Below are 136,832 nucleotides of genomic sequence, written 5' to 3' on the forward strand. Positions count from 1 at the left end.
ACTGACACAAAGTGATGCATAATAAAGGCAAAACTGAGAGACAGAGGAATGGCAGTTAACACATGTTAGTGACATCTCATGCAGCAATCCTGAAAGGGATTATCACACCAAGAGGCTTAAAAGCGTCTTAGAGTCTGTACTGGTAAGAACAGAGGACCAGTATTATCAGTTTTGGACAAACAAATACAACAGAAACACCTTCAATAAAAGCAGTATCTTCAATAAAAAACACACATGTTTAATAAAAGCCTTCTCCTGTTCTCCCTGTCCTACTTCCCCTGCCATCAGTGGAAAATCTTACTCTTTCCTCTGTATTTCTCTGAATGGTAGCTAATCAGAGAATATCCCTGAAACTGAGCATTCAGTTTGACAGTCTTACTTATGAATATGTTTCTCAGATGCTGAAACCCCACTGAGAATTGTATTTCAGTATGAGTCATATTTCATCACAGTTTGTTAATTTAGTTATTCATTTCCATTGAGGGATTGTCTTATAGAACACGTCAATGGAAGCCTTATTGTTTCCAAAAGAATATTATGTCATCTTAATGCAGTTTAGCTCCAGCGCCTGCAGCTGCCTTCTGTTTAAGACTTGTTTCATTTAAGTTTATAACATTCTGAGAGACTTAATTCCCATTCATAGCTGCTTGGATCTAGGTCTTTAGTTTTATTATTGATGTGATGCAGCACGAGTTATCCCTCTAAAAGCTGTTCTCAGCTGAATGGTTAAGCAAAACATCAATCTGGCCCCGGGGCTCAAAGCTAATCTTTCAGCTCATTACATTTTAAAGATTGCAAACAGTCAGAAGGCCTGGAATTTATGTAACTTGGGTTATATACAGTAAAAGCATGTAAAAGTTATATAACTTAATGTTCATATCAGATGTTGAAAAATAATAGGTATATCAGACACAGGAACATAACAAAAATGTCTCAGAGGAGTACTTAAGGTTATCCTTTGACTAAACACACACAAAGAGCAATGTATTTTCACATATAATTAATTCTCTCACCATTTCAAAATGAAATGCATATTTTTCCACTATTTAATTTTTATAATAGCATTCTCATAAGTACTTTAATAATACTCTCAAATCTTTGCAAGTTTAAATTGAGTTTATGAACAGGCTAATTAGTTTTACTGTCTTCATTATGGGAACATCAAAGTTCCTATTTACATGGGCTGTTAATAGCTTGGCTGTAGCAGAATATTACAACTAACACCAAGATTTTGTCATAGAAATAACTAAGGAAGTCCACAGTCAGATTTCTAAGTAGAAAGGCAAAAATTATGCCAATTCCAAAACAAGATCAAGAATCACATTCCCATGTCTTTGTTTTTGCCCCTTAGGACACATTGTAAGGTATGCACTCAGTGAACAGAATTGCCCTATCAAAATAATTCTGACTTTCTGTATTTAATTAAGAATAGATATCTCTTCTTTAAGATATGAGATGGATGAAGAAATTCCTGTGTGGTCCTTCAGGCTGGGTTATTAAGGAAGCCAAGTGAGACGTTCCTAGGCATTCCTTCTGACCTTAAACTCTATAAATCCCAACCTGACACCTTCCATGTTTAGAAAAGTATAGAATTTTAAAAAGCACTTTTCTTCTTCTTCTTCCTCTTCTTCTTCTTCTTCTTCTTCTTCTTCTTCTTCCTCCTCTTCTTCAGCTATATCTTTTATAAATTATCTCCTGCCAGGCTGTGGTGTAACACTGTGGCCTTTTTCCCACCAAAACAGCCTACCTGATGCACCAGATGCTGCCAGTCAGTGGAATACATAAGACACCACTTTCAAAAGAGCCACAAGAGCTGGCGTACACGTCAGATGCAGTACAGCACTGTTATCTCTCCTGTGCTAGGCATGCACTCGGCCTGGGATAGCTCATATCCCGGCAAACAGGCTATCACACTCATACCTGGATTGCTTCATGCCACCTGAGTCTCAAGCACACAGGGAAAAGCAGCAGGAGACTGGGAAAGAGAGGAGTCTGAAGCTCATTGCATGAGGCGGATGAAGAAAATATGTTATATTTACTCCAGTAAATACAATTCGTCGCTTTTTTTTCATTTCTCAGCTGACACTAATAGAGTCATTTATTCCACCGAACTTTGAGCTCTTAACAAGAGCTAAATTAAGACTATCATCCCTCCAGGATCCCTACCTCCTCAATGGAAAATAAGAGGCTTCTACAGAGGGCAATTCAAGCCAGCTAAAACAGGAATCAATTCCCACGATCCTGCCACTATATTAAGATCTATTACCACAGAGCCCCTTCTTCTGGAATAGGAAGTCTTCTGTTTCAGTGAGACCACTCCTAACAATACCCGGTGAAGGATTCAGTAATGGATGCCTTGTGGCTCTCAAGGCTTCCAGCATTTTTCTGGCTATTTGCCATCATGTTCACCTACTCACAAGCAGAAAGCACCAAATTCAAAAAGGTTTCATTTGAAATATTATTCTCAAGGAATCCTTTATTCCCTGGATAGCCATGGACAAAATGCATCTCAGTTTTTAAAAGTGTATCAACAAATCTGCCCACTGAATTTAACCTCATGGAAAACAGCTCTCTAACCTCCTACTTACATTAAAATCTGTTTCAGAGGTATTAGAAGCAGTTCTTTAATCATTTAGATCTGTTTAGATACCTGGGGAGGAGAAGAGTTTTGGACTTACAACCTGACTCTATTCCCATTGAAGTTAATGGGAGTTTTGCCATTAATTTCCAGAGGAAGAGGATGAGGCCCCAGACTTTTGAGAAAATGATGCAGTAGTGCTTAATGGATCATGCAGACCTCCTCAGTTGAAAATACCTTTGTGGTTCCAAGTTTCCATCTACCTTTCCTGGATAAACATGGACATTTAGTTCTCTATTTCAAATTGTTTCCAACTAACATTTGCAACGCAGTCATATTCCCTTTTTGTCTTCTGTTAAAAAAAGAAATACTTAGCATGTTCCATGATGTTAGGAAATGCCAAGGAATCATTCCAGCAAGTAAAATTTCATACATCTAGCTGGCTAGGAAGAATAAATAATGACCTTTTCCACATGCCAGCAAATATAAAACGTTCATATTTCCACAGGCACAAGCTTAATGGCCATCTGAGATGTCTGATTCATTTATGATTTAAGCACTGTTTATAGGAGTTGACCAAAGAATGTACTTCATATCACTGAGGAATGCAAAACACATGAGTAAATTATACAATGCAGATATCCACATGCAACTCAACAGAAGTGAAATAAAGCACATTTACACTAAAAAAGTAAACTTTTGTATGCACACCCGCTTCCATGCAATCATGCAGTCCCAGTCTCCATCACTTCAAACCAATTCTGCAATTTTTCAGTTAGCGTATTATAATATCATATTGGAAGCCTGAATCTAACATATGCCTCTTGTTGTCTTGATATTACTCCCTTTCCACTACTCTCCATCTCTCTGCGTTGTGGCTATGTTTACTATACGGCTGCTACCGAGTGCAGACCTCATCTCATACCGTAACTGCTGTTTATATGAGGAGCACTAGTCCCTCGTCCAAAATAGACATCGAGGGCCACTGGAGGTTGGTTTCTTGTCTGGCAGATGCTGCGGCAAAAGGGTGTGGAGCTCCACTGGTCATTGCTGTATTTGTCAAACTTTAGCAGATGGCACTAAATACTCCATCTATGCATGGGAAACAATGGATAGAAATCTAGGTTTCTATGCTAAACCAGACATTTAAGCTCCCTCAATGTACCTATAGGGCCTCCCTCCAGTCAACACAGGTACCTCCAACGACAGATTAATCCCATCTGTTGTAGGATGCTTAACAATGGGTGCAATGAATTAATCTCTGGAACTGTACATCTCCCTCCAATGCCTATGGTTACGTTTAAATTAATAAAGTCATTAAGGCTAGTGTACATGGTCAACCTCTGGCCTGCCATTGTCCGTACTGCTTAATTGTCAACTAGCACCGCCCAAAACAAAGTCTGGACATATTTCAGGACCTAACCAGGGACTATTCCCGATACTGACAAAAGAATGGGCCTGTCTCATTTTATTTACTAGAATAGATGTCGCTGACATAACAACCAGTTTAGATGATGTACTTATAATTGCAGCATGGCCCTGGACTAGGTGAGGTGAATTCCATCCTGTATGACTGAAATGTTCATAGCTGGCCAGTGACTGCAGATGTTTTACTACGGACAAGAACTTTGGTCCCGCAGTTCCAGATAGAGTCAAGAGTTACTACTTCAAAATTTTGTCTGACCCTAAAATGGCTGTGATAACATTTTTCAGTCTTACTTAGAATTGGCCTAACAGAAAACATCTCAAATACACTGAATGAAACAAAGAACAATGAACATGAAAAGGTAAGGGGAAGGATGGAATATAAACTGATACAGTATGTATCAGCAGCAGCATGGTCATTTCAGTTAAGCAGCATACATTTTACAGAGTCACACAATGGTTTTGGTTAGAAGAGACCTTTAAGATCATCTGGTCCAACCCTCCTGCCATGGGCAGGGACATCTTTCGCTAGATCAGGTTGCTCAAAGCCCCGTCCAACCTGACCTTGAATGTTTTCAGGGATGGGGCATCCGCAGCTTCTCTGGGAAACATGTTCCAATATCTCACCACCCTCATCATAAAGAATTTCTTCCTTATACATAATCTAAATCTACCCTCTTTCAGTTTAAAACCATTACCCTTTGTTCTGTCACTACAGGCCATGGTAAAAAGTCTTTCTCCATCTTTCTTGTAAGCCCTCTTTAATTATTGGAAGGTTGCAATAAGGTCTTTTCGGATTCTTCTCTTCTCTAGGTTGAACAATCCTAACTCTCTCAGCCTTTCTTCATAGGAGAGGTGTTCCAACCCTCTGACCATTTTCATGGCCCTCCTCTGGACCCACTCCAACAGGTCCATGTCTTTCTTGTACTGGGGATTACATTTTGAAATGTTTGTCTATTCCTCCTTTCATGGTTGTCCGGTACTGATATAAAATTTCACCCTAAAACAGATATGCCATGATACATATTGGACACAATACCATGATGCACAAACAGGCATGCCATGATTAAGACATTTTCTTGAGTACTTCAGCTGGCTGCTGGAAGTTAGACAGGATGAATAAAGGCTGCTGTGACTAAAGGAAAATTTTCATATTTGTTCTTATATTAAAGATTGTCATGCAATATGATAGACAGCATGTAAAAACAACATGAGCAATGTGGTTTCCTTTACATTCTCTCACACTAGCCATAAATACATGATTTCCTCCATAGCGACTTCTCAAAGGCATTAGGCAATCTGGATGTAATTCATTTGACTTATATTTTGCAGGGTTGTATTCTCCTGTGTTACTGCTTTGCTGTAAAGGGACTGCATAAAGAGCATCCCAGAACACAGGCAGACTTCAGAAGGAAATTTTTTCAAAGCAGTAAACTGGCTGCTTATTATGGCCTATTAGGTGGAACACAGTCAAAAGGTACAAACAATCTGAGCGTCTAGCCTCAGTTAAGTGGAGAGTGGGACTTGTTTCATGGTCAAATACTTAGACTCCCTGGAACAATTTGTTTGATTCCTGGAAGAGCTGACTTGGACACTGAGATTTCCAAGGTTCCACTGGATGCCGTGGAACTCACTGTGGGAGCAGCCACAGTCTGCTAGCCAAAAAATTAAAAACCTGAGGTCTTCTTACTTGTGGTAAACTTTACACACTGTGGCAGGTTTCACATGACTCAAATGAGTCATGACCTATGGCCAAAGCAGTACTTGTAGTCAGTGGTACAAAGTATGTCATTGTGGTTATTTGGCTACTTCTCTCATCCCAGCTGTAGCTGTAGGTAAAAGTTCTTGATGATTAGTTATAAAATACGCTTTAAGATCGCCTGGGATAAAAAACGTTCTGAAGTGATGCAACGTTCACAGGCATCGGTACAAAGTGTCCCATAAACTTCACATGAGTTTTAGCTCAGGCCCTGCAGGGACATACTTTACTAAGTGGGCAGGGAAAGTAGGCAGTCAGGAGGTGATTATCATCTTTACATAAGCCTCACGTCTGACTGCTGGGAGTAGGAATTCCAGCTGGGAATGTTCAAGCCACTGTCTGTGTTGAAGTTATGTCATCAATAATGTAGCTCTTGGCTGGAGTAATTTCAAATAATAAAGGTTTCTATAGTTTGTAAAACTGGCTTTTGGATATATAGAAGGCAGTCTAATGTCTCAGTGTTGCTTTCCAAACATCATCTTTCACTCTAAAACACTGTTAAGGGCCAAATTCTCTGTGTGGCTTCAACCCAGACTCTAACATTGCAGCTGTAAGATCTGCACAGGGTGAGTAGCTGTCTAAATATACTGGTCTTGAGAAGTGTACAGTTTAATTCACACACAACCCAGCAAGGAATGGCAATGGACCAGCACAGAGAGTGAATGATCATAAATAAGCCAGAACATTTAATTTGTTTCTTTTTTTAAAAATGTCAGGAGGGTTATTGGGGGGGTTTATTAGAAGGGCAGCTGGAAGAAAAAATGCATCAGGTGAAATTAAAAAGAGCAGAATGAGGCTTCATAATGCCTCATAATACATAGTAAAGTTTAAACCAAGCAGAGAAGCAACATGTGATAAGTCTCAGAATCACTTGTGGGAAAAATGGAGAGCCTAAGAAAGCCTAAGAGTGTGCTCTTCCTGCCCTGTAGGAGCAGCAGCATCCCAAAACCATGACTTCCTTGGGGTTATTGTGCTCAGCTACCAGTGCAGCTGCAGTATATACAACCACTGTTCTACCTTTATGAAGTTACAAGCAAATGTATGTGACTCATAATCGATTGGACATTGACTTTGGAGAGGTGAGACGCATTTTACTAATCTCAGGTAGGATAGAGTCTTCCTAATTTAAGCTATGGATGTAAACGAAGCACTGCTAGGGCATAGGCATGAACGATGGAATCCAGCCATCCACACTTCTTGTTTGTTGGCACGACTCTGGCACATTTTCAGCCAGTGGTCTTCCAGGCATGGTTCAGGCACTGGCATACACCAGGGACCCTTCCCAGTAGGTGAGGTGTTATTTCAGTGGGGAGAGCAAGAAGAGTGAGAGACTTTAACGACATGGGCATGGCTACTGTGTGCTACGTGGCCTCAGAGCTGGAGAACAGGCCCTTGCTCTGCTCAGTTTATTAGCTTGGCTCTTATCTTAGATGCCTGAACAAGCACAGAGGTTCTCACTCTCTCTAGAGGTAAGTATCCAGCTCTCTGCATGTGGGGAATTTGCAGTATTCTGTTTGGAATTCAGTATTTTACTGGGCAACTATTTGGATAAGGCAGCGAGGTCCACACCTTGGTTTGCTAGAGCTGAGGAGCGCCACAGGGTGTCTGCAATTCCTTCCACCTCTCTATGAGCATGTAATGTTTCCAGTAGAAACCAACGTACGGCGATCTGATAACATCAATGTGTTCTTAATAGCAGTGATATTAATTAATGACTTATTAAGTATTCCCAACATAGAAGAATGTGTTCAACAAAATAATAAGTCTTTTCTTTGAATTCATTATTATAATAACGCTGAAGATTTTCTTAACTCAGAGCAAATTACTTGAACAAACTGTATCATGCAGACTAACATTTTAATTGAATAAGTAATTCAAGGCAGAGAAAAACAGCACTGCTTACATTTAGGGAGTCAAGGAGTTATCATTTCTTAAACCTTCAGAGTCAAACTCACTTCTTACATATTCTGTACTCTGCTTCAGACTTTTTAAAAGATTCTCACAACGTTGAAGAATTTCTGATTTTAATATAGGAGGCATGAATGCAAACAGCAGTTCTTTTTTTAAAATCATCTCTATGTTCTACCATGCACCATAAACTTCTCTTGGCACCAAACACACCTCCAAGCTTGTCTCAGCCTTAATCCCACTTGTAGCCACGAGCATCACTTTTGACATGTTTGCAGCCCACATTTATCAGCACCAACAACTGAAATCGTCTGGCTTAGAACACCTCTCCTAGCAGCAGCAGTCCTCTTGGTCAGACCAATAGATCGGGAAGTGTTACTCCCCGTGTAGCATCCACCTATACAGGAGGCTTTCACTGATTTTACTGGAATATGAGCACCTTGAAGGAAATATCCAGACTACATTTTTCAGTGCCCGCTTTGTCATTCAGACAAATTTTCATTAAAGAAGAATGTTGTTAACCCCTGTTTCTAAGGCAGTAAATAAGATGTTTCAAATCTTGCAGCAAAATATTTCCACAGAGCCATTCTGTGATCCAGTTCTTCCTGTGATATGCTTGAATTCAGCCGTGGGAATCACTCAGACCTTGTGAAACACAACACTAAAGACAAGAAAAAGTCTTATGCCACTTCTTTGGCATAAGGCAGCTATGGGAGCTTGAAAGAGGCAGAGACAGTGCTGAAGATCTCTGTTAGCTAGTTGATGTTTCATAACTCTTTGTCCCAACCCTTAAGACTCAAAGTGCTGCCCCTATACCTGCTGGAAAACAGCAGTATTTATCATTCAGAGAGATACGGTGGCAGCCCTGGCAGGCAGGCATGCAGCATCCAGCATGTCTATAGCTCTTTGAGAAAAGAAAGTAGAACAGGAAAACTTCTGAGGCTGTTTAGTGAGTAAAGTTTAGGCACTGATGAGTGCAAAACAAATCAAACAGAGAGGAAATGAAAGCTATGTGACAGATATTTGTCACACTACTTAATACAGTGCTAGATGCTTGAGTGATAAAGACAGATTGATGCTAACTCACATATCCAAAGAAGTGTTGGGCATCCATTCGGCTTCTGGCGTATTAGACTGCCAATCTTTCCCAGCCTCCCAGGCTGACCTTGAGACAGCCCTGGGATAGGAAGGGGTAGGCACGAAGTAATTCAAGCTGCTTTTTCTTGTGCACACAGAAAAAGCCCTTGATTCACTTCAGTAGCGTCATTCAATCCTGAGACCACAATCAGGAGTGGACACTTTCTATGTTCAGACACAAAATGGAAAGTAGTTGTAGGCAGGATGGTAATCAGAAATCTCTAACCTATGCCACATCTGGGGGAGATTAAAAAAGAATGTGCTGAGACGTCTTTTTATTTCCTCCTTAGGAAAAATACCCCATCACACATGAAAATGTTATTAATTGTCTGCAGATTGGCTAAAAGTCATGTCAATTAAAGTAATAATGGCTTTGGTGTTCAAGCAGTTGAAAACAGGTTCCAAAGTTAACAGCCCATTGTAAAAAAGAGAGAAGTTCTCACCTTTCTATGTCTTCTCATTTGAATCTAACTACAGAGAAGTCAAGGCTATGAAACAACAGTTTGAGCTATGAAAAATGTCTTTGCAGTAACAGCTCAGGAGAGAACCCAAAACTCCAGCTCTGCCTTGCAGTCCTCTGATGTTAGACATAAACCCTCTGTGGCCCAACAGCTCAGGCTGTCTCATGGGGGAGAGCAAGAAGGAACCTTGTTAGCTATTATTGATTATTAATTTAGTATCATATTTTATTGTAGCAGTCCTGCTCCATGACAGATAAGCTGTGTCAAGCAATTTATAGGTCTTTTGAACTTCCAGGCTAAAGTGACAGTGGCTATTAAATAGTGACCTGTTGTAAAAGAAGCTGAGGCCCCATAAAAGGAGTAAAATGGGATGAAAGGTGTCTCCACAGATCTTCATCTCATCTCCCACAGACTTATATTAGTCCACCAATTTCTGATTAATAGCTCATTAGGGGGTGGGGTAAATTTCTAGGAGGAAAGTAAAACCTGTTAAAAAGTTAAAGCAGCACGACTTGCCAAAAACAGCAGACATAATCTCCTTCTTCTAAGCACAGGTAAACAAGCATTTGGTGGTGAATCGGTATGGTCATTAAGCATTGACCTTAACTACCTTTATACTGACAATCCACAGTTATGTGAGGTGAAATCTGAGAGATCTTGAGTTTTCCGTTAAAAATTATCAGTCTTCCAAGAAATTTTCTGGGCCAGATTAAATAAACCAAATTATTTTCCTTTGCACATGCATGACTGGGGGAGAAAAAAAAATTAAAAATTGCAGGTACATTTCATGTCACTTGGATACTTAAGTTAACACTATTTAAGGATATTCAGCACATTACATTCCATCAGCTGTGTGGGTGCAAAGGAGATATTGGCAGAATGAGTTTTTTGGGAAAAAGATGTGTTACTTTATCTCATTTTTTAAAAGAGGAGTCAAAAGGTTTTTGGTTGGGTTGGGTTTTTTGGTTGTTTGGGGTTTTTTTAAAGTGTTAAAACAAAACAGCTGAATATTCCTAGTATTTCACTTTTTTTGCATAAAGAAAGAGACAGAGCTGCCACAGTTTTTACTTAGTTCAAATTCATCTATAGCTTCAGTTCATATGAAACTGCATTTCTGAAAAATCTACCATTTGGTCCCCAAATTTGTCTTCTTGTAATCAAATCTATAAGCTCAAAAACACAATGTCCAGCTGTCTTAGTTCATTCACTTCTTAAAAACACTGGATGTGAAATTAAGTTTACAGAATTATAGCCTAAGAAAGGGAGGCAGAATCAGAGCCCCACTCAAAATCAGGCATCTGAAGCATTCATAAGACTTACCCATTATGTGAATTCTACAGCAGATGTGTAATCTATTTCTGCTTTATATGGCCCATTGACAAATTTAGCAGAATTCCCAAAGAAGTATTGGTTAAAACCATACATATCCAAGGAGAAGTGTGTGAGAGATGTGGAGGACGATTGCATGCACTGGCCCACTCCTGAGGCTGTGTTTCAGCCCTTTTTGCAACCAATCAGTTTCACGAACTGTGGAGGTGTCAGTGAGGACCATTGTGCTCCCCCAAACATAGGCCTTGGTTTCCCAAGCCCTCCCAGGGGGCATGACAGTCCTCTTCGCCTCATTTCTTCCCCTCTCCCATTCTCCAGGCACATCTGACAATGTCTTCCTGTTGCTCATGCAAGTGCAAAACCAGTATCATTTTCCACTTTCAATAAACAACTTCAGCATGAGCATTCATAGGCATTTTGAAGTAATTTCTCTTCCATTAATTTGTTCAGTCCTCTCTTACATCTATGCACATTTTAAACGTCCAGAACTTTCTCAAATACCCGCTGCATAATGAACCACTGCTTTTTGTTCCTTCTGAACCTGTCTTTGCATGGCTTCATTTGATGGCCCTGTTCTTGCACAGGACAAGAGAGCAGAGGTAGATGAGATTCCACCCTAAATGACTTCTCCAAGCTTGTTCAACAGATTAGCAGCAAGTCTGAAGATTAGGTGCTCTCTTTCTGCAAAGTACTTTTTTGTTTCTGCAGAAAAGTCTATCTTACTTCTTTCTGACTCATTTATGAAGCTAGAGGAATTTTCCTCCCTATTTCCCATTCAGAAACATTCAAACCCATCAATTAAAGACCACCAAGCCCTCTTGCTTGCAGATGTTACTGTGGGGGAGCAAATTGCCCATAGCACTGTTGCCAGAATTGCAGGCCTGAATTCAGCATCTTGTTAAAGCAGTAATTGCAGCGATATTCAGAGTGGGTCTTGCTTTGCATCCTCTTTTGTGTTTTTTCTCCAATCAGTCAGAAGCAGGAACTGTCCTGGTCAGCATCAACACAAAGACCACCAGTGCTTTTGCTCCTCATCTTCTATTCAAAGCAGTGAGGGCCAGCAAAGATGCTGCCTTCCCACAGAAGTTTCTATCCAAACATCTTATATTTCAGCCCTGCTGTTCACGTCTCTATGTGTTCATGTTTAAATGAAACCGCTCTTCATCTTCCTTGATGGTGTCCTAGCTCTGTGTTGCTCACATCATTGTGCCATATGTGCAGTATGGATGTGTTGTTCCTAGTGTAGCTGTTAAACCCCATATGCTTCAGTCTGTGGGAAAGAAAATATTATATACGCAATCAACAGGCTATTTCTCAAGTAAGTTTTTCTTCAATGTATTAAAATGGATTTTCCAGTGAGATTTAATATCCATCATTCTTGACTTATTCAAGCAAATCCTGCAACCATGTTTGAAATTTATTTATTTAGTTAGTTAGTTAGTTAGTTAGTTAGTTAGTTATTTCCTAAAAGTCAGCAGCAGTATGTGCTACTATGATATGAAAATTCCAGATAAATAGCAACCAGTACACAAGAAGAAATGAGGACAACAGGGACTCTACAGTCAGCATATGTCATCTGATATTTTAAAGTCTAATCCATGCATGCCCTCCTTCTGAAGGTTATTCTGCTATTGTACATTGTGGAATTTAGTACAACCAAGTAGCAGATGATGTAACTTAATTCTGCAGTTCTTTACCTCTGGAATAATGTTTAAGGCTAATTCCTTATTGTTCCAGAATCAAGCATTAGGTAATGTAGAGATAATCTAACACTCCTCCTATGGAAAGAATATAAGCAGTGAGACGACATTATAGTAGGGAACTGGTTGACATACACAGTAAGTAGACTGTACTCAGTTCAAGTCACTTAATGATGAACTACAATTTTAAGAAGTGATGCCCTTAAGTAACAGAAGTTCAGGACTCTTAGTTGTCTTTCAGGGTGAGACCTTAACTGCAGATAGATTTTACAATGAGGTTCTAGTAATTCTAGTGTGTCTAGGATAGCTAGAATGTATGCCTTGGGAATACCCAGGCTAATACAAATTATTTAAATAATACGCAAAAAAAAACATTTGAGGATTTAAACTGTGACATCCATGTTCGCAGTAAAACCACATGGTGTTTGCTTTGCAAGCCTGTTCTTGATTTACAGATTGTAGAAGGTACAATAAAATATTATTATTTAAATGACCACAGTCAGGTGCTTTTTTAAAGTGCCTGCTAGCTATTCAAAGATACCAGTGTCTATTGTGATCTTCAGAACAACTGAGTTTTTCTCTTCTTCCTTGCTGTGGCCCTCTTTGCTTTTTTTTCAAGCATTCCTCAAATGTCTAAAGACAGTTAAAGTCTTCAAAACCATTCAAAGACAATAACAGAGACAATTATCTCAAGTTTGTGTCTTGTAAACACTAGTATAATACAATCTTAGTGGAAACCGTCACTTCTTTTAGCACGTCACTTTTGATCATTCCTAACTCATGGATGATGGAATAAATTGTAGGATCCATACCCAGTCTAATGCTATTTAACAGCCAGCAATGAGGAACATATATTCAAGCTCCAAACTGGTCAAACTAACTGCCAGTCTGACCAAGAAAAAGGAGGCTGAAACAGAGGTCTAGCTGAAGCCTGCAGACTGCTTAGGCATGTGTGGAGACCAAAATCAATAGACCACTTCTGGCCATCGTTTTCTTCTATAACCTAACCGTGTCAATGAAAACCAAATGAAAAGTAGCAGTGAATGAATCACAAATTGATCCTCGGTCTATGTCTGGTAAATTTAAAGAGCATCAGCAAGCATTTAACTGCCCACAAGCATGTTCCCCGGCGTGATTTTTAGCTCAGGTCAGCCAGGTAGAGTTCAGGAGTTAGCATGGGCCAGGCATGGTTCTCAATGAATAGCTGCATAGGACACATCTTGTTTCATACATGAAGACATTTAAATAGCGTGGATGTGGCCAGAACAAACCTGTTGGCCTTCAGGCTAGAAAACAGGACCTGGCATTGATTAGTTTGCGTATCTGAATTTCAGTTGACTTTAATTTACCTCTGAGCCACCTGGAAAGCCTGACACACAGCAATAAGAAGAGAATACAGTGCAAGACATGGTGTGTGAGTGTCTGTATAAATTCATCCGCCATCCCCAAAAGGGGAGGAAAACGAAGGGAATAAGATAGCAGCACAGTCCTGGGGAGACCATCACTGAAGGGATAGCGTCAGGAGCACTTGCACAAAAAGACAATGAGAGAGACCTCCATCACTTATTCAGCTTCTCACAGCTCAAAAGGCCCATGCAGCTCTCACAGCCTCTCTTCAGGCACATCAGCCAATATTTGTTTGAAGCACTCTGCAGGAAAGAAAGAAAAAATGGCTATTGAAAATAGCTGAATAGGAAGGAAGGTAAAGGTGTTGATCTTCTCCCCCTCCATGACACCCAGGTTTTCCACCAAACAATATGGCAAGAGAAAGGCTGAAATTCAAGACGTAGTTTTGTTTGGCTTAATCTATTGAATTGATGCTTAGTTATTGGGTTATGGGGAGTTGTTTATTACTTTTCCGATCACTGAAAACATAGTGAAGATATTTTTTGTCAGTTTTTGTTTTTTCTATCAGTGATCCAAAAAATCAGCTAATGATGCAGCACATTCTGGTATTCTTTGGTACTTAGCAAGCTGCAGAACTAGTGAATCATCACAGCAAAAGCACTACATTGTCAAAGCAGGTCCACTCGGGCTGATTGACTCTGAGATCATAGTTCTGCAGTTAATGAAGGGCCTGATCTCTTTGGATGATGAGGCCAGATGGAGACCACGTGAGCCTGCCTTGGCAGGGACTCTAGCCCAGATTCTGAAATCTGCTTGCATATTAGATAATTCTCCAGTGCCAAAGAAAGGATTTAAACCTTCAGTTTAAAGTACGCCTATCTATCTGCTACTTTTACCAAACTACTAGATTCCCACATTGACCTCTTTTTAATCTGATCCCTCAGGTAGACGATCTCCTTGCTCTAACAGAAACAGTGAGGGAAAGAGCAAGTGAGAGCATACACACATGCATGCACACACTCTTTGAAAAGCACATTAACAGAAGACAGCATTTCAAGCTGATAATATAATGCATTAAAAGGCACTCCTAATACATTATTTGTTGTGTGACTGAGTAGAAAGAGCATATGCAAATTGATTCTAAGCGTGCGATGTAATTCCCATGTATATGAGCTGTGCAAATGGGAATTCAAGTTTGTTATGAGCACTGACTGAGACACAATCTTTGGTTGTTTCATTTTTTTCTAACTCTGAGTCATCAGTCTCACCGCCTGATAATGAATTTGAATGCGAGTCTGTATAATACTTTCTCATTCTCAATCACGTACCCTCCTGTCATCATGTCATTTCCAGGGAAATACAGTTCGAATCACATCTCGCAGTGATGAGGCGAGAGATTGCTTTTTCTGGAGGAGGAGGAAATATTTGTCACCTTAATAACTTAAAAATTTATGCTTTCGAGAACTGTCCGCATCACAGTTTCATTGAGCTCAGGAGCATAGTGCTGTTCGCCTGGTGAGTTTCATCTTCATGGCAACTGAGAACGTGCCCATCAGGCTCACAGAGGGGGACGTGACATGAGTGAGTGAAGTGACGCTGTATGGTATGCAGCCACGAAAAGCAAATATAAGATGAATCATCCATTTGCTGGACCCAGTGTTGTCCATTGCTGTAATTTTCAGCATGCTCTTTTTAAAAAATTACGGGTGGCTTGGAGTGGACTCTTTCCCCACCCCTCTCGTTATTCTATTTTTTCCGTCACACATTCTTTCAAGTTGCTTTATGAAGTTATGAGCATAAAGACAATGTCTGGCCTGGAGTCACCTGTGGGGGATGTATGGCATGTTTGCTACCACAAAAAGAATACTGCAGGTGGGATGACAGATCTATGGACAGACTGCCTGTTCCCTGGAATAATCCTGAGTCTGCTGTAAAGAGAAAAAGTGATCAAGTAACAAATCTAGGATGTATTTCCAAGTCTGAAGTCCTAGGTTTGAGAAGCCAAGTGAGGACCATAAAAACTGTATGGACTGAAGCCAGCAACTCTGAGTGACAGCTATCTTTCTCCCTATATGCATCTCAGGAAATTTTCCTTGAGAGCAGCTTAACTGTGACTAGTCCCACACAGCCTAATCAGATGGCCAGCATAGTTCACAACATTTCTGATGGGTTGTGGTGCTTACAAAAGGACAAAAGCTGGCAACATCAAAGTGAGAAACCTGCTAGCACCAGAGCATGCCGGGCAGAGCCAGGGGCGCAGCTTCCCACCCCAACTCACAGGCACAAACCGCTCCTGCTGCCTAACTACAAGTGCACTTCTTGCAGCTGCCTGCACACAGCAGAGAAGACAGTTTCCTCTGTCTGCCGCTGACACACGGCAGCGAACACTACTATCTGTGTGAATGCAGAGCAGCCTCGAGCAAATGGAAGGGGAAGGTCCCACGCAAGGTATCCTGATGTCTCCTCTGGAGTTCAGGACCCTCAGCTCACTGCCAGTCCAAGAGCTGGCAGTCTCGTCCATGGCCTTCTGGGACCCCATCCAATTTCATACGGCAACCTGAGCACCCAGTTATGCAGTGAAAGGTCTAGGCTTCAGCCTTCCTCAGCCACAGGTCAAGCTGCTTTTACCCCCTCCTTAGACCATCACTGAACCAGTTAAGGACACCCTCCACTCCTCCTGAAGAGGCTATGCCGCATAACACTGAAGTCTAGCGTTTACAACATTTAACTATGTTAGGGGAAAGCCTAGCTAGTGGTATGAATTATTTGTGTAAAATGTCCATGGATGCACAATTTAGGCACAAAGACCAGGACCCAGGCCTCTTTTTTTCAATGCCCTAACCACTAGCACAGATGGTGAAGCACCTTCTTACCTCTTATTTTTCTATCCCCATGGCTTTTACATTTTTTTGAGTGCAGGCCAGGGACAGGTGAGGAAGGGGCAGAGTGGACAGAAAGATGGATGGAGAATGAATAAGATCAGGGAAAGGTCAGAGGCAAAAGCAAGGAAGGGAAAAGAGAAAGAAGACTCCTGCAGAGAATACAGTTGATCAGGAGTTAGAGACAGGTTTCAGATCACATGCAAAAGGGCAGAGCACCAACTCTGAAGGGCAGAAGGTGGTAATAACGGGAAAGAAGGAATGTGGAGTGAGGGGCCCGCAATTTAATACGCAGAAACCAGAAAGGAGGTATGAGAACAGAAGGTAATTGGGATGGTAGAGCAGTAGCACACTCTTCTTTCAAGAACTTGCTAATTAATGTCTTATTCCTCTGCTTTCGCTTTCTAACAAATTGTTGAGACACACTGGCAAAAGTGTATGTCTCCATCGCCCTCTAGTGCCAGGTCCACTTAGGAGATGTGCGACAGCTGTAAGCCCTTTGGACACACTAGGAAGCAGTTCTGAAGAGCCCATGCTTCTTGATAACCTGCAAAAAGGGATCAAGAGGAGGAAACTGGGAGATCTTTTTCCCCCATTATAAAAAATAAACATAGTAAATTACATCAAAAGTAAAGTAAAAGATATTTGAGCGCAAAGAGCCATGCACATGACCACTTAAGAAAATGTCAACAGGTAATTGTCATTCAGTGTTGTTGACCTTGCTTGACTTTGTACTTGGTAATATTCATGTTCATTTAGCATTATTTGCATAGACATTGAACAAGATGCATGTAAGAGAAGGGCTGAAATCATAATTAAAAAAAACTTTCCCACTTTGTTTATTCATTTATTTATATTGGATGTGCAAGTTTATTCTTCTTCCGGGCTTAAAGGCCAACTGAAGAAACAGGAATGGAAACTGGGCAGTGGAGGGAAGAGATTTATAGACTGTTTAAAGCTCCTTTGATCTTCATATTGGCTATGCTGCTTTGTTGATTTTTTATTTGGATTTAGCTTTACTTGTACAAACTTGGTGCTAACTGGCAGAATACTGTGCATTCATGTAAAATGGAGAAATATGTACTTTCAAAACTAATGTTTATGCATTTCAGGCAATGATGTGGAAACGTTAAGGAAGGTCCTCTCTGCACGGGGTTTATTTCAACAGGTGCAAACTCCTGGTATTAAACCTATTGCTGAGGTTTGGTTTAGTCTAATTCAGTCAAACCTCTGCTAAATCACAGCTATTCTCAAAATGCCTTTAAAACTTGTAGCACAACCTGTTCCTTAAAGCTGCCTCCTCTCACCCAGCTGTCTTACCGTGATTGCTTAACCCATCAAAGCGTTTCTCCATTCTTTCCCTGAGCCAGCTTAAATTCAGACCTCTGAAGGAAGTTGAAGAATAATTCCTGCTCCCTGGAAACAAGAAGTGATTCAAAAATGTGTATCAGCTTGCAGTTTTGACCTACTGCATCAGAGGGCCTCATCTGAAAACCAAGAAGTCTATGTGGTCATTCTGCAGGACCAGAGCTGACATCCACTGAAGGCAGAGACGCAAGTCCAGTGCAGATATACTGGTGAAAATGGACCTTTGTTCGACCCTGTGACTTTTGCATTCAAAACAGGAATGAAAACATGTTAGTTGATCAGGCCCCAAAGGACCTTTCAAACCTCCATGGCTGGCCACACACCTTAGTATTTGTTAATCATCATTTGTGAAAAGAAAAGCATGGGATTGATGCTGGATGAATAACAGCTGTGGGTCATTTCTAGAGCTCAGGGCTCTAAGTTCCCACTCACACATTGCAGATCAACTATATACTATTAATTTCTGATCCCTACCAGCTCCCCTGGGGTGCTGACATTCCTGATAGTTCTGAAGCCATAAGCCAAGCTGGAATAAAACCAGCCTGAAAGCCACTATTCTTTCCTCCTTTTAACATCACAAAACAGAATAGTTGAGGTGGAAAGACACCTATAATAGTAACTTAGTGCTCCTTTTGTGTAAGAAGTGCCATGTTTTCTACAAATATTAGGGAGTCATCCAAGCCTCAGTTATACTATGAAAAATAAGAAAAATATTTTCAGAGATCTGTCTCTGAAATCAAAAGATAGCCAGGACTTAACGGTCAGAATGGCTGATGCACTCTTTGAAAAATGTGCATGGCCCCAGTATGTGTTTTATAAAACTATGTTTAACACTTTATAGAGCTTGAACTGGCCATGCACACTTTATTAAGTATGTGGAAACAGCTGTTCACAATTAAGTTCTTTATTCTTCAAATACCTACTACTGGGCACAGAATTGACTGCCATATGTAATCCAAGTCAGTGATCTATATCTCCATATAGACATACTCCACAGTATCCTTAAACTACTTCTCTTTATAATAATGTTATTTTTCCTGCATAGTAAAAAATGGAAACTCAGAGCCTAATTCTCTCATTCTCACCACCATGAATCAAGGCACTGGAGCTGTGCTGATGAAAGCACATGTAAAATAAAATGATAGTCAAATCCCTAGAGCCCATTTTATTTTTTGCAAGTTACATATCTAAAAACTAAAACAAATACCTGCCAAGCCACTACCGGTAAAAAAGGTCAGTCTTTCAGAGAGCAGCAGAACTTCCCTTTGTGACAGATATCCTTTCCACAGGAAGGAGGAATTGTGCGACACCACTGTTACGCATAAACCATGGGAACAGGCAGTGACAGCCTGGTCAGAAAGCTGCTTTCCTTGACTCTACATACACCTTTTCCCTTGGCATTATTAAAATATGCAGGAATGGAATATTCTGTTACTTCTGTAGAACAAGATACGCAAAGGAAATGATTTGGCAAGCTTGTTTCCAAGCGTAAAGGGCTTGCTTAGTTCCCAGTAGCCCTGCCAACAAAATTAAAACTCTTCAAACAACACTCAAGTTGGTCTTTCCTTAGGATGCATTTAAATGTTCCTAAGTCCACTAAGGTACTTCCTTTCTTTAGAATTCTTTGTGTCCAAATGTCAAGTAATTACTAAGGATGAACGTGTTCCAACAGATGCTTAATACAAAGCTCAGGAAAGTAACTCCTTACGTGTTGGGAGCCTCAGACATTTCAGGCTGTCTGATACAGCAAGGTATTTAAACAGGTGTTCAGTTTGAACAAACACCCAATTCTGCTGGGTGCAAAACCAGAGTGAAAACCTGAATCCACAGTTTACAGAGGACACACGTGTTAATGTTCACATTAGTAAGCGAAAGTTCAGTCACTCGTCTGCTTGTTAACTCTGTCCAGCCCCAAGAGAGCAGTGACGTGGAGCACCAGAAAAGCAGGTTTTGTGGCATGCCTTTCTCTTTCTGGACGTGCAATAGGCCCTGCATACGGCTCTCCTTTGGAGCTTAATCTCACCTGGACAGGACAAACAGCAAACACCACCCAAAGGAGAGCCGGTTCCCAAGCAGTGTTCACTGTGAGGTGTGTTTGGTTGGGATTTTTCTAATGGCATGTGACACATCAAGAAAAGTCATCAGCTGAGAGCATTTGGGATTTCCCATTGCAGCAAGAACAAAGGTACTTGAAATGATACTGATCCCAGTTATGTAGAAATCTAGGTTGGGCAAGAGGTGCAGTGGTGATTTGGCTACTATAATATATCACAATCACATATACTTGAATATGTGATAATAGTTTAATAGGTAATAGTTTAATGCTAGCCATGTGTTAAGCAGTATAGATACAGCTGCTAGGAGAAAAGAAGTCTGGGCACAGAGACTGAGTCAGTTAGTGTTTGCCAAACTCACAGAATTTAGCCACAGTAATGAAATAACTAGATGTTACCTCGTGTTTTTCATATTAATCTCCCTTATGAAACTAGGTTTTATAATGGTCAGACTAATACCTCTTTGTTTGCTCCGATGGGCTGAAGTCATGTGAAAACTGGTGTTTGTTTGAAAGCTGGGAGGAAATTGAAGATTAGTTTGAAGGTTCTTGGAAAAGCAACACAAATCTTCATTAGGGCAGTAATGAGCATTAATGCAGTGTAACTAAAATGGTTTGTTACTTCTTCTTGTTAGAAAGAGGATGATAGATGGAGACCATTTCCTCTTTCTGATTACCACTGCAATTCTAATGAGTTTGGTGAATAAATACATGATTGAACTGATCATGGAAAAAAACAAGAGCATAAGGCAGTGATTTGATCATATAACTACCTTTCTCCCACTAGGGACAAAACTATTTAATTTTAATGGCCAAGGACATGGATGTTACACAATGACAAAAATGTTCATATGTCTTCCTATGAATTTTGGAGGGAAGTTTTTTGTTGTTTTCCTTCTCACAAGAGAGAAAGACCTGTTGCAAGACCTGTTGATGGACCTAAAAGGAATAACCTTCATGTCCATGTTTTTGCTCTTCCTCTCACTGTTTCTCTTTTTCTACCATCCACTTGATTTTACTTCAAAACAGATTTCTAGTTGCATCTTATGAGGATATCAGTTAGTGTCCCAGAGCTAGTACCATGCTCCACTAGTGTGCAGTGCTTTGAAGAGCTTAAGAAAACTATAGGATTTTGACACATGACAGTGGTCTTAAAATTATTGTTCCTTTATAGTAACATTTTAATAACAACCTGAAGAAAAGTGATTTTATAAACACACACATATTATCAAGCAAAATCTACCTTAAGACTGCATACATATCAGTCACTTAGCATAAAAATTGTTCCTCCTACATTGCAATTAACCCATAGTTGAGTACTTAAAAAATCAGGAAGTCAGAAGCAAAATTCTCCTGGAAAACAATTCAGACTTTAAGGCATGAAATTTTATAGTAAAGGCACTAAAGAATACCCCCACTATCCAGCTGCACCCTGTAATAAAGAAAGAAATAGTTATGATATAGGATTTTTATATATGGTCCCTCATTAAACCATTTCAAAGATAGATTCAAATTTTTTAAAATATTTTTCTTCTCCAGTACAATGGCAATAACTTAATACCACGTATAATAAATAATCTAGATTGCTTATTTTTAAATTCAGACAATAAAAATGGAAACATTTCTTGCCTCCTTTGTATTTTTTCTGAATGTTTTCTAAATTGCCTTCCAAAACATGTGATCAAAATTTTGATCACCTAAGGGTTTCATCAAAGCATTGTACCGGGATTCTCATGTGAACAGCAGGAAAGCCTGTACATCTTATCATGTATGCAAAAGCACACCACCCAAATGTAAGTATCATCAGTTCTTTCTAGTATTATGTCCTAGTGCTTTCTAACCAAAACACATCACAGGTGGCCATGAATTCTGGCTCAGAGGCAAAGTGGGGGAGAAGGACTGCACAAATTAAGTTGTATTCCACAAGTTAGAAAACTTCTAACTCCCACTTTCCTCTATATCCTATCATCTTTTTTCTGTTTTGCTGATATAAAGCAACATGCTCATGTGTTTGTAGCTTTATCTAATAGTCCAATACATTCCTTTACTTTCCAATTCTCAGTCCCGTAGCAGGGTTGCCAAGGGTAGCAATGCCAGGAGCGGAAATAATCCCTTACGCAGCCAGACATCAGTATTCGCCACATCCCCAGCAAGCTCTGCATGCCTAACTGCATTTGGTTATTATGTCCTGGCACTGGCCCTTTAGGTCAGGTAACAGACCTGCGGTTTTGTCCTTGAGGAATCATGCTGAAGCCACAGTGAAGAAAGCAGGCAACTTCCCACATCTGTATGCAGATACAGTTTAGGGTACTTTTTTACAGCACCAGCCAAAGAAGGAAAATAGCCTTTACACCTAGATTTTGTCTCAGAAGAGGCATTTAATCTTGATAGATCTTAATTAATGAATATATCTTGCCGTGTTTTATGTTCCAACATCTCACACACAATGTTTAATGGAAAAATCCCCTTACAGGTAAATACCACTTCAGCCGTGGAAAATTACATCTATACAAACAGCCACTGTTGTAGAGTTAGTTCTTGAAGTGATCAAGGAAAGTGTGACCCAAGTGGGACTAACTTGGCCCTTCACATATGGCATATAAACCTATGCATAGGAGACCACTAATTTGGGGAAGAGGCCAGCCTAACATTAATTGTGTCTCTAGGCTACACATTCTTCAGCTGATGCAAGTGAAAAAGTACAGATGTCATTTTGGCCCATGGACAGATCCCATATTTTTTTACTGATGCCACAGAAAAGCTGATCATGAACAAAGTGGCTAATAAAAAAGCATATAATATAAAAGCTCTCAAGTTTAAACAATTCACCACTTCACACCAAAATATCCATACAAATAAAAAAGAGAGCAATGGTCAAATTTAATTTTCTCTATGTAGCTCTTGCAGCAAAGAAGTTGCCATATTTTGGCTATAAATTTCTCCATAAAAATGGCACCTATTAATATGAATTTTATATCATATTAAAGTACAAAAAAATCATAAAGAATTATACCATGCAATACAATTTTCCTTTGTATTGTGTCTTTCCTGTAAACTATGTCCCCAAATCATTTGCAGAATGAAATCATACTATTTAATTTTATGATTTATATTATTAGTTCATATAACTATCAGGCCACGTACCTGGGGTCCTCCACAGACCTAGCCGGAATGGGCCATGCAGTCACTTAGTCTAGTCTCAACAGGCTAAGCAGACACAGGCTGGGCCAGCCCGAGCACTCAGGAAAACCTTTTTTGCCCTTTATGCCTCCCCTCTCTCTTCCCCTCAACTGCAGCCAAGAATTAGTCACAGCTGCCTTTCTTCAGGTTTTACAAGCCCGTCTTAAGCCTTACTTCCAAAAGGGAGACGAAGAGAAGTCAAGCTCGGGTACTGCAACCCATTTAAATTCCACCGGCCCTTACTATTATGTGCAGAATTTAATCATTTATTAAAAGCAGAGTTGTGGAAGAGGCTGAGCCTTGAAATCCTGCTGCTGCTGTTGCTGCTAGGTAGGGCACTAACAGGGACACACGCTCAGTCCTTGCAAAGTGCTCTGTTGCGCTGCTGTGGCTGATTAAAGAAGTCCTGCTGTGACTCCTCTCCTGCATTGGCAGAGTCTCCCGGTGGCATGTATACACGGAGCGCTGGGACACTCCACGCTCTGGAAATATATTCCAGTGTCATTAACCCTGCAAGCATCGCAGGGGACAGGAAAAGAGATTTCACTCCAGTTTCATTTTCTCTTGTTTGTCTGAGAAAGCCATTGTCTCAGCTGCAGCACGTAGCAAATGTTTCGCTATACGGGCAATCCAGGACACGCAACACACGACATCCTTCACCACGAGAGAGAGTCAAGCAAACTGCAAACTGAGATACTAACTCAGAGAATCCCGTGTCTGTCCTATCTCTCAGCTTGCTGGCACAGAAGACAAAAGCAAAATTGTCACTGCTTTCAATGCCAGAAGGCATCATGAACAACCTTGAAGGACTTTCACCTGGCTGGCTGACCTGATGTTATTTGGAAAAATAAGACCTTTTCTTTCCTAGCTTCGTGCTGCAGAGACAGCTGGACGAATTATTTAGTTCCTATCCGAAGCCACCCTCCAGCGCTGCTGTGCGCTGCCACACAGATGCTGCTTTTGCCCCAAACACCGCGGGCAGATGAGGGCAGGATCTTTGGCCAGCGGCCACACGGCGGTGGGGGACCGGGCGCTGGGTCAGCGGCAGCGTAGCCGGCAGCGGCGCGGTGCGCACACGTTCGCACAGCCCTCGCCATCTGCCAAGGGGGCCAAGGCTGGATCACGCCACGGGAGATCAAGGACTTTGCAGTGGAAGAATGAGAAAGTGGGGCTGGGGGAGATGTTCCACAGTGGGGGCTGAAATTTTGGGTTATCTTCGAAATTGTGGCCAGTGTAAAATCCATTGGGTTGCTCTGATTCCTCCCTTTTTTAAGCGGCTGTACTTCAGTGGAGTAGTCTGTGAAAAATGTCTCTGCCAAGCAGAGTACAGACATGAGATGATAATGCCACTACTGAAAAGTAGCCGCCTTACATAAAAGAGAATTATTTTTTAAATCCTCTGCAATCCTGAGCTGTTGCAATCACGTGTTATATAAATGTATGTTAATATTGTGATTTACCCAACTGTGCCTCTTTCTCTTTTGCTCCTCATTTGCCTGTCACCTGGAAGAGCTTAGTATAAAATTTTGCAGCCATGTTTGTGATTGACAAGCAATAATTTAACCTTTTCTTTTTTTTCACTCACACTTCTGGCTCTCATGCAAGGCTTAGCTTCCCCTGGTGATGTGCAGATCCATCTGAAGCTCTTGCCACCGTTAACAAATATTGCAGTGATGGTACAGAGATCATCTCTCAGAAACTGCAGCTCGATTTAAATTCACTCACTGCAGCTCCTCATCTCAGCTGGTGTCCCGCTGTGTTTAATTGGCCCTCTGAAAGTACATCTTCCTTATATCTTGATTATTTTGAATAGGAGGTGAGAGGGGAGGAGAGAAGTGAGGGGAAGGTCTGCGAGGGGTGGAAGGGGAAGACGGAGGAGTGGCAATAGGCAAGTGTTGCAGCAGTGGAGTGAGTTATCACAACGCGCTCCTCAGCAATGCTATAGGGCAGATCCTCAGTCAGGGTGAAGAAATGTAGCTAAGAATCCAGGTAATTGCACTTCTTCCTACAAGAAATAGATTTAAAATGTTTAGGAATAATTTATTTAGTGAAGTTCATCAACACAAGGAAATGAAACAGTGCCATAGTGTGTCCTGAGGATATGAACTTCATTGTCTATGCTGATAAATTTTAAGAATGGTCCTTGGCACAATTTTGTCCTGAGCTGGGCAGAATTCATCCAAACAATTCCCAGTTAGGAACTGGCACAGGTCTGGAGTTAGGAGAGGCCAGGGCCCACCCCCGACAGGCAGTCTGGATGCAGCCAGCTGTTTCAGACAGTAACTGAGTTCAGCAGGATGAACTCAGCCAAGCCAGAGCGGGACCTCATGCTCAGAAAAGAGGCCCTGGTGCCATTCTGTTTATAGATGTAAGTGATGCAAACAGTAAATCCCACCTTGAATGGATACTGTGCTTTTTAGGAGTAGAGATGTCTTTATAGCTCACAGAGTTCACAGACAATTCTCAAAAAAATCGTCATAATCTGTTTAAATCTCTTCCAGATTGACAAAAACCACAAAGCTCAGCGCACCGTTTCCTGGGTAAGTGCTGCAGACAGGAGGCTATTTTGAAGATGATGGGCAGAAATTCCCCCCCCAGCGACAGCTCACTGGGAAAGGTGAGCCCACCACAAGCCAGTGCTGAGGAGTCACGGCCCAGCGGCGGCACGCCGTTTGGCTGGCTCTCTGCACAGGGTCCCCTCTCTGCTCAGATTTGACTCTTCATCAAGACTCTTCAGTCTATGCATGTCCCTATAAATCAGGGGCTGGATCCACGTGAGGTACAAACAATACATCCTCCACAGGCTTCAGGGGGACTACTCACATGCTTCTACATAGGCATTTAGGTGATCTGTAGAGGTTTGGCAGACTTTTTATCAAAATAAAATCCCAAGTCCAGCAAAAAGTCATATTTCTATCTACAAAGCCTTGTACTGGCACTGTATCGTCATGCTACAGAGAAAATCACTACTGTAATTAATTTAAGAATATGTCCTTTCTAAACCACACTTCAATCGGGTTGTATTTTTGAATAATTAAGCTTTAAAAAGAAAGTCTAATGAGACTAATGGCTATCAAATTACTAGATTTTGAAAATCATTGATTTTCTCATTTACACTCATACATGGCTGCTAAAATTAATTTATTTCATTTGCATATAGAGATTGCATTTGCTTTGACTTCCAGAATGTTTCTCTCCCAAGTTTCTCATCAAACTTTCAATATTCATTTTCATAAAAAGGCAAGTGATCCTTTAACTATACTCATTTGCATGGGAACTGAGACATTATCCCTCATCTAAATAAGCACTATTTTAATTATCATTTTGTTTGAATATATTCTATTCCAGAGTGCTTAGATATTTCAGCTGTGCTCATCACCATGGTATCTTAACACCTTACCAAAATTATAATAGAAAACTCTAACATCAGATTATTTCAAACCTTTTGCTTTCTCCCTTTTCTTAGAGAAATGCTTCTCTTTCTCTTTTCTACCACACCAGCTAAGCTAAGTCATTTTTTCCACCCCTTACCAACTTTCCACTTTCTGCCTCATAACTTTCCCTTCTCCTGCTCCTCCTCTAACTCCCTGGTTGAATGGGAAGGCTGAGCTGTTCATGTATTTGGAAAAGGTTAAGGTGCCAAATGACTCGTCTTTCCCCTACTCTAAAAAGTAGCACTAAGAAAAATAGAAATTTTTTCCAAGAGGACCTATCCCTAACAGCTGAGACAGAAATATAAAAAGAAATCCAGATAATGATATGTCAATTTAATATTAGCGAAATATGTTGGTGCTAACCATTTATCCAGAGATATGTCTACTGAGTATCAATAGCCAGCTTCTATCAACAAGAAAGATGCATCATGATCAGTACATTTCTCCCTATCATCTCTCCCTCATACCATACTTCTGCTCATCTACTAAACTGCCTACATGGTTTATTCTCTTTTTTTGAAGTGTGAAATGATGCCCATCACTTCACGAAGTATATCGGAGCTTTAGAAAATAATTAAAGGGAGAATCTCTCTTTTATTGTCAGAATATCCTCTTCCCCAGCCCTTCCTCCCTTCATCCTCCATTCTGCAAAGATCTGTTTTTATTGGTTGGTTGCTGTTGGAATCTTGATCCTTTAAAAATTCTTTTTGTCAAATTATGGACAGGACGCTAGATCAAATAAGTAGCATTAAAATTACGTTCTGAATTTGATGTGTTTGTGGTCATTCCAGTCCCTCATCGATGAGGGAGCCACTGCAGAAAAGCCTCATTTCTTGGGGAGCAGAGCCGTGCGGACCAAACTGACTGTGCCCTGCGACAGCAGGCTGTTGGTGCTGTGGGAGGCTGCGAGTCCCTCGCTGGAAGGACTCTCCCAGAGAGGGCTTTGAAGAGGATTCCTGCTGTCAGGCAGCAAACCAAGCTATTCTGCATGAAAGGAACATTTCTCTAATTTTGGTAGAGTGGCATTTTGAACCAGTATCTGTTTTTCTTTGCTGCACAATTTTATTCAAAGATGTAATTTATCAGAGGAAGAGACAGGGATGCTCTGATGATCTTAGTCTCTCCTGACTCTCTGGTACTCTAGTAAAAGAAGGCCTTATTGCTTGGCTATCCAGTATTAACAAGGAATAATTCAAGAGCATGTCCATCCAGTCCTTTGCCTCTCTGCCAGGAAGAGTGTCATTTTTACTAGGATAGTACTTGTGACGTGAATATGTTTTTCTGAGATCTGAGTGAGCCATGCCATTTTGTGAGGCTTTGGTCACAAGTAATTTGGACTTCAGCCAAGACATAAGCCTATTCTGTCTTTCCTTGTTGTGATGATCCATGTACTGGGTGGCACTTCTGAAGATTGTGCAAGTCATATGTTAGCTTCAAAGGAGCTACGGCATTGCAGAATAGCATAGGTCCCAAGTTCTGACATCCTTTTACACCTTTGATGTTTTGTTTTTATATTATGTTACTACTGGAAGTTACTCTTCTCAAGCAACAGGTTAACAGCATATATATATTAGCCAGGAGTACACCTAAACTGGAAATTAGGAGAATCTTTCAAACCATTAAAAGACTTAAATTCTTACAAAATCCATCCCGTTGGAGAACTGGAGGTGGGAAATGGTGGGAAATTCAAGATGAAGTGGTGATTTTCTGTAGGTGGGGTTTTCCAGAGATGAAAAAGTTCAAATTATTGAACCACTGAGAAAACCAGGAGCATATTTAATCCAGTAGATGATCTTCTGCATGATCAGGACAGAAACATATTCAAGTAAAATTTACATTGGGAAAAGTGTTCTGCAGTAGCATGAAGGCCTGAGCATGATTTCAAATGTGCTGAATCATGGAATCTTGGCTATTTTGACTATCCAAGAGTCCATGTGGTTTTTCGGTTTCCAAATCTTAGTTATTATTCTCTTGCCCTTCATATTAGTTTACCTATGGCTATGCCAGATTGAATGCACCCAGTCTGGTCTCATCACAACAACTAAATAGTTTTGTGCTTCAGTGAGATAGTAGCTGGGAATTCCTGGCTATAGGAATTAGCCAGGGAGTCATGGTCAAATACTACACCACAGAAATCAAATGAGTAGGAATATTTCTTTGGCTGCATCATCTCTACTGATATGATAGATGTGAACAGAATAAAAAATAAAACCAAAAATTTGTTTGCCTTGCCAGAGGAGAACATTTTGAAAATTATTATCTCTGTCACTGTCTGCACTGGTTTTGAGTATTATCATCTGTGCTTGCACAGCAATGGAATTGGAGCATGTAAGATCACCTTACCTAAGCTGAACAATAATTAGTATCAGATGGTCATCTCATTTTGGGTACAGAGAGATTAGTTCTTAGAAAACCATGCATGTAAGTGATATGCCACAAAGGCAGACAGTATGGACCATAACAACAAATGCAATTAGGTGCCTGACCGCTAGTAGTTTCACTGGCATTTGGTTTGCGTATCATTTAGGAGTTGAGTAACTTCTTAATATCCATGAGTTCTCTGTAGTCTGCAAGAGACGTATTTTGGCATTTGTAGGGAGACTGCAGAGAATATAAATTTGAGTGGCTATTTATTTCTGTGCAGAAAAAAAAGGGGAAAAAATTTCAATCCTATAAATATAAATCCAAAGTCCCTGATTCAACCAGACGCATGAACATATGTGTAACCTTTGGCTCAGAATTCTTACTATTGACATTTAGTTTAAGAATATTGCTTAAATTAGGCTTTTAGTTACTGTTTTTTTCCCCACAACTCTCGTGTATCCTCACAGTAGACTGATATGACCTAAACCAGATTTCCACTAAGTCATTTAATCTGAATGAAGACACTGAGGAGCTATTGGTATCTTTTTTCAGAGGTTTTGGCTATATTCTTACTCAAAATTCATTTGAAGATCTAGCCACAGATTTTTCTAGATGTACCTTTGAAGAAGAAAAGGGGGAGGGGGGGTTTAGTCATTTAGCAGACACAAATACATTCTTTCCTGAAAGCACTGAATTAGCTTCTCCATAAAAAGCCTGTGGTGATATATTTTTTGTTGTTGATAATGATCCTAAACACTTTCTTTACATGGCTAATATCAAAAGGAGAGGATTACTTGTTTATATACATGCATACATGTTTATTTGACCAAGGTGATTCACACTCAAAATAGGTGATTTTCTGTCTGGTTTGTGAGGACATTCCAAGTGAAGGAGGGCTGACAACAGTCACTGCTAATTTTATGAACGATGCTGATTATTATAGCTATTGGAAAATATTTTAATTTTTGTGTGTGCACAGTGTGTTAGACTGAAATGTATGCAACTTTGTTGTTTCTAAACATGCCTCAGATAGGCTTGGTGAAGTAAATCATGGGTCAGTACAGTCTCTACAGACAAAGAGAGGGGTGTAGAACAATGGAAAAACCCTGCTTTTTCTGACCAGAATACTAATCAGAATTTCATAATTACAACTTACAATTGTGATAACATGCTGATATCTTAGAGTCAAACAAATTTGGGAAACAAAGAGATTTTTATCCATCTTACAGTCAAAGTCTAAATATTGCAGATTGATCCTTTTACTTCAAGAACAGCAATATTGTCAAGAAAGCAACCTAAGGCTTTCTGCTTAAAAAGAAAGGGCCAAGCTGGGGGTTGTTTGGTTGGTTGTTTTTGTGAATGAACATTTTCTTTTCTTGAAATTGCTCCTTTTTGGAAAGGAAACTGTTAAATCCTGAGTATCTTCATTAGAAGCTCTTGGAGAACAAAATGCAGAGCTAAATGAAGCATGAATACCATCCAGAAATTGCTCTGTGGATGTACTGTGAGCCATAGATTTTAAACAGGCTTTGCTGGTTTGGGTGCAACCCTTGTTTAGGGGTTTGTCTGGGGGTTTTTTAAGTGGAATTATATGAAGGTATGCAGTAGAGTAATGAAGCAAGGCATTTTAATGAATAGCTCACTGTATGGCTATTGATCATCATAGCCATCAAAATTTTTGTATAGACAATGATTTTGGGATGCAGAAATCACCAAAAATGCATGACCTGTCACTGTAAAATGAAGAGGGTGTTTTTTGAGTTCATTCATATAGTCATGTACTCTGCAGTAACAGTAATAATATTTAACATGTCTGGGTCATTCCATTACCAAAGGGCAGGCATTATGGACTGTAAATTGTGGCTCTAAGGCACAGGCTTGGCTAAGAGAAAAAGCAACCGTCCGGTGTTCCTGCAGGAACTCGTAAGGGCGATGTGCCTAAAGGCGTCACGGAGGACAGAAGCCCAAACCCATAACTGAAGGATTTTGCAAACTGCAGCATGTACACCCCCCGGCTACTCTGTGCTCTGTCATTATTGTATCCAGTGCACAGGAAGGAGATTTCTAGCAAGAGCAGTGTCATTAAGGATCCTGGCCCTGGTTCAGTGCTGCTTGGAGACTCGGGTAGTCATTTACTGCAGCTGAAGGGAAGAGGAAGTGCAGACATCTTGAAAAGGTGCAGGGAGAGCTAGGGCAAAGCTTGATTTTTCTTTTTTTTAGGACCTGGAGGAAGAGTGTAAATGATTTCAAGATTTTAAAATATATATCAGTTGTCTTTTTTAATTTAAAGTGAAGTGAATATTTAGGAGAAATCTGTTTTGGATCATTTATAATGTTTGATTTTTCTTAAATAAAAATGTTTTCTTGCAATTACAGTCAAAGAACAATTGCATTCTTTCAAATATTTTTAGGTAAGAAAAAAATTTATTTTAGCTGCAAGAGAAAACTCATATTCTGAAAGTGTTGAACCAGGCCTAAGAATTAAGGGACAATGTCACAGGTACAGAGGCAAAGGCTCTGCCTGTGCCCTCACAGTTGAGAAAAGTACAAGAAAAAATTCCTGAATCCTGTAGTCATCGTTACTTAATCTGGTCTTGACTAATGAACTAATTGCTAATTAATACTCTGCAGATATCAAAAGATACCAAAGGTCCCATGAACAGGTCTTTCTGATAATGAAACATTAAACGAAGTGAGACGTTTAATCCACTGTAAGTGAAAGTAACGTTAATGCCAATATGGACTCAAAAACTGGTTTTGATCTCTCTTCTAGAAGTATGTTCTGTTTCATATGCAAGCTCATCATGGCTCACATACTATGTTTGCTCCAATTTGTAATAATTAACAGTGGGGTTCTCTGCACATGGACCTGAAAGTAATTTCCTATGCGGGAAAGATTCTTCCAGCAGATTCTGTGCCAGTGCTTGGGACACCAGAAAGATCAAGCTACATCCAAAGCAGTAAATGAATAAAAAAATAAAAAAATAAATAAATCCCTTACTTTTCTTAACTTTCAGAGTGGAAGGGCCCAGTGTTCAGATTCTTCTGTGCTTTACACAGCGGATGAAGAGAGATCATGTTTAAGAAAAGGCTCTACAAAAAGCTATCTCTTAGTGGGAGCCTCCGCAAACATTTCTGTAGGACATGCTGAGAAGGATGTGTATCAAAGCCTTCTTCCTAGAGCTGAGGTTCTACATTCTGGGCTGGGACCTGGGAAACCTGGCAGCAGTTCTCTCTTCTCCATGTGGAGATTACATTGACACTCAGCTGCCTAATTCAGATCTCAGACTGGGACTTGATTGCCTGAACATAGGCATCTAGTGACACTTTAGGAGTTTGGGAGTAACTTAAAGCCATAGCTGCCACTTCAGAGTGATGCAGGGCTCCCACAAGTCCTTCATTGCAACTGTGATCCCTGAAGATTCCTGGAATGGTAAGGGCTGCTCAAAAAGCAGTGAGCATCTACACCTTGATAACTAAATCCCATCCTCCACGCTCAGTTCATTTGCCCAAACACAGACATATAGTGCTATCTATCTGGTCTCCTCCACTGCTTCTCTAAAAAGATGAGTTCTCTCCTAAGACCTGTATCATATCTGCGAGGCCCGTATGGATGTTGTGCATATCTTAGAGCATCTCCGGTGGCTTTGGTTGAAAGACAGACTGGAACCCTCCATGTGGGTTTCTACTCAAGGGTAGGACACCTAAATAAAGGTAGATGTCTGCTGGAGATGTCCAAGCTCCATTTGTAGTCACCAGAGAGTTACTTAATACATCCAGTGGAGTGATTCAATGCACCCTAAGGGGGCAGTTAGTAGCTGGTCATCTAAATTCCTCTTTAGGCTACTCTGGCTACATTGTCTTTCCATTGACTATCATTGGAGTTTAGATTCTTCCAGCACAAGTAGACACCTCGGTGTAGACACTTAGATATCTTAAGATGAAGGTAAATCCTCTGCTGACAGTTGAAAGCTCTAACCATTAGGCCATAGGCTGCTCTGATTATTGGGGTAAACCAGTATCGGGGTAAGAAGTTTTAATGCCCCCTTTAGAAGCTGGCACATTTTACAGAGGATAAATAAGAAATCATTGTACGATTGAGAGATAAATAAGAGATTTATGCAAGCTCAAAGAGCAGTTCAGGAGGCTCTTGAGGTAAATAAGGATCACATATTCCTGCCTAAAAGGCAAAAACATTATCAGGGTTCCTTACTTTCAGGAAATGTAGATCAGTCTGCCACAGTTAAACAGAATGGTCAAGCAAGAAAATTAGAACAGAGAGCTCAGAAACACTAAAATCAGGCAAGCAATGCAAAATACGTTAAGTACTCACTTCTACAAATAATCAGGACCTGTTAATTGCCCCTGATGTTCTTTAAATGGTGTTTCCGTTGGAAGAAGTAATCCAGTTTTAATTGGACAACCTTTTGGCGGTTCTGTTTGTTTGTTTGTTTGTTTTAAGTTAGGCTACAGATCCTTGTCAGCTGCTCTTAGGAGCAAAAGAGAAATGTTGCCTGCTTAACATCTGCTGTCAGATTATGTTGCCTCTGCTATCAGAAATGAATGCAGAAGACCAATTCAAGTTCCTGTCAGCTGTGACGCCTTTTGGACATGTTTCAATCAAGCAGCAGGCTTTTCTTTACACTTAAAGAATCATTAGAACAGCTAAAGTCTTAGGGAAAACACATTTTGATTGCAATTGTAAACTAATGTCTAATTCATTTAAATTATCACATATTAAGTAAATATTTGAACTGCTTTGAGATCCATCACACATAATTGTAGCTCTATCTTGAGTTTCAATATCTCTCCCTCCTCCAAATTCTAATCAATGGAAAGCAAAACATCTTTTAGAGTTAGTGCTGCAGCAATCTGATATGTCAGTGTATATGCCCACAGATTCTCCCTAAGGGTTATCTGATATTTTGCATATTAACTATTGATGGTTCCCACATCTCACACTGAGCTTAATAAAAGTTAATGATAAGCCTGAACATACCTCAGACGATTCATTTCCATCTGATGTGTCAGCTAAGCTTGGATTCTGCTGACCTGATGTCCAGGCAAATCTTTAAGGTGGCCCTGGGCTCCCTATGTATGGCATAGGGAGTTGCAATGTGACTTTCTCTGAATTCTCTTCATGTCAAACAATTGTCACAACAATTTGAAATCTCTCACAGTGATGAGTAGGGATGAATCAAGCCTGATGTTTGCGAAAGGGCTGTATGGGCTCCTGTGTGAATCACCTTTTTCCTATCCAAGAACTCGTCAACAACTGCAGTTCTCTCATTTTCCACGCAGAAAGAAACAAAATGTTATGACACCTATTCTAGTAATGTAATTACAACATTTGGTGTTCTCCCAAAGCCTCTATTTCTAGAGCCAAGTGATTAGCCAAGTATCTCAGTTTTCAGCCTCTTTCACAGAAGCTTCCAGGAGAAAACTTGAAAAATTTTATAGTATGTTACCCCTACAGGCTCATAAACCAAAGGCAAGTAAAAGTAGTTATAATGCTTCCTCATTTCTAAAGCTCACTATTTTAAGCTGGTCACATGCCTTCAGATGGCCCGTCTCATGATATGGTTTCAGCTATACTGGTTTCAGCTCTAATGTTGGTATTAGTATCCACTTCCCACATCTGCACAGGGAACCTTCCTACTGTAGGATTTTCTGGGCTAGAAATCTGTAGTGCTGCCTCATTTGAAATCAATTAATCTGTTACATATAAAGTAGTCAACCGAAGTTGGTTTCTGATTGAGTAGTGTCCAGCTGATCCCATCGCAATGGTGTTGCCATATTATTTTCTTTTTGACTAGCTTCCAAAGCTTTCCACCAGACCTACTTCAGATCTACTACCTTCTGGATGTGTCAGACCTAGTCTACAAGGCTTACCAGGAAAGAATGAAAGAAAAAATGTAGAGACTGGAAAGGAGGGTGAGTAGCCTCAGAACAACAGTGTTCAGGTACAGAAAAGCAGCTGCAAAGAAGAAAGGAGTATTCCTTTCTCTATGTCTAGGGGCAGAAAAGAAAAAAGCATAATGAGCTTAAATGACAGTGCAAAGAAGAAGCAAGAAAGAAATGGTGAGCCTGGTGTAATGGATTGCCTTGGAATGCTGTGAGGCATCTTTAGGAACAGGCTACCCTAATAACTCATGAGAGTCAAACCGACGTCAGTGATCTAGGGCTGGGAGGCTGGAATATACGATTTCCTGAGATACTTTCAGCCCTGCTTCTCTATGATTTCATGCACAGGCCGTGTGTGAACTGCACACCTGTAAGTGGGACATGTCCCAGGTACGTTGGACTAACAGAGCAAGTGTTGTGGGTGCGTAAGGGTTGTGCTGGTTGAGCAACCCTCGGATATGAGAACCCTACTCTTTGCAAGCCTAGACTGAGATTGCTGCAGCTAGTAACAGTAATATACTAAACTAAACCAAAAGTATTTAAACATTGAACTGAATTTTGATACTCTGCATTGTTGTTTGGGGAGAGAAATCCAGTAAAAAGCTGTCTATGTGTCATATGTGTCACAAGACCAAATTTTTATGTACATGACACATAGGATAGAGTTTATGTCCTCACATTAGGCTCCCACAACTCCTACCAAGCTTTTATATAAAACCTGGTACACCACAAAAGAATTGCCCTCCCAAACTGCCTGTGAAAGGCAGTGCTAGCTGAAAGGAAATACAAAAAAAAAAAAAAAAAAAAAAAGGAGGAAAAAGAGAGAGAGAGATTTAAACTCTTTTGAACTCCAGATCTTCCTCAGCACTGGGACACCTCAAGGTCTCAGGCAGCAGCGGTTTTTCCCCTCCATGTGGGAGGGCAGTATGCCATCCTCACCCTTGACCATGCAGTTTAGTGGAGAGGGGATAACGGTGCTGTCACGAGTATGTTTCAGGAGCAGGCGGGTGCTGACAGGGTGTTCGGGGTCCCCGATCGGCAGCAGCCGGCCCCGCAGGGTCTGGGTGCTGCTCTGCCCGGTTCCCACCGCCCGCTCCTGGCTGCTCCGAGCAGGGACCGTGCTGGGCAGGGAGCTGCACAACACACGCAGGGCTGCACTGGCTGAACAGAGGGGTCTGCAACTTCAGTGGCCTCAGGTTGACAGTTATTATTTAGTTAGGTCACATTTTTTTGATTAGGCTCATCATTTTCACTTAGATCTTAAAAATTACGAATCTAAGTCTACATCACTGTCCCACAGACGTTAAGCGCTCAAATCCACAGTCTGTTCAGCTCATTACAAAGAGCTAACGCTGACATACATATCCTTTATTGTTTTTTTCTTATTCTAACCACTGTCTGTCCTTAAATTGTGATGAGTAAAACAGGAGCTCTCTTTCCAGGATAGCGGGGAAACATCTAGAATGTCCCACAGAGAAGTAAAGCATTTTTCTGCTAATTTCTTGAAGAAGGTGGACAAAGCAGCAAAACAGAGAGGATTTCTTTTTCTGGTGTGGGAGCACTTTCATTTTCTGAGAGCCGTAATCCAGCAAACCTGGATTCACATTTTGAAAAGTCGCATTATCTTGTTCTTGGCTCGGATTACCGGCTCCGAGGTCCTGCTGCAGCGGAGTGGCGGGGTAGGTCACAGGGAGAAGCCAAAACAAACTTCTAAGACAAACTCATTTGTAACCTTAACTATGAAGAATCACTCCTCAATAATGTTAAAAACAAAATCAGCGCCAGCGAGTGGAAAAGGACAGGGTAAATACTGTACATGCTGGAGAACTACATCTCTCTGCTCTGCTGACTCACAGCTTAAACATCGTACAAGTCAGGTGACATTACCACAGTGATAAATCTGATCTGTATCTACAGGAGAAGACTCCTGAGCCAATCCTTTGTTGAATACTGAGGAAATCATTGCCATATGTGAACATTTTTTAGTGGTGCCTTCTGACAAAATACATATTTTCCATTCTTTATTGAGCTGTTTATCTAGACTAGAATTATGATAAACTTCTCAAATGGTTCATTTTCCCAAGATTCATATGGAACAAATTAAAAATAAGTTTCCATAACAAAAATTACTTAGCAGTAGAGCTATGAGATCTCCCTCTCCTCCTCCTCTCAGATGAGCTTCACAGCCAGACAGATGCAGATGGCCTCGTTTGTGGCTTCCCGGCACTCAGCTGCACGTGCCAGAGAGGCAGCCCCACTCCTCCACGAGGATGCAGAAGGCCAGGCGCTGCCGTTGAGAGGCTCTGAACCACCACTGCAGTGTGGTGAATCCAGTGGGATCCCATGTATTCACTTTTTCCATTCCTTTTAAGGTGGTTTACTCCTCAGTGAACAAGGGAATCTGGATCTGACTCCTAAAAAAGACATTGAAGGATGGGGAAACACATTTGCTTTGCATCTACATGCCTATGTCATCCTAGTTGGGGTACTTGAGTACAAGAACTAGAGATAATCTAATTGACTTCTAAGAAAATTTTTGGCTAAATAACGTGTGGATATGGACATAGATAGCAGGTCCATTTGTGCTTCAACTTGGTGTCTATCCTTTCATCCCAGCTAAGGCTGCCTGACATTTCTTATTGTATAACCATGTTTTCATTTGCAGCTTGGAGAAACTTTCTGAGATTTCACACTTGTCATCTCTCATGCTACCTTATTTTTTAAAAATTGCTAAGATCTTTTCAAAAACAAAAAGCAGGAGAAAAAAGAAAAACAACTGCTAAACAGATTTAAAAAAATGTAGTTGCAAAGCTTTGGAACTCTGTGTTTTGCAGGAACCATGTGTAGAGGAAGAGCGGGGCTTTTGTTAAAGGTAAACCTTATTTATTCATTTTTATTCCCTGTGAAATACATCCACATCCTAAAAATCTACACGTCTTTGACAAGTAGTAGTTTACGCATACTTCATAAAGACTTGCCAGAGTTTAATAGCTGAAATCCCCAGGCAGTCTGTCTTCACTGAGCGTGCCCCAGCTCCTTACAAGCTCTGTATGTGGCTGAATTGGATGTGCTTCACAGCCACAAGAAAAAGAAAGTCTAAAAAAAAGTATTCTGCAGCATAGGGCTATAGGAATGAAATCAATTTTCCTCTCTAATGGCTGTCCCCACGTGTCCTGAGCTGAAGCAGTTCTGGGCATTGGATGTGGCACCAGGGAGCTGGTCCCTCTTGCACTCAGTCCACCCGCTGCTGAAACTGAGCATCGCAGAGAAGGGAGCTACCTCCTCCTGTTGGACAAGGACAAGAGGTAGATAAAGATGGTGAGGAAAAGGAATTATGTAGAAAAAGGTGGATTTACTTCTGAAGGAGAAGACTAGGTCTAGATGTTGTCAAAGAATAGAAACTGGGACTGAAGCAGAGGAAGGACCCAGCAAACTGGGAAACCTGAAAGAGAAACAGGGGGTAAAGCCTGGGAACAGCAAGGTGTGCCATAGGTCCAAGCAGTGGGCATGGCCATGCTGAGGGAAGAGGTGGGACTGCGTGCTGCAAAGAAACTGTGCTCAGGAGCACACAAGGGATGAGACAAGGACCCCATGGGTAGAAACTGAGTGTTAGTGCAGAGGAATAATGCTGACAGGGAGAAGTCTGAGGGCTGACCAAGACTGACTGACAATTTGGTGAGGGAAAAGGAGTTTTGGGAAAGGGAAAGAGTGAGAATAGGATAAGAACCCCTAAATGGGGCATATCTGACTTTCTGAGATTTCTGTGGTGGTTAGTGAAGAGCTAGGCATGGGACTGGAGTGGGACTGGAACAGGACGGGAACAAGAACAGGTAGCCCAAGAGTTCAGCAGAAAAGCTGAAAAGCTGAACACAACCTTCCTCAGAGCTGCAGACTAAGCCCAAAATCTTTCAGCTCAGTCCTTTCCCTGACTCTATGTCCCATACCCTGCCACTGTAGATGTGCGAAATCTGCAGCATCCCTGTTACATCCAGCAGCCAAGCTCTGCCAGTTACAGCAATAAGGTATCTGCGTGGGACAGCACAAGGGAATCGCTGGGAAGAGAATGTCAGCTCCAACCTGTTTAATGTGAACAAAATCTGATATTATTTAGTTCTCAAAACTGAGGAAAACATCATGAGATTAGTGAGCTAGATGGTCCTCCATTGGTTGTAGCGTACGGTCTGTACCCTCACCTCTCCTAGGACACTTCTGCCCTGTCCTGAGTTATTTTCAGGACCCAAGAGCTTTGGAGGTACCACAGAACCTGCAAGGTAATTGCCAAGATCCTGACACAGTCCCTTCCGGGTGAGGGGACTCCGCTCCCTAGTATGCTTGCCAGAGCAAGGACAAAGCAGGAGGGCCAGAGAGCGTTTGGTTGTAACAGGGAGATCCATGAAGGAACTGAAATCCATATCTGGGCCACAGGAAGATCAGAGTGCACTTTCCACTTGTTCATGACTGGAAATAACAACGCTGGTTTAAGTTTAAATGTTTTGCACAGTTCCTCATATGATCTTTGTGTCAGAGACAGGGATGAAATCCAGTTCTCCTGAGTGACATTCATCTACTTCGGCTACCAGACAGCCCGCTTTCTCCCTGCTGTCCCCCGCCTCATTCATTTCACATCTTCCAACTTGTGCAACAAATGAGTCAGGGGACTTAACAGACAACAGATGCCTTCACAGCACAATTCTGATTCATCCCCCTGGCAGAGTGGGAAAAATCATATGCGTCTATTTAATTCAAGACTGTAACCTAAGAAAGTGAATGAAAAACCACAGACAACATTAATTCTGGTATTTTGTTAATTTTTAAATGTTTGCATCTGCAACCCTAGAAATGTTCTTTTAAGAGTTGTTAGCTATTCGGTTGGGGTTTTTGTTTTATTTTGTTTTCTGGTACAACCTAGCTTAGACTGCACCACATAGAATCAGCTTTACGATCCCAGGGCAACAAGAGCACAGAGATTCACCTGGATTTATCTTTTCTGATTCACTATAGAAAAAAATCTGAAACTACTAATTTACTATAGTCCTATCCAAAAAGATAGTCATATCCAAACAAAAAGATACTCAAAAGACCTAGATTAATTTGTACTTCTATATGTACTTGATCTGCTTGTACTGGTTCTGTATATACAATTGCATCTTTTTCTGCTGTGTGCTTTTACGAGAGTCCTAATCCTTGAGGACTTTGGAGATCTGCAGTCTGGCCTGGTAGCAAATGTGATGCACAACCCATGGAATAGTTCTGATACTACAAACATTCAAAACAGGATAGGTTTGTTATGCAAAGCATACACACACACACACTGGTTAAAATGCCCCAAATGAGTCACATGTTTTCATTATCCATTACGCTGGGCTGCAAACACAGATTCCCAGCAGAAAAGTTCTCTGCAAAGGAAGAAAAACAAAGTTCTCTGCAGAGTACATCACACCAAAGCTGTCAGCTGCGCAAGGGTTCATAGAACTGGCACATTCAGATCGGATGAGTGTTCACTTGCAAACACCTCTAATCCTCTTTTGTTCTCATGGGTTATTATTTGATGGGGATTCTGCATTCTCACTATGTTCTCTTCCACACTCAGGATACCCTCCAGAGAAATGCAGAGGGTCTGGATAGCAATAGAAAGTAACCTCAGCAGACATTTCCTTCCCGACTACAGATATACTCACTGGATTTGATGAGCTACAAAGACTTTTCAAGGTTATGATTTCTAAGCAAATCCTTAAAATGTCTCTATTTTAGAGACTGTCTCCCCATACTACCATTGATTCTTCAAGTATTTGGCTATAGAAAATTTTCCATAAAATAAATATGAAGGACATTGAAATATTGTGTCCTACATGATATGGCTAGGCTTCTTGCAGCTTCTTGAACAACTGCTGAAGAATTGGAGACAGGGAAAGGACTATATTGACAGGATCAGCCCCAACTTTAGCTTGTGACTCCCACCCTGCGCCTGACCTACTGATACCAGGGCTCATTTGGATCCAGAGCCCCATCAGCCAGTTCATAAACAGAGCCAAGATCATAGCACAATAAGCAAGTGAGTCTTCTCAGACAGTATGATTTTGTCCACTGTTTGATTATAAAGGGGACAGAAGAGTTATTCCTACCATTATTCATCCTAATTTAACCTGCCAGTTTTACCTGTTCCTACAGAGGAAGAGGCATTCATCTACAAGACCACTCAAAGCAAAAAGCTGACTTACATACTCTGAGATGAGATCTGTATCAGCCTTCATAGCAATGCTTGAGACCCCAGTGCCTGATGCAACTGCACGGAGAATAGGCTCAGAGCTTGGAGAAAGCTCATGAACTCTCCTGCCTGAGTTTCCCTGCCTGGAGAACTTGTTAGCTCTCCCCAAACAGGTCAACGAAGAGGCATGTGCAGATTGGGCTCAGGTGTCAGCTCACATCCTGAGCTCATCTGACAACACTAAAGGTGGTTTATGAGCATCTGAGTCAGGCTTCACCTCTGAATCACCTCCTGGAAAGCTTGTCTTACCACTGAGAAGAAAGAGAGATTGAGAGATTTCCCAACTAAATCACACTTGACTTTGTGACTACCCCCTCCCTTTCACTCTCTTATTTACAAGTCAGGCATGCTTTTAACACAGAAACCAAGCCAGAGAAGTTCAGACCCAGATATCATCAAGGCTGCTAAACAAAGGTTTGAACTTCAACATCTCAAGTATCAGTTGATGGGTCTTCAAACTCAAAGAGATTTTTTGGTCTATCATGCAGTATTTTATTAACTCCAGCAAACTGCTGTATTTATTCTTAGTTGTTTAGTTCTGCTGGAAATATGCATACATTGCCATAAATATGATGCAGTTAGAAAAGGGCCATCTTTTCATACATATTCTCCTCATTATAGAAAATGAAATAACAAGGAAACATCAAGTCAAGAGCAGAAAGGGATTAGGATACAATTTCTATCAAATCTTCAGCATGCCTTTCACCGACTTTTATTTTTTCACTTTGTAGGCACATAGTGTATAGTACACGAAGTGCAAATGTCATCAATCTACTGTTTACAGTCTTTCTAACCTGAATGGCTAATAAGTTTAACACATTCATTTTTCAGTACAAATTAAGCCTGTCAGAATGACTCACACTTCTATATAAAGGAAGGTCTAAACATATTTAAGGGGAAATTTAGCTGTCAAAGTCAGTTAGTTTGTTGAAGTAAGAGGAATCCCATGTTTCTTTGTAACCTTTCAGAGAACACGGTATTTGGCAGATGCAGACCTGTGCAAGATAAGTGGTTTTTAAACTTGTTTGTGTATGTATGTGTGTGTGAAAGAGAGCAATTACAGACTCTGGAGAGCAATTCTGGAGAAGTTAAAGACATACTTCTTTGTCCTTTACTACTAGCAAGGGCCTTTCTGTAAGTTAAGTTAGTGAGATCTGAGGAATCTTGCATGCCGCTTTTTTTCCCCAATTATGTAAGCTGATATACTGAAAGACATTACTCTCCCTGCAAATCTTGCCTTGCTGGTGTCCCCAGTTATAACACCACTGCTTGTTGCACTTCAAGATCATCTTTCATTGCTAGTTTCTGAAATGTCTTGTATAAATATTGATGCTCAGAACAATCTTTTCCTGAAAAAAGATCTAGCAAAGCAAAGACCTTGTAAGCTAAACATGGCTGAAAGTCAAACAATTCTACTTTATAATTTTTCCAACCAAAAGGGTGAAAATTTAGAGCAATGCAGTTCTTCATCAATTTCTTTGGTCAACTAGCTAAGAACCTAATTTTCTAGTCAGGCACTGTTTCAATGGAAATATTCTGAGCAGCTCTTAATGAGTCCCCTCCTCTCATTGTTGGTGAAAGGAGACCTTGGAAAGATGAGATGATGTGCCAAGAACGCAGAGCAAGTTAGTTGCTTCTCCTGATGTTAGTATACCGCATATCCTGCAAAGAGACATGGGGACATTTGCCATGTCTCTTTGAGCTCACTATGCTGCATTCAGTTCCTTGTTTCCCTGTCCAGACTTGGGGGTCCACACACTGGATGAATTGTTGCCTAAAAGGCATGCCCGTAAATGCCAGTATGTCTGACTCCAAAGCACTGGCCCCTGTGCAAGACCAAAATTCACAGCTTGAAACCCCATCAGAAAGTAAAAACATCATTTGAACCATAAGTGCAGAAGACCTGCAAAAGCCCCGGGCCCAAAAGAAAAAGAAGCAAGAGGAAGTCTAAGTCTGGAGTGTGGTGGTGAAAGCACTCAGCCGGGAGGAGGAGGATGCTGGTATAGGAAGGGTGACTTATTAGTGGAGGAGCAAGGGAAAAGGGACCAATATCCTTGCTGATTTACATTTGGCAATGCTGCTTCATTCTGGAGGGGCTGACAAGGAGGGTCCCAAGCTCCTTCCCCTAAACTCCACTCCTGGACTACAGCCCACGTCCCTGAACTGAGGTCATTAAAAAAATTCTGAGAAATACAGGAAGGCTAAGATATCTGGGGAGAAGTGTAGTCTACTTTTTAAAGACAGGCTGCCCTCACCTCCACGTTATATACATATTCTTGACTTACTGCCCTTAGGAAACCCAGGCATGCCCCTTAGGCAAGCTGGATCACACAAAACAGTAGGAGCCTTTCCCTAGATGCCTGGAAAACCAGTGAAGGCATATTTCATGCTGAGTATGGGCCTTGTGATTCGCATTCTTGGTCTTTAAACACTGATAAGCCATCTGAGTCCTTTCTTAGGAGCCTGTGACCTTTTGTGGACTTCAGCCCTTGTTTAATCATTAATGCAACATGTCCCAGAATGCAGCTGGAGCTGCAGAGGGATGTCACTCTTTGACTTTTCCTTCTTCTCAGCATCCCTTTCAAAGAACAGAAAATTTTCAACAAAAGAATTCATTGCTTCAGGATCATGAGAAGATCACCTTTTAATCCAATAGAGGATTAAAGTAAGATGCATGTTAATGATGAGGCCAATTAATTAAGTTGCTAAGGATCAAAGGAAGCTTTAACATGCCACTGTCCACCTTATCTGTGGGCAGGTAATGCTGAATCAACCCACAACTGGAATTCTTGCATTTTTAATGGCACAGTTGAACTCTCCATTTCCGTTCAGAACACGCTAAATTAGGTGGTGTCCTGAGATGGGCAGGCACAACATCCTTTCACAAGGATAATTTTCAGTTAAAATTGGAGCCCACTTTCAAGCCTACTTTTCTTTAAACTCTCCTCTTCTTCAAACTGAGAGTGCTAATAAGCCAATACGGCATCAACAACAGATTGTGAGAGATTGCCGTTACCTAATCAAAAGAATTGTTTTTCCGAAAGATTATATTTAGTTCCTTTTTTGGGGAAGGGAAAGGAAGCTCAGCATCAGCTGAACTGTTTCAGGTCAGGCCAGTCACCATGGCAACAAATTTTTTTGATAGTAGAAAGTATCACTTGGGAAGTGTGGTTAGTATAATAGCATCATGGATCATTTTCATATATTCACTTTAGACTTAGGGCTTAAAGGAACTATGTCCTTTTCTTCTGAAAAAGACTGAGACATAATGCACAACATTATCACAGGTGCAAAAAATTGTGCATCTCAAAGAAACCAGGCAGTCTCAGCCAAATGTAGGCCTTGAAAAGTTTGGCTGGCAGAAACCCAGAAACTCTACTAACCTGGTTGACACACATAGCTGTCCTAGCCCCTTTTTTCTCCATTGACTAAAATATAACAGTCTTCGTCTGCTATTTAGTTATAATTAGATGCACAGATGCAGAATATTTCTGAGCAGCAGAATATTACCTTGAATAGTGACTGTACTTGAATTGTTTCATTTCTTGTCACATTAGATTGAGCTGTGTTTAAAATATGCTGGTTTTGCTTTTAACAGTAAGGATAAATATGTAATTTGGCTACACTCGGGGATTTTCAGTCTGTAATGTCATTCTTTTCACTTTTTTCCTCTCTGGAGGTAGGCACATAGCTTCAGAAAGTGCTTGAAAAGAGCTGCTTATTTATATGGTGGATTCTTAAATTAAATCTTTTCCAGGATTTGCTCTGATGACATGAGAAGTGCTGGATTCAGTGCAGATACTAGGGGTGAAATCTGACGCGTACAAGGCAGAAGGTCAGACACACCTATAAACTGCAACAAAAGTATTGAAGAATCTTCCTTGTCAGCTAACTAAATCCCAAATTCACGACTGGACCAAAGAGGCCAGTTACTTCAACTTCACCGATTCAGTCTAAACGTTACACTTCAGGATAAAACAATGCACCGCAAATACATAAATATGTATCTTACACTTTTTTTATACAGGGGAGTAAAGAAAACTTTTCGCTGGCTACCATATTGTGAGGAAGGGCGAGCCAATTCCGATTTCACTTTCATCCATGTAAGCTCTGAGCTGCCAAGTGAAACTCCTCAGGATTTACAAGCTGGTAAAATAAGCGCAGGATACGGCCCAGTATATTGCATGAGGTAATGCTCACCCATACAGCTGGCTGGAGAGTTTCCTTACGGACCAGGGAAGAACCGCTCGGTCTGTGCAGGAATCGCCGGGTGAAGCTCCGCGGCCTCTGTTCTGCATGAGGTCAGACTAGATAATCAGAGTGCTCCCTTTTGGCCTTGAAATCTATGAATCTATTAAATGAAAACAAATGTTACAATTAATCAAGCTGCTTTTCCTCTGCTCTAACCCACAGGGTTAGTCATGAAAAATTGGCCTCTCAAGACATGGTTCTTTCCGGCTATTTTGACTGTTGTTTGGTGCAATACTGCCCTGATTTAAAGGCACAAGAGGTGTCAATCTTTCAGCTTCATTTTTGCATCGGTTACCTGCTGTAACTGGAATCCTGAAATCCTCACTCAGTCCTGGCTTAGCGGAACCTCGAATCAAGTTAGACCTTTGGAAGGTCGGAATAAGTAATTTTGGGGACTGGATGCAGTAAGTGTTGTTGGACTGGTAACGTACAGCTGTACTGGAGACATGTAAGTGGCTGTCAGCTGCAGTCTGCAACTGTAGGATGCTGAATAATAACAAAGGTCATATGTCACACATGTGGGCAGAGTTTAACCTCCTAAAATGGAAACTCTGTTGCATCATTCTTGTGTAGAGGATTGAATTATTGTAATCGTGTAAGTGTAAACAGGATACATGTCATATACTTTTTCTTGGATCCTGCACTCATTATATATTTGGCATGGCCATAAGCCATGTCTAATGTGTGCTGCAAAACCTGAGACCCATCTGTGGGAACACAAAGCACACAAAAATAGAGATGCTTCCATCGCACAGTAAAAATATGACATCTTAACAATCCTACCCAATGATTAAGCTATCCTGAAAATAACTATTCTCAGTCATATTAGTTGCTAGGTGTAATAGTTCAGCTTCCTTCTGTGAATAAAAAACCAGGAATTGTAAATCTATCTATCATCTGAGATGTTGAGTAATTTGCAAACAGTTGAAACCAAACAAAATGTACAAGCTGCAAGATATACACACTTTGATTACAAACTGTGATCTTCATTATCACATAAAGCCTTGGAAAATGGGATTCATGAAGCTGAAGTTTTGCTGTATGTAATGTACGTTGTTTATTGTGCTTGATACAATAATCTGAGTAAGGATCTTCACACTGAGGATAATCTTTCAAAAGAAATTTTCAGAGCTTATTTTCCAGACAAGATATAAAGTGAAAATACATTCTTCCTCATTTTTTCCCCTCATACTTGTATACCTACCAGCCTGTACTATTTTGTAGTGGAGTAAGAGATTAGAAACTTCCAGTTATTCTGAGAAAAAATAGAAAACAGTAGTCATAAAGTTGGTTGAATATGAAAAAATATGCAGTTTCATATTTAAATGTATTACAGTTAACTTTTGCTGTCATTCTTCAGGCTTAGGCATGTGAACGACCAAACATGCTGGTAGAATATGACGTGACAATTCTAATGGGGTGAGTTTGAAATGGCAATGTCTCCTGTGATTATCAAAACTAGGAATGACTGATACAGGCTTTCCTACCATATTAAATAAAACCTTCTAATACAACTATCATCTAAATGAACATATCATTATATGAATGATTCAGAGAATTTTAGCATTTGTATTGAAGTGACTTAACGTATTGCATCCTATGATCTGTGACAAACGGCAGTGCTTTGGTGCCCACATGTAGCCGCCTTGAATTTTTTCAGGTGTCATAGGATGTCTGAAATATCCGCATTGGGCTGGCAGAGATGACCTGCTTCTTCTGAAGATACAGCTGGAGGCCAGCCAGGTGACTCTAGAGCATCTACCATGGCACTAGACATCAAATTTTAGTCAGCTGAATTGAGCCTGAGGCATCCAAGTTTGCACTGTATGAGCAGACATCTACTCAATACAGTCACCAGAGTCTGGAGGGTGATGCAACTTGTCCGACTGTAGACAGATAGTGGCTAAGCAGCCAAATCACTCACTGGGTTTCAGTGACTGCATTAACTAGATCTCCGCTGACTATAACGGGAATCACCTAGTTTACGTGTAGAGAGGTATACATGGGCATGTGGAGTTTTAATCTCAAATGGATTCCCAACCATAGGGCTCAATACAGCTGCCCAAAATATTTAGTGTCATTTCAGATACCCAGGGCATCACTCATGGCATTTAACTGCTTTTCAAGAAAGGCAAAGGTCCGCTGTATGTCCTGCATTACACTTGCCATAGTTATGGGGACATTTCAGACATGTTTTGGCATATCAGCTGGCACTGAGAACATAAATTCAGACAACTGAGTTAAGTCCATAACTCCTTGCCTTCCTTCCATAACACCTGCAGCAAGTGCTGATGCATTCCAGATTGCAAAGACCACGGCCCCTAATAAGAACTAAGCATGCGTAAGGTAATATTATATGCAGAATTGGGCAATTAATTAACCAACTGCTCATCTAGTCTGGGTGTTGGGAAAAACTTAACTCACTAGAGCCTTTAGCCGATGGCAATCACCATCCTTCCTGTCTCATCATCCATCACCACACTCATTTAGTGACATTTTAAATCTTTCCTGTCTATGACTGCATTGACAAAATAGATTAGCAGGGGCAACCAACCTCAGACTGCCCAGAAGAGGGTCAAATTAATAACTGGGAGGGTGTGCTCCAAAATTGTCAAGGGCAATCAGAATTAATGCTTGAGAGGAAATAAAACCAAGTAGATGAAAACCAAGAAACTGGGACTTCCCTGAGGGATGACGAAAACACTTTAGAATAATGGCCCAATTATTTAATTCTGAATTTCAGTGAAAATCCTATAAAAGTACTTAAAACACCCCCATTAGCACTAAATGAGCTCATCTTGATTAATGTTATTAAAACTATTGCCAAAGGGTTTAGTAATGATTAAGTCTTTTATCTCAGGTGATAAATTCTTAACATTCTAGCTACATTAGGATAAACCATAAAAATAAAAGTTTATTTTAATTTTCATTTTTTTAATTTATTATCTTCTTTCTTCACCCCTCAGTCAGACCCAGCAACATGTGCACATTTCCACCCTAATCTTAGTAAGTGTTGCACAGGAAACTTATGCAATGATATTCCCACTGTTTCAGTTGGGTACTTAGGTGCTTCAACCTGTTCTTCCCACTAAGTCTGGGCACTATTCAAGGCTCCAAATCAGAATATTAATCCCTCTAATGACTCTTAACAGTTAACAGTGTGGGATGGGCTCAGTCAGATAGTCTGACCCGCTCTCTGACTACATCTGTCTCTTTGTCCCGATCTACCTTAGACACTTTCATCAAATACTTACATTTAGGTGGATGAATCCCAGTCTTCAAACCCTGCATAGGCATGCAATTAGAGTAAGAATCCAAGCCCAGCTGAAGCCATTAAAAAGACCCCCGTTGACTTCAATGCTGAATTTCCCTAGACTTGTGGTACTGGTAATTGAGAATCGTGTTTGATAGTTTTCACATCCATCCCACAGTATCCTGGCCTTTCCCTCTCAGGGGCCTCAGAAGAACAAAATTGAAACGAAGTATGAGTTTTTTCTGTGGCACACACATGAAGGAGCCAGGACACAGGAGTCCTGCACCACCCAGGAGCAAGCCATCTCACATGTGGAGAAGGTTCCTCCTCACCTTCTTCCATACCCACCAGGACAGCAGGGAGAGAAGCCAAGGACACAGCCATGGCGCTGCCTTCCTCTGCCAGCACCAGTTATGGGCCATGGCAGAGAAAGCCATGCTGTCTTTCCAAGGTAGCTCTGCTGCCGCTGTGGACCATGACAGCCAGGGAAACTGCAGCTGAACTGTCTATGGGAGCTGAGGTCTCACTCTCAAATAACTTTAAGTGTTCAGCACATTGGTATGAAAGTGCCATTTGCAGAGGACAAAATATGCAGGAAGCTTTTATTTGCATGGGTCAAACCTCAGAGTGCACAGCAAATCACCTTCTTTGAAGAACTTCAGAAGTTCTAATTCTTTTTCCTCACATATGTGTGTGCATGTGCTAAATCCCTTCCTTCCTTCCATCCCAATGATGAATATGTATTGGTGTCACTCTGCAGATGCTGGGTAACAGTTTTGCTGTCCTTCAGGTTCAAATGGCGTGGTGTGCATGTCAGAATACCTTGAAAATCCTTAGAGCCCTTACTTACTTTTCTGAAGTTCCTTTGACATGTCAGCAGGCATTTTCCTTCAGTCAGGGCCGAGAACAAACTGTGACTCATGAGTACACAAGCTGTGTTGCACTGAGAATGATAGGAGGCTGCTTTTCCTTATCTTCTCTGTTACAGGCTCTTCTGGCTGCACCAGGGCACACTGAGGTTTGCTCTTGGACAGACATTAAAGGGAGATTTGGGAGGCTTTCTTCTCCTGTGCAGTCAGATGAGCTCTAGTCCTTATCATTGAGTAATTATACAAATATCTCTGTGAAAGCCCTTGGAGACAGGTGCAGACAGCACCATTGCCCTTCTTACTGGTCTTTGTATACATGGCATCTCCTCCCAAGAGGTACTGGGAGTATGGTGCCTATGTGGCAAGGAGATCTGAAGATCTCCCATCCTGAGGCAGACACAATGGAGAGAGCTATAGGCAACCCGTGAAAAGCAGACACAGTGAACTTACAGCCACCAACTGCAAACCCAGCATCCTTCATGAGCATATACAGCCTCTGCTGAAGCCAGCATGGCCACAGCTGGGGTCTTCTAGCTGGTTATGGCACGTCTCCATGGATCTCTCACACCTCTGCAATGCACTGCAGACCTAGCTTCACACCACACAGTGCCTCCAGCTCTTCATCCAAAACCCTGTAGGTACTTCCTTGTGTTTTTCACAAGTGGCACACAGGGCAACCCACCGTGGATGGAGAGGGTAAGGGTCCTGCTAGCAACTGCCTTCAGTGACACCAAGAAATGCTGAAGTGGAAAGAAAAAGGTGGCTTCAGTCCTGTTAGGTCTCATGGCAAACCTTCTTCCACGTATTGTTATCAAGCTGTTAATGATGCTGACAAAGAGCTCACTTGATCTGAAGCGACCTTTGCTCAAAGAAGCTTTTTGATGCTATTTGTGTGCCTGTATATGGAACAGCTCTTGGTCTGTACAAAGGGAAGTGACAAAGAAACCTGAGCCTGTAAATGCACACCTGGGAAATAATAACACCAAGGGACTTCATGAAATCAAAATAAAACCAAACAAATTTTAATGACTTTCTCTGACTTGAGTACTTTTTTAAAAAGTTACCGATAAGTTGTGCAAAACCTCTGGTTTTCCACTTCCTGACATTTCTTCGACAACTTGAAAGATCTGATGAATTCTCTGGAAATGTATAAAGCATGAAACGTCCTCAAATTTCACAGATCTTTTCCTTTCATCCCACATTTTGCAACATGTAGCCATTATTGGATAGCAGTTTGCAATTTGCTTGTCTTCACCAAAGCTTTTGCAAAATGTCTTTATTTGTTGCTGCTGAAAAACCCCCTTGAAGTTTCAGTAGTTTCTCCCTACGTGCCAATGAACTGGCAGCAACACGTGTTTCCTTGCAGCTTTCTGGAAAATACCTCCTACTCCAGTTCACAAACTTTGACTCCTAAGGACTCATTTGGCCTCTGAATTTATTTCTCTCTGGCTTTATTTAGTATCTTACTGAAGTCCAGACACTGTTCTCTTTCTCACCCAGAATTTACTTTCCATCTTCCCTCTCTCACCAGTTTCCCATCCAGTTTCTCCAGCCAAAGGATGTTTTTCTTCTAACCAAAATGAAGATTCCCAGTCCTACAGGTGAACCCTGTATATGCCACAGGAGTCTGTCCAGCCACATGCATACTAGCAAGTTAAGTAAAGCCAGGACACAAGCACAGATCCCCATCATCTGAACCGGAGAATGGTCACAGCAGTGCCAGGACCGTTTCTGACCTGGGCCAGCCAGCATCCTCCAACCGGTTCCTGGGCACAGGTGAGGAGGTGGCACAGTGCCGGGACTGGAATTTCACTAGCCATGTTAGATGCAGCCACCTTGTTTTGAAGGCAAAGAGACTTTAACAGTACGGACGTTGCCAGATGGCTTCAGGGGCAGAGAATGTAGCAGATGTACCCTCAGGGTCCCAGCAGTCCCTTCTCAGAACCTCTGCCCTGCTGCGTTTGTGCAAACAAAAGCAGGAGTACTGGAGACTGTTAACCTGTCCTGACCATTGAATGTGTCTCCATCCTTCGGAAGGCCGTGTGCCTACATGAGCCTGTGAACAGGCCCAGAACACTGTTTGCAAACGCAGGTGTTCCTCTTTCGATTTCACTCTGGCATGGGTTCTCCTGAACCCTTCTCCCCATCCAGACACTCCCCACGCCAACAAAATACCCTTCGGTGTGGCTGGCTGGGTTGTGCTGAGTGACTACTGCCACTCAGGTGTTGGTAAATTCCCACTAAGAAGTAACACTGAATTTGGCTGTAGGTGTTTTTCCCCAATTAAAACTAGCAGGTCTGAGCTTTCTGCATGGGGGGAAGGGAATGTGAAAAAATAGAAGAGCCCCATTCAATTGCACAAGCTTCATGAGCAATTAGGAACTCAGAGGGGAAAGAAATCATGAACCAAATCATAGGAAATGGCAACGGAGCTGCAAAGATGACATCATAGTTTATTGGAATTATTTAAACATCTTAGACATATGTGCAAAGCTCAGCGGAGAACTCCAGTGCTACATGCCAGTGAAAATCAACTTTTCATTCAGGATCAAGTCAAATATCCTTCTGACTTCGTACTGGAGTGCTTTACTCATCTTTTTATACATGGCATCTAAATAAAGCCTCTGTCACAATTAGCTGCGCTGAAACAACCTTGGGTATCACATGATGATGCATATGCTTTAGCTGATGTGCATCCGGAGAGAAAGCTAACCAGAACCACAGGATATTTCAGACCTCGGGGGGAGGGAAGTGAGCAACTCTACTGTGGAAAGTAGCTGGAAGTTATCCAGCTTCCCCAGGCCAGTCAGTCATGAATATCCTGCTTTGGCCACAGAGGGGTTGTGGAGGAAGCAGGCTCACAACAATTGGGAAAGGTTTGTAACCACAGGAGTCAAATGAATGAAGCCAAGAGGCCGCCAAGTGATGCAATTCATGGAAAAAAAAAAAAAAAAAGAAAAAAAAAAAGAAGAAAAAAAAACCTCTCCTCAGCTCCTACACAGGAGCATTCATCATTTACTGTGACCTTCCAGGAATGTGCTGACAGACACAAAGCGTTTTGTGTGACATTGTGCCAGTGAACTGGAATGACTGCTGCTCGCAGCATTGTTTCCTAACAGCAGGGCACCATCTTCTGGAGGCTGCAAAGGCTGTCCCCGCCGCTCCTGGAGCAGCGCGGGGTGGGATGGAGGGGGCGAATGATGCACCATCCCTTTGAAAGCAATTTAGGATCTAAAAAAATAAAACAAAACAGTGTTCAGACCTCATATTAAAACCAGCCGCTGCCTCAATTAGGCACAGGCGCCTGAGTGCCTGAGAGGGGTGTGGGAAGGAAGGGGGGTGGTGCTGTGCTGGGACAAGATGGAGCTGGGGGAGACCTCTCAGAAATGTCATAACTGCGGGGGTGGCCGGCAGACACCATTGTGCTGCTCATCGGCACAGCACAGCCACCGCTGGACAGATGGAGAAGGAAAAAAGAGTGTATTACAAAGAGAACAAAGTACACTTCTTACCTTCGCTGGGCTTTCCCGTATTTTCCAGGGACCAAGATACATCTGTGCATTTGTTGGCCCAAAGGAGGGTCGATTTGCTCCACCACCTCCGGGTTTGCTGCCTTTGCTGCTGCCGTGGTGGTTGTGGTGCTGGCAGCAGTAAGGTGGTATCTCCTTAGGCCACCAGGACCTGATATCAGTTACATCTTCCTAGAAAATTTCAGAGTAAAACACACTTTAATTTTAGGTGCATTTTATGGAGAAAAAAAAAAAATGAAGCTTATATACCGGATACAGGCATATCTGGTGACTTACACAGGAATTTATAAGAGAAATTAAAGGCATTAGGGCACCATTTCCCATTGAAGTGTCCATTAGTCTCTTCAGGCTGTTTTGGCTGTGCCACGCTTTATTTCTGCTTCCAGAGCTGTGCAGTGCTGTGTCCCCACTGCTGCAGCATCACCTGAGAAAATCCCCAGTCCCCACAAGCCCACAGACACGTCCTGCTCCCTGCTCATGGTCACCTGCCGGGAAAAGGGGAAATCTGGAGCTGCGACATCCCGCAGGGCTGCGGGGCGAAGGCAGCGAGGGGAGGAGGAGCATCCAGCCGAGTAGCCAGCTTGGCAAGCAGCCACTTCACCAGCTTTTCACATGGATGGAAAAGACTGCTGAAGGCACAGGGAAAGGACAGGTAGGGTGACTGAAATTTCCCTGAATTTTTATTGTAGGAAAACCCTTAGGGTGGCCCCAACATGGCCCTACGCCATAAAGACACAAGCAGCGCTGTACACAGCATTGAGAGGTACAGGCACTCGTGTAAAACCAGTAGCCAAGTAAATACGCAAACATCTTCTGTGAGTCTCAGTCTACACCAGGTAGTTCAGCTCAGAGCTGTGTCTGCTAGGAACAGGAAAATTCAGAAATGTTACTCTGCCAGCAAAAGTGGTACAGGAGGGGACTTTGCTGCCCTGGGTGCTGGCAGTGGGGCTGGAGCAGCGTGGCTCTGCTTCCTTACGAGCAGAAGATGTGGCCCTGGAGGTTTAGAGGCCATATCAAGCCATGCTTAGTGCAGATGACGGTGTCTCATTCTTCAGAAACACCTCCAGGGCCCTGCTCATTTCCTTATAAGTGGGGTAAACTTTATTCCCTGGTGATGAGCCAGGCAACAGTTTGCTGGTTTGGTTATGGCTCTAATGTCATCTCTCAGACCCTCTTTGTAGAGTCCGTTGCCCTCCCTTTTCTACCCAGTCCGGACACTAACTCAGTACAATGTACATTTGCCTGAGTATAAGTAGAGTGGATTTTATTCTCCCCTGTGTAATGCTGTTGTCCAACTTAGACTCATAAAAAAAAAAGAAATTATCTGCTCCATTTTATACCTGCAAAACTCAAAAGTCCCAAGTCCTTTGATATCTAACATATGTGTCTTGCTATTCTGCTCTTATTAAAAGCAAAGTTACATATTTTAGCTGAAGGACAATGCCACAGGTACCATGAACAGAAGTGTCTAGGCAGCTGGGCATATCTTGGAGGACAAGCTGCTCACCATCAGCTGAAGGGTGGCCAGGCAGCCAGAAGGTTTCCCCACCCTCCTCTTCTATTGCCTTTCCTGAAACCCTCCCAGCACATCATGTCGTGCGAAGGAAGAGGGAGAAGAAGGAGAAATGCAGTGGCGTTAGGCTGCCCTCGGCATCGTGGTGTTTGCCTTTCTGAGGACTCCAGCTGCCAGGCTGGCAATTCAGAGGATGCAGGACAGCAGAAAAGAGGCTGTCATGTTGCGAGAACGGATGGTGCAGCACTTGCTGCACAACAGGCCTGGCTGCTCTTGGCCAGACTTTGTGCCTGAGTAGAGCTAGGGCTCAGCAGCCTCATAGCCAGGAGAGGAGTGGAGCCTGCCCAACAGGATGGACGGATGTGGGTAGCAAGGTCCTGGAGATCCTGGCCATGGCTGGGGTTGCACGCTGGGGGATTCCCATGTGCCTTGCTGGATTTTAATTCTGCAGACTGGAATAGGCTCATCTGAACAAGAAGAAATAAAATAAACAGTACCAATAAAAGGTGCAAGGGGCTGCGCAAAGGGCTGCTGGCTCCACTGTCTCCTCCACAGAGCCAGTGGGTCACCCGGCCAAACCCAGATATGAAGACAGAGACTGGTAAGGTAAGAAGCCAGTACAGGAATGAGCGTAGGATTACAGTCCAGGCTCAGAGAGGTAGGACGTGGGGAAACAGTTGGCGGAAGTAATAGATGTTACAACCCTTCAATAAAAAGGGAGTAGAAGATGCCAAGATAAACTTACTTTTCTGTCCTTGCCTGGAGCTAAATTTTCAGGGCCATCCAGGTGATGAAATGATCAATCAGGCAGAGATAAAGGATTCACAGCATCTCTGTGTAGCGCTGCCGCTGTAGAACTGGGTGCTCAGTGATGACCGGTGTGCTTTAGACAAGCATTTGGGTTTCTCTCTTCAAAACCAAACACGCTGCTTCATTTCTCACAGTCCAGCTGCAGCCCTCAGTCCCCCACCGCTGCCGTTGGCTGCGGTCACCAGGCTGTTCCCATGCCCCGCGCTAGCTTGCTTCTTGGCATCCGCTTCTGGGAACGGCCATCCGTGTGCCCCGTCTATCTGGGAGCATGTGATCCTGGGCAAGTGCCTTATACCCTGCATGCCTCGGATCAGACTTGCTGGGAACCATTCCCAGGGACTTCCTCAGTAATTGCCCACTGGTCTCTTACAGTGTTTATTGGGAAATGGGGAGACAATCAAAGCAAACCTGTAGGGAAGCATAAAAAGATCAGATCTAATCTAAGCTGTGGGTAACAGCCTGGCTAGACAGAGTAAAAGCTTCCAGTTACAATTCATTTAAGAGACTAACTTACCCCTATTCTGCGCCTGATGCAATAGCTGATCTTTACGAGATAATCAGCCAGAGCTCTCCAGTTATCTAAGGGAAGGCTTCACCTCCCACCGAGCGATGAAATACTAAGCCCATTTGGTGTCAAATGGCATAATTGAACTGGTGGTAGTTTGCACCAGTGGATATCAAAGAAAGATCTGACTCGATATCTGCAAAGGTAATGTTAGTGAAAGGTAATATCTGCCCACTACATAACTGTGGGTTTTGGCAGCACAGCACCAGAGAGTCTGTGAAACGAAGAGTATTGTCAGCTTGCATGGGACTTTCACCCCCGGGTATCCCAAGCCTTTTGTGCTTGCTATGTCCCGTGAATCATTCCTCCCTATATAAAGACAACGGAGTTGTGTCTACCTTTCCAAAACGAAGGCTGAATTCCCACAACCACTTCACTGTTTTATGCTGAGGATGTAGAAAACTGACACGACGCTCTTTAAAAACAAGGTTATGGATATTACGATTTATCAGAAAAGCAGGGCTACCTGTAGTAAGGAAATGAACACAATGTTTTCTTTATCATAAAATCAAAGCATATTGCATTCAATAATTGCCAATTTCTTTTTTTTCTAATTCCACATATGTTGGGACATGGAAAATTGGGTATGGGGAGGCTTTTAAGGAGGAAATTGCATCTTAAAGTTTTTAATATATTTCCATAACTTCTAAGCTTTTCAAGAGTTACTGATGATGAGGATCTCAGTCTTGAGAGCTGAATTTAAACAACCATAAAAGGACTTAAATTTCAGATGATGGGTGCCTAGCCATTCTGAAATTCAGGCGTTATTACAATGTTTCCAGTTAGGCACCCAAAGTCATTAGTCACTTCTGAAAACCTTGGCATAGAGTAAAAGAGAAAATCTCCAACTGAGCTAACATGTACAGTCTCGTAAAACAAAAACTAGAAAAAATGTCCTAAAGCCCATGAGTGAGTCAATCCCATTCATTGTGACTGTGGTAAGCTGTAAATTATTTTTATTTAATAATAGCTAATACCTGGCTTTTATACAGCTTTTTTTTTTTATCAGCGGGCTATAAATGTATTATAATCTTTAAATGCAGCATCGTGGAGCCATTAGTACAAGAATTCAGTCAGTGTAGACAGACCATCATAGCAAAAGAATCCAACTAAACAAAATATACACCAAAGTATTTGCTCCTTAGAAGACAATGGGAAATTTTAAGCAGGCAAAAATTCTGATGCCTTTGTCACATATTATTCTTGAGAATGCATTTCTCAGTCAGATCACAGACAGTTGTGGTGTTATTTCTTTCTCTGTTTCTTTTGGTTTCTCCTACCAAGGCAAAGGGAAGGAGATTGTATCGCAGATCCCAGCATCAGGTTTTCTCTCCTGTCCTTCAGAGCAAAAAGGCAGGAGGAAGCGTGTGGATGCACGGTGTCTCCTAGGACTGCTTGCGGAGCGGTTGTTCAGGCATTTACCCAGGCTGTACCTGAAACAATCCCCTGGCCCATAAGCCGCAAGAATTAACTCAACAGTCAAGGAGCCAAAATCATCCTCTGCACCACTCAGCCTGGGGTATTTAAATATCCCAAGGTGCTTATTGGGGTACCAATAGTTTGGCTGCAGGAGCAGACTCATTCAGGACGTGCCAGCATCGTGTTCCTGCTGGCCAGGCTTGTTTTACCAAGCTACCGGCTTGGAGCCAACGGCTGCCAGCCAAGCTACCGCGTGCCTGCACCGACCTGACCAGAGGAGCCGCTGGCAGACGGGCCTGGCTTTTTCAAATTCCAAAGTTTCAACTTTGCACGGCCAGCAAGCACTGGCGCTGGGCTCTGAGGCAGAAAAGCCAAAGCAGTGGTGGTTGCCCGAGCAGGACCACGTTTCATCCAGCGCAGCAGGTCTGTGCCAGATCCATCACCCTGCAGCTTAGATAAGCCCCAAACTGAGCCTAAGTTGTGCTGAGCTCTACTTCTCTCACCACAACGTTCTTGCTGTCTGGGGCCAAGTTTTCTGAACGCTCTTAGACAGGGTTGAAAGCATGTGCAAAGCCAGGCTAGAGCTGCAAATGGAGCCAGTCATCTGGCTCCTACATGAGGGCCTTATAAAGGTCACTTTATAAGTATTTTTGTAAGCATTTTTGTAAGCAATGCTATACAGCTTTTCTGCACAAACCCATTGCATCGTTACTCCTAGCTAAAACTGGTTGCTGGGCTGGGCAGGCTGAAGGTTGATTTAGGCGTGGCAGCTCTGGCAGTTTTCAAAAAGTTAATAAATAAAGTAAGTCCTTGTGAAATCTTTGCAGACAGCCTTGGTGCCACGAGCAGCTATCATTTTCTTCTTGCCACAACCCCGCAGCCGAGCCTCCTGACAACCGAGAAGCAGATGAGCATATAGGCAGGATCAGGCCCAATGCAACCTCATCTCACAGTCCATTTGACATGGAAATAAATCCTGATGCTGGCATGCAAAACAGGCAGCTCTTAAGGAAGGTAAGAATAAAACATCTAGGAAGAGAGCACAATCGGAACTGCAAGCACAAGTCTCCAGGAAAGGAGGAGGGAGAGGTGGATGCAAAGGAAGAGAGAAATAAGTAATAGGCAATAATCCATCGAAAACAGCAAAGCAAACGTCCTGGATAGATGCAGTCAATACAATTTTCTGGATATTTTCTTTCTAGTCCAATCTTAGAATTCTGTGGTTATGTGTTCATTTTATATATTCATTTAACAGTCAAACCAGCCCTCTGTCTCATTTTTACCTAGTTTTAGAAGATGGAGTTTCATTTGCTTTGCAAATAAGACTTTCTTTTAATGTAAAATGGTTCCAGATAAAAAAACCAAGCCCACACCTGACAAATTGTCACATAAAAACTTTAAAAAGCATTTGTATAGCCATCATTAAAATAAATACTACTTCTTCGTCCCTAAGTGCAAAATATGAAATATTCATATAGGACAAAATATTTTGCAAAAAAAAAGAACATAAAAATGATTATCCCACTCCAGAAATTAGGCAATGGTTTTATTTGACTTATGTGCTTATACCTCTTGAATTTAATAAGTGTTTGCTTACCACTATGGAAGGCCATGCATGTGGTTATTACTAATGCATATCAATCAGTTTCCAGGTAAATCAGTAGGTACCTAATTTGACCACATATCTGGCATTTCCCATTTTTTTAATTAAGAATTGCAATCACAGCACTATTTCCAGGAATGGTTATTGCTATTATCTGCAGCATTCCCCACTGAACGCTCTCTCTTCAAAGGCCACATTTAGAAATTCAGATTAGCCAAAACTCTTCCTCCGTGTTTGTCACCGGTACATTTTGGAAATGTTATCCCTGGGTCAGAACTCATGATGCTGCATTTTAATGAATGGTGTGAGCCCTTCTGATTTGCATAATAGCCAATGTTTTCAAATCCAGCTGGAGCGAACACCATACTATCCCCTTTCACAAGAGTACCTGGGTAGCGGTGACCTGGACACCACACAGTTGCCATTATTCAGTGGATGTCAGAAGTGCTCAGAGCTTCTGAAAACCAGCCTGCATTTAATAGGTAGCTAAAAATACATAGAGAGAGGCTCGTTTATGAGCCATAGCCCTTTGGCCTCCCCACCCTGCCTGCACGCCGGTCCCCCCAGCTGTTTAATTTTCTTCTTGGCGATGGGGGTTTGGAAGTGCTCTGGTACAGAACTGCATCGCTGTCACTTAGCAACCTTTGCTGTGTTCCCTAAATGAAGAGTTTTATTGAGGAGTTCATGTAAGTTCAGCATTTATAACCAAATCAAGGGCTTTTCCCTCTGTCACCAGATAATTAAAGTATAATAATTAAGGTTTAAAATAAACCCGTGAGGGCTGTTTCTCACCGATGGAAATAGAAACTAGGAAAAACCGATCTAAGATTCTGCGGTCAGTTACTGAGATTGCATCTACCTAATTTTTCACCTCTTGCCTGCTTGTTGTGAAAGGACACAGCTGAGGGGGGCTCGCCGGGAGCAACTGCCTTGGAAATTGCCTCTTGCCAGAGCCTCCGTCAAGTCTTAGCTACACTTATAGTTTAGAACAGTAAGAGCAACTTTAGTGGAAGATGTGATTGTTTCCTGATTTATTTATATCATTGTAACTTTTAGGCTGGATGAATTTCAGCATTATGGCTTATTCCCCTTTTTAATGTAAATAATCATAATAAAGTATTACCAAGTATACATGAGAAAATTTGAAGCAGCATAAGTGCATAGGAGGCTTGTTCAACTTTAACAATACACCTACGGGTAATGCAGGAATATTTTTTGCATACACCAAGCCAGTGACTATTTAAACGTATGGCCCAGTAGCCCTGAATGGTTGAAAATGGCTATCAGTACATGCTTCTCTGCTGAGCAGATTGTGGGTGATGGTCATCTCCCTGCACCTCTTGACCCTCTCCACCAGCAACCAGCCCACCCTTGGCTGCTTCTGCCTTGGCTGGCGGAGACAGTTCGGGGTGGGGAGGGAAACCGAGGCAGGGCTGCATGTGGCTGGAGACACCTTGTACCGTGGGTCGGGAGGGCCTCGAAAGGACCGTGGATGCTGGGTACACGAACCAGGACGTTGGTGCTCAGGTCCATCAGCAAGAGTCAGGATGCAGCTGGGACCAGAAGCCAAGAGCTGGCTGAGCCGGCTGCATGGGTACCAGTCCTGCTCAGCCCTCCTCGCCGGAGGGGTCCCCATCCCCGGCTGAGAACTTCCCCCCGCACAGCCCCGGGAAGCCCCAAGCAGGAGGCACAGGTGGGTCAGGCTCTTGGAGAGATTTTTTTCCTACAAGACAGCACTAAAAAAGGAAATGAGAAGCGGCCTCCTTCATGGCTGAGATTCACTCTGGAGGGCTGCTTCTTGCCTGCCGCTCTCCTCCTATGTTGCAACACAGGAAATTTGCTTCTGCTAACACCTGGTGTTGTTTCAAACAGCCAGATGGTCCTAACCTCAGTCTCTGTAATTGATGGCCTACTTGTCTAACCCTGTAACTATCTCTCACTTTAGAGACAGATGCTGCATCTCTCTAAATACCGTTCCACATTAAAACATCCTACCTTCCTGTTTCGCATATCAATCAATGCAGCAATTCTTACAGAAACCAGCAATGGCCTGTGTAAACCAGGAGACAGTGAGTGTAAGCAAGCAGAGATAAAATTATGCAGGCTTAAATTACAAATGAGATGTGTGGTTGAAGGATTTAGACTCGCATTGCAAAATTAGCTGGGACATAACCAGCAAGCAAACAAACGTTATGCAGTGACCTCAAGAGCAGATCTCCTAGCCATTTGGACTTAGCCCAGAAAAGTCAGGCTGCCCTGGTATATGCCACTCTCTGTCACGATGACTAACACTAATTTGGTGTTTCTACGCACCACCCTAACTCTCTGCCCATTTCCAGCAAATCCAAATAACCTTTTGCACACAATTTCAATTTTCTATATGTTCTTCTGGTAGGTGGTTCTCTCTGGGTTTCTTACTGCAGGGATCATGATGAGACATCCTAGAAGCCACCAGAAGCCATTTGCAAAGCAGTGCCACTTTGTAAGTTTGAAGACCAGAAGCTTTTTACTTGGCAAATTAGGGTCTGCCCTGAGCTCCCTGCTTCTTCCCAATCCTTCTTCTGAACAGACCAAAGGCTGACACAGTACCTGGGACCCTGACATTGGACTCAGGAAATTGAAGGTGAAGTTACTGAGGCTACCAAGACCTTTTGCCTCCTGCTGTTAAATGGAGACAGTATTTCTCCCCCTCCCATAGGTCAGTGAGGACAAAACTTGACTGTCAGATATTCAGAAGCTGAGCTGCTGATAGTGGTTCAAATATCTTTCTTGCATAACCCCTCAGTTTCACATCACAGCATCTCATAGGTGTTAATGCCTTGTCCTCAGAGCATGCCTGGGACAGAGGAACTGCCATCATCCCCATCTTGTGCACGGAGAACTGAGACACAAAGCACGTTGAAGGATTCACCTCAGCCAACACAAGACGCCTGTGTCAGGGCTTGGGGTGGATCCTGTCGCTGACTTGGGACCAGGTTTTTGTTTCCCAATCAGTCCTTCCGTCTTGGGCAGATGGGTTTGATCCTGCAATTTCTTTACCTGTGGTATGTCACCACTCATAGTCTCATCTGGATGTGGTTATGTCCACGCTCTCAAGTTCACTGAGAGACACCAGGCACGTCACTTTATAAGGTCTGCCCGCAATTATATGACTACTATAAGAGTGAAGAGGTCAGGTGTAGGATGGAGATGGACATAGTAAAATTTAGGTTGCAGTTTTATGGGACATAGACAGAAGCATAAGGTCCTGCTTCCCCCGAGCCCATTTAACTCACTAATGCAGAACAAAACTCTCCCGGGAGTACAGCAATGGGGTGGGGTGGAAAATCAGGAGAGGCAAAGGAGGAGACAGGGAGAGTGACTTTTTCCTTTAGGCAGTAAGAAACCCGTAGATCAGATCAGCAACCCATGAAACCACAGCCTTGGTTTACAAGAATTTCCTAGGTCAAAAGAAAATGGAAGTGATTCCACGCCAATGATATGTGCACAGGAGGAGTCCAGAGCGAGAGAAGAAACGAGCCTTGCGGGGAGGTGTAATACTTGTGTGGGCTCTCAGGTCGGGCAGAGAGTGCATTAGAAAGCAACGTGGGTGTGAACAGCTGAACTGCTCCCTAAGTCACCGCATCTCAATGCAATCTGTTACTGACAGAAAACAAACCACCAATCCCCCCAAAAAACACCCCACCCCACCATACTTTGAGAAATAAAGACATTTCTCACGTTACTTCCATTCACACAGTACATGGATCGGAAACAAAGCCCACAATACAGGGCATTACATTTTTACATGATATCTGGATTCCTACAGGAGAGCAAATATAACAATATTGAGTCTCCCTCTTTTTTTCCTCTCAGTACTTTCCCAATAAAGCTGCTTCAGTTTCTGAGCCTCACAATTTTTCCAATTGTTGTCTCTGCCACCTTGAACTTGACAGTTGAGGTGGGTAACTGAAAGGTCACATTTTTAACATGTTCTGTTGAATTCCTGCCTTCCCAACGTGTTTATTTGCTCTCAAGTATGATTTTCTGTACATCCTCACTTTTGCCTCTAAGAAGCCTGTGCTAGCAGAGCTTTTAGATTTTTCTGGCCTTTTTGCAGAACTGCAGGGACGATCACAGCCTCCCTAATATGCTCTAATATTGCACAGGCTTGCGCTAGACAGAGGTGAAAGCAGTTCAGGAGCAGATAGTGCCTCCTCTTGAGATCAAACTGAACTACAGAAGAACTGAAGCACCTCCTCAAGCCCACAGAAGAGCCCAGCTCATCCCAATCCCTCTGGAAGCAGAGGTCCCAGTATCTCATTATCCGGCCAGCTGGGACGCACGTGGGGAAAGGAGCTACAGCCGGGACCCAGACCGGCTCTCCCCAGGTACAGCGTGGACACGGCAGCGAACCGGCAGGGCGCAAGCCCAGGCCCTGGCAGGCAATCGCCTCCCCGGTACGCCGCTAGCGTGGTCCCCGGCGTGACCTCGGCCGGGCCCGCCAGCGCTCCTCCGAGCAATGCCTGGGCACAGCCTGAGGGCCAGCAGAGGCCAGCGATCACCCCCACGTGGCAGGCAGCAGCTGGGCACTCGCCAAAGGGTGCCAGTTGGCGAGGGGGCCAAAGAACGGTCCCTGCCCTTCACTGGGCAGCGATTTATCTGTACAGACGTAGCCACTGAGCCTGAAATAGAAATAGTTGTATCTAGCAATGGGGAATGGAAACTGTCCCGGTCATTGGTTTTGATGTATTTATGGCTGCTTGTAACGTAAATCTAAGTTTTCAGTGCTAACGGTCCAAGCTTGCAGAGGATTCTCTCCTTCCGCCACCATACTTTTGGCAAAAGTCAGAAACAAATACATCCACATCTCCTCCCTCTTTGCCTCCAGTATCCTAAAGGGATGAGAGGGATCGGGAATTGGATGGAAATCTGTAGCCTTTGCTATTTACACTTCAGACTGCGGTCGTAGCTGTGCGTATCTGAGCAGCCATCCAGATGCTAATGGAGCTGCTCCTGTGTCAGAAAGATCAGAGAAAGGCCTTCACTGTTTAATTTTTGGATATTTATTGGCTCTAAATCAAAGAGCCAACACATATTGAGGTATCAGGGAAAATGACTTCTCTTGCCCGTGTTAACAGCAATGTTCTAAGATAAAGCTGTTATTTTAAAACATGATCTATTTTCACTTTGCACTAGTGTCTTTAACCGTCCTGAAAAAGAAGGATGTTTATGCAATTTTGCAAAAGAAACGTGAACTGTTCTACTCCATTTACATTTCTTTGTTCCAAAATGTATTCCTCTTGCTGAGATTCCAGCAGACAAGGAAAGCAGACACAGCGGTTACTTTCCAACGTGAAACTTAAAACCACAATCTCCCGCTCAGAAAACACAGAATGAGTCACAGGAAGGGGCCACTTGCTTGCAAAACTCATTAAAAGCAAGGCAAGGCAAAATGGATTTCCTGTATCAATAAATAGATTGCTGGCAGCAGGCAGAACACCTGACAGTGCTGGAGGCTAAAAACCGGTCCAAGAGTAGCCTTTAGAAAAGCCAGATCAGTTCTTCAGCTCGGAAACTCTATCTCCCCAGTACACAGTTTTCTTGGCATTAGTTAGTTTAATCCAGCAAAGTGCTTAAGAATATGCATAGATTTCAGTGCTTAAATAGGCTGATAAATTTTGTCTGTATTTATTTTCTGAAGCAAGCCTTATTAAAAGGACACAGATATGGTACTACAGAGGTGTATATACCACAGGTGAAAGATTTGTTTCCCAAGTTCATGGAAAAATAAAGAAGCCCTAGTCCTTACCGAAGCTTAAAATTTAGCTGTAATTGCAACTTTGTTTTGCTGTTAGCAGTACTCCTTGGACACTTAAGCATAGATTTCCTTTTGGTCAATGTTATTCTCTTTGGCAAATGAAGTCAAAATGGCCTTCTCAACTCTTCTGTGCAACGCAGACACGCGGGATTTCAGGCAAGACTGCTTAAGAGGCAAAGGCACAGCTCAGCACCTGACCTGGTACCACCTAGGTTCAGCACAGGGGTGGAAACAAGAAGCTGCTTTTTGGCCACTTGCTCCGTTTTTGTTCCTTCTCTCTAGTTCCTCCTAGAAGAAAACTCATTTCTCATTTTGCCTTTATTTTCCTCCCTTACATTCCAACGGCTGGAAAGGTCTTGATGAGGATCTCTTCCCCAAAGCATCCAGCAACTGTAACTCCTCTGCACCACTGCCAGGTTTTCTTTAGAGCCGGTCTCGTCTCTCTTTTACAACTAGCCCTTGCCTTGCATATCTCCAACATGCTACAGAGCAACATCAGGGGCTGGATTTTACTGCAAGCAAAAGAGGTAGGACTACCTGAGGTTCTGGCACCGTGAGTGTACTCCCTTCATCCCCATATTTTGCTGGACTTTTATGAAAAGAAAAAAAAGAAAGAAATATCACCACCCAACAAAACCCCACACCAAGAACAACCTCCAGGCTTCACCTTTTTATACATTCACAGAAGAGTTGAAAGTTATATTAGTTATATTTTTAGGCACTAGCTCTTAGTACCACCGGTCTTCTGCCTCTTGCAATGATCTATCCTGAGGTACTTGATGGCATCTGCAATGCAAAATTAATGTAGTAATCTGGGAATATTCCTTACCTTCCCCATGGCGTCAAAAAAAAACCCCCAACTTTACGGTCTTTGCTTCTCAGAAGGTTTGCTCCCTCAGACTTTTCTACTTCTAGTGTAAATGAGATATTCCAGGAGCAATGAATGTGTCCTTATAAAGTTTGGTTTGCTGATGCAAAAGCACCATTTCTCTGACTTTTAATTAAAAAGGCACCTTCATTTCAAAGCCTGTCTCCAGAGCTCCAGTGTAAATGTTTATACAAGCCAGAGACATACAGAAAATAGAGAAGATTGAAGCAGCAGTGACTGCAGGCTGCCCAAATACATCTGCTCTTGTGTTTTTAACACAGAACTTGAGCTACCGCAGAGCCTTATCAACCCCAAACATCTTTGTTTTCATACCAACCAACACAAGCCTGGCAGTATCACTACGGCTGCAGTTAGTTTGCTCAGCAAACCCGGCAGAGGGAGCAAAAGGCAGCGCTGTGCTCTCACGGACGGGAGGAAAGGGTATTTGCTTTTCACCAGCAGAATGGCCAATGTCAAAGAGAGGGAGAAAGAAGAAAAAAAAAAAAAGAAAAAAAGGCTATCTGGTCTCATTGCCATGGATGACAACACTCCCACTCAAAACAGATGGCTAGTTTTTCCTTAGGTCACACTAGGAATTAGACAAAAGGAAGATTCAAAAAAATTCTGGGGTGGGGTAGGATGCCTGACTGGTCCAATTTGCTCCACTTCCCATCTGGCTGCTCTGGGCTCCGAGGTGCTGTTCCCATACCCCAGATCCTGGCCCCATGTCCCTCAATGAACTCTTTCCATTTGAAAAGGCTCTGGGTCAAACACTGTAGCTGAACAGCAAAAATTTTGCAAGTGCTGGAAGTTACACCAGATAGCCCCGATAAAGACAGGCAATTGAGACTGGAGCTACAAAAGCCACACTTTACACAGTTTCAGCAGTTCTGCAAAAGCACTCTGCCACTATCAAAGCATACAGAAAAATAGAAAAGTCAGAAAAAAATTTATATTTGCCTTTATTACAATATATATTTCTACCCTTGTTGCATTCAGCAGATCAAGATGAGGTGTTAAAATGATTTTCATCATTGCAGTAGCACATACATATACAGAGTAAATACTGTATATAAATAGGCTTTGAAATAATAATCCATATCTTCAAATAAAAAATACCCAATACCCGCTTTCTCCTCCCTCCCCAAATTACAGCACTAACATTTTATCTTCAACGAAACTAATGCAAGAAGTATGGCATTCTTTCCCTCACATGACACAGCTGGAGCAGTATGGTCATCAGCTTCAAGAAAATAAACATTAGTCACTCCTCACTGCTGCATATTCTAGTTTATGTGTATTGTATAAATAGAATATACTGTGATTTAATGTGTCTGCATATTTATGTTAGCCAAATATTCTTTCTGTAACAGAAACCAGCATTACACTGCAAGCAAGGTTGAGTTTTTTTCTTTCACAGAAAGAGTAGGAATTTGTTAAACCATCCCTTTTTCTTCTACATGAATTAACAAAGCAATTTAAATATTATGCATAAAATTGCTCAGCTACCAAATCAAGACATCTTATACTCTCTGAAAAAGTATGGTGAAGTTTCTAGCAGGTCAAAACTTTGATTTTCATAAGTGTCTCTTCTGTGAGCAAATTTGATAAACATTAGTTATATAAACACACATCCGTTTCACTGTTCAGCTATACTTAACTTTCAGATACAAAGGGGTGTACAGTATGTCAGAAGTAAGGCCTTTAACTTCACAGAATCACAGAAATGTTGGTCAGAAGGGACCCCTGGAGGTCATCTAGTCCAACTTCACACTTGATCTAGCATTGGCAATCATCTGCTTCAAGTCAGCCATAACTCTGTTTAACTGCCTTGGAAAAGTCCGGGAGAGAGATCTCGCAGCATCTCAGGGTTACCTGCCCCACTACACCTAAAAATCTGATGGAATTAAAATGACCACTCATTCACACTATCATTTGTTTGAAATACTAATGGCAACAAACAACCCTGGATTAGCTATTTATTAAGTTATAAATAAATACATGACAAGCTTTAATTGTGGAGAACTTTCAGGGACCATCTTTTCTGGTGGAAGCTATTGTGTGCGGCACCTTAGGAAAATAGATCTTAACTACCGGGAAGGATAAAAAAACCAAAACTGACAGTCTCTTACTGAAGAGAAGGGTTGGTTTGGTTTTATTTTGCATAATAAATGGATTGAAATAGGCCTTTACCAAAACTGAATTAAAATAGGATGCAGTTAGTATATTCATCCATTAATTCAATCATTAATGACAAGTATTAATAGATACTTAAAGGAAAGTGTGGCTATATTTAGAGATGCAACCATCTCAGTTTGGCAACCTGCGATCCCCACTGATTGTCTTTCAGAAAACCCACATCAGATTTCTTCCACCTATAAGTAAAAAGATATTTGCATTTTCTTTAAACTTTCAAAAGAGGTTTTTTTAATCCATCTGGATTAAACACACATTTCTTCCTCTTTGTGTTTGTCTAATCGTGGCATCTCCCAAGTGGGCGTGCACCTTACCCAAAGCAGCAACATTCATGCGAAAAGGAAGACTTAGGGAGGGCTCACCACTGCACACTGCAGTTGTATAAAGGATTGCACTTATATTCATTACTATTGGAGGCACAGGGAAATCATAAATTGCCCCCCTGACATCCCACATAAAGTCTGCAGCACTAGAAGTTAGAAAACCCTAGTACAGAGTTACCATCCTACCTATGTCGCTATCACTTTTGACATACAAAACCAGAATTTGTTGAAACAGAACAAATGTGAGACACAGCAGCTGTTCCCAAACTTTTGGGTGCTAACCGACCACAGTCACATATTAAAATTTCTCCTGGACCACTCTGCCTTCCTATTATTAAACTCTTAACTGAAAACACTACAAAGCAGCTGCAAAACATGTACCGTAGCCTCACAGATCACAAGCTGGCAGAGACCACAGCTTGTGAACCACTGTTTTAGCCATACTGAAATACAATATACATGGAATCCCATGATGCCATTTTCTGTGTTTCCGAGAACAATTAGACTTTTAAATATATTTTAAAAGGAAAAAAAAAGTTTCTTTCCTAACTACAAGCACATTTGAGGATCATTTGGCATATGGTCACTTGATGCCTACATTTTAAGTAAAGTAACACACTGTGTAAAGGCAGACCACTTGGAAAACGTTATCAACTGATCTGCAGTATTGCTTTTAGCACGCACAGTTAAGTCTTAAGGCAGTCAAAAGCAGGTAGCAAAAACAGTATCTACAGCTTGTGTCTGGACAAATAAGGAAAAAAAAAAGATGAAAAAGGAGATTTCATTATCTTGGAGGAGAGTAAATTGCACTAAAAGCATCCATTCTTTAGGATACAAAACAAAAAAAAATTCCATACACTAAAAACCTGAGATGCATCATTCACCAGCATCAAAGTTCACATTTTAGCCAAAATAATGTTTCAAATAAAACTAATACATTTTGACAAAACCCTTAGTGTTCTTGGCTCAGTAATGATCTTGAAACTCAGCACATTCGGTGGATAAGATGTCTTTACTGAATATCACTGACTTCAGTAAGATGGGCACTACACACAGTGGCCTGTATCTTCCACTTGCACTTACCTTAATCCAAATAGCTATTCTTGAAGTATGGTACTTCCCAAATTGAGAAAGACCGCCAGAACCTGGCCATCTTATTTAATTTGCTTTCTATTTAGATACACATCATTTATTTCCACAGAAAATTGTTACCATGTCAAAACAACAGGCTGGAATAAATCAACACAGCTCAATTGGCTCAATAGCTACACTGATTTACAACAGCTGAGGATCTAGACCAGTAATTAATTCTTAAACAAACAGTTGCTGGTCAACCATGAGGAAAAAGGAAGAATCATTTGCTCCTTTAGAGAAAGGAATTTTGACATATGGATTGCAACCCCTGTCTGTGTCACCAGATGATGTCAGGACTGGTGAGCACCTTCAGCTCCCTTGCTTGCAGGGGATGAAAGGTGACTTCAGTGATGCAGAAAAAATACAGTAATGCTTTACAACCTTATGGCATGTTTAACTGCAACTCCAACATCACTTCACTTTTATTTGACCTTAAATAATGAAACTGTATGGCATAATTTGAGGAGCTGGGTGAAGAGCTACAAATGCCACTCCTATTCCTAGTAAGACTCCTTGTCATCTGGAAACGTGACTAAGTATGAAAAAGCATTTCTAAATTTGCTCAAAGCAAAATACAATGCTCACAACATCACAGATTCCAGCTGAACTGTTAACAGCAAAAGCCAGGTGCCATCGTTTCAATACAAGCTAACTCATTCTTTGAGCTGAGGCCAACAGTTTGGAGATGCAGTTAAGATGAGGCTGGATGTACATCCTGAGTTTCAAAAGGCGGTAGAGGTTCTCTCCAGTAGGTGAACTGACTGTAGGTATCAGAACAAGGGAAGTCTGAAGAATGGCTTCTTTTCAGCAAAGGAAAAATGTGATCTACCACTTCACATAGTCTGACATAGCTGGAAAATAAACAAATAAAAAGAACGCTGAACCATTTCAGATCTTCTTACTTTGAATTTTTGTAAGTCCCCAACCACTAAGGCATGGCTACTTTTACACAGACATCCTCCTGAAATGAATAAAACTAAACTCTATTTTGGTGCCTAGCTTCCAGAGAGGATTTACAGTTCAGATAAGAAATCCATTCATTCTAAGCAATGATACTTACTTACTAAGAAACAGATGCCATTTTCCACCCAGATCACCTGCTAAAAATATTCAAGCCCCCTATTTTGCTTCCCCATTTCTGTCCAGCTTGGCTCAAGCAGCTCCCTGCTCAATGGATTATTCGTATTTTATACACATATGGCTCCCCTTCGATTAAGGACACTCTTAACATTACTAAAGGCCATGTCCCTTCAGTGTTAGATGCTACAGTGCCTAAGCATCTTGCTGGAAGCCCTCAGCCCTATCTTCAGGTTTTGTTTTCTGGTTCTTCTAAATAGGAGCTCCAGGAAAGGGAAATTTTGAAAAGGCCATGAAAAGGCAGATGGCTTCAGGAAACTAGCTAATTTCATTTTTATGCCAACTAAATAGTACACTGATAATTCCTTTCCATCTACTTTATTCATGTAATATATGAAACTAAATACTAAACAATTCCTTTTTGTCAGTTTAACTGAATGAAAGTGGAAAGTCTGTATTTTATTCTAAATTTTTTATGTTTTGTTTGAAATATTTTAAGGAATCAAATGCATCTTTCAGCAACTTGAGTCATAAATTAGAACAGCAAAATAATTTTGCCTATAAGGTGTTAGGGATAAGAGATTACTTACGACGAGATGTTTGTTTTTGCATGCTCTTGTATAAGTTCTCCTTTGGGGTTAACTGTAAATATTCTGTTTAAAGAAACTCCCACCTGTTTGTATGAATAAACATCCTAAACAGAAGAGAGGAAAAAAAAAAGTAAGAAAAAAAAAAATAATCATGATTCTGCCTTTGCACAATAATGTTTATTCTTGCTGGAATACATTACACAGAAGAACATATTTGCACGGTATTGGTACTAAATTTACCTAGTTATTGTGTATCTGAAATTCTCCAGTATGTTACAAATGAGGTCAGTCTAACAAAATGGTTATGAAACAGACAATTTGCAGCTAGGTAAGGAGTTTGCCACTTCAGTTTAAACTATTGATCAAAATCATGGGGTTGTTTTTTCAGTAACTTCCCTTGACACAGAAGTAACATTTAATAAAAAACTAATACATTTGGTGTAAAAGCATTTGCACTTTCATTTTTCTTCCAGAGAATATTTCATTTCCTGAGTGCGTTGTACCAAGTATCTTGCAACAGTGTACAGAGGTTAAAACATAACTGACACGTAAAATAGTGATTAGTTTGTAAGGACAAGATCACAAAAGGAAGTCATAACAACTGTGCCTACATTAAAACCCCCGGAAACATCTCTTAGCTCCTGAGTTTGGATTTGTGCTGTACCCATATATTGACTTCATGTCAGAGCAAGGGGGAAAGAAGGGAAAGCAAGGAATATATGCCAAAATAGCAGCAGTGAGCCCCAGCAGGTAATGCAGATGCAACTCTTGGAAGTGCCATTAGAAGTAAGAATTAAGAATGTCTTCTAAGAAATTCAAATTGTTAGGAAAAGCAATGAGTAAGTTTTGATCTGTTCTGAAGAAAAGCTTGACAAAAGCAAAGATGAAAATAACTCCCAGAAGATCAGAGCAAAAACAAGCTTCCATTTTACTAATATAAATCATTGGATATGGTTTTAAAAGCTGAGGTGGTGAAAGATTGGAATGTTAATGAAGATAAAAAGATTATTTTTAGCTCTATATTGTAAAGACTGTTCCAAAAAAATTAAGTAACTGAACAAAAGTGAACAGCAGTCACTTCAAGAATTCAGCATCCTGGCAGTCCATGCACTATCTACACCTGTAACATCCCTGAGTACAGAAATTTCACTGAGTTTATTCTGGGGGAAAAAACAAAACAAAAAAAAACCAAAACAAGCAGCGCAGAAAATTGAGAAAGCGATGATCCTGATCTTCACAAAGCCAGTGGCACACCTCACACCTGAAGACTGCACTCCAACAGCGATCAGAGTGAGTTACCAGTAATTCCTTTAGAAACATTAACTTACTGCTTTACTTGAAATTTTATTGAAGTGTGCATGAAAATAATGATTTTATTTTATTTCCCTTCAAATAATGGAACTAGAGGTAGACCTCATCCATAACTCAAAACCACAAAAGTGTCTAAAAAGTTATTTCAGAACCGTATATCTAAAGGTACCTTGATAATGGAAATTAAGCTGTGTATGATATAACAACTTAATATAGCATTTGGACAGTGAGGACCTCCTGTCCTCTCTGACATAATGCTTTTAAAAATGTAATTTGCTAAAAGATGAAGCTGAAAAAGTTGCTGCTTATAAACATCAGCAACCCAAACAAAAATACGAGACAAATGTAGAAACAAAGTCCCATCAGAAAGGCATGCTGAATCCTCTCAAATGTAGCTACAACATTCATGATTTCAGTGCCAAAATATCTTGCCAGGCACCTCTGTCCAACATTTAAGCATCTAAACTGCCCAGTCTCTGAACGTTCATATTCACACTGGCAATGGCCAGTGTCCACATTTATACTGATAATTTCCCCAAACTATCAATGTTTCTGCTAGTGAACGTATCTCAGCTCTTACAGCACTGAGCAGCTAGGGCTGGAATCCATGGTCCTCAGGTGCTTCAGGGAGAAGCCTTTAGCTCTCGTAGAGTAGTGGACAAAGATGGTTACCTAGCACCTGAATTACTTACTCTCCAGACGTGTCCCATTTCTCTCTACCAACTAAAGAAAGAGGGAACCAACTGAAGTGTTCTCTTGCTAATCATATTAGGAAATGTGAAGGGTGAAGGACCGTTCTCATAAGACCGAATGGCATGGCCAGGATACAGGCATACAATTAAGTGGGTTTAGCTTCCAAAACAGGCTGGATACACCCAAGCTGCATGTCAACGGTCCTTAGCCATAAACCCCACAGTGGTGTTACCAGGTTACTTGTTACACATTAATATACTACGCATCTGTTTCTACAGCAAATACTACCTGACAATACAGAGCTGGAGGAAGTACCAAATGTTCTGTGGGGCTCCTGGGCACAAATAAGGCACCCATCTGCCTAATTTAGCATCTAAATTTAGGTGCCCAGTGACACTGTAAACATCTAAAGTAGGTCTTCTATATATACCCTTCTGAGAGCAGGATGCTTTCTAAGATTTTAAAGGCATCTATAATGTTATCTACACTAGTAAAATAAACAGTGTGAGTGCCCATTCTCAGACTTGGAAGTCTCTTGACACTGTGTCAGAATTATTAAACTCTGTATACCCCTCCCCTCAAAAAAAAACCTCAAACCAACCTCTCCACACCCCCACATATATACCCCGCCCCCAATATGGCTATATCATATATATGCCCATTGGGAAGAACCCATGCCCCAAGCTAACACAGCAATCATATCCAGAAATTGCCTGGAAGACTGCTAGCTGCCTATGCCAAAACAGTCTCTTGGATCATGTTAACAGTTTAAAAGAAGGGATAATCGCATGCCAGGGTCCCTGCCTCTGCAACTGTTTCCTTTTCTGGATGCACAGAAGTATTCTTCAGGCTAGGACAGGAGTCAAAAAAAGCCTATAGCCCAATTATACAGCCTTCAAATGGGTGATGGAGATCTGTCTTCCCCTCTCTGTGTCAAACAACATATCACTTTCAATGCAAAGTAGAACCTTTTGATTTCAGTGGGACATCCAAGTTCTTTTGAATGTACTTAAGAGTTTGAAGAGTAAGTCCCACCAATATTCACCTGAAAAATTTTCTGTCTGTCCACAGGTATCTCACTGACACTGTATCAGTGTGGAGTAAAATGAGATCAGTGTTTCCACACAAGCTTAAGGATTTTTTAGTTGGAATTTCAACCAGTATTTACTGTTATGCTAACTTATGCAGATATAATGTAGTTACTTTGCTGCTCTTCCATCTCTGTTTGCATCCTACATTGTGAGATCTTCGAGGAAGAACCTTTATATTATCCTTTGTACAGGGCCTAATAAAATATTCTTAACTCCCATTTAAAGCTTCTAGGTTCTAATGTAACAGAACCATGAAATAACAGCAACGTTTCTGTTCTCTGCAATAGGAATAAATTCAGCTATTACTTACAGCAGGTCTGTTTCCAAAAGCAGCATAAAAGGGTTCTGTGTTAGGATAAAACAAATTTTTGATGTCTGTCAAACACTGAACTTTAAATTTTTCTGGCTTCTTTTCTATCACCTCCCTGAAATGATAAAAAACAGAGGCTGAATAAGTACACATGAAATACAGCACAAACCATTTTATCTTCTTTATTCAACATTTTCACCTGGCTGGATACTCCTACAGAACCCCTACCCTTCTCCAATAAATCTTCATTTGTAAATCACAGTGCCCATGAAGACAAAATAGCATTCCCAAGCTTACATAATGGGCACAGTAAATAAATCCACTGAAACAAGGGAACGTCTATTAAAACCTACGTTGAAAGATGGTACTGAGCAAGGATGGTTGATTACAGGGAGTAGCTGCTAAGTATAGACTTATGAGACATAAATTGTCATCAAGTAAACTGCTTCCTGAGAACAGCAGAATGATTCATAGATTGTATTAGCCTTCACTGTCTATAGGTTTTTGTTTTTTTTTTAAAAAAGGATTGCAATTACCATATGTGCTAGAAGCACCTCAGCCTGTTAAGATACTTCTACAGTCAGGGTCCTCCATCACTGCTAATTAGCAGAAGTTAAGGAATAAAGGAATCTTCTATTTCTCTTCAGTTGCTCCTTACAGAATACAGAATTCATTAATGAACAAAGGAGTTCTCATCTCTGGGCAAAAGCCCTTTCACAACAGCTTCTCTTGGCAAGGAGGCTGAACAGGTGGCAGAGTCTGGAGTTCCCATAACATAGGAAGACGCCAGCATGACACAAAAACGCTTAAGAAGCTCAGAATCCCACATCCTAGCACCAACACATATGTCAAGGAAGATGTGAATAGTACAGAAGCTTCATAGGAGTAATACAGCCCTTTGGAACAGCAGCTCCATGTATAAATCAAAGTTTGAGAATGTGCAAAAGAGGAATAAAACCATCTTTCCTCAGTCTCGCATACACCTCATCTCAGAGCCCTCAAAACCACAATAATTAAATCTATGGATAACAATGAAGTCGTTTATTGCCCACACATCACAGCAGTTACAATAGTGTACACTGAAAGATGGGCATTCTTTAGTCTAAACAAGATACTAAAAAGAGTATCACTTTAAATATATTTCTAGATATGAGGAGCATAAGATAACAGTAAGTACCCTTTCACTGCATCTATTATTTAATCAGACTAAGAAGTGCACTGTAATACCTCCACAGTCTCTTATATTTAGAAAATGACTGGTAAGACAGCCTGTAGCATGTCACTCAATCAGAAGAACATCTGAACAACCTTCCATTAAAAATTCTAATGAAATATATCGTGTCACAGCAGCTTTTAACAGCTTAAAATATTTTCAGTAATCACTTGACATGCTTCACTGAATTAGGAAGAAGGTATGATATTCATAATCTGTGCTATTATTATTATTCACTTATTTCAGTTTAACACCTAGAAAGAACAACATTGTCCACACAGAATACAGTGCAGTCAGGAGTATAAAAAGTTCATTTCATTTTCACATGAATTTCTTCAAAACCCACCAAGTTATATTCTTCCACAAAAAAATACTTACGCCAATTGGAACACCTTACAAGTCAAGACAAGAGTGATTGTTATTAATGTGTGAACATTTTTCCCATAGCTAAATATTAACACATCATGTTAAACACATGAAGTCAACAGGCAGTACCTATTGGTAAACAGTGAACACAGATGTATATTGAGGCATGTCTAGGAGATAAACTAAGCAATGTGACTGTCTATTGAATTTTGGTCTTCCTCTAACAAAATTTCTTAATTAAATTTTGCACGAATATGTAAGAAAAAACATTATGAATGATTTCAAGCACTGCCATAAAAAGAGCTGAGAATTCAGCCTCCACCAACCCCTGAGTTTCTTTCTGCATAAAAGTGACATTACAGTACCTGTGCAAAGCTGAGAATAAGCTGCTTGGACTCAGCAACACTGGCCCTTGAGGCAGCACAGTTCCTCGTTCATTGACCCAGTGCAAGTATCCTCTGGTCATGTTTGCCATTCCAATAGCGCGTGCTGAGCAATATAAAAATTTATATCCATTTCTGTGAATAGAAATAAAAGAAGAAATTATTGTAAAAATAAAGCAGGTATTTTGACATTAATAATTTTGTGGGTTTATTTTTACATGAATCAAATCATGACTGTTAAACAGACATGTTTAACCCAGACTTATTTAAAAGGAATAAAAACATTTATGCCAGAAACTTGGATAATTAAAATCTGTCTAGCTCCACTGCAGTTAGCGATTTACACCTAAAAAGGGCTCATTTATCTCTGGTCTTCTCATGGCTTATGACTGCTTATGGTTTTCTATCCATCCCTGCATAGTCCTTAGAATTAACTGAAATGACATCTGCTAAGAGGAAAACACTTGGCATAAAGCAGACAATGGCGTATTAGCCTTTGCTGTATTAACAGTGTTGTACTCCTGCCTCTTGGGCCTCTGCAAAACAAGACTAGTCTATGTGCAGCAGTAACATATTCCTTCAAGTCAGAGCAAATTCGAACTTCAAAACACAGTATGAGAAGTAATCTTTGACTTGACACAAATAAAAATTTTGGCAGAAGTCACAGGTTACCCTTGGTTCTGTTCATGATAGAACAGAGTTCAATGATGTTAGTTCAACTTAGTGGCAATTTACTTTGCAAGTCCTATAAAGAAATTATTGTTCATAAAATAAATACCGTATTCAGTGTACATATGGTCATTAAATCTAACTATTGAATATATATGGTGTTCAGCTGTAATATCTAGCCCCTACGTAATTAACTCTGTAATTTGAAAAACAACATGACTCAAATTTTTTTTTTTTGTTTATGATCACCAAAGCGCTAACAATTGACAATGCTGGCAGGCATAGAAATAACAACTGCAATTAAAAAAATTAACATTTTCACCAAATGTAATGCAGAGGTTATACACAGAACTAAATACTGCTCAGCATGTGAATTCCCAGGCTGTCCTGTCTTTTCTGTGATCACGTATGTATATAGAGAATAAAAGCACAGACAAGTGTCTCTGGCATAATTTAGATTCCACCATCCATAATTTATAATTCATCATCCATGTAAAACAAAAAGCAATAAACAAATCTTAGCATAACCCTAGTACACAGAACAAATCAGATTAACTAAGAGAACAGTTGTGATGTGTACCAGAGGCTCTTCAAACATTTACGGTAATTTGAATATATAATAACAGCTGAATTTAATGTAATAAAAGAAAACCAATTTTATATTCTGCGTAAAGCAGAAATATCAACCTGAACAGACAGCAATCAGTAATTCTCCTTGTCAAAGTTAAAATCTGAATGCATAACATCAGAATATATCAGATACTTCATTTGATCCCATTCAGACATCAACTAATTTTTCTCCTCATTTCCTTTTTTCTCTCAATTGCTAGTCACAAAACTCACCATACTCTCAGTCTTTGATTCTTCAGTGTACACAATAGCTTGACTACATTGCAAAACATATCCAGGGGACCAACAGTACACCTATACTCTTCCTCCACTAGCCTTGCTCACCCAGAAACATTCCCAAATACCACCCCATGTGAGTTAGTACTGATTGTTTTTCTCCTGTTCATATTCATCAGAAATTAATATCTCCATTTTTTTGGAATACATTGTTCTAGGTCATACCAGGATGCTCTCTCTGTTAATGACATTAACTGACCTAAAGCACAGCTGATCTACTGTTGCCCATTATTTCTTCAATAGCTAAAAAAATAGTTTTTTTCAAAACCTCATTAGATCTCTGGTATATTGAGCCCACTACACCATGTCCGTAAGCGCCTCATCTACACATCTTTTAAATACCTCCAGGGATGGTGACTCCACCACTTCCCTGGGCAGCCTGTTCCAAGGCCTGACCACTCTTTCAGTAGAGAAATTTCTCCTTTTTTGATATCACAAAGCAGGTTTTGCTCTGGATATCATACAGCAGATGTTTACACTGTGTAAGTATCACTGAAGTGATGAGATATTGATAAAATTGTCACCCTTACAGGTTAAGAGAAGGCTAGAGAAATTTTAATTTTTATGTGCAAATGAATAAACACAAACAAGCCACAGATACGTGAACAGATTTACTTGAATACTCACTGGCTCACTTTATGGTACAACTTTGCAATCCCTTGGTGCGTCCAGTCTTTCCCAAGAGTTGGCAAGATATGACCTAAAGTATCTGACCTGAATAAAAGAAAAACAATATAATTGAACTAAAAAAAATATAATAACAGATGAGGCTAATACAAACCCCACTAACTTATTTGACTAGCAGCAAAGGAAAATAAGGTTTTCTGTAAGGAATTGATTGTGATCAAAAGATGATTTTATTCCCCTTTCTTTTGAGATAGACTGACATACCCATCCTTGGCCATGTTGTTTTAATTACTCTTGTGCCCCAGGACTTGTCTTCATGGATAAGCTCGTGACTTATAAGGTAACATGGAAGTTACAGCATATAGACTATCAAACAGATCTGTGTAGTAGGCCAGCCAGTACTAAGGATACTTTTTGAGGTTTACATTAAATGTTTTCTAAATAAACCAAATTACCCATAAGGGAAGTTGATGGGAAATTACAAGCATGAGAAGTGACATTCTAGCTTACTTCAAACTAACTTCTCCACATAAAGCCAGCAGTCGGTCACGTATAAAGTATTATGAAATAGTTATACTGGTTTCAATGTATTTCCTGCTTTACACGAGAGAAAATTATTTACACTATAATAACATCTAGAAATTCAAACAAATGAGCACCTCACTTGACTAAGCATTATACAGATACACAGCAAGAAATCCACACCCTGAATATCTTGCATCTTAGAGAGAAAACATTGGGCAGTGGCTTCGGATGGATTTGCAATGGTATTATAAGGTGAAGTGATTCAGTAACTCTCTGGTCAGCTCAACAACAGAGAGAAGAGTAGATCCCATTCACTTTATTGAAGCTTAAAAAAACAAAGGCGGGGGGAATATTAATTTATGTGGGCACCAAAAAAAAAAAGTTTGCCCTACAATGGATAAATCACAAGGAAGAAGAGAGTTTCAGTTTAAATTAAGTATTTTAATTCACCCCAGATTGCTCTTGGAAATTATTCTTCCTTGTTCTTTTTTCCAATTAGACATAGCTAAGTTTGATTTTAAAAGAAACTGATTTTGAAACAAATCTAAGCATTTAAAAGGTCAAAAGAAAATGTTTATTTTTTTATTATGTGTTTCCCTGTTCCACACACAATTGTTTTCCCCAATGTTAAATAAATAAATAAATAAAAATCAGCGAGTGAATCAGTTTGGTCACTCCACAATTGTGGGTTTTACCCAAAGTACTAATCTGAAACTTTCCATTAAATTCTAATTCTGACATTGATTTCGGAGTCTTGTCTTCTAAATGATAATGCTTCTCACTGGAATGCCCCAGTAATGCTTTTTAAAACAGAATTAATGTGTTTCTTCTTTTTAATGTCGCCAGTATACTTCAGAAGTGCGATGCAGCAGAAAGGTTATGATGTTGCAGAAGGTCCTCCAACACTACTGTAAATATTATCATGAGACACCAATAGGTGACAAATAATGGGCACATATGGCATATGTCTTTATGAAATTAAGAATTCAGCTAATAATTCTTATATCGTTTGAAAGCCAAATTAAAGAAATTTTAAAAACCTCACCCCCCACAACACTACAATATGATGATTTTGTGACTCAAAATTCCCTATTAATTACTTTTTCCTTTAGTCCAAAGGACAACTTGTCCTTGCAGATAAAGCCTCTCCCTGTTCATGAACTCACCGTGTGATTGTTCCATCAATGTCAGAAATAACAACTTTATCATCCCAATTCCACAGGTAAATAGTCCCTTCGCAGCGGCAAGTGCCTTGATACTGTGTTGTTACACTAAAGGTCACATCGTTGGGGCCATTCTTGAGCTTTAAGCTTTTCTGCAAGACATTATCAGCAAGATAATCAACAAACTGAGCATGTGAAATGGACACAGTGCAAACAAAGCCACAGATGATCATTGCCTTGGTCACACTGAATCTTACTGCTTTCAGCAGAGCTATTGTCTAAATAACAATAGCAGAGATTTGCCCTGTGTGGTGTACATTAGGCATTGATTTATAGAGCAGAACAAAACAAAAAAAAATTCTGTTTCATAGTCAGGGATATAAAAAAAAGAAAATCCCCAAAAGTTCACATAAACAATAACAAATTATGGAATAGGGACTATCTATGAGGGTTTTCCATTCTGAAATATAGATACATATGCAGAGAGAAATGTGGGTAACAAGGAATTCCGTGAACTTTAATTAAGAGTGTTTATATGGGGATTTGTGTTCTATGATATTACATCTCTTTCCTGTAATAATCCATCTCTCATACCACATGACCTGTTACCCTTCAGTCTCCACCAAATTTCCTTAACTCTCCCGCTTCCCCGCCCTTCCCTCCCACTGTCTCCTGTGTCACTTAGTGACACGCTGGGCAAGGGACTACTGATTTGATTCTATCTGTGGACCTGAACATTTTCACAAAACCTGCAGGAGTTTAGTAGGCGACTCTCTTCTGAGAGGCACGGAGGCACCCATTTGCTGACTGGACACACTCTCTAGAGAGGTGCGCTGCTTACCGGGGGCTCGTATCAGGGATGTCACCGAGAGGCTACCAAGCCTTGTACCGTCCACCAGTGACACAGCCAGGAACAGTCTGAGGATTACCAAGAAGGATTACGGAGCCCTGGGAGCAGCAGTAAGGGACTCTGGAGCGCAGGCAGTTTTTTCATCAATCCTGCCCTGCCCCCCTGTCAAAGGGAAGGGGTTTGAAAGGGCCAGTCGAATCTGGCGAGTCAACAAATGGTTACGGGATTGGTGCCACAGCCAGAGGTTCGGCTACTTAGACCATGGGACTCGCTTTGAGAAACCTGGTCTACTAGGGGCTGATGGGGTCAATCTCAGAGAAGGGGAAGAGCATCTTCGGGCACGGGCTTGCCAAGCTGGTGAAGAGGGCTTTAAACTAAAGTTGCCGGGGAGGGGAACCTCAATCCATCCCACTCCTAGCAGTTTGATGCCAGGGCCAGCCATAGATGCACTGAGCCTGGAGAAGGATCACAGGTCAGCAGGAGAGCGCCTGAAGAGCAGCACAAACAAACCCCAGCCAGTAAGGCAGCTTCATCAGGGGCCCAGCTAAAATGCCTCTATGCAAACGCACGTAGCATGAGGAATAAACAAGAGGAGTCAGAGACATGCGCACACCTGCAGGGCTACGATCTTATTGGCATCACAGAGACATGGGGATGGCTCCTATGATCAGAGTGTTGGGATGGAGGGATACAGACACTTTAGGAAGGACAGGCAGGGGAGACGAGGGGGTGTCGCCCTCTATGTCAATGACCAGCTGGAGTGCATGGAGCTCTGCCTGGGAATGGATGAGGAGCCAACCGAGAGCTTATGGATCAGGATTAAAGGGACTGCAGGGACAGGTGACATTACAGTGGGGGTCTGCTACAGGCCACCCGACCAGGAAGACCAAGCGGATAAGGCCCTCTATAGGCAGATAGGAGCAGCCTCATGTTCACAAGCCCTGGTCCTCATGGGGGACTTCAACCACCCCGATATCTGTTGGAGGGACAACACAGGATTGTGTTGGTTCCTGGAAGGAAGGTTCCTGGAATGCGTCAATGATAACTTCCTTCTCCTAGCGGTAGAGGAGCCAACGAGGAGAGGTGCTATGCTGGACCTTGTTCTCACCAACAAGGAGGGGCTGGTGGAGAATGTGAAGCTCAAGGACAGCCTTGGCTGCAGTGACCATGAAATGGTGGAGTTCAAGATCCTTAGGGCACGGAGGAGGGCACGCAGCAAGCTCACTACGCTGGACTTCAGGAGAGCAGACTTTGGCCTCTTCAGGGGTCTGCTTGGTAGAGTGCCATGGGACAAAGTCCATGGAGGAAGGAGGGAGCTTTTGAGGATCATCTCCTCCAAGCTCAGGAGCGATGCATCCCAACAAAGAGGAAATTGGGCAAAAACACCAGGAGACCTGCATGGATGAACAAGGAGCTCCTGGACACACTCAAACACAAAAAGGAAGCCTACAGAGGGTGGAAGCAAGGACAGGTAGCTTGGGAGGAATACAGAGAAATTGTCTGAGCAGCCAGGGATCAGGTTAGGAAAGCTAAAGCCCTGAGAGAATTAAATCTGGCCATGGACATCAAGGGCAACAAGAAAAGCTTCTATAGGTATGTTGGGGATAAAAGGAAGACTAGGGAAAATGTGGGCCCTCTCCAGAACAAAATGGGAGACCTGGTTACCCAGGATACGGAGAAGGCTGAGGTACTCAATGACTTTTTTGCCTCTGTGTTCACCAGCAAGAGCTCAAGCCTCACTGCCCAAGCCTCAGAAGGCAAAGGCACGGACTTGGAAAATGAAGAGCCACCCACTGAAGGAGAAGATCAGGTTCAAAACCATCTAAGGAACCTGAAGGTGCACAAGTCCATGGGACCTGATGAGATCCATCCGCAGGTCCTGAAGGAACTGGCACATGAAGTTGCTAAGCCACTATCCATCACATTTGAGAAGTTGTGGCAGTCTGGTGAAGTTCCCACTGACTGGAAAAGGGGAAACATAAACCCCATTTTTAAAAAGAGAAAAAAAAAGACCCGGGGAACTATAGGCCAGTCAGTCTCACCTCTGTGCCTGGGAACAGATCCTCCTGGAAGCTATGCTGACGCACACAGACGACAGAGAGATGATTCGAGACAGCCAGCATGGCTTCACCAAAAGCAAGTCCTGCCTGACCAACCTAGTGGCCTTCTATGATGGAGTGACTACATGAGTGGACATGGGAAGGACTACTGATGTCATCTGGACGTCTGTAAGGCCTTTGACACGGTCCCCCACAACATCCTTCTCTCTAAATCGGAAAGGTATGGATTTGATGGGTGGACTGTCCAGTAGGTGAGGAATTGGTTGGATGGACGCATCCAGAGGGAGTGGTCAATGGCTCAATGTCCAGATGGAGATCGGTGACGATCCCTCAGGGGTCCTTATTGGGACCAGTATTGTTTAATATCTTCATCAATGACACAGACAGTGGGATCGAGAGCACCCTCAGCAAGTTTGCAGATGACACCAAGCTGAGTGGTGCAGTCGACACGCCTGAGGGATGGGATGCCATCCAGAGGGACCTGGACTAGCTCAAGAAGTGGGCCCCTGTGAACCTTATGAGGTTCAACAAGGCCAAGTGCAAGGTCCTGCACCTGGGTCGGGGCAACCACTGGCATCAATACAGCTGGGGGTGAAGGGATTGAAAGCAGCCCTGCCAAGAAGGACTTGGGGTACTGGTGGATGAAAAGCTGGACGTGAGCCAGCAATGTGTGCTCACAGCCCAGAAAGCCAACTGTATCCTGGGCTGCATCAAAAGAAGTGTGGCCAGCAGGTCGAGGGAGGTGATTCTGCCCCTCTACTCTGCTCTCTTGAGACCCCACCTGGAGTCCTGCGTCCAGCTCTGGAGCCCTCAGCACAAGAAAGACACGGACCTGTTGGAGCGGGTCCAGAGGAGGGCCACGAAAAAGATCAGGGGGATGGAACGCCTCTCTTGTGAAGAAAGGCTGAGAGAGTTGGGGTTGTTCAGGCTGGAGAAGAGAAGGCTTCAGGGAGACCTTATTGCAGCCTTTCAATACCTAAAGGGGGCTTATAAGAAAGATGGGGACAGACTTTTTAGCAGGACCTGTTGCGACAGGACAAGGGGGTATGATTTTAAACTAAAATAGCGTAGATTCAGACTAGATATAAAGAAGACATTTGTTACAATGAGGGTGGTGAAACACTGGCACAGGTTGCCCCGAGAGGTGGTAGATGCCCCATCCCTGGAAGCATTCAAGGTCAGGTTGGACGAGGCTCTGAGCAACCTGATCTAGTTGAAGATGTCACTGCCCACGGCAGGGGGGTTGGACTAGATGACCTTTAAAGGTCCCTTCCAACCCAAACTATTCTATGGTTCTATTAACACTGTAAGTGTCTCTTTTTCTGAGATATATTTCACTGCAATTTTTCTATTAGTTAAAAAGTGAAAAGGAGATAGGAATGCAGAACAACTGATGGGTAACTGATGAGTCTCATCCACTGAAGAAACCAATCTAAAAGTAGTTTTAGCTTCAACTAATTTCTGCTAGGTTTCTGAATCTGAAAAGTATCAGTATATTTGTGTAATCCTTACTTTTTGTTTGCTGTACAAAATTACTAACACATCCCATCTGTCTCTTGGAAAAATTCTACATTTCTTACAAACTATTCAGGCAGTGAGTGATGGGCTGTTTAATGCTGTACGCCTTGTGTGGGTTTCCTTCAGAAAACTAATTGGCTGTAGATAAGATGACAAAAAGTATTTCCCTAAAGTAGCCCACTTTTCTAGATCAAATTGTCATGTGCAGAACTCAAAACTGTAAGTTTAGTCACCATTAGTCAAAACACCTCTGTCACAGAGGAAGAGAATTGGCTCCCAAGAAATTAATAGCCTGGCCTCATAGTAAATTCACAAGCAGCTCTTTCAGAATTTACTAACAGAAAATCATATTTATGTAAAACGTGACTGTCTGCCTATGAATGAGGGGAAAGAAAAGGAGAGGATGAATAAAAAGAGAAGGAAAAAAGAAGAAAAAAAAGAAGAGAGGCCTGTGACTTGACATATACACATTCTACATAATACAAAAAGGACGTGGTTCCAGTACACTTATTCAGGTGACAAATATATACTTTTGAATTCAATTTTGATATTTTTCTAAATGGGATCCCATGTCTCCCAATCTCTGAACCCCAGCACTTCCTGCAAGGTCCAACATTTATGCTTAATACTGAAAAGAGAAGGGAAAAGATTTTTTTTTTAAATATAATAAGAAAGGGAATTAAATGCAAGACATAAGAGCTAATTAAGCTTTGCAAGCCTGAATAACAGTATTGTTCATGTTGTATTAGAAATGACATTTCAGGACAAGAATGTAAAATTAACTCACAAGCTGGTCAGAAGTGAGTCGAAGTGTTTTTTTGTAACTGATTCCAGACAATAATGAGAGATGACTTGAGTTGGTTTGTAATGACCCAAGGTTTTGTTTGGCTGCTCTAGGGTCTTCGTCGCTTGAAGAAGATTCATCTTTTATTCTGGAACATTGCACACACAGAAAATGATGCTATCATGTCAGTAAATGTATCTCAGTATCCATTAAAAATGCATTAACAGTGAGTCACCAAATAAGTCATTGATTCTCTGCTCCTAAATACTGTCTCACAGGAGGTCATTCACATCATGGCTTTAAATATATCAATGAAGCGCTGAATTGTCATTCACGCATGTTCCCCATTATTCATACTTGCATTGTTCTAGCCATTCACTTGTCTATAAGCTAGTTTTCATTACTTAAATTTAATGGATGTAAATTAACCCATATTGACTCAAAAAATCTCACAGTGGTAAAAAAAAAAAAATACCCATTAGATACTGTAACTACAAAAATTCCTCAGTTCTCAGATGAAGAAAGAGGAGTTTGTTAGGCTGGCTTTCTTTTCGCCCCTTTCCCCCATCCCCCCAAAAGAATTTATCAATTAATAAAAAAAATCCAAGTGATGGAAATTTTATTACAGAAAGTAATTCCTCCTTCTCTTTCAATGAGCAACTTTAGATCATTGGATTATTCTTTTCCAGGGTTTGCAGGATTACCCCATTCAGGACATGATGAAAAGTCAGGACATGATGAAAAGTCATAAAACCTGAGCTCCTTTACACAATTCTGTTTAAATACACATCAGTGTAATTTTTATTTTTTTTCTGCTACAACCATTTTTTCAGAAATTTGTTAAGGATATTTTTCTTCAGAGAGAAAGTTTTCCTAACAGTAAACAAATCTATCACCTTAGGTGGAAGGTAAAACATCCTTTCAGCTCCTACAAATCTCATCAGTGTTTGGGCTTTTATTTCAATCACACCTGGATGTTGTTTAATGTTAGGAAGCCTTGACCCAATACCAAGGTACCGCATGCCATGACTAGCAACATTTAAAAGTCTATCTTATCTTTTGTAATATCCGATCTCAAAAGTTTTACTCAACATGCCACTTGTCACATTCTGCTTGCAAGCAATAAATTCTTCATGACAGATTTCTAACATCAGTTAAAATTTAAACAAAGAATGCGAATTACAGAATCTAGTCTGCTTGAAGTCTTAATTCCACTTTAAAGCTTATCTTTAAACAACAGACCTAAATGTCACTTGTCATCCTTAAAAGGAAAATCAGCCTTGCCAATTTATTCTGTGGCTCTCTCAGTCTCAGAGAGGGAACTGAGATAACAGCTAGCCTCCTAGAGAATGAGGAATCCTCCTTCCAGCACATTCTCCTGGACTGCAACTGCTGACCTCCAGAAAGAATGACAATTAATGCCTTTTTGTTTCATAAATATGATCCTTGAACTTAGCTTAATGAGCATAAAGCATATTTGAATCTAGCCCTTTCCAGCTCTAAGTGCAGACAGCACACAGATGGGCTGTCTTTACAGTAAGATCTGTATGTACAGCAAAGGGGCAAGGTAGGAGAGCTGTCCCTGGCTAACTCATCTCTCCAAAGCAAGTTCAAGCTCATCTTATGGAACCCTCCTGAAGGAAAGATTCTGGCCATACAGCATGATTGGTTTGGAGCATCAGAAGGAAGAGACTTCTGCAATCCTTGAAAGAAGTAATAGAAAACCATGACTACTGGCTGTGAAAAAACCTGTGCAAAGTCTTAGGCCCCCGAACTTCCCAAAATTTGCAGGAACAAATGAAGTTGTCAGGCCATAAATATAAGTAAATCAGAAAGTTTAGCAACTGGGATCTGACGACAGCATGGGGTCATCTATGATGTTCCCTTGAAAATTCTAGAGAGATACATACAGCTTCGGAGAACTGCTCCAACTATTGTTTGTTTTTAAGAGGCTGGAATGTGTGTCACAGAGCTGCCAGCCAAACCACAGAAATGCCAGAGCACACTCGCAAGGTCTGCAACCCTGCCATGGGTAGAACCTTCCTATCTGCACTCATTTGGTGCAATGAATAACAAATTAAACGTATTTCACTGATGCAGTATTTCTTCGTTCAAATATAAGAGGTAGTTTGTTTTCTTTTTTAAATGGTAACTCCTGCTCATTTCAGGTACAGATAATTTTTGGGGTACCTGTTTGCCACGCTCATCTGTGAAGAGTCTTCTCCTGTAAGTCCACTCCCACTCATACCTTGCTCTGGCTTTGTTTCCTGTTAAAATACAAGTATGAGAAGCTGCGCATCTCCTGTTGGGCAGAGAGCAAATGTTTTTAGAAAAATATTTGAAAACCAAATTCTGTCTTGTACAGACTTGGTAAAAATCAACAGCATGTTTGTTTCCTTTGCTTGTAGGCAAAGTAAAACTTCAAGGTTTTCTTAAAGAATAAAGGCTGAACAAAGAACTAAAAATTGCAAATATAAAACTCAGAAGAATAATTAAGATTTGTTTTGCATGGAAGAAGTTCAGAAATACCAGATTTCACATCTAGTACTGTTGAAGTTTTGAGATCAATCCCATAACTACTCAGTTCAGGCACCTCAAAAAGCTAGATTTCACTTGAAAAAGCAAAGTATGACTCTAGAGAAGAAAAAAAAATTACTATTACCTGTCATAGAATCATTAAAATTTTTAATCCAATAAAACTTTCCAAACTGCTTTTACCTTGAGTAGATGCTAAGCTCTATCAATTTTATCCCACAAGATTTTTAAACAGTGAATGATTTTATGAGATACACAAACAACAATAACACCTCCCCTTATCCATTTATAGCTGCCACAGCTCAAGAGATAACCAAATACTTTCACTCAGAGAGAAATTCTAAAAACTTCAAACTGTAAAAACTAAAATCTCGCGCTCTAAAGCCCATAACCATTGTACTGATCTGTGGGTATTTCATGCAAGGCTAAAAAAGTTCATCGACTGAGGCACAACCATAAAAATGTATTAGAAGCCATTTTCTCCCCTCAAGTACTAATGCTTCAGTAGTATAAATTAATATGAAGAGGTTTTATTAGCCAACTTTAAAGATTAAATACGTCTAGACAGGAGATCAATATTTCATATAAAGTTTTTTCTTTTTTCACTGTTCTTTAATGTTCATCCATGGCTTTAAGACTGTTACCACAAACTTTTAATGCTCAGAAAAGAAATTCAAGAAGACTTTAAAACTAATATATAGTCAGTTTTCCATCTTAGGTTTTGCTGAATTTTACAGCTCACACTACTCATAAATATGCCCGTTCTTCAACTATCAAAAGAAAACTGCAGAAAGGTACCTAATCTGCACAAAAACATTAAATTAGTGGCACAGCTCTTCGATTCTAGGTTCCCAAACACAAGTTTAATCCATTAGATAACACTGCCTCAGGTTTGTCTAATGAAATGAAAATAAATGCAGAACCAAAACACTGCAGGAAAATGTTTCAGGAAGGGTCTGATCCAAAGCTTTCCGACTTCAGACCCTGTTTAAACATCTTTCAATATGTATATCTTCAGTCAAATTGAACATTGAGTTACACTCAGAAGCAAAGTTCTGAGGGAAGAATATGGAGGTACCCAGCCTTCCCACTACAACCAGAAGGAAATTCTGCTTGCTTCTTAAACTTACCTCTTTAATAGTGCTGTTTCTCCCTCGCCATGAAAACCACCACCTTCCACCTTTTTTGGGCATCTTGTCTCTCATTATAGATTCCACAGTGGCCTGTGATAAATGGATGGCAACATAAAAAAACCCCAAAATAAAGGACAACCTGATATACGTAAATGAAAGAAAGTGCCAAACACACAATTTTAACTGATAATAAATAGAATAAAAGTAAACATACTGTCTGTGGACCATAAATTCTACTAAAGCAAAATCTAATGGTATCCAGAGCTGCTCTGAAGTAACTTAAGCATGAATACTTATGGTATTTTTAAAAGGAAAATGAAAAAGAGATAAAATCAAAGAAGAAAAAAAAGGCATAAATAGGTGTTAGTATAATGTCTAGAATGGAGGACCTACTGTTTTTAAGTTGAAGTTACTTAGTGCAAATTATATTTAAAAAAAGAAAAATATCACTTCCTGAAGGAGCTCTCAAGCAAAACAGTAACAAACCCACATGCAAGATGGTTATTCTCATTTAAAAATAACTACAAAGTTCATATTTAATCACCAGTTTGGAAAAAAGCAAAGTTGTTACTGGCTTTTATGAGTTTAGTATGATGCTATGAATTTGACTGACAATGTTAGAACTGGTTTTTAAATTGTGACTACTTTGCATTGGTTATATATACTAGACCTCAGTAGAGAAAAGTTTCTTTCAATACTTGTAATGACTGGAGCCTTATGCATTGTAATAACGAGAGCTGAATTCACTCAGAGAGCAAGCAAAAGACGAAAGGGGAAAATATTACAGTGAAGGCGTCCGCAGTGTTTGGTACGCCCTAGAATAGCTTAGCCACCGGCTTTCTGAGATGATAGCCTCCACTGTAAGCAAAGTCACCAAAATAAAACTGTGATGTTGATTGGTGATTTAAAAAAAAAAAAAAAAAAAAAATCAATGATCCCAAGAATTCTTAGCAGTTAAGAGAGAACAGCTAATGTATAGGACAATGCACGCCTCTTCTCAGTTTTCCATAGGTTCTCTTGACTATACTATCTAAAGTATATAAGAAAAGAAAGAAATGACAGAGGAATAAAGTTGAGCAAATAAGTTGAGAACTTTTTAAACAAAAATAAGAAAAACAAGGAGCAGATGGAGCTACTGAGAATGGAATGCCACTGTTGAGAACAATGGCTACAATTTAAGGAGGTTCTCAAACATATGGACAACATCAAGCAGACGTCCTATTGACTTTTAGTGAGATAATTCACATGCTTACAATTAGACATGTGGTTAAGTGTATTTTGCAGAACATGAGTGATTTTTTCGCAAGAACTCCAGTTTTCAATCATTTCATAAAGTCTGTTTTGATAAAGTATCTTAGTATTTCAATTCCCTAGTTCCATTATTACAGCAAATCAAAACTCTAATTAACAAGTCATTAAGAAAACCAGTAGGATGACTGGTAGAATAAATGAGTAATTTTAGTTTCAGAGGTACAGTTCAGCCAAGTAAACCTTCCCAATCATACAGACTGTTCCAACTATATGCACTGGCTTCTCCACTAAATTAAAACTGCACTGTCTAGAAAGTTATCAGCATTCAGAATATAAGTTAACCATTAAAAAAGATGAACACACTGAATTTCACACTAATACAAGACTTTTCTTAACTGATAAGCTATATGAATAATGGAGTAACCATAATGCTATTGAAAGAACTGCCATTTCCCTTAATTTAATGGCAAAAATATTGCATGCCAATTCTTTCCATTTACCCATCCTAGGCAAAACCCAAAACATCTGGCTCAGGTATCAAAGTGCTTAATTAAAAATCCAGTTACCTTGCATTATCTTTATTGCAAGACTCAACAGGCACCTATCAAGGTCCAAATCACTCTGTGGAATTGCCCAGCAAATAGAGAGTAGGATAACTATACCCTTTCTGCAGGCATTTGAGTTCCATGAGGTGAATCCCACCTTTGATGATTACTAGAATATTTGCAGTAAAGCACAAAACATCTGGCTCTGTGACATCCTTGAAATTCAAGCCACGTTTACCAGATGCTTGGGACTTTCAGGATCAATTTATTTTATATTGGGATGCTACAGTGCAGCTACGCATGACTGCATACATAGGTAATGTGGGACAAGGAAAGAACACAGGGGTAGACAGTATTCTGGACTTTGAAGAAATTTTTATTCCATATTCATGGCAATAGAGATAGCATTTGAATTCACATAGATTAAACCCAAAGACATGAGAAGTACTGCAAATGGCAGAAGGAGAGTTTAGGTTCAAGATTTATTAAATCCATGGCTAACCAGGATAAAAAATAGCGCCAGTGGTGATACTACTTCTTTATATACATTTACAGTAGTGTGTATTTCTGTCCTGAGCATCTATGTGGCACCAGGTCATGTGGAATTGGACTGAGTTCATCAATGCATTTAAATATAAGCCAACATATATAAGTGTCACGTAGTCATAGCCACTACCTACCTTGGTTGGTTATGAACAACCAACCGAGAAATAGAAAACTAGCAAGTTACAGGCATTCCTTATCTAGTAGTTAAAGCTTATTCACTGAGGTTAAAATTCCTGGCCTCTATTTTTATTTGATATCATCTGCTGTATACAGATAAAATGGAAAGCAGTCACCAAGTATTCAGCTAGAGCAAACACTAACATGGGTCAATATAATTTATATTTACAATCCATATTAATGAAGGAAAACAGGAAGTTTTCCTTCTTCAAAATATTTGTAATGATCTTAGTCTAGCAAATAAATACTATTCACAGACCAAATTTAGTCCTGCTTATTTAGCCCTTAGCATAAGCTAGATGAATGGTTATGTGTGGATAGGTATTACTGATGTGCAGATTCTCTTGTACAACAGCCCTCTTCCCTGCCTTAATAAATGGCAGAATGTCACAACTTCTCTGACCAACCTTCATGTTCAATCTCACCTTTGGCAAAGGTTTCTGGAATGCCTGCATTGCCAGCAGAAGGGGACCAGCTGTCGTCCAGTTGTAGTACCTGGGCATGCAACAAAGACGATTACTACATTTTTGTAATCCCAAGGTTCCAATTCATAATCTACCTAGTATTTATCATCTGGCAGTTTAAAGCCATGAAACCTCTTTGGCGCAGGTCAAACTCTGGCCTGTACCAGTAAGAGTAGACTCACCTTATTCCACAGTATGTTCACACGTATTTACGGCATATACTTTTCAAGACATGCAAGAGAAGCTAGGTCCTTAAGTAGAAAGGGTATTTGTCATACATTCCTCATGTCCTTAATATACCTCATTATCACAGCATGAGCTACACTTTTTACCAGCTGTTTTCACTGTTTTTCCGTCAAGGAACTACATAGAAGTTAGGGGCCGTAGTCTGTAGAATGTCAAGCTTTTGCTATGATGTGCTGAACATGGGTCAACTCTTGTTACTGACACTAGGACAAATACAGTATTATCATCCATCTCTCTAGGGAAGCTGAAGCTCACATGACATCCAGAGAATATGACAGTAAGATCCTCACTAAGTATTCCTCTCTTCCCAACATATCAGTAGGCAGGTAAACATTACCATCAAATTCAGAGAGCTATGGCAGGGAAGCAATAAGTGACTCACTCCAGACCACAGAGAGGGTCAGGTATGAGGCCATACCATCTGTGATACAAACTATCACATAAGGATGCACCAGGCATGTCAGATTTGTATGGGCGATGTCTATGACTAAGGGTAGCCTAACCTCTAAGTGCAGCACAATGCCATGACTTCTCCTCTACTCTGTAACATTGTATGCCAGGTGCAAGGAGCTCTCAAGTTAAAACATCCTCCAAAAAGCTGCATCTGGTATAGACCATAGTGCTGCCAGCAATATAAACATATGAAATAATGTCTTATCCTTGCAGAAATAGAAGTCTCATACTTGGTGGGTGAAGTTTGACAAGTCTTGAAAAGCAATGCCTCCATAGAGGCATATAAGCAAAATATTCAGTATATACAAACTGCTGGGTACAGAGTGCTTGCACGCAGACTGCCATATCCCTGTAAATATTAATTATTCAAACTGGCTCAGGGCAAGCCTTAGCAAGTTCACATCCTATTTCATTTTTACTCTGCTAATTGAGTGTGAACACTACTAGCATTTAATACTAGCTTCTTGAAATTCAAATTGTGTCAATTAGCTGTAACAGGTCATCTGAAACTGCTCTTTACTTTCAATTTAAAGGAGGAAAGGTAACTAGAAGAGCCTGAATTCACTAGAGAGTTAACTCTTTCTGGATGAATCTAAGCTATGAACATTCAAAACCTACTTTTCAGCTACAGTTAAACTGGTCTAATGCACTGAAGAGCCACAGAAGTGTTTTTGTTACAACAGTAAAATTTTTTTTTTCCTGAAACATACTTACTTATTTCCAATCTTAACCACAAGGTTAGGGTCATCAATGATAGCAGGATTGTCCACAAACTGCTGATATGTTACTGCATGTTCTAAGAATTCTTCTGTGGGGGCGAAAAATTACATATGTAAAGCATGCATTTATAGATGCCTGGGATGGGCCAACCTTAAACCTCTTAGCATTTCTCAAACACGTAGGTTTCACATTCAGGGTCAGCCCTTCATTACCAGGGTGCTGAGATTAGCAGTAATATGGAAGCAAGATGTTCAGAGACTCTCAGTCTCAGAAAATGCTGAGGGCTTCTTTGTTAGCTGCTGGTGTCTTTCCTGTTCAAAATACAAGCTAAGTGAAAGCTCAGGGATGGAAATGTGAAGGAGGAAAATCAGGCTTCTGAACAAGGCAAGGAAATACTTTGTCATGCCTTTCACCAATCCTCTGTCCAAGTTAGGAGCAGGAACTGATGGGCTCAACGTATATGTAAACCCACAGCCAGAAACTTAATGATCACTTGTAAGGCCTACAGCAAAGTGAAAGTGTCTACGAATAAATACCCCTTCCACCAGCTGTGACTCCTTTCACAAAATCTATGTAATTTACAAGTGATTCAGATAACAATACAACTCCAGTAAACCACAGTGTATTTGAAGTGTTTTAATAACTAGCTTCTGAACATCAGTCAGTGTAGCATCAGGCTCATATGATTTTATGACGCCATATTACTGCACAAAGTGCAAGTCTTAACACATTTATCTTCACATTATGCAGCTGAAAGTTTAAGGCACAGAGCATTGTAAATGATTTATCCAAAAGTCACACAAGAAATTGGAGGTAGAGCAGAAACTCAGGTTAAAGTTTCCAACTCCCCCTCCTAGTGTCCCCATTTACAGACTACCTTTTTCATTCCGGACACTGACAGCTGTGAATTTCCTAGCTATATACCGTACCAAGTGGCAAAAGTACCATTAACGCTATTGTGATACAAAATGTAGTACTATCAGGAAATAAAAATATCAATAAAATACTTTCAAAAAATTTGGTATACAGTGAATTGTTGAAATGTGTTAAAAATTATAAGTCCTATATAAGTCTACTATTTTAAATATGAAAAATTCTAGGAAACTTATCATTACAGGGACAGTATTTATCTTCTCAACACATTCTTGAGTACTGCCGCAGGAGGGCACTGCTTCCTCAGTCTAGGACGCTAAAACTCGGCTGACAGCACATAGAATCATAGAATCATTAAGGTCGGAAAAGACCTCTAAGATCATCAAGTCCAACCGTCAACCCAACACCACCATGCCCACTACACCATGTCCCTAAGCGCCACATCTACATGTCTTTTAAATACTTCCAGGGATGGTGACTCCACCACTTCCCTGGGCAGCCTGTTCCAAGGCCTGACCACTCTTTCAGTGAAGAAATTTCTCCTAATGTCCAGCCTAAACCTCCCCTGGCGCAACTTGAGGCCATTTCCTCTCGTCCTGTCGCTAGTTACTTGGGAGAAGAGACCAACACCCACCTCGCTACAACCTCCTTTCAGGTAGTTGTAGAGCGCAATGAGGTCTCCCCTCAGCCTCCTCTTCTCCAGGCTAAACAGTCCCAGTTCCCTCAGCCGCTCCTCATAAGACTTGTGCTCCAGGCCCTTCACCAGCTTCGTTGCCCTTCTCTGGACACGCTCCAGCACCTCCATGTCCTTCTTGTAGTGAAGGGCCCAAAACTGAACACAGGATTCGAGGTGCGGCCTCATCAGTGCTGAGTGCAGGGGCACGATCACCTCCCTGCTCCTGCTGGCCACACTATTTCTGATACAGGCCAGGATGCCGTTGGCCTTCTTGGCCACCTGGGCACACTGCCGGCTCATGTTCAGCCGGCTGTCAATCAGCACCCCCAGGTCCTTTTCCTCTGGGCAGCTTTCCAGCCACTCTTCCCCAAGCCTGTAGCGTTGCCTGGGGTTGTTGTGACCCAAGTGCAGGACCCGGCACTTGGCCTTGTTGAACCTCATACAGTTGGCCTCGGCCCATCGATCCAGCCTGTCCAGGTCCCTCTGCAGAGCCTTCCTACCCTCCAGCAGATCAACACGCCCACTCAACTTGGTGTCATCTGCAAACTTACTGAGGGAGCACTCGATCCCCTCATCCCAATCGTTGATAAAGATATTGAACAGGACCAACCCCAAAACTGAGCCCTGGGGAACAGGAATTACATGCCTGTAATTCAGAAAGTCATTCTGTACCTTTGGTTATTTCTTTGTTGTCCGTAAGGCCTCCACAGAGAGAAATGGCAATGGAGGGCAAATCTCGAATTCCATCCGAGGTGCTTTCAACTCCACTGTCAACACCTGAGCTCCCGACAGACTGTGGAGATTGGCTGGCGGACCGTGGCCCTGTGTCATTCGTGTTCTTGCTTTGGACATTATCCCCACTGGAAAAGAAAAATCAGGAATTCAGTCTTCATGTATTTATTCCCAAATTCGCTTCCTTCAACAAGCACTGTTTACATCTGACACACGTTTAGAAGTTTGCTTGGTTTTGCCATAAAATTTAAACAAAGTCATATAGGCCTTATGTACCCTCAAATATTAGATTGCTTCTACTTACTTGCCTAAACTAGGCATGTATAATTATAGCTTCGCTTATTTACAAGAGAGAGGAAAAATAAGACAATAAACTGTACAATCTTAGTAGACAAAATAATGCTACTATAAGCAGAGTTTATACTAGTAGAACTATTCCCACACAGGAACAAGAATAAACATATTCATTTATTATTTAATTTATATTGATTATATAAACTGATAGCTAAACCCAAAACAAAGAATGTGTATGTTTGTGTATTCATATGTCATGTATATACAAATAAAATACTCTACATACAAACTAGGATTAAAATTTTAAGAAACAATAAATCATTATACCCATTTAAAATGTGTGTATAGATGACATCACTATTACAAAGTGCAGGCTCAAACTCTGCTTTCCATTCCAGATTTATATTAATCCATTTGAGAAAGGAATTTTCAGTCCAACTTTTTTCTCCATATTACTAATCTTTCTCAGTTTTATTGAAATGCTAATATTACAACAGCTGAGTTTAAGCAAGCAAGAAAGAAAAATAAAATATGCAAGCTACTTTAGTTATTGCTGAATTACTTTAGTCAAATGACTAGAGTATGATGTGGAAAGAGAACTATAAATGTTATAAAAAGCTTGAGTAAAGATCGGAACAAGTTGGAAATTGTATGTTCAGGGTGCAATATTTTCATAAATAAATCTGTCATGCGTCTTCCAAAAATTATTTTCTAACATTCATATTTATAGGTGATCACCCACAGCAGAACAATATTAGAGGAATCATTTTGTGCTAATACTGTTAACAGCAAGTTATGTTCTTCATATCTTTGCCAATAAGCAAGGACACAGGGATAAATATATCCCAAGGCCAATCGCTCTCTCAGGGCATGTGAGTAACACTCACAAACATCAGTGTACATTACATAACAATCCACAATCAATATATGATGCTTAATTGACCAAAATAGAAAATCAGTTTCAAGCACACTTCTCAGGCCCAAATGTCTGCCAGAGCCTTCCAAAAGCTCTAATATTCCTCTCTACAGTTTTATTTTCCTTCTGCCTTCACTTCTGTTTGGACTCTGAAAAAGAGGTCTTATCTGGTTGGCAATGAAGAGTTTGATCTAAATCTGGAAGGTGACAAGAGCTCTTTAAATAGCAAAAATATAAGCAAAGGACTTATACTTCTTGGGGAAATAAAGTGCAGCAACTTCTGGATCCATGTCAGTGAGGTCATCTAAATAGACACCATCAGCACCAAGATGCCGGCTTCGTTTGTCTGTAAGGGACGGCACAAATAAGCCTATTAATGAGCATTTTCTGAGTAACAAGCCAGAACTGCTATTACTGTTTAACTATTCATTTTAAGATTGAGAAACCAGACAAGTTATAACAGTTTGTGAACTGTACTTATATAAAATGGCACTGCCAAAAATTTCAAAACAAGTTGCTCATATACATTGTTCAGACTCAAATACACAATATGGGACAGCAGAGGACTAGTTTTGAGACATGCTGAATCCTCCCTATCCCAGACAAAACCACTGGGAATTAGAGGTCAGTGGTCACTGTAGAAAAACAGCAAAAGGAAGACTTTCTGAGTATTTGCATAGGCTTATTATTACAGTAAGGCAATCAGAGCATTTAATCTCCAAGAACTAATCTTCAATCCCCCCTTGCAAAAGGGAAATAGCACAACAGGCTATACTATAGTCACTAATACACTGTAACTGGCTTGTTATGGAGACAACTCACTGTTTAGCACATACAACTGATGTGTTGTGTGTCCACATGCACCATTGCAGGGGACAAGACAACCCTCCTAGGTCTTTCACTTGTACCAACACACAGAGCCATCACTGTCCTGTTGTTGCTGATACATCTGTAAGGCCAAAACCTAATTTGGAATTCATTCTAAAACCCACAACTTCTCACTGTCCCAATTTCCAACATCAAACATCAGAAAAGCAATCAGAAAAAAAGTTATGTAAAGACTGAATAGTAAGCAGAGTAACACTGTCATTTTTGTCTTCAAAGACAGTGGAATGCATGGGGAAGTGGCTGAGAAACTTGTATGTTTACTGATTAAAAAGCAGCTGCACAAACTAGGCTTATACAGGGCTTACATAATTATACAATAATCAGAGCTCTAAAACATAACATTTGTAAGCAAATAAATTTCATGTGAAGATTGTAACACTTATTATAAAATATCATGGATATAGAGCCCAGAAATTAAGAAATAGAAAAGCAGATGGAGTTGTATTTCACAAATTCAGGACAGGACATGTACCACACAGAACTGAAATTGCTCATGTGAAACAGAAGCACCTTATTTTATGACAAATCTGTTGTTTGTGCAAAAGACGTACTACAACTTTGTACTAGAGCAGAGAGGTTCCACAATTACCAGTGACACGTAACAACTCAGAAAGTAGTCAGAGCAGGTGAACCAGCAGATCTACAGTGTTCTTGTACCAAAAAGTGAAATCTCTGAATCTGTCAAATATGGATGAATTTGGAACAAGTTTTGCAGCCTTGCTCATATACACAGAGCTGCCAAAAATCCCAGACCAAGGAGGATCTTCTATCTTACTACATGGCTCCAGTGAACAGCCTGCTGCACAGCTCAGATTTTGAAGTTTTTTTCCAACACTTATTCCTTTCCAGATCGGAAAGTGCCTTCAGGGCACAGATTAATTTATATGACAATGAGGTGCTTTATCACCATGAAATTTAAAGACAAAAATCATACATATAAAAGTCCAGAATCAATAGCTTTACCTTTCTTTCTGGAAGGGGAATCTGTCTTGCCAGCTGGTTGCGCTGAGCAAGCTGCAGCTTGTTTTATTTCTTCATTGGCAGGCAACGGTACAGCTGCTCCTGGAGACTCTACCTCTGGCTTATTTGTCTCAGCTGGTAAGGGCTCACTTTCATCAGCAGTTGCTGCATCTGCTTGTCCAAGGGCAGGTAGTGAAGACACAGTGTTAAACTCCTCTATAGGAGAGCCTTGAATGACACGAAAGTGAGTGCTTTCAGAAGGATTTACATCCACCACGCTGGGTTCCTTTGCTTTGAGCAGAGAACTGGTCTGTGAGGAAAAATAAACAGATTGCTATACAGAAAAGCTCTTAAAAAATGCAACAGCCAGAGTTTAACCTGTTCTGTTCACTCCAATGAAATCAGATTCTCAAGGTAACCAACTACAGCAGAAAGCCACCACTAACTGAGGTGGAGACTACAGTGGACAAAAGACCTCTGTGCTGTGCATTTGCTTGTGCAAAGTTTATCTGTATCTTGCACCCAGGAAAGATTTGTTCTGCGATGTGCTCTACAGTCTTTGTTTTCCACTCACCTGCCTGGGAGCACATCACAGCTCCCATCCTGCCCTCCTCCCGTCCTGCGCAAATCCTAGCTTTTCTTCAGAAGGTAATCATGACAAACATGAGAAGGGAGCGCAGACTGGAGTCCTTACACAATCAGGAGGCTCTCAGGGACCAGGACAGGGGTACGCTGTCATGCATCTATACCCCAGATTTAGATTTTATATCACTTTATAGGAACAATTCTAGACCTTCTCTGAGTGTGGGACTGGAGGTGTTCTTACAGAGGGGAGCTGAATTCCTACAGCAGCATTTTTATAGCTGTTATAACCTTCACATCATAGCAAACAAACTCTTACATGAAGATCAACAGCATTCAAAGCATAACTCCCAGTTCAGGTATGGCCAGATCAACTCTGAATAGCTTGGCTAGGGACATAGACAGGGACTGCAGGGGGAAAAGCCTCCAGGAATAAGATTTGCAATACACAGCAGGCTGTGTGACTGGGATAAAAATGAAACACCCAAATCTACTAACAGGAAACCTTAAATTCTAGACTGGAAATGCCAATTTGCAACTCCTGCCTAGACCTGTGCACTTAAATCAGTTCTCTATGCACAGAAAAATATCTCCCAATTTTCTTGTAATATACATGAGGAGGAGAATAATGCAGAGGTGATGGGACAGCTCATCTTTGGCCTATCAAAGAAGAGGCCAGAGCTCTTCTGAGGGAATTAAGAATTCTGGATTCCCATCCCTGCTTTTGACACTGGCTACCAACAGCAAATAAAAGACAAATTATAATAGTGCCATTATAATTCTGGTGCCACCACCAGAACACAGAAGCCTTCTTTCTGAGGAGGATACCCATTATCCTGGACTGCAAAGCAGGAATTTTGTTTCTTTATACTGTTCCTGACCCCATTACTCTCACAGTCCTTTCTGCAGAGAAGCCAACCTTCCACAGAAGGGGCCAAACCCTGCACCATCCCTGCCCCCATAGTTGCAGTATGCCACTGGAACCTGACCTTTACTTCTCACACCCCGAGGCAGGCGTAAGCCCTAAGTCTCCCCTTTCCTGTATGAATGCTCTGACTCCACAGCTATCATAAGGAGCCGGCCAGTACCTGACTGACCTGCAGTGTACTCAGCTGCACATGGCTACTGTGCAGCATGGGAGACAATGCTGCTGGCATGCTACACATCCTGCCATCTAACTGGGCCAAATGGCTTCAGGGAAGGGACAGGCACCAAGCCAGCTGGCTCAGCCAAGAGAACAGCACATCTAGGCATGCAGAGATACAGAACTGCAGGTGTTTCTGGATGCTTATGTACTCAATTTTAATTTTGTGAATCACACTGCTAACACCAAGCACCTAATTTCCACCTAAGACCACTTATGAATTTCAATGATTTACCAAAGGACACTGGGTTTGATTTTATATGTTATTTAAGCTTCTAACTTTTACAAGACTAGGTCTCAAGTACTTCTTCATTTTCTGCTGTATATCATCGGTGTTGAGAACATCCACAGCACAAGGTACTTTCCTGTACCTCCTAAGGAGCAAGATGCAATTCTCTTACATAAAACATCAAGTTGTGCCAAGGGAGGTTTAGATTGAACATTAGGAAAAATTTCTTTACTGAAAGAGTGGTCAGGCCTTGGAACAGGCTGCCCAGGGAAGTGGTGGAGTCACCATCCCTGGAGGTATTTAAAAGACGTGTAGATGAGGCCCTTAGGGACATGGTGTAGTGGGCATGGTGGTGTTGGGTTGACGGTTGGACACGATGATCTTAGAGGTCTTTTCCAACCTGTATGATTCTATGATTCTATGATTCTATGATTGCAGTTTTATGTAAAAACAGGATCCATTCCCCTTCAGCAGTCTGCAATAGAATAAGCATATGTGCCCCATTAAAGCACAATAGATGCTAGCAGGAATTAAACAAATTACGTTGGATACCTTTGCAGCCTGGGGTAGCTCTCCCCATGCCCAGTGCATGTGGGGATTATTCTTCAGTCCACTTCTGTCCATAGGTTTACTGACTAATTCTGAGTCACTTTTAGGAGTAGGAGGGCGTGAACCTGATGGGCTGAAGAAAAACAAACAAAAGATATTACAAAACCAAAAGTAACCACAATGCACTAAGCACTTTCCAAACTGATATCCACCAACCCAAAGCATTGAAGATTTAAATAATCATTAGCCAACTGAAAGTGTGAAAGGATGGAAAACCAGTTTAAACAGTTCTAGATCCTCTTAGACTGGCATTCAGAGGTTTCATCCATTTTTTAGTAAGTGCTGTCACAGAAGTAGGATTTGATAAGCTGAAAGAGATGAACAAGAGCACTGGACCTGAACATTTCAGGAGGATTTTTGTTTTTCTGTGTGGAAAAAAAGAATGGGGATGGTACCAGTAGCAGTAGATTAATAGATGTTAGTATTGTTATAATGGAGAAATTATTGTTATAATGCAGAAATTACTCACTCGCATCAACAAGACACTTTATCCTGACTAACTAATAAATTAGTCTAAGGAATCCAGTTGATTACTTCCTTCTACTAACTTGTTAAGTTCTACCTTTGGATGCATGTTTTAGGGAAACCAGCAGGAGAGCTCTACAAAGAATTTGAGCCCTTCCAGTTCAAAAATATTTAACTGTTTGTTTTGCTGACTACTCAATATAAAATTTTTAATAACTAATTAGTAAATTATCATTTTGCAGCATATTTTTAATTTGGTGAAGTCAATAATGTGATGTCAAGTCAGCCATTTATTAATGATTCACTGATTTCAAGTACAAAAGGAAAAATTCTGATTATCTAGTCCGCCTTTCTGCATAACGCAAGTCATAGAATTTCACCCAGAACCCCCTGAACAAAGCCCATTATTTTTTGTCTGAGCCACAGCACACCTTTGGTATACTCGTACAATCCTGATTTAAAAACTACAAGCAACAGAAGAATCCACAATTCCTAAATCAAAGGTCCAAACTGAGTTACCTTCACTCTCAAAAACAAAAGGCTTCCTACATTTAGTATAAATTCTTCATGTTTGATTTAATCTTTACCTTCTTCTAGATAAACTGAATATCCAAACCAGTTTTGATCTTTCAATGTAAGGCAGTTTTGTAGAGCTACTGGTGAGGAATTCATTTGTCACAGGAAAATAATTACTTCACACTAACACAAAGCAACTTTTAAAAATCTGCGAATTTCACATCTGAAAAAAATAGCAATCTAATTACCTACATTTTCCTTGTTTTCTTCTATGTTGCAGTAAGATATACTTTGAATATGGACAAATGCTACAACTTTTTAGGTAACATAATTATCTGTGGCTAACTAAACTATAAAATTTATAAGCAATACAACTGTGGAAGATCTTTTTTAGTCCTAAGAATTTCAAATTTTTATTAATCCTTAGGGTATAACCTATCATTTGACAGATGAAGGAATCAATACAATGTGATTTTAAAAGTATTTTCAAGCTCTAAGTATTCAAGAAATGCCGGGTGGGTTTTTCAGCAACTTCTACATCTCCCACTGACAAGTTTGTAGGATTTGCAGTATTTTCCATGCATCAAGGGCCCACTGAAACCTTGGAAATCAGGAGCCTGGGCACTTCAGAAAAGTCTCAGCAGGCAATAATGCTTCTACTGTTGCTTTAAGCCCAAAACATCTGGATTTAAGGAAGTGTTGTCACTGCACAAGTTAATCTGTGCACTACACACATTTTAACTTTCGAAAGACCTACTGTTTACTTAGAAAAATCTCCAGTCTGGGCTTTGGGGTATGTTCAGCCCAGGTTCACTTACCCAGCCAGACGACCTGAGAGAACACAGGCATTGCTTCAGTTTGGGCTAGAACCTCTGCATTTTGCAGTGAGAACACTGATTGGGACGGTGGCGAACCTCGCCTTTTCCATAATTTTCCATATTCCATATTTTCCTCGCCTTTTCCATAATGAGTGGGGAAGAAGCCCAGGCTGTTACTCAGCACCAAGAACCATGACTATATTCCCACCAACCACAAACATTAATGTAGGGTTGGTGGCCTCCCAATGAGAGCTGGTTCTCCATTACAGAGAAATACCTTTACTTTTTTCTTCATATGCCGTATTGTTGTTTAACACTCAATAGCTACTCTTTCCTACTAATATCCTTCTGGAACAGCAACAATAATCTCTGTAGTTTATGGATGCAGATGGTAATTATGCCTACTACAGTCCTGTTTGTATACTTCCTGTTTGTATAGTTCTGCTTCCATATGTAATGCCAAATGTCATCTCCTTTACCTGCACTGGGACTATTTTGGCTGCTATTCACTTCATACTATTGCCACCAAATTAAAATGAGACTGAAGACTAATAAAGCTCACAATCACATTCCTTTACATTTTTTTTTAGCTTGGTTAGGTCAAATTAAATCCTGGATTAATGTTATGCTTGCACTAGGGGTCAATAAGGCTGAATACCAAGACCACGTAGGATTTGTAACCCAGCGACAGTATCCTGCAAATGCATCCATGGATTAGACTCAAAATGAGTTCTTTATTCCTTACACCACCAAGACGCTTGTCTTGGGCTGAACTATGCCTTGCAATTCCTCTGTCCTTAAGTTAGGCACTGACCCAGCCCAGATGAAATTTGCTCGCCTTCCACAGATTGCTGCACATATTGCAGATCAAACGAGAGCCCCCCATCCTGACAACACTGCATGAGAAGGAAGGGAAACCCCAGTTCAGTCATTTAGATCAGCATATCTGATTCACATCCCATAAATGCTGAATATTTGTTGCACAGTCCTATATATTCCTTAACAGCTATGACTGCACTTAACATAATCCAATGTCAAAGAATAAGGAACTTGGCCTGTAGTTGGCAGTTCTGCAATAGCAAACCACGCTGATCTTTGCAGTGTTTCCCACTGCAAGCAAAGAGAGCCTTGAGACAGCAGCAGTGTGACCTAAGAAAGAGTCCTGTCTTGACTGAGGCCAAACAAACCAGGAAAAGATAGTCAGAAGGAAAGAAGTCTACCTCATGTACATGTCACAATAATAGCTAAGAGCCTCTGAACCTCCTTTGAGATGGCCATAATAGAGTTTCTTATTTCACATAAAGGAAAACAGTTGCAGACACAGAGAGGGCCTTACTCAGACAAGCTACTACAGCACTTTAGCTGTATATCTAGACTGCAGGACAGGTGAACTCCAGAGCAAAGTTCATGGAGCTGCCCAGAGCACGTCGCTGCTCCCTCCCAACCTGTGCGCCTGCCCTTCCTTCCCATGAAAAACACTGAGGAGAACAGCCTTGAATGTCCCAGGATTTCACCTTGACTTGGTGCTCCAACATCGTCAGGTTAAAGAGATCAGACCTAGAAGCTGAGAAAACCTCAAGATTATCAGTTTCAATACAGCCGTAGGCACCTAGTGTGGCATCTATGTTGAGATAAGCAATAAGCAATTTAGTCTGATTTATTACTCAAAGCTTCCCCAGCATTAACAGAGAATTGTAGAGGTCATATTCAGACACCTACTTTAGATTTTTTAACTGAGTTGCTGTGACTTCTCTGCACTGACTTAATGGAGAGAAAGGGCCTGGCTGCAGAACCGTGAGACATCTTGAATTTAAGACATCGTAAAAAGTGTCTGTATCCACTTTCAGCTCTGTAGAAAAGAGTCCACAGTCAGAGGAATCCTACACTACAGCAAAGGCTGAAGTCTGGGTCTCCTAAACCTTAGGCAAGATGTCTTACCTGTTGTGTCATCTTTCCTCTCTAAGATGCTCCCCCACTGCAATCCAATATACAGAATATCCTCTCCTCCCCCAAACCAGGGAACAAGGGAAGAGAGGTTGTCTTTTGGTACTGGGCTCCTCCCAGTATCTTTTTTTCTCACTTAATCTGAGGCCTTTGTTTTGCTTTTACTTTTGCAATGTACACACAAGCAAACAACTCAGGAAAACCATGGAATGAAAATGTCATTAAAATATACACTGACTGTAAAAAGCCACATGGAAATGTGAATCTTCAGAGGAATGTAAGTTCTCACTAGCCAAGTTCCTCCTTTTTTTTGTTATCACCTTAATCGACTTCAGTTTTAACCCAGGTTTTCATTGGCCTGATTTTATATTAGCTATCTGTTGTGGTTTAACCTGGCAGGCAGCCAAACACCATGCAGCTGCTCACTCACTCCACCCTGCCACAGTGGGACAGGGAGAGAATCGGAAAGGTAAAAGTGAGGAAAATTCATGGGCTGAGATAAAGACAGTTTAATAGAACAGAAAAGGAAGGGGGGGGGGAAATAATAATAGAATATACAAAATGAGTGATGAGCAATGCAATTGCTCACCACCCACACTGACCGATAACCAAGTAGTGATTGCTACTTCCTGGACCACGTCTCTTATTTATATACTGAGCATGATATCATATGGTATGTTATACCCCGTTGGCCAGCTGGGCCAGCTGTCCCAGCTATGCTCCCTCCCAGTCTCTTGTGCACAGGAAGCTGAAAAGTCCTTGACTAGCAGGGTACTTAGCACAAATGAAAACATCAGTGTGTTATCAACGTTCTTCTCACACTAAATCCAAAACACAGCACTAGGATGAAATTTAACTCTATCCCAGCCAAAACTGGGACACCATCCTCATTCAACGGATGATTCATAAAGGCAACTTACCTCCAGTCAATGCCCACAAAGAAGTAAGCAGAGGAAGTGGTTTTCAGTGTCACTTTCTTTCAAAGTGTCTGGGTTAGCAATAAGTGCAGTTATAAGTTCAACGAAGTTCACATACTATTAGTGTGTTAAAGTGTATTAATGTGTTAAAAGGATTAAAGAGCAGCCTAGAAAAGAGGGAGGACAACTGTTCTACCTGTCTGGAGGAGAAAAGTAAGAAGATTGTTGAGGACAAGAGTTAGATAGGCCTCCATCTGCTGGAACAGTGAGAAGAGAGAATTCTCCCGTGCAATCTATAGGCTTACTGGACAGCACAGCATGTTGGTAGAAAGAAAAACAGGGTGTCATTATTCACAAGTGCTGATTAACGTAAGCTCTTTGTGCATTAGCTACATGAATGCTGAATTTATGTCTATAGTTTTCAAAATCCAGAATACTGCAATCAAGAAACAAACAGAACATACAGTCAAAAAGCCACCGAAGGGGCAGGATATTGACACATGCTATCACCAGACTGGTGAAGCTAATCACGTTAAGCTCTACAGTCCGTGGAGAAAGTTTCTCTCAGAACGCAATTCAAATTAAGCCCTTGGTCTGAAATCATCTCCTTGCTCTCCCTTCCTCCATCTCTCAACTACAGAGGCAGTCTATTGAGATTAGACTTAGGATAATGTCTTGTGAATACTGCCCCACTCCAATACTCTGCATGGAAGATGTGGGGCACACGTGCATGCGCACACACACATGCACAGACTTCATTTGAATTATAATGCAATGCACATCAAGCAAAAAATTGTCCCTTTTTGACAGTGTTCCACAGACACAAGAAAGCACGTCTAAACTAATCTGCTTTGACATCAAAGGCATACACATGCACATGAATACACATACAGGTAAAAGTAAGAAAAGTACTGTATGTGTTCTTTTCACACAATAAATATATTTCATGTCTATCTACCTATGCAATTCAACAGATTGGCTTTGAAAGGGAAACAAGAAGCTCATTCTTATTCATCAAAAAAAAAAAAAACACCTTATTTTTATAGATCAGTTCCAATCTTGCAAGTGTTTGAAAGGATTACACCCAAAGTACTAAGGATTTATATATCTGTATTCACTAAGGTCCTTACAAGGTTGTGTGCATCAGGCAAAGATTCAGATTTCACAAAATGTTCGTTCTCTCTACAGTGTTTATATGCAGTAACATTAACAGATACAAATATTCTTCAGAATTTGTGGACCTGCATTTGTATGCATGCATTTGTTGCATCAAGGAAAAAAGCTAACCTGAAGTTTTTTTACTCTACCTGATTTCAAATACAGAAAGCATTCATCTAGTAGTTGGCAGTGACCATGTTCGATACCAAAATTTTTAGTAAGACTTCATATTGCACTAGCATATAAGAAATTAAACGAAGGTTATTTAGAACTGTACTATCAGAAAAAGTACCTTTGAAGAGGTGACCATTCTCCATCTGAATGAGGGTAAGATGCAGACTGAGAAAACGTAGAAACTGCAGGAGCCTTTATGTCAGATACTTCATCAACAAACACATCTGGAACAGGGATCCTAGGTATAGGGAAAGATGTGACATTTATAAACCATACTTGATTACTGAACTGTCATATACTCCAGATAACAAAAAAATCCTACTGTAGAGAATTAGTGTAACCTGACCTAAAAAGAGATAGAGAAGTTATCTGATTCACACCTTCTAGTTCACAGCATGATGGAGGATTGTTTCTATGTTTCAATGTAATTTTCATTATTTTTGTTAGTAACATTCTCAATAGCTTTCTAGCCTAAAGGCTTTTCTTAAAGAAACATGTTCATCAGCCATATGTACTGACTTAGATAGAGATTACTGTTAGAAGGTATGGAATGGAATATTAACCCAGCATTCGGTTTCCATTGTATATCTCAATTCCACTGTGATACCTTGAATTGTCCAATGGTTCTTTTTCTTCCTCTGAGCTAATCTCTATAGGAAACATGTCTTCATCTTCTGACGTGTCTCCGTTGTCCTCTCTTTTTAAGCTGTCTATTTTATGGGTGGACTTCCTCCTCTTTTTCCTCCTTTTTTTCACAGAGCTACAGACTGGAGATGTTTCAGTAGAAGGCTGGGATCCATGGGCTTGGAGTGGTACTTGTAAGGACACACTGGTGTCCAGGTTTCTTATCCTGTCTATGGAGTTCCTCTTCAGCTGAGCTTCCATTAAAACAGTTCCCTCAGACAGAATGGGAGATGTGGAGAGATGATAAGGAATTACCTCCTGAGAAAGAAAAAATGCAAACGTATTAGTTCCTCTACCAGTCATAAATCTGGTTCTAAAATCTATGCACAATTGCCAAAATCTAAGTTATTTATTCCCCAGAAAAGTAACAAAGATTAGACATCTGGGTGCTCAGTATGATCCTATAGCACATCGAAATTGTTCCATAGTTGCATCTCCTTAGACAAGCCGGGAACAATAGTCTTAATAAAAAGGATCCTCTGAGCATCTAATATTGGCCAGGTTATGGCATGAGTCTCTATCCATCTGATGCTAGATAGAGAGCAGAAACAAACTCCTAGTTTATAACCTGAACATTTTGTAAAATCCAATTCTACTTCACAACTCAGATGACAAATAGTAGTCAGAATAGGTCAGCAGTTTATAACTAGGTCACACAAATATCCTCTTATTCAATTATATATATACATCTCTAGACATTCATGAAGTATTTCTAGCAATTTTCAGTCACCAAATAACTGTTACCACACAGAAGATTTAAATATAAAGATCAGAAGATTTAAATATAAGGATATAGAGATGAATACTGCACAGGCACACAGCTTTCACCTGAAATTAGTAATATCATACTCAATATAAGAATTTGAAACTCATCACACTCATTGGACAGTGACAACAATTACTGGGCATATCTGAAGAGAAGTGCCTGTAAAAAGCTTTTCTTATGTTACATTATGTGTGGACTATTCAAAACTAGTGTGACCATAACTTTTAGACTAGTATTTAATCACACAGCTCAACAGCAGGCATTCTCATTTAAATATAATTCCACATGAATAATAGTTGCAAGATCACCCCTTTGGTGAGTACCAGAATTACTGTGTGCACAGATGTTTATAGGGCATCTGTACTTTTACTAGCAGTCTGATGAGTGCATATGTTCAAAGTAAAGATTTCTGCAAAAAAACAGGTCCATGAACATATTAACCTCTGTTGTACACATCTTTGGAACATGTGAACTGTCTACACGTTTATTCTGTTCACACACTGGTGTGCACATAAACTCTGCTTTATTTTTCAATTATCTGGTTACCTTCTTTAGATTTTTTCAATCTCAGCAACTCAAAAAACAAAGTAACTGCATAGTACTAAATTTCCATAGCAGAAAATTGTCCAGAAACTTTCAAAACTATAAAATGGGTAAAGATACGTTTTTCAACAAAATTCCTAAACTCAAAACTGACTCTGAAGAGCAAGCATTGAATTTTTAACAAACTAAAATTAGTTTTGACTCCTACCTGATCATTATCCATCTCCTGCACAAAAAAGGCCTCTCCATTGTCTCCTAGTTTCATGTGCAAATCTACAGCCTCTCCATTAATTTCTATGTCAACCTGGAAGAAAATAAATATATTCTCAAATGAAAAGAAAGTTAGTTTAGGTACACAGTTCCTGTTCAGCTATTCTACCACTGTCACTAGGCAAATGCTTCTCAGAGAAGTGTAGGAAACCTTATAATAAACATAAAATAGTGAACTTCTCTGTTTTTCTCCTCACCCCTTCACAAGGCCATCAATTTTCAAAATGTTTTTCTAACTCATTCAGCACACTGCTGTCTTGGTCCTCTATTCAGGAAGGTTTGTAGCCATTATATAAGGTCCTAAATCTTTTTAAATGTAATTCTGAGTGCTTCACTCACCACACAAATCTTTTTGCTCTTTTAATTCATGGCCTAATCTTGAATTGTGTAAGAAGTACTTCGACATTCCAAAAAATATGCTGTCTTTTAAATACATTAAACAGACTTCTCTTTACACTATGAGAAGCACAAATAAGAAAAATTTGTTTACATTCTCAATACAATTCATGTATTTCTTCCACACATTTATCTCACCGCTATACAGCCCCAACTATTTCCATTTCTTCTCAGGAGGATCTCTCTCTTTGCCTATAACCGTTCTTGCCACCAACTCCACTTTCACTGTATTTTTTTGGAGACTTGGACAAGTCTACATATATGTTACATTTCAGGACACAGTATACTATTGGCACGTTAACATTTTCAATGTTTACCCATCCTAAATATTAGAATTCCTTTCTGATTTATGTAAGAATTGAGCAATGTCCATGATGACGTTAGGATCTTTCTGCTGAACAATTATAGCTACATTAGAACCTAGGCTGTATGTAGTTACAAATTATTTCCTAAAATAATCCGTCATGCATTACTCACTGGCAACTTCGCATCTGATATCATATTGCCAGGTCATTCAGCCTGGTTACATTTATCTCAAGGTCCTCAATGCTTTTTTTAGCTTCAATTAACCTTAACATTCTGTTGTCTGAAAATATTACTTCATTATTACCTCCCTTTTTGTAACTATCATTGAACATGTTAAACAAAGGGGTCTTAATACAGTCACTAATGAAATCTAATATAGGCCCAAATTAGCACATTCAAAATTTTGCTCTATTGATAACAAATGTTACAAATGTCATGGCTTGTCTTGTTTTTATGATAGTCAATGTCTTACAAATTATGCTTTGAAATGCAAGAATCTGTAACAACCGCTTTAATTGAACCTTGCCTCAATTTGGGCACTTTATAAAGAATGTCTAAAGAAAATCTTGACTAGCATACCACAGAACATTCAGTCACTTTCGTGCCATTAGAGTTAACCCACAGACAGAACATACCAAAATTTTCTTACCACTTTCTCCCTAGAACGTAGAACTCCAATTTTCCCAAAACGTACATGGAAAGGGGAACACTGAAGATTTCCATCTGGCTGACGTACAACAATTATATCTATGCACCCTGACAATGTGGCTGGGTTGAGTCCCTTATAGAGCTCCTTCACAGTTACAAACACTTGCCCTGCTAACTGTCCAACGTAATTCATGGTTTGGACCTGAAAGGCAAAAGAGAGAAGAAATAAGATTTTGATTTCTGTTTTATATTTTAGAGACATTTGAGAGATGGAGATTCCAGCAGTGGAGTGTTCTCCTGTTTCACAAATCAACAACTTCACATAGAATCAGGATTTCCCACCTAATTTATTTACCACTGATGTGTGTTTGTAGAGAGCTATTAAAAGACAAAAGCAAAAGAGACCTTATGAGTCAGAGAATTGTAACAACTTTCAACAGTTCATAAAATCAGTTGCATTCAAAACCACTGTCAGACTTTCAGACTCTGCAGCTCATAAATGTCTCCCAATTATCTCTGAGGAGAAAAACATTACTTCCAAAATAACACCTCCTCCTATCAACACCAAATATACTTTTCTCATGTATTTCTACAGGTTTTTAAGGGCAGGGCAAGTGAATGGTTTTAAGCAGATCTAATTTTCCACTACACTGAAGTCAAAGACTATTTTCCCACTTTACAGGGATTTCTCCCGTTAAAAGATTATTATAATGCATACGCACAATAGATATGCATTAAGGTTTGACAAGCAACCTTCAATCCAGAGCGTCTGAATTTTAGAGTGCTTCCTAATGCAACTTTACCGTTCTTGTTTTAAAACAGCCTTTTACTATCAGCAGGTTTATTAAAAATCAGGCATGTGTTGATAGTTGAAGTGATTGGCTTTATTTCCCCTGCTCCTGGATTTATTTAGTATTTAGCACTTAGTTTCCTGCCTCTACTCTGTTAATGCACATCCTGTTTATGATCCATTAACACACTTAGTCCCCTAGACGGGACAGCATGCATACTTAGGCATACTTAGAAGTTCAAAAAAATCTTTTAAGGGCTCTCAAAATATGAATGAATTTAAGCAGATACCTTCCTGAACAGTACAGATTTTAAGGACTTCCAACGTCTATTGTTCTCATTATTTTTCCAACACCTCTTGCAGATTCTAAGATAGTGATTTCAGCAAAGTCCTTGTGCACTCAGTATAAAGCATATGCCTCATATACAAGTTCTTTGCTAGGCTGTACTACATCCCCTGGACATCAATAAAAGAGACACTTGCAGGGTAGGCAAGGTTAAAACTCCCATTGATGGTGATGAGAATAGAACTGAGCTCAGAGTCAGAGACAGTCACTGCACTTGAGCTGCACGGAGTGTGTTAACCAGCATCATCTGCTACAAGAGACTCTCTTTCAGCTGTGTTCTTTCACAAACAACAAAAAGATGTAAATGTGAAATGCTGTAAAAATAGCTCCAATTTTTAACTGTGATTTATACTTACAAACAAAAAACTACTAAAAGAATACAGTGAAGGCATTACAGTAAAAAATTGGAAAGTTAGGAAATGCTATAATGAAGGCCAGTCTCTTCATGCACAGCTGTTCTAATTAATTAATGATCACCTGCGGTTTTTTCCAGAAGCCCCTCCACATAGGATGGACTGAAGCTTTGCTTTCTTCTCTGTTTCTATTGAAATACATGGGTATCAGGACACAAACCATGTTCTGAAGGAAGAATTATTTATGTTCTTTTCAGCTTTATGATAGTCATCAGACGACACCAAGTTGGGCGGGAGTGTTGATCTGCTCGAGGGTAGGAAGGCTCTGCAGAGGGACCTGGACAGGCTGGATCGATGGGCTGAGGCCAACTGTATGAGGTTCAACAAGGCCAAGTGCCGGGTCCTGCACTTGGGCCACAACAACCCCACGCAACGCCACAGGCTTGGGGAAGAGTGGCTGGAAAGCTGCCCAGAGGAAAAGGACCTGGGGGTGCTGGTTGACAGCCGGCTGAACATGAGCCGGCAGTGTGCCCAGGTGGCCAGGAAGGCCAATGGCATCCTGGCCTGTATCAGAAATAGTGTGGCCAGCAGGAGCAGGGAGGTGATCGTGCCCCTGTACTCGGCACTGGTGAGGCCGCACCTCGAATCCTGTGTTCAGTTTTGGGCCCCTCACTACAAGAAGGACATGGAGGTGCTGGAGCGTGTCCAGAGGAGGGCAACGAAGCTGGTGAAGGGCCTGGAGCACAAGTCTGATGAGGAGCGGCTGAGGGAACTGGGGTTGTTTAGCCTCGAGAAGAGGAGGCTGAGGGGAGACCTCATTGCTCTCTACAACTACCTGAAAGGAGGTTGTAGTGAGGTGGGTGTTGGTCTCTTCTGCCAAGTAACTAGCGATAGGACAAGAGGAAATGGCCTCAAGTTGTGCCAAGGGAGGTTTAGGCTGGACATTAGGAGAAATTTCTTTACTGGAAGAGTGGTCAGGCCTTGGAACAGGCTGCCCAGGGAAGTGGTTGAGTCACCATCCCTGGAGGTATTTAAAAGACATGTAGATGAGGCGCTTAGGGACATGGTGTAGCGGGTTGACAGTTGGACTTGATGACCTTAGAGGTCTTTTCCAACCTTAATGATTCTATGATCACTACATTGCCCCTGAAAAGCAACAATGGTCTCCCTATCTGACAACTGGGGAGCTGAATCACAAAAAGATTAAGATTAAAATTAGGCACTAACTTTGGAAACCAAACAGACTTTTTTGAAGTATTTAGTATACAAGATGCTAACTAATGAAAGAACAATCCCTAAATACTGTTTGGAGAAGCATTTCTGCATAGACCTCAATTCAGGCATCTAGAAAGTGCCACGTACTGAAAAGTCAACATACAGAACTTCATGGCAGAAAGAGCAATTATATTCAGTTCTCCAGCATTCAGCTGGTATTAGCACTTCTGGGCTCCTATGATACATTAGAAACATGCCTTCCTAAATGCAAATCTAATGGAAAGTTGTTTCATAGAGAACGGCACTTGAAACTCATGCCGCACCCTAGGCTGTGCCACAGAACAACAGGTTGGAACAGAGCTCTAGAGGTCACCTGGTCCAAAAGTCTGCCCAAAGGAGGGCCAACCTGGACCAGGTTGCCCACGACCTTGGTCCAGTTGAGTTCTCAATGTCTTCAGGATGGAGATTTCTCAGCCTCCCTGCACTTCTGTTCCTATGTTTGCCTGTCCTCACAGCAAAAGTTTTCTTCCCAGTATCTAATCTGAATTTCCCTTCCTGCAACTTGTGCCCGTTGCCTCTTGTCCTATCACTGTGCACCTCTAAGATTCCGGCTGTTTCCTCTATAACCCCCAAGAGGAATACCCTGAAGACGGAACAAAACTAGCTCTCCCAGCCTCTCCTTTTAAGTCATAAGCTCTTAGCCCCCTAATTATCTTGGTGGCTATCATGGGAACTCTTTAAAAAGCTGGCACCACGCAGGCACAGACCCAAGTTCAGAAGTGAGCCTCCAGGCTGACAGATGTAAGCAAACTTTTAAAATCATCCCTTTGCTTTGCAAAAATACTTCAGTTTCTACTGGGGATTTTTCTAACCTAAAGCACAATAATAAACACATTTCTTACTGAGCTAAGATTAAATTTAAAGATGGCTACAATTAGGCTCAAAATTACATGGTGTAGTTTACCCCAGTTAATGCTTGGTCTGCTGAAGCAACTAAATTTCTAGGTGCAAAACAGCCACAACTTCCTTGGTGGAGAAGACACTACATACACCCCACTGCTTGGGACAGTTATAAGCAAACAATCCAAATATGAGGACTCACACATCCTCTTAACAAGTTATACCAGCAGGTCTCCTAAACTCCTGAACAGAGAATTTTGCAACTATTCTTGCTCACAACAAATCTTAGCCACACTGCCTGTCCTGTCTTAGGACACAGAGATTATTTTTATACTCGTGAATTAAAAAAGTTAGATACCTCAAGCTCTGAGGCCAACTGGCACAGCACAGCTTGCTTTCACACAGTGAAAATCTCTTATCCCTTAAAAAGAAAGTGCCACATTCAAACTGTCAGCTGGTGATGGACACTCCTTTCAAGCTGGGCTGAACCTGGCCTGTGCAACAAAATCACTGCAGAATTAAAAGACAGGCTGGGAGACTAATCACATAAACCCCACTTCCTCAGGAAACCAGACGAAAATGGTTTTATATTTCAAATGTAAGGAACAAAAGATGCTGCAGTTAAAATAGGGGAGAGTTCAGAAATGAGACTCTGATGGATGTAGGCCCTTTACCCTAACTTTTATACATGCCAACCAAAGCTGAGATTGTTTGGAGTCTGAGGTTTGTAAGTTTATACTCCGAACCTAAAGTCAGTCCATACCATGTCAGTACTCCAGGAAACCAACATTCCTCAAACCCCAGAGAGACTGCATATGGTTTTGGAGCAACATTTTACTCCGGCCAGTCCAAGAAGCCTTTCACTTACTAACTAGGCAGCAGCAACTTCAGCAGTAAACATGAGTTTACGTCATGGATTAAACCTCCAGAGCCTGCCTCTTAACCATCCTGAATTTAGTAAAACTCCTGTTCTCATATCACGCTAGTGGACATAGCATAGAATATTTTTTGCTGCTGGGAAAATTCAGAATCCTTTTGATCTAAGCTTGCAGCCAGTGAGAACAGTCTGTACTGCTTCTGTCAGGATTTTCAAACGGCTTGAGTTTTGTTCTTTGCCAGGAGACACTCCACAGCTAAATGCACACTTATGCATCTATTAGGAAATTAAAAGTATCTTCTAGTATAATTTTTAATGTCAATTTAACTAGCATCACCTGCCAGGAGGCTTGGAAAATTTCCAACTCTTTTGATTGGTAAACACAGCAGTCATTTTTCAGAATTTATCATCTCGTGGAAAAATAAGCGAAAAATAAATTGCTAAGTGAACTCTTATTACTTAACTGATTTATTAACTTAGCGAAGATTGACCTAACAAAGTTAATTCTTTAAAGTCCCGCTCTACTGGATGCCACAGTAAGATCAAATGCACTGTCATCTAGATAATCCACTTCTTTCATACAGGTACACCAGACTATGTCCCAATTCCACTGAAAAAGCTAGTAACTGTACCCTTCGTGGCCCATTTTTTACAGCCCAGCTCTTCCCGCTACCATTTCATCTTTCTTTACCGTATTTCGTCAAATAAAATACCGAAAGTCATAGGAACTAAAGGCCTTTTCTCCTTTTGCAAGACCCAGTGTCTCCTCAGGTGCCACAACGCAATGAATAACAAGTTAGATATCCACACACACCCAAATTACTTGGGGATACAAGTGCTATTCAACACACTGTAAAGACGGACAAAAAAAAAAAAAAAAAGAATTATTTAGGTAGCATGCTGTAAAGGTAATAAAAAACTGGAACACACTTCCTCTGGAAGATATAAAATCTCTCATACAGGAAATTGTGAAAAGCAGGACAAACATCTGTTGAGACTGGTTTAGGAACAGGCAATTTTAATTTTTGGGACAGAGATTGTCACTGTGCCTGTGTCCAAAGCAGTAAACCAAACCATATCACATCACAAACACAACCATTACGATTTAGTCATCTATACTGCATCTATTTAAATTACAAAATCTGCTTCTGGTACATTTTAGGCACAGGCCAATAAGCACTCTCCCAACAATTCCCAGGCATGGCTAATGAGATAAGATGGACTGGGGACTACTCCCATGGACACTTTAGAAGTAGTCACCTTCTTTTAAAGATTAAGAGAGCTTTATAGAATAGATGTGAACAGATGGTGCTAGCTGGTCTGGCCACCAAGAACAGACTTCGGCACCATTTCACTCACTAGCGGGATGTAACATTTAGATGCCTTTCAGCCCCTTTTCTCAGGTTCTACAGTTATGACTGTGCACTGGTTTTGCAGGCCATGAGAGGAAGATTTGCAGCAATGGTAAACATAACACAAACCAAATGCTTAGCACAAAGAAAAACAACACATACAGACACATTTTTCAGTAACACTTTTAATACCTGATGTCATGATTAGACCCTGGTTCACGACTGAAGTGATGGGCATAAGCACAAAACAAATCGACTTTCCTAAGAACTTGTCCATACAATTTGTGAAATGGTGAAAGGGAGCCAAAAATTGATGGGCCAATGTTCAGTTAAAATGAATCACTGCAGCTCTGCTGCACACACTGAAACGATGACAATTTTACAAACCTGATCCATCTGGTCCCCTGGTCTGCCCCTTCAAGAGAATTACTCCTCATTTACAAAAAAGTAAACAACAATATTTCAAAGACTGCTAGGTAAGTGCTTACTGCCACTCTTTTATTACATATCAAACATTTATCTTCTTGACTCTGAAGCAATTCAGTTTTGTTTGCAGTATTGAATACCAATTCCCTCTATAGCAATTATGGACATATTCTTTACCATGAAAAATAGTATCAGAGGTTACATTCTAAAAAAGATGTACGATAAAAATGTAAGGGAGAGAAGGAAATATTTCAGATTAAGATTCCCTAGATAGATTTTTTCAAAATAAAGCTTAGTTCTTCATGCCTGTACCACAACCATGGTGGTACAGATGGTGGTTAAGATGACTTCTTGACTACAAAAAGCTCATAATAACTATCATTCTATTATTTTTAAAAGAGGTACTTCTGTTTATTAGTAAATGGTCAACACATTGTAAAGTCACTAATGCTGTGTGACCATCACATTCAAACCTCTTAATATTTTAACTCATTTCAGGTTGGAAACTGAAAATCCTTAAGAACTTTCAAAAGTCTTTTTCTTAACTATTTTTTAGCTCCTACATCAATCCAACCCAAGGTCACTGTCATGAATTCCCATTCCACTTTTTTGTGCATTTCTCGGACTAAAATCAGAGCCTGGATTTACTTTCTCTAGAGGAGCAGTGAAGTCATAGAATCATAGAATCATTAAGGTCGGAAAAGACCTCTAAGATCATCGTGTCCAACCGTCAACCCAACACCACCATGCCCACTACACCATGTCCCTAAGCGCCTCATCTACACGTCTTTTAAATACTTCCAGGGGTGGTGACTCAACCACTTCCCTGGGCAGCCTGTTCCAAGGCCTGACCACTCTTCCAGTAAAGAAATTTCTCCTAATGTCCAGCCTAAACCTCCCTTGGTGCAACTTGAGGCCATTTCCTCTCGTCCTATCGCTTGTTACTTGGCAGAAGAGACCAACACCCACCTCGCTACAACCTCCTTTCAGGTAGTTGTAGAGAGCAATGAGGTCTCCCCTCAGCCTCCTCTTCTCCAGGCTAAACAGCCCCAGTTCCCTCAGCCGCCCCTCATAAGACTTGTGCTCCAGGCCCTTCACCAGCTTCGTTGCCCTCCTCTGGACACGCTCCAGCATCTCAATGTCCTTCTTGTAGTGAGTCACTGCACAGGACTTTAGGAGACTTCAGTTTAGGTCCCTACTGTCCTACAAGGTTCTCACAGAGTCTTGGGCAAGTTACTACGGCTTAGATCTCAGAGGGTGTTTAACTCCCATCGGTTTCAAGCAGGGTCTATCACTGTGGCTGTATCTCAGCTGCAGCACGCCAAGCTCATCAGAGTGAGACATAGACAAGCACTCTCCTTGCATATTCTTTTTTTCTGGGAAAGGAAACCTGGACACACGACCTGGAAGGGAGCCATAAGTAGCCATGACCCTGATTTCGATAAGCTGTCAAAGGAGAACTCCAGAGCACTGTGCTGGGCCTGGAGTCGTTCTTTAAACAGGAGGGCAAACTCTGTCCAAACCTGATTATGTGCACATTTTTTCCAGACTTCCCCATAGTCACAGCACATTCCTGCACGTGATTTGACAATAAGTCTGGTCAATCGGGAGACAGGTGCAATTCACTTGTATGTCCCAAATCAGAAAGCAACATGCAGCATGTGGCTGGCTCTACACCAGAGTAAGAGCATTTTGCTTCCTGCCAGCCAAATCTCCAGAAATATTTTAGGGCTGCGATTATTCAGGGATTAATTCTATTAGGAACTATTTGACTCCTATTCCAAGTTAGCCAAGGCCAGTGCCAAAAACTGTGACTTCTTATAATGGCCAGAGAGTCAAATGGATCAAATGTCAAACTTCTCTTCCAAGCTGCCAGTCCCTCCCAGAACCCACTCATTCACTCACACTCACTCGTAGATATGGACTTTGACTATGAGATGACCATTCACTTGGTTCTGGTATTGCACTATCTTTCACATAGTAAACATTACTTGGTCCAATACTTCACTAAGTCCCCGTAAAGGACAGAATATTTTCTTGAGAGCAGCTGAAATAAAAAATTCAAATTGAAGACTCAAAACTTGCCTGTAATGAATCCTTACGTTCAAAGGAAGACTGGCCTACAGTCCCACAGTCAGGGTATTGGACTGGCACTCAAGAGTCCCAGAGCATTATTTCATGGCCAGTTGAAGTGTACAGCCATGGTCCCCACACCAACCTCTCAACCAACTCTCCCAAATCTTGCCCTTGTGTCAGCACTGAAAACTGACACCACTAAAGCCATACAAAAATAATTTCCAGTTGGATCAATGGGATGATCTGACTCACCACATACCCATACAATTGTTTTAGTATCAACTAAAGAGTCGGTGGTGGGTAGTACCAGGGATACCTCTTTTGACATTTCAGGCAATCTTGAAATCATATCTCAAGACTTGTCTCCCCCTTTGCCAGAGATCTCCTGGGAGACCTTCCACATTTCCCTCGATCTCTCTGTGTGCCAGCTTCCCAACTGTACAGTGCTTCCCTCCTCACGGAGACACTTTGAGAGAACGTACACAAGGGCTGACACCCCTTTGGATTGATGCTGCATAAATAGGATCAAACTTTACAACAAATCAAAAAGTACAAACTGACGCCTGAAACTGAGAACTTTTGAAATCACTGGAGAATAAATGGTAGGTCATGTACTGTGCTGCCGTGTGCTCAGAGGAGTGGAAGCACAGCAGCAGCTCTACTCTATGCTGACATCTCATGTGACTTGGGATCCCTTCTTTCAGTGGAATTAGAAAATAAATTTGTTCATTAGACCATAACTTTACATTTTCCGCATTTTCAGAGTTTAAAGTAAGGTCTTACTGTATTTCAACTGTTTTTGATGCTTGATGAGTGTATGTGTGTTCATAGATAAACAAATGCGTGCACCTGCACAACCACAGGTATGGAAAAGGGCCAAAGACTAAAACTTGCCCAACTCCCTTACAAACAGACCATGCTGACTCATGTAAATAGAGATTACCAGGTAGTCTATATTCCACATTAGTGAAATGGAGCCATCAGAAAAGCAGAAAGTATCTAAAACCATTAGAAGCTATTTTCACAGCTTTATGCCTAAAATTATAACATAATTATGTTGAGTCTTTCCCATCTTATCTCCTTCACTGTCTCCCCACTTTTTCTCCAGTTCTCTTCATGGAATTAGGCTCACTTTACTGTAATAGTATATCCATCTGACTTCCAACTGGGTACACTGATGACAGCAAAACCTTATTTATGCACACTAAATATTTGCCAGTATTTGTTTCCTAAGACAGCAGAGACACAGATAAAGCCACCCAGAAAATAAAATAAACAAACCACTCCAAAACACCCTCCAAACCGTGAACCAAATCAGAGGTCAGTAGATCTATTGAGATCAATGACTTTACATGTGAAAGGAAAAACAATCTGCTAGTTAGTCTGCAACATCAATGCTGAGATCCTGTTATTAGTACAGGCCACTACACAATTCCTCTTTTTAACAGAGATAACAAAATTATTGCACGGTTTTGTCTCCTCCCCACTCTCTGCAAGATACATTCTCTTTTACTTTCTCTTCTTGAAGGTAGAGGAGATACACTAATCAAAAGAAAAACTAATAGCTGTTGTAGAGGGCAAAAAAATCACATAAAAGAAATCCAAAATATCTGAAAGTTTAGTTTCATATGTAGCAATTGCACTACTGCCAGCCAGGCTCTGCTATGCCATTAAATCCCTCTGGCCTGTTACCGCTCTCATTATTCCACCTCAGGGAAAGTATTGGTGAAGCAGTGGTACTTAGGCAGCAATTTGCATCAGCAGTTGCCAGCCGAAGTGAGGCAAATTATCATCTCCAACGTAAAAGGAGAAGTAGCGCATAGAGGGGCACTGGACTGCACAAGCTCACGCAGCTCGGCAGCAGCAGGGACCCCAAACCAACACCTCCCGCAGCTGCCCAGCGCGGATAAACCTCCCTCTGAGGATAAACCAGGAAAGCATCAGATTTCTCCTTTCCCTCTAACCCCGTGCACAAAGCACTATCAACTCCAGATGAACCCCACACCCCCGCTGCTTGCTGTCCCTCCCAAAAGCCAGGCTCCTCGGCAAGGAAAACGCCGGTGCTGCGGGCAGCCGCCCGGAGCCCCTCCAGGACCGGCGGGATGCCCAGGCCGGAGGGGCCCGCTGCCTCCAGAGGCTCCAACGCTCGGCCTGGCCTTCTCCGCCCAGCTCGGCGCTGGGGAGCAGTGCTCCCCTTCCTCCTCCTCCTCCCCGCGCAGCGGTCGCCCCAAGCCCCGGCACCCACCTCTGCCTCCCGCACCCTCCGCTCGCCGCCGCCGCCGCCGCCTTTGTGCGCGCCGCCCGCCGCGGGGACGGGGACGGGTCCCGCCCTGGAGGGAGGGACCGCAGCGCCCGGGGAAGGCGCGGCGGGGCGGGGAGCAGAGGGCGGGCGGGGTCGGCGCCCCGGGCCGGCGCTGGAGCTGGCCCTGCCTGGCCGGCCTCCCGCCGGGGCACGGCGGCGGCGAGCCGCCCAGCGGGCGGAGCGGGACGCTGGAGCTCCCCGCGGGAGGGCCCGCCCCCGCCTACCGACGGCCGCGGGGGCCGGGCAGCGCCGCCGCCGCCGCCCCCCGCATCACCGGGGCCGATGGCCGGCTGTTCGCCTAACGGCCGCCGGGCCGGCCCCGGGCACGGAGCGGCGGCTGGGCCCCTCGCGCGGCGGCCGTTGGGCGGCGCTGAGTCGGCGCGGGGGCGGCGCGCTGGAGTGATCCCGCGGGCCGGGGGGGCCGGCTGCCGTCCCGCTCGCCCCCGCGGGGCCGCGGCGCCTCTCGTGGGTCCCCCCGGAGACGGGCGGGGGCAGTTTCGCCGCCGACTGCTGTGCCTTGGCCGGCGGGGAGCTTCGGCAGCTCGGGGTCTTGTTTTTGTTGGCTTACTTAAACCGTTACTTCAAGCTTGAAATGATAATCACAGAAATACCTTCCTTTTTTACCAGCTCATTTCAGTCAACGTCAAAAATGTTGAACAAAGAGGGCATCTTTATTCAGGTTTGTAGATGGGAAAACCGAAGACTGGAAAAGGGAATCGTTCAGCCCAGCGTGACGGGCAGGCGCTGGAAAGGCACCGGCCGAGGCCAGCGTTCCCAGAGCACAAGGCTCGTGGCCGTAGGAAGCACTTCTTTCAGTATGGTATGCTTTATCGCTGTAAATAAATGCGATGAAATAAAGATTTTCCACCAGGTGGTGGTTCCCGTCCATTAAAATCATATTGTAACCTCCTTTTACACCGAGTGCCCTACGCAGCTAAATAGGGAAGTAGCTGTTCGTGATAAAAATTAACTGACAGAGGAATCTTCCAGGCTTTTTCAAGTCTGTTTACAGGAGGCAGAAGAGGGCAGTGCTAAGTGCAAAACAAAGGAGCAGGAAACAGAGTAACAGGGGAAAAAGAGGACAAAGAATATGCACAAGAAAAGGATCAAAGTTCATTAGTTGAAGAAGAGCCTGCTAATTTTAGGCTCAGAAACAAGTTTTTCAGACTGGATTTTGTGCACATACATGTTCTAGTCCCCAAAACGTGCACACAGCTGAAGCCTGGGAAGAGTAATTGGCAGTTAAGCCTTCCGTTTTCTGTTAACTTTACAGTTATACTGTAAAACTGTCTCAGTGCAATCTCCTCTAGGTCATCACCTGATGGTAATCCTTCAAACTGTTTTTCTCCGGCACGTCTTCCTCCCGTAGTTCTGTTAACTCTGTCTCCACGTTGGCTAGTCTTTGTACAGCGCACACTACGACAGAACCCCTGGGTGACGGGGCCTGGTGCACGCTCACAGGCTCAAATCCCTACTTCTTGTTCCCCTCCATTCCCACTTACACAGCTACACTAATGACTTCGCCTCAGTTTTAGAACAAAAAAGGCAGTGAAGACAGTTTCTGCCTGGGCACAACAAACAAGGGTGTTTACTTAATCCCAAAGAGAAAACAATATGCAACTGAGCCCAGAAATACCTGCAGTTTCGTTTCCCAGGCATATCGTATCTAATCCCTTGTCAGCGGGCAGTCAGCAGGCAATGAGACGTGCTGGTAAATGATCCCATCCCTGATGTAAATACAAGAAGTTGTGTCTGTGCTGGCTGTTGATCCTGACCAGTGCTCTGCCCACCACATTCGTGTGGAGTACAATCCCGTATTGTGTTCCCTCCGAGGGGGTGGTATCTTCCAGCCATCACCATCCAGGACTGCTCTAACATATTGTTCCACTACAGTCTTTCATTGCTATACTAAAATAAAAACATGATCATAACACATTGAATCAAAACCACTGTCTTTCCACAGCCTCAACAACACCCACCCTTCTCTGCTTCTTTCAGAAATCCAGAAGCTAGAGCCTCAGCTTTGGAAATACTGTATTGTATTTAGTTATTTATCATGTCCAACCATCTGCTGCTTGATGTAAAATAACCCACAGAATAATGCTCTACATTTTTAATGGGTCCATGTGCAAGGTCATGTTTTCTCTTCCTATGGAGCAGTGTAAATATAGCCATGATACACATAAGATGCTGTGGAAAGTGCCAAATGCTTGCACAGCAACAATAAGCTTCCTTTAACAGCAGGGCACCATCTTCATCCTTCTGTGCTTTTTTACTCTGTTCTTACTGATGGTGTGACCACGGTGCAGGGCGGTGTTCCTCAGGTTACTTTTCTGGAACAACCTCTGCCAACTGATTCTGAAGTCCTTATTTGTCTTGTGCTGCACTTCAGCTCATAATTATTCTCACCAGTTACATCTATATAGAGGACCAAGCGCTAGTACATAGTCTTCCACACCGTCCAAGCCTTAGCATGGTCATGGCTGTGGTTTTGGCTCAGCCCAGTGCAGAGTTTGGGGGACAGTATGGTCAGGGACGGTTCCTAAAAACTAATATCTGGAGTCACCCACAAAACTAGATGGCTGAGGGAGTATGGTCAGGAGGCATCCTCTGCCCTTGCAAGAGAACAGTCCCTGGTGGTGTCATTTCCAAAACACACTCAGGAATGATGAAGTTCTGAAGTATTGCTGTTTTCTTCCTGTAACATTTCCCCCTTGACAGGTTTCTTCATGGAGGCGTTGTGTTGGGCAACACAAGTTTGTTTCCCAAGGTTTGAATTAAAACTGCCCACAAACTTTCGAAGGACCAGCTCATGAAAGTTTTTCTTTCCACTCCTTTGCTGGTCTGTTTATATCCATCCATTATTACCTAACTCTTGATTCCTGTCCCAAAGAGCTTACAGTTTGCGTATTCACTCTGTGTTTGTACAGTTCTGGCACAGTGGCGTTCTAGCCTATGATCTGGTCTCATAGTTAGTATGAAAAAACAAGTAAGAAGAAAGTTGAGCTGTGTAGTCTTCTGTAAATTAATAAAACTGGGTTAAAAAAAAGTCTACAGGCACAGAAGAGTTTACTAAAACTCAAGAACAGATTCCTAGAGAGTATTATCTAAGTTCATGCGGGGGGGGGGGGGGAAATGCCTTCAATCCTAGCTTGGGACACTAGATTTTCCTGGCAAGTATGTTGCCAGTGAGCAAAATAACCACTCAAACCAAAAAGTTAATTATTTAATGCATTATCAGTAATGTCTGGCATATCCCCCACTAAAACTGGAGTTCATGTTCAGGCACATAGTACTTGGGTTATGAATGACTGCAATTGTTAATGCATGCACACTGTGCATGTAAAAATGATTCAATAAATAGAAAAGTTGAGCTTTAAGCTTTTAATTTATAATGACCTCATAAGCAAAGATGGCTCTGGAGTCTGGTGCTGACATTCTCTGTATTAGTATTAAACTCAGAGTAGCTCAGGCAATATAAATTAAGAGTTGATCTAGTTTTATCCCAGTGTAAACATCAGAAAGTCATTGGACTCTGATTCTGTAATTACCTAATTAAATGTCCCACCATCTTAACAAAGGAATAGTTCTCCTAACATAAGTAAATATTTTTATACAGTACCTACATATGGTAATCTACTGGATTCTCTGTCTCATTCACATTATTTTTCCCCTTTCTTCTTCTTTGCCCTTCAAGTCCAATTATCCAGTACTTCATTTTGTCCTTCATTTGAAGGCACAGTAGTGCTGGTTATTGTAGCGTGTAAATCCTGGCATTTAATCTGCCTCTTAGTGCTTGATTTGTTTGAGAACTTTTTTAAAAAGTGTAAGTAGATGTTATTTAGTTGCAGAGATTTCTAAAACGTTTGGCCCCCCTTGACTTTAATTTGCTGCCGGTTTTGTCTGTCCTTCTGGTTTTGCTTTGTCTCTATTTCTGGGATCAACTGTTCCCGCTGTTTCAGTATCAGGTGCTTGAAGATCTGAGTAATAAACAACTTACTCTGAAAAGAGAAAAAATGCTGTCCTTGTCCATCATAAAGCCATAAAGGACAGACTTTATTCCATATGAAACCATCTTGCTTTTGGCAGTGTGTTCAATCTGTCACATTTAGGCAGATGCTTCTGGCCTGCACCAGCCATCAAGCCTGCCCCGCCTGAGCTCCTTGCACTGTGCCAACTTTAGCTTTTGGATTTTGCTTTCCATATGGTCACAGTTCCCGAGTATTGTAATTGTCTTCTGACAGTCGCACATGCTAGCCAATACACTTCTGACATCATTTCTCATCTTCCTCCTTTGGCCTCACTGTTAAGGGGTGAGATGATGACATCATCGTCAGGAGGACTGTGATGTCATCAGAAGTACTATAAAGTTTAAGTCATCAATGAGGCAGGGGAGTGACAGGTGAAAAGGGAAACTGAGAGGATTATTTTGTCAAATGATCAAATGTGGGATTGTGATTTTCCAGGAACAGTTGCAGCTGGAATTGGAGGCAGGGCAGGAGGCACTGGTCATGTACCAAAATGCTCATCTATAATGACAACACGCTTATCAGCTCTCATGCCGTCAGGACTTGCATTGCATAACCAAACTTGATTTTGAACCAAGTACTTTTGGACTTGGTTTTGTGACAGATACACTGTTTTTCCCTCCCACACTGAAAATATAGTCCCAAAAAGGGGATCCGTAGCCGGTGAACTATCAGACAAATTTTTTCTTCCTTCTCAGAATATCAGAAGTCTTGATGATGAAGTTCTCAAAGAGCCTTTCTTTTTCCTCTAGATCCACATCCAGCCTTGCAAAACCATGAAAACCTCAATGTTTCCTTTATATCCTAGTAGCTCTTTCAACAATCAAAACTCAGTTCTCTGCTACGAAATACTTGGCTACTGAGAAACAGAGGCATGTCTTGGCTTCTATGATCCAAACATGGCCAAAGCAAAAGAGTGTAAATTAGGAACAAGAGAGGCTAAATATATCAACCCTGCTGGAGGTCCATTTGTACCAGTCCAATCTCATCAGAAGGTAATCTAGCTCCAAATTTGTAAGTAACCAAGTTTGGTTACTTATAAATAACTATAATCTTAGAAAGCTTAGAAAATCTTGAGCCCTCATAAAGCAAAGCAATCACAGTGTATGAGATCAAGGACGTAACAGTGAAATTGTCAACATGTTCTTTATTCAGCCAAAGCCCAGAATTCCTGCATAGGCTTGTTCAAACATGGACCTGTACTCTGCTCAGGCAAAATACATACTGATGTTTGAATGCACACACATACAAGAAATGAGAGATCATACATAATTCCATGGAAAACCCCTCCGTCCTGTTATGGACTGAAATGCTTTCCAGCCCAAAAGCTAGCTTTTCATCAGTCCAGTAAATCTATGCATGACTAGCAAAGCTTTTGCCCAGAATACTGTTTTCAAAGCACAGCAAATCAAAAGATCATAAGTATTATTTGTTTAAAACAAATATAGTACAAAAGACACTTTGAGAACTTCAGACAAAGCTGCTCTACTTCCCAGTGTAGAATTTTTTCTTTACTATTCCTGCAACTTTTGCAAACTAAAATAGCAATCCTAATCCTGAAGAGGAAAAGATATTGGGAAACCAACTCCTGTTGAGAAGATTGTTGCTTTCTTCTCAGCCTCATGTCTGCAGTTTCTACATCGGACTGCCTACCAATATTGAATTATCCTCGCAAACAAGTTCTGAAAGTTGTTGCTTGGGGATTGTAAAGTAGCACATCTTGATTAGTTCACTGTATTGTTACCCCTTACCACACAAACTAGTCCCTCTTTCCTGTAGCTAGCAAAGATGTAAAAGCTATAGCCAACTTAAGATAATAGGAAGATAAAGAGATATTTTGTATAAAGCTCTTTCTTATTGTATACTAAGCATTAAGTGCTAATAGAGCTCAGCTTGAAGTTCATTCTGTAACTCCACTGAGAGAGTGAGATATCTAAAATCAGTTTTATAATAAGAGTAACAATATTTAGTGCTTCTTACTTTGACAGAAAAATTCTTCACTTTCTGTGCCAGGGTGTAAAAGTGGTTGTCCTTTGTGTAGCTCCTGGTGAATGAAGGGCCACCCTGCCCCTTGCTTGTAGTTACGAGAAGCAGGTTTACTTGGCTTTGAAGTCTGAAAATTCTGCACTATCTCAGGTACTGTCATTAGAATCATAGAATCATAGAATCACTAAGGTTGGAAAAGACCTCCAAGATCGTTGAGTCCAACTGTCAACCCAACACACCATGCCCACTACACCATGTCCCTAAGCACCTCATCTTTTAAATAGTCTTTTAAATACTTCCAGGGGTGGTGACTCAACCACTTCCCTGGGCAGCCTGTTCCAAGGCCTGACCACTCTTCCAGTAAAGCAATTTCTCCTAATGTCCAATCTAAACCTCACTTGGCGCAACTTGAGGCCATTTCCTCTCGTCCTATCGCTAGTTACTTGGGAGAAGAGACCAACACCCACCTCGCTACAACCTCCCTTCAGGTAGTTGTAGAGCGCAATGAGGTCTCCCCTCAGCCTCCTCTTCTCCAGACTAAACAGTCCCAGTTCCCTCAGCCGCTCCTCATAAGGCTTGTGCTCCAGGCCCTTCACCAGCTTCGTTGCCCTCCTCTGGACACGCTCCAGCACCTCCATGTCCTTCTTGTAGTGAGGGGCCCAAAACTGAACACAGGATTCGAGGTGCGGCCTCACCAGTGCCGAGTACAGGGGCACGATCACCTCCCTGCTCCTGCTGGCCACACTATTTCTGATACAGGCCAGGATGCCATTGGCCTTCTTGGCCACCTGGGCACACTGCCGGCTCATGTTCAGCCGGCTGTCAACCAGCACCCCCAGGTCCTTTTCCTCTGGGCAGCTTTCCAGCCACTCTTCCCCAAGCCTGTGGCGTTGCCTGGGGTTGTTGTGACCCAAGTGCAGGATCCGGCACTTGGCCTTGTTGAACCTCATACAGTTGGCCTCAGCCCATCGATCCAGCCTGCCCAGGTCCCTCTGCAGAGGCTTCCTACCCTCCAGCAGATCAACACTCCCGCCCAGCTTGGTGTCGTCTGCAAACTTACTGAGGGAGCACTCGATCCCCTCATCCAGATCATTATTAGTTCAGGTTGTCACATCATAAACTGGATGAAAAGGGTTTTAATCTCCCCTCAAGAAAGAGGCAGATGGAGGATTGTGAGCAGGCTGTCAGGAGACCCTGGCTGCTTTCTCCTGCGCCAGTGAACTGATGGGGGGGGCCTCTGCAAGCGTGGCTCAAAAGTTCCCCTCTTCAGCCCTATCTTATGAATTTTGCTGAAAAAAAGTGAGAAAATCCAACCCCTTGCTACTGTTTTTTTTTTTCTCTCACTAAGACTCAAGTTTCTTGAATATGTGAAGAGATAGAATGTAACCAGATTAGGGCATTTTTTTAAAATGACTGTGTGTTATCATTTACAAGGGCGCTTTTCCACTTTTCCCACCTCAGCCTGTGCAGCAGATGTGGATCCTGTGCCTCCAGCTGAAGGGCGCCCGCTTTCCCTCCTCAAGGCTTTCTGTAACAGCGAGGCAGGCGCAAGGGTGCAAGTCTGTTCAAGAGCTTTGGCCCTCAGGTCTTCCCACACTGTCTTCATTCCTTCTCGTGCGCCGAGCTGTGAGGACACCTTAACCTGGCAGCCCGGGTTTCAGGTCTCTCTGGTCTTTAACCTCTAGACTCAGTATGAGGTGATTCGAGGGGAGAGGTTTTGGGATAACCTGTCTTAGAGGCGTTTTCTTTGCAATTCCATTCTTGGGGATTTTAGTGATTACAGTTTATGCCAAGGACTGTGCTGGTTCTGGATTTAAAGTACAATTGTCCTTTGAATACTTGTGATAATAATTTCTTCAGGCAAAATTTGAGCTGTATGGAAGAATGATAATGTTTAAAAATATATTTGGCTTAAACAAATTATCTTTTCAGTCTTGCTTGCTGTCAGAGCTTACTTAATCTTACTGCTTCCAGGATGATTTGTTCTCATAAATATATTGTTACTGATAAAGATATAATGATCAAGATTGTACTAAGATCCTAGAAACAAGTTGAGGCACAGAATTAAATCCTGTGCATGCCGTCATAGGACAATAAATTCTCTTTAATTAGTTGCATTAAGTCTGAGCAATTTCTCAGTAAACTGCAGTCTTTCTGTTATCTAAGCAGTTCATTCTCCTGGTTTAGTCTGAGGACTTACATAAAACTCTCAATGGTGCTTCTAAGTCAGGTATTTTAAAGCAGATGTTTTAAAGCGGGAACGTTATCATGGTACTGGTAACGCAGTAGTAAATACCTCAAAATATTCTTGATGTCGACAGGAGTGTAGTCTCTCCAGAAGCGTTATAGCACTACAATCCCTGAACATGGTAATGAATGTTTTTTTAGAACTGCAATTAAAGAGCATTTCATCTCCATCAGTTTAAAATTAATTATTTGGAAAACTAAACTTAGGTTTGCTGTGACAAAGAATGTATCAGCCAATTCAGATTTGGAAAATGAACTGTTTAATGGAGGAAATACATTCTGTAGATTGAAAGGAAGTATTTCCTTTTTCTGATTTTTGCTGTTGTGTTGAAAGCGGAGCAAAAATTGGAATTTTACCCAAATGGGAAATTTCAGTATTTGAATATTAATATTTGAACAAAGACTCTGAAATATAAAAGAGTCTTGAAGTATAAAATGCACAAAAGTTTTTGCAAAAACCTGTCTTAAAGGGGTGCTATTATAGATGTGTAATCTGGCCAGTATGATATATTTGAATGGCTCTCAGGAGGCAATAATCCATTATAAGGAAATCTAATTCAATGTTGAACTGAGAAAGTTGAAAAAATATTAGTTAGTCCAGTATTAAAATACTGTAAATGAATGTGTAATCAACGCTGCCTGCTCTACGTATCATTCTCTAGATCCTGCCCTTACATAAAAGCTAATGAGGATCAACTCTGTGTCCATGTATTTCTGTTCACAATTTGAAAAAAGCTTACAAGCACTTGCACATACATACGAGAACTTTTTTTAAAAATTACGTTTCAGAGTTGTTTCAAGAAAATGGCTACATTGAAGAATTCGCACGCTCTGAAAATCATTTATCCCTGTTCCATAAATTCGGCAGAGGTGTTTCTTAAAACAAGCATTTTGCATAAGTCCGTGGAAATCATTTACTTCAGTGAAATTAGTGGAATCCATTTCATTAGGTCTAGCATGTTCTGGGGTAGAAAGCCTTTGTTCTGATGGGCTGTATGCTTTACATACTCCGTTATGCAAATCTGAGAATTCATCAGAGACTTTGCCCCATTCCTGCTACCCTCGTCATAGTTTACGGTACAGTTTATTACTGCAGACAAATCTACATACCATGAACAGTCTCTCAAACCTAGCAGCTTCTGCCCACAAAAGCAACATAAGCCTGTTTTACTATTATTCGCACATCAGCGAGACTGTGTTCAGCGTATCATGCGCAAAGAGAATTCCCATCCCAGTGAGTTTAGAGTCTGAAAAATATCAGGCCTGATGCTCAGTTCACACAAAGCAATATAATCCCATTCAAGCCAGTGGACTCTGTATTACACAAGCAAAGGGTCTTGCTCATTGTTTCAAAGAGGTGGAAATTTTTTTTTAAAAAGCAAGACTAGGAACAGGCAAGCACATAATGCTTTGTATCAAGCTTTGCCATAGTACAAGAAGAGATAAAGACCTGGTCAGAAAATACAGAAAATAATTCTATTTAGTAGAATAAAAAACAAAGTCATACCCACAGGTAGCTCAGAGTCATGTCAAGGTACATGTTTGCTTCTGATCTGAACTCTTCAGACACCCTGTTTTTCCCCATGCCCACCCCCACACTGCCATTTGGGCACAAACAACAAAGCCTCCCTGTGCAGTCATCCTGGTGATATCAGATGCCCCTCCCCTGCAGCCCTAGGTGACAGCCCAGCTCATTCCCCCTGCATGATTTGCATGTTGCTTGCATGGGGTTGGGATCATGCTTATTGCTCATCTACCGTGTGCAAGTCAGATGTAATTTATCCTGTGTAATTCTGCTTCCTGTGGCAGATTCAGTTTGATATGGTTTTCTCACTTTCTGTTTCATACTGCGAACATGTCTGTACAGACACAGGCACGGCTTAGTGCGAACACGTCTTTTGTCTACAACATCTTTGGGATTTTTTTATCGTTAGTGGTTTGCCTATTTCCCATGATCTCCCTTCTGTGTAGCACGTTTTAAATATAGCACATCCATGTTACAAAATTCTTCCTCCTCCTCTTCTTCACGTATTTCTGTACTACAGTATGAGAAATCTAGGACAAACAGCGTAATAATTATATATAAAAATGAATTCAAAATTTTGCCCAAATAAAACATAAACTGATTCTTCTTAAAGTATAATCTCACTGCAAAAATGCATTATCCTCAGTTCTTTCAAAGTTACGGTATAAGTTCACATGACATATTTTGTTTACCCAGGAGATGTTCTTGTAAAGCTCAGAATCTCACCTGAGTGCAGATCCGAATGTTCCCAAAGTTTGGAAAGGAAAGATCACATCTGTAGTATTGCTTTACATGTGTTTAATTTTCAGATTTTGTGCTGTCCTTTGCTAATTGGAATTCCTTCCCTCTTTATTTTACTGGCATTTTGAATTCCCAGGTACCTTTCTGTCTGCATAGCTCAGCTACTGAATTAGATGTCCAAACCCAACTCCTGCCAACAGCAACCAACCTCCCCCTCGTTTCAGACTGCCTGTTTGACTTATCCACCTGTCCAGTATACATGACGTTGCTAATATCAAACTCATCATAAAGGTTAGATCCTCAATTTGTAAGAGAAAATCTTGGAAATTCATGGAAATCTTGACCTACATCTTCCAGACCCAAACTGAAAAGCTGCCAGGCTCTACCAACCAGCTAGCACACCGAGAGCTACCTGCAAGTCACCATAGACTGCTGGATCAGGAAGGTTCCTCTGTAAACCATAAAGTATATCCTACACTCCACTGTGTAGGTTGCATGGAAACACCTGAGAGGGATCTACGTGAGATAGCAGTATAGCTATGCTAACATTATACTCCACCCAGGCCAATACATCTCTTGTGAAACCTACACAGAGCTGTACGGTGACTCCAATAGTTCAGGTAAGCAGATGTGTCTACATGGCTCTGTTTGGTGCTGGGTAGAAATACTTGTGATTTCAACCACGTCAGCCTCTAAATATTCTGCTCCACCATCACCGTAAAGGTAGGTCACTCTGAGGAATACAGTCCAGAGTCACTTAGGAAATCACCAGGTTGTTTCCTGGATCTGCCTCTTTTCCCTCCTTCACCAATCGTTCAGCAGTGGCAGTTCTATAACTGGGATGGGAAGTGCCATTCTCCCTCTCTCATTACTTCTCCTGAGTGGTTCTTTTGTCTAATGGCTGTGTCCCAAGACCACCACCTCACAGATGTGCTCTCTGCCTTCCAGGAGAGCAGCAGCAGGAGTGTGGGCACGTTTTCCCTGGCTTGGGATGTGTCTCACATCTCACGTTTGCCACAGGTTTGCTGATTCTGTGCTTATTGCCTAGGTCAAGTGCCAAATTTCCAAATTTTTGTGCTGTTTCCATCCTTATCCTGCTAGTACCAGCCACATGTGAGGGCCACCAGTTTCACAGAGCCACCCAACCTTTCGCAGCAACAATAATACCACAGTGGACATATAATAACACAGTGTCCAAAGGGTGACACTTGGACATGCTGCACTGGGTACCAGAAGGTGGACAAGAGTTAACTACTGCGTTATCCTGTTTTCCCAGAGACCTACCGGGCTTCAAGCTAGGCCTGCCCTAAGGCACTGGAGTTAAAAAGCAAAAGAACAATTAAATTCCTACATTTAGGTTGCGAGTCCAGACGTTTCGAATCCAACCAGGATCTTTCATCAATGGAATCTGAAAGAAACAAAGAATAATGAGGAATAATACAGTTAATTAACTATGTACAGAAGTTAATATATCCAGGCCTCAATTATGGTCCTTGAAACCCAGCTGCTCTAATTAATACCTCTCCTGTGATTCCTTTGTAAACCCCATCATCCTTGTGTCATCCTCACTTTTTATCCGTACTGACAGATGTTCTCGATTCTCTCTTTCCACCATCTCAGTTTTCAGGGTTTTTGCAGAAGGATTTAATCCTCTGCTAGTAGGATCTGCATCATCAGCCAGAGAGAGCTTGGAGGCAGGGGATCCCTGTGAGCTCTGAAGAAGCATGGACCACAACAAGCTCTGTTTATTCTTTTGCAGGATGGGGATGCCCAATGCAAAGGACAGAGACAGAGCTGTAATCCCACCCTGCTGCCTAGGGAAAAGATCTTTTCATATGGCAGCATCTCTAGATTTGTTTGTGGTACAGGAAGACCTCTAATACCCAGTAGGACAGGAAAAGGAGTTCTGTAGGACAAGAAGAGCACATTTCAGCCCCTTTGAAGCAACCTGGAGTTCAGGGGCTGCATAGCAGAGCCAGGACTTTATTCCCTGAGTCGTCCCCTCCTGACAGGCAGCACAGGAGCCTCAGCAGAGTGGCTGTACCTTCAGAGTCAGAGCCCCAAAGCTGAGGTGGCACACAATTACAGTGACAACCTCTTTCTGAATACATAGAAGTAGGAGTGAATGGTGACTTCATTTTTAAAGAAACCACAGTTGCAAAAGACATTGAAATAAATTAACACCTAGTAAAAAGGGTAAGCTTCCAGTGTTGCTGGAGATGATGGGATTCATGTTTAAAATAAAAGGAAAAGTTATTGAATAGAAATTCTGTACTGCATTTTATAGTATTTTACACTGGAAGGACTAATTCTACAGGATTGATAAATATGGCCAGGTTTGCTGGTGGTGTGTGTTCTGAAAACATTCATATTCCCTCATCTTCAAATCTCAAAATTTTTCAAGCACAAATGCTCACTACAAAAAAACCACACTCATTCTACTCTTTATCATTCTCAAGTTGTATGACACCCAGAATACTCTGTGGAATCTTACTGAGCAAATAGAAAAGGCATGAAATGATCCCTTTTCTGAACTTTCTCTCATTTAAATACAGCTAATGAAACAATAACAAATAAGGAGGAATCAGAAATAGAAAAACAAGCATTACAGAAATAAATTCACCCAGTTCTAGTAGGTGCAGTTCTTAAGGGCTCCATTAACATTCATTACACTCACTCACACACACTGATATATGTATAATTAGAATAACATTTCATGTGGGTGATGTGAAAAGTAAGTTTGGGGTGGCACCGTCAGGAGAAGACAGTAGAGGTCTGGCACATAGCCCTTCTCTGTTCCCGATAATACCTTGCACTTGAGCATTCCATTAGGGGTTGCACCACACTATTTAAACACAATTTACCAAGTCTCTCAACAATCTTATGGGCCAGGAGATATTAATTCCATTTTCCAAATGAAGAAACTGAGATACACCCTGATTAAATTACTTTGTGTTACAAAGGAAGTCTAGCATCAGAATTAGAAACCGATCTCTTTCCATATGGCCCATTGTTTTAACAAGTCTATCCTTTCTTTCTATTCTCAGAAGCAGAACAAAAATACTGACAAAAATACTGCACTGATAATTAAATGAACAGAAATACTCTTGCAGGCTAAATTATTAATTGAAATACAGGCGTGTGTTGTATGCAAATAATTACATTTTCCTGTTGCATATGCCTGTTTAGGTTTGAGATGCATCTTGCTGTTTTGTTGACCAAAATGGCGGCTTGAAGATATCATAGCAGTTGACTGCTCAGGTCAATAATATTAAATATTTAGAACATGAAATATCAGATCAAATTCACAGTAATTGTTTATATACTTGATGTTTACATTTCTGGTGCATATAAAATCCATATGGTATATGTGTCCTATATTTTGCTAGGGCAAGTTTCATCCCATTTTATACAGTCTGAGGTGTGGGTCTTGGTGTATATATTTAGTCTTTGCCACTTTTTGAATTCTAGGAGCACTTCCACCTTCCAGAGAGAGGTGCCAGCCCCATCCATGTCTTGACTATGTAAGAAGGAAACCCAGATGTGCCGGCTGAATACAGTGTTTGAGGAACAACTGGGTTCATTCCCTGGAAAATTCCCACTCCACGGTTTGGCTGTAGCCTCTGAATTTCCCAAAGGAAATCAGCTGTGCAAAACAAGAACCAGTTAGGGTACCAACCTGTCACCTGTGCACACAGCTGGGTCCTGAATAGCTGCTTTGGGGATGGGCTGGAAGGAGCGGCTGTGAAAGCAGGAGGTGCCACCTTCTTACTCCAAACATCAGGGACATGCTGGCAGAGTGGAACAAGGGTTTTCTGTATTAATTCATCCCTTCTTCCTCTATCCCCAACATTTGCAATCTGTTCTGGAGCCCATCCAGTTAGAAAGCAGCTCATATGAGTAGATTTCTTTTCAAATATCTATATTCATGAAAGATTAGACTGACCCTCTCTTTCTTTGTTTTTCTTTCTCTTTCTTTCTCCTTCTTTCTCTCTTTCTTTCCCTTACTTTTGTTCCCTCTCTCTTTCCTTTTCTTTCTTTCTTAAAAACAGTCAAAGTTCCTGATAAATCACATCCATGATTAAATAAATAAATCTCAGAAACACAATAATAGGAACTGCCACAAGAAAACAGTACGTTTCATTAGCAGAGAAGTCAACAGTGTGTTGCAACAGAGTTGGTAATTGTACAATAGTGCTGCTGCCTGTGCATTCAGTTCCTCTGAAAAACAGTGATCAGAGACAGTCCTGTAAAACATTCTTTGTGTACTGGTGTAACAACCACGCGACTCTCCAGGATCCCTGCCAGCAGTTTAGAAGTACAGTTAATGTTGCAGTTAAGTATTTGATCTTTAGAGTTGTCTAATCTCTGCTTCTGCTCACATTTGAAAAACAACCCTAAGGAGCTTTCATTCAGTCCTGCAATTAATGGAAAAATTTAGTATTTATTGAATGAGATCTTGTCCATTGTTTAGCGTGACTGTTATAAATCAACTGTCTGCCTTTCCTATTTAGTAGGCTTGGAAATGCAAACTGACATGAGTAAAAATTATTTTAAAGCCGACACAATGCGTCAAATCGTTTCTTCAGCTGTGCCAGTCTCTGTAGCCACCCTGCTGACCTTAGAGAACAAAGCTAATGTAGGGAAAAGATGACCTTGCGCTTAAGCTAGTGAAATAGGACACAAGGGCTATTCCTGTACCAGAAAACTAAACAGAGTGAAGGCACAG

At 41.3% G+C, this 136,832-nt stretch overlaps 1 protein-coding gene across 3 annotated transcripts; it reads right to left on the minus strand.

The window, feature by feature from the left end:
- Positions 1-69,623: 69,623 nt before the first annotated feature.
- LPIN1 (lipin 1) lies at positions 69,624-121,622 on the minus strand. Of its 3 annotated transcripts, XM_075145033.1 has the most exons (21): positions 121,520-121,575; positions 110,941-111,141; positions 109,528-109,623; positions 107,934-108,268; positions 107,445-107,564; positions 106,191-106,298; positions 101,278-101,407; positions 98,774-99,080; positions 97,175-97,268; positions 95,653-95,840; positions 93,426-93,519; positions 91,974-92,043; positions 89,027-89,119; positions 87,552-87,628; positions 85,365-85,509; positions 80,153-80,301; positions 78,462-78,548; positions 76,242-76,394; positions 74,298-74,412; positions 70,893-70,996; positions 69,624-70,076 (listed from the first exon to the last, which is right to left on the minus strand). In XM_075145033.1, the coding sequence occupies exons 2-21, from the start codon at positions 111,130-111,132 to the stop codon at positions 69,917-69,919; spliced, it is 2,817 nt and encodes a 938-aa protein (XP_075001134.1). In that variant the 5' UTR covers positions 111,133-111,141; positions 121,520-121,575; the 3' UTR covers positions 69,624-69,916. The 3 variants fall into 3 exon arrangements, 2 of the variants coding, with proteins under 2 accessions (XP_075001134.1, XP_075001136.1); XM_075145035.1 differs by lacking the exon at positions 106,191-106,298 and having other exon boundaries at positions 121,520-121,622; XR_012672876.1 differs by lacking the exon at positions 74,298-74,412 and having other exon boundaries at positions 69,995-70,076.
- Positions 121,623-136,832: the final 15,210 nt, after the last annotated feature.

The sequence above is a fragment of the Calonectris borealis genome, chromosome 3 (assembly GCF_964195595.1).
Source record: "Calonectris borealis chromosome 3, bCalBor7.hap1.2, whole genome shotgun sequence".
NCBI lineage: Eukaryota > Metazoa > Chordata > Aves > Procellariiformes > Procellariidae > Calonectris > Calonectris borealis.

Excerpts from the sequence above, each read along its gene's own strand:
- LPIN1 (XM_075145033.1), bottom strand. The coding sequence starts at position 111,132 with ATGAATTACGTTGGACAGTTAGCAGGGCAAGTGTTTGTAACTGTGAAG. Across the intron at positions 92,044-93,425 it reads GTGGTTAAGATTGGAAATAA|GTACTACAACTGGACGACAG; the intron begins GTAAGTATGTTT and ends TTGCATGCCCAG. Across the intron at positions 70,997-74,297 it reads CTTTTGGAAACAGACCTGCT|GATGTTTATTCATACAAACA; the intron begins GTAAGTAATAGC and ends TCTTCTGTTTAG.